General features: G+C 34.7%; 17 protein-coding genes and 3 long non-coding RNA genes across 35 annotated transcripts; 8 read left to right on the forward strand and 12 right to left on the reverse strand.

Annotated features, from left to right (window-relative positions):
- Positions 1 to 654: 654 nt before the first annotated feature.
- On the reverse strand, positions 655 to 1,391 carry LOC149516254 (uncharacterized). The gene is made up of 3 exons (XM_089768753.1): positions 1,286 to 1,391; positions 1,002 to 1,093; positions 655 to 915 (listed from the first exon to the last, which is right to left on the reverse strand). Exons 1-3 carry the CDS (start codon positions 1,389 to 1,391, stop codon positions 655 to 657), a joined length of 459 nt encoding a protein of 152 aa, XP_089624879.1.
- A 15,082-nt stretch (positions 1,392 to 16,473) lies between these two features.
- On the forward strand, positions 16,474 to 21,260 carry LOC111291447 (uncharacterized). The gene is made up of 2 exons (XM_022883208.2): positions 16,474 to 19,210; positions 20,679 to 21,260. The coding sequence occupies exons 1-2, from the start codon at positions 16,543 to 16,545 to the stop codon at positions 21,119 to 21,121; spliced, it is 3,111 nt and encodes a 1,036-aa protein (XP_022738943.2). The 5' UTR covers positions 16,474 to 16,542; the 3' UTR covers positions 21,122 to 21,260.
- A 10,466-nt stretch (positions 21,261 to 31,726) lies between these two features.
- Positions 31,727 to 34,260, forward strand: LOC111291089 (F-box protein At5g07670-like). Its single transcript, XM_022882669.2, has 2 exons — positions 31,727 to 33,316; positions 33,759 to 34,260. The coding sequence occupies exons 1-2, from the start codon at positions 32,151 to 32,153 to the stop codon at positions 34,024 to 34,026; spliced, it is 1,434 nt and encodes a 477-aa protein (XP_022738404.1). The 5' UTR covers positions 31,727 to 32,150; the 3' UTR covers positions 34,027 to 34,260.
- Positions 34,261 to 34,817: 557 nt separating this feature from the next.
- LOC111291451 (uncharacterized) lies at positions 34,818 to 43,514 on the forward strand. 6 transcript variants are annotated; one of them, XR_016346628.1, is made up of 16 exons: positions 34,818 to 35,038; positions 35,132 to 35,215; positions 35,383 to 35,456; positions 35,562 to 35,595; positions 35,715 to 35,773; positions 36,189 to 36,303; positions 36,423 to 36,460; positions 37,059 to 37,156; positions 37,347 to 37,402; positions 38,312 to 38,588; positions 38,732 to 38,844; positions 39,461 to 39,517; positions 40,453 to 40,518; positions 41,155 to 41,229; positions 41,781 to 42,731; positions 43,144 to 43,514. XR_016346628.1 is itself a non-coding variant. In XM_022883218.2 (16 exons), the coding sequence occupies exons 1-15, from the start codon at positions 34,883 to 34,885 to the stop codon at positions 42,696 to 42,698; spliced, it is 1,365 nt and encodes a 454-aa protein (XP_022738953.2). In that variant the 5' UTR covers positions 34,818 to 34,882; the 3' UTR covers positions 42,699 to 42,731; positions 43,144 to 43,514. The 6 variants fall into 6 exon arrangements, 4 of the variants coding, with proteins under 4 accessions (XP_022738953.2, XP_022738956.2, XP_022738957.2 ...); XM_022883218.2 differs by having other exon boundaries at positions 42,636 to 42,731; XR_016346629.1 differs by lacking the exon at positions 39,461 to 39,517.
- A 370-nt stretch (positions 43,515 to 43,884) lies between these two features.
- LOC111291453 (NAD(P)-linked oxidoreductase superfamily protein) lies at positions 43,885 to 46,951 on the reverse strand. Its single transcript, XM_022883226.2, has 5 exons — positions 46,695 to 46,951; positions 46,122 to 46,297; positions 45,430 to 45,676; positions 44,345 to 44,524; positions 43,885 to 44,212 (listed from the first exon to the last, which is right to left on the reverse strand). Exons 1-5 carry the CDS (start codon positions 46,884 to 46,886, stop codon positions 43,985 to 43,987), a joined length of 1,023 nt encoding a protein of 340 aa, XP_022738961.2. The 5' UTR covers positions 46,887 to 46,951; the 3' UTR covers positions 43,885 to 43,984.
- Positions 46,952 to 47,722: 771 nt separating this feature from the next.
- On the reverse strand, positions 47,723 to 50,453 carry LOC149516255 (uncharacterized). The gene is made up of 2 exons (XR_016346709.1): positions 49,984 to 50,453; positions 47,723 to 49,851 (listed from the first exon to the last, which is right to left on the reverse strand). It is a non-coding gene; the product is annotated as an uncharacterized LOC149516255 (long non-coding RNA).
- A 577-nt stretch (positions 50,454 to 51,030) lies between these two features.
- On the reverse strand, positions 51,031 to 52,870 carry LOC149516256 (uncharacterized). Its single transcript, XR_016346710.1, has 2 exons — positions 51,597 to 52,870; positions 51,031 to 51,468 (listed from the first exon to the last, which is right to left on the reverse strand). It is a non-coding gene; the product is annotated as an uncharacterized LOC149516256 (long non-coding RNA).
- Positions 52,871 to 53,242: 372 nt separating this feature from the next.
- LOC111289417 (uncharacterized) lies at positions 53,243 to 56,727 on the reverse strand. Its single transcript, XM_022880451.2, has 2 exons — positions 54,096 to 56,727; positions 53,243 to 53,737 (listed from the first exon to the last, which is right to left on the reverse strand). Exons 1-2 carry the CDS (start codon positions 56,626 to 56,628, stop codon positions 53,433 to 53,435), a joined length of 2,838 nt encoding a protein of 945 aa, XP_022736186.2. The 5' UTR covers positions 56,629 to 56,727; the 3' UTR covers positions 53,243 to 53,432.
- Positions 56,728 to 57,341: 614 nt separating this feature from the next.
- Positions 57,342 to 66,774, reverse strand: LOC111289416 (structural maintenance of chromosomes protein 2-1-like). Of its 5 annotated transcripts, none has more exons than XR_002690185.2 (21): positions 66,504 to 66,774; positions 66,042 to 66,394; positions 65,199 to 65,879; positions 64,860 to 65,003; positions 64,465 to 64,755; positions 64,186 to 64,371; positions 63,948 to 64,112; positions 63,766 to 63,825; positions 63,466 to 63,528; positions 63,183 to 63,274; positions 62,854 to 62,950; positions 61,481 to 61,597; positions 61,142 to 61,360; positions 60,557 to 60,697; positions 60,324 to 60,491; positions 60,062 to 60,246; positions 59,829 to 59,922; positions 59,663 to 59,751; positions 59,280 to 59,505; positions 58,517 to 58,719; positions 57,342 to 57,924 (listed from the first exon to the last, which is right to left on the reverse strand). XR_002690185.2 is itself a non-coding variant. In XM_022880445.2 (21 exons), exons 3-21 carry the CDS (start codon positions 65,760 to 65,762, stop codon positions 57,805 to 57,807), a joined length of 3,033 nt encoding a protein of 1,010 aa, XP_022736180.2. In that variant the 5' UTR covers positions 65,763 to 65,879; positions 66,042 to 66,394; positions 66,504 to 66,774; the 3' UTR covers positions 57,342 to 57,804. The 5 variants fall into 5 exon arrangements, 4 of the variants coding, with proteins under 4 accessions (XP_022736180.2, XP_022736179.2, XP_089624785.1 ...); XM_022880445.2 differs by having other exon boundaries at positions 58,645 to 58,719; positions 60,324 to 60,428; XM_022880444.2 differs by having other exon boundaries at positions 58,645 to 58,719.
- A 759-nt stretch (positions 66,775 to 67,533) lies between these two features.
- NOA1 (P-loop containing nucleoside triphosphate hydrolases superfamily protein) lies at positions 67,534 to 72,488 on the reverse strand. 3 transcript variants are annotated; one of them, XM_022882885.2, is made up of 13 exons: positions 72,013 to 72,478; positions 71,606 to 71,791; positions 70,984 to 71,070; positions 70,754 to 70,833; positions 70,503 to 70,584; positions 70,104 to 70,124; positions 69,665 to 69,710; positions 69,392 to 69,510; positions 69,083 to 69,196; positions 68,898 to 68,996; positions 68,706 to 68,795; positions 68,278 to 68,387; positions 67,534 to 68,072 (listed from the first exon to the last, which is right to left on the reverse strand). In XM_022882885.2, the coding sequence occupies exons 1-13, from the start codon at positions 72,427 to 72,429 to the stop codon at positions 67,826 to 67,828; spliced, it is 1,698 nt and encodes a 565-aa protein (XP_022738620.2). In that variant the 5' UTR covers positions 72,430 to 72,478; the 3' UTR covers positions 67,534 to 67,825. The 3 variants fall into 3 exon arrangements, 2 of the variants coding, with proteins under 2 accessions (XP_022738620.2, XP_022738621.2); XR_016346630.1 differs by having other exon boundaries at positions 67,934 to 68,072; positions 68,654 to 68,795; positions 72,013 to 72,488; XM_022882886.2 differs by lacking the exon at positions 70,104 to 70,124 and having other exon boundaries at positions 72,013 to 72,479.
- Positions 72,489 to 75,753: 3,265 nt separating this feature from the next.
- Positions 75,754 to 77,038, reverse strand: LOC111291311 (uncharacterized). Its single transcript, XM_089768662.1, has 2 exons — positions 76,209 to 77,038; positions 75,754 to 76,102 (listed from the first exon to the last, which is right to left on the reverse strand). Exons 1-2 carry the CDS (start codon positions 76,506 to 76,508, stop codon positions 75,911 to 75,913), a joined length of 492 nt encoding a protein of 163 aa, XP_089624788.1. The 5' UTR covers positions 76,509 to 77,038; the 3' UTR covers positions 75,754 to 75,910.
- A 101-nt stretch (positions 77,039 to 77,139) lies between these two features.
- Positions 77,140 to 80,112, reverse strand: LOC111291310 (cell number regulator 6-like). The gene is made up of 5 exons (XM_022882974.2): positions 79,782 to 80,112; positions 79,587 to 79,688; positions 78,721 to 78,835; positions 78,118 to 78,385; positions 77,140 to 77,523 (listed from the first exon to the last, which is right to left on the reverse strand). The coding sequence occupies exons 2-5, from the start codon at positions 79,686 to 79,688 to the stop codon at positions 77,448 to 77,450; spliced, it is 561 nt and encodes a 186-aa protein (XP_022738709.2). The 5' UTR covers positions 79,782 to 80,112; the 3' UTR covers positions 77,140 to 77,447.
- Positions 80,113 to 81,448: 1,336 nt separating this feature from the next.
- LOC111289470 (peroxisomal membrane protein 11B-like) lies at positions 81,449 to 82,372 on the reverse strand. The gene has a single exon (XM_022880545.2). It carries the CDS (start codon positions 82,235 to 82,237, stop codon positions 81,557 to 81,559), a length of 681 nt encoding a protein of 226 aa, XP_022736280.2. The 5' UTR covers positions 82,238 to 82,372; the 3' UTR covers positions 81,449 to 81,556.
- Positions 82,373 to 82,885: 513 nt separating this feature from the next.
- Positions 82,886 to 87,688, reverse strand: EYE (conserved oligomeric Golgi complex component-related / COG complex component-like protein). The gene is made up of 10 exons (XM_022880540.2): positions 87,364 to 87,688; positions 86,979 to 87,068; positions 86,742 to 86,861; positions 86,544 to 86,645; positions 86,148 to 86,428; positions 85,625 to 85,770; positions 85,302 to 85,500; positions 84,308 to 84,968; positions 83,719 to 84,051; positions 82,886 to 83,291 (listed from the first exon to the last, which is right to left on the reverse strand). The coding sequence occupies exons 1-10, from the start codon at positions 87,646 to 87,648 to the stop codon at positions 83,010 to 83,012; spliced, it is 2,499 nt and encodes an 832-aa protein (XP_022736275.2). The 5' UTR covers positions 87,649 to 87,688; the 3' UTR covers positions 82,886 to 83,009.
- Positions 87,689 to 88,154: 466 nt separating this feature from the next.
- On the forward strand, positions 88,155 to 89,309 carry LOC111289471 (23.6 kDa heat shock protein, mitochondrial-like). Its single transcript, XM_022880546.2, has 2 exons — positions 88,155 to 88,598; positions 88,687 to 89,309. The coding sequence occupies exons 1-2, from the start codon at positions 88,382 to 88,384 to the stop codon at positions 89,103 to 89,105; spliced, it is 636 nt and encodes a 211-aa protein (XP_022736281.2). The 5' UTR covers positions 88,155 to 88,381; the 3' UTR covers positions 89,106 to 89,309.
- Positions 89,310 to 90,154: 845 nt separating this feature from the next.
- Positions 90,155 to 90,930, forward strand: LOC149516257 (uncharacterized). The gene is made up of 3 exons (XR_016346631.1): positions 90,155 to 90,289; positions 90,382 to 90,472; positions 90,684 to 90,930. It is a non-coding gene; the product is annotated as an uncharacterized LOC149516257 (long non-coding RNA).
- Positions 90,931 to 94,080: 3,150 nt separating this feature from the next.
- Positions 94,081 to 99,204, forward strand: G3PP1 (putative glycerol-3-phosphate transporter 1). Of its 3 annotated transcripts, none has more exons than XM_022880544.2 (3): positions 94,081 to 94,184; positions 96,851 to 97,908; positions 98,306 to 99,204. In XM_022880544.2, the coding sequence occupies exons 2-3, from the start codon at positions 96,906 to 96,908 to the stop codon at positions 98,869 to 98,871; spliced, it is 1,569 nt and encodes a 522-aa protein (XP_022736279.2). In that variant the 5' UTR covers positions 94,081 to 94,184; positions 96,851 to 96,905; the 3' UTR covers positions 98,872 to 99,204. The 3 variants fall into 3 exon arrangements, with proteins under 3 accessions (XP_022736279.2, XP_089624790.1, XP_089624789.1); XM_089768664.1 differs by lacking the exon at positions 94,081 to 94,184 and adding an exon at positions 95,839 to 95,997 and having other exon boundaries at positions 96,551 to 97,908; XM_089768663.1 differs by lacking the exon at positions 94,081 to 94,184 and adding an exon at positions 95,839 to 95,997.
- A 1,953-nt stretch (positions 99,205 to 101,157) lies between these two features.
- On the reverse strand, positions 101,158 to 102,771 carry LOC111290621 (uncharacterized). 2 transcript variants are annotated; one of them, XM_089768836.1, is made up of 2 exons: positions 102,428 to 102,771; positions 101,158 to 101,746 (listed from the first exon to the last, which is right to left on the reverse strand). In XM_089768836.1, exon 1 carries the CDS (start codon positions 102,640 to 102,642, stop codon positions 102,472 to 102,474), a length of 171 nt encoding a protein of 56 aa, XP_089624962.1. In that variant the 5' UTR covers positions 102,643 to 102,771; the 3' UTR covers positions 101,158 to 101,746; positions 102,428 to 102,471. The 2 variants fall into 2 exon arrangements, with proteins under 2 accessions (XP_089624962.1, XP_089624961.1); XM_089768835.1 differs by having other exon boundaries at positions 101,158 to 102,306.
- A 1,285-nt stretch (positions 102,772 to 104,056) lies between these two features.
- Positions 104,057 to 111,184, forward strand: LOC111289342 (E3 ubiquitin protein ligase RIN2-like). Of its 2 annotated transcripts, XM_022880313.2 has the most exons (13): positions 104,129 to 104,201; positions 104,720 to 105,147; positions 105,788 to 105,865; positions 106,787 to 106,873; positions 106,974 to 107,095; positions 107,349 to 107,445; positions 107,591 to 107,693; positions 108,328 to 108,485; positions 108,590 to 108,727; positions 108,813 to 108,880; positions 108,972 to 109,202; positions 110,086 to 110,467; positions 110,655 to 111,184. In XM_022880313.2, exons 2-13 carry the CDS (start codon positions 104,908 to 104,910, stop codon positions 110,709 to 110,711), a joined length of 1,761 nt encoding a protein of 586 aa, XP_022736048.2. In that variant the 5' UTR covers positions 104,129 to 104,201; positions 104,720 to 104,907; the 3' UTR covers positions 110,712 to 111,184. The 2 variants fall into 2 exon arrangements, with proteins under 2 accessions (XP_089624792.1, XP_022736048.2); XM_089768666.1 differs by lacking the exon at positions 104,720 to 105,147 and having other exon boundaries at positions 104,057 to 104,201.
- A 5,966-nt stretch (positions 111,185 to 117,150) lies between these two features.
- BAG7 (BCL-2-associated athanogene 7) lies at positions 117,151 to 120,365 on the forward strand. The gene is made up of 3 exons (XM_022881866.2): positions 117,151 to 118,259; positions 118,826 to 119,116; positions 119,903 to 120,365. The coding sequence occupies exons 1-3, from the start codon at positions 117,570 to 117,572 to the stop codon at positions 120,116 to 120,118; spliced, it is 1,197 nt and encodes a 398-aa protein (XP_022737601.2). The 5' UTR covers positions 117,151 to 117,569; the 3' UTR covers positions 120,119 to 120,365.
- Positions 120,366 to 120,578: the final 213 nt, after the last annotated feature.

Below are 120,578 nucleotides of genomic sequence, written 5' to 3' on the forward strand. Positions count from 1 at the left end.
CTTTTAGGATCCTCAAAGATGGGATCTCTACTTTCATTGGCAATACAACTTACATCTCATAAATCAAAAAAAATAGGGTTGCCCCAGTAGAGGTGCGCACTGACGTTCAATACGCATGCAGTGTAAATGGTAACTTCTCATGCCAGTCTTTATAGGTCTCGATCATCTTTTCAAAAAGTTTTTTTATATTCTTGTTTGCTGTCTTAATTGTCCTATTCATTTTCAGAAGGTATGGTGCTAAATTATGGTGCTTGATCTTGTACTAGGTATATATTTCTTACATCATCTTGCTATTTAGATTTTTAGTATTATCTGAAATGATTTTTTTTGAAAGTTTGTATCTACAAATGATTTCTCTTTTTATAAACTTACAAACCACAGATCGTGTCGCACTTTCAAATGATATTGTTTCCACCCATTTCGTGAAGTAATATATCATCATGAAAATAAATCTATGCTCATTAAAAGCTTTTGGGGTAATAGGGCTAATGACATCTAGCCTCACTTAAAAAATGGCCAGAGTGGTTTTAAAACATGTAAAGCAAATGACAGAGCATAAATCTTGTCAACATAAATCTGACATTTATGACATTTTTTAGCGTAGTCAATATAATCACTCTTCATTGTCAACCAATAATATCTTATTCTCATGATTTATCTTGGCATCATATGTCCATTGGCATATGCCCCACATATCCCATCATGCATCTCTTCAATAATCTTTTTAGCCTCGACCTTATTTACGTACCTCAATAATACTTGGTTATGGCTCCTTTTGAATAAAACATCTTCATCTAGGAAAAAGCTCATAGCTAGTCTCCGGATGACCCTTTTATCCTTCTTTGTTGCTTGGATAGGATATGGTAAATTTTTAATGTACTGTAAGATATCATAATAGCAGAGCCTCCCATCATCCTTCTCTTATACATTTGAGCAGTGAGCTGATATATCTTTGACATCAAACTGATGGGCTGAATGTCAGCACTATCATTGATTTAAACCATTACTACTAAAATAGCTAAAGCATCAGCAATCAGATTCTCCTTTTGAGGTAAATGATCAAATTGAATATCTTCAAACTGCTTGATCAACTCTAGGATATACTTACGGTATAGGAGGAGTTTCGAATATCTCGTCTCTTATTTTTTTTTCTACTGATCTATGACTAGAGCTGAGTCTCCAAATACTTTTAATGCTTTAACTTTTCTATTTAAAGCAGCTTGTACACCCATGGTGCATGCCTCATATTCAACGATTTATTTATGCAATTAAAATTCAACCTTACTGTTATAAGATAATATTGCTTCTCTGAAAAGATTAAGATTGCCCCTATTCCATATTCCAAGGCATTGTAGCTCTATCAAAAAACATTTTTCAATGGTTCGCTTCATACTCTTCCTCTTCTAGTGGGACACAGCCATCAAATCTTCATCAGAGAATTTCAATCTCATCGGCTCATAATCTTCAGCAACATGATCTGCGAGAAACTCGATTATAGTACTTCTTTTAATTACCTTTTGACTTACATATATGATATCATATTCTGAGAGCATTACTTGTCACTAGCAATTCTTTCAGACAGAGAAGGTTTCTCAAAAATATATTTAATTGTATCCAATTTTGCTATGAGCCAGGTGGTATGATAGAGCATGTATTGTCTGAATCGTTTGGCGGTCCAAGCTAATACACAGCATATTTTTTTCAAAGAAAAAACTTGAATTCATATTCTATGAATTTTTTACTCAGATAATAAATAACCTTCTCTTTTTGGTTAGACTCATCTTGTTGTCCCAGTACACATCTCATTGAATTCTCGTATACTATGAGGTATAAGATTAATGGTCTCCCTGAAACAAGTGGCACCAACACTGAAGGATTGGATAAGTATTGCATAATTTTATCAAAAGTCACTTGGCATTCCTCATTCCATTATCCAGGGTTATTCTTGTACAGAAGCTTAAATATAGGATCACACTTGTAGGTCAGCTGAGATTTGAACCGAGAACTGTAGTTCAATCTACCCAAAAAACCTTGAACTTCTTTTGGTGTGCTGGGAGACAACAAATTTTAAATGGCTCGTATTTTGTTAGGGTCAACTTCAATCCCTCTTTCATTGACCACAAAGCCTAGCAACTTCTCTGACCTTGCCCTAAAGGTGCATTTGGCTGGGTTTAACTTGAGTTGAAATTTTTTCAACCTCTCAAATAACTTTATGAGGTTAGTGACATGATCTTCACCTTCTCGAGACTTTGCAATCCTATCATCTACATACACCTCAATCATAAAAAAGCATAACCATAGCTCTTTGGTATGTTACCCCAACATTTTTTAGACCAAAGGGCATGACTTTGTAGCAAAATTTCCCCACATGATCACGAAAGTGGTTTTTTTCATGTTGTCCGTAGCCATTTTTATTTAATTATACCCTGAGAACTTATCCATAAAAGAAAACATTGAATGTTTAGCTGTATTGTCCATCAGTGTGTCAATATGAGGCAAAAAAAATTATCCTTTGGGCTAGCCTTATTCAAATCATGATAATCTATGTACATTCATACTTTTTCATCCTTTTTAAAAACTGGTACAATGTTGGCTACCCATTCTGGGTATTTGGCTACTTGTAAGAAACTTACATCAAACTATTTCATCACCTCTTTTTTTATCTTTAATAACATTTCAGGTTTTATTTGCCTCAATTTTTGTTAGACTTGTTTATATTCCAGCTTCAATGGCAGTATATGCTCTATTATTTCTGTACTGAGTCTCGACATATCCTGATAAGACCAAACAAACACATCTATAAGTTTTAAAAGTAGATTTTTCACCCGTTGCTTATTTGTCGATACGAGTGATGTGTCGATTTTAACCTCTTTCTTATTCTCTTATCCCTTAAATTCAGCAATTTAGTTATCTCTTGATTAGGCTCAATTGGTTTACTTTTTTACTCAACTAATCTCATTAGGTCCGGAAGGATAATATATTCTTCAAAATCATCTTCATTATCAAGTGCATCAGTGTTAATTAATTTTTTAAAATTAACCCCTTGAGCATTATCATGATTATTTTCTTATTCATTTAAAGACCTAAACTTAAATAAAATAGGATGTGTTGGCGACATGTATGAAAAAGTGGAAAAACAAAAGAAAGTAGTAGACGAAATGAATGAAAATATATCCTTCCTAATTTTATTAAAATAATAATAGATAAATGGCCCAAACAACCTAAGGCCTTGGGCATAAGCTATTGGGATGTTCAATTACATTGAATTGATCTCAAGGATAGCAGGTATTTTGATAATACTCAAATTGTTCAGCTCATAACCTAGTGGGTAAAGACGAACCTTCATTTATGGCTTGCACCCACTTTTGTCTCTAGTCACATGAATGGATAACTTAGCAAATATCTTTTCTATGCTTTATTCTAAACCTTTCTTTGTAATTGGATAGATGAATCCTCAAGGCTTGAAAGTCTCGTATAAGCGTGGGATGATCCTTATTGTCTTGATGGCCTGTCTTTCCCTAATTTCTCAATTTTTTATTTCATAACCGAGACCTAGTCTCTCCCTATTATTCATCATCGTTGAAGGTTCCCTTATCCATTGTAAATTTTTATCCAGTCTTACTCCATGATACTAGCCTCTATTGATAACCTGATACATCACTATCTTTGGACATTATTGGTTTTTGGGTCCCTCACCTATAGAGTTGACTAACTCAAATGACTGATAAGAGCATTCCATTGCTTCCTTAGTAGCTTCCACATATGGAGCATTCAAAGGCTGAGTTACCAACATGTCTTCTTCTTCAAACACTACTACCAACTACCCTTCCACATTAAACTTGATCCTTTTGTGTAAGGTAAAAAGAATAGCACCTGTCATGTGAATCCATGGTCTTTTTAATAAGCAGTTATAAGATGGAAAGATGTCCATCACTTGAAATTTTACATTGAGAGTACATGGCCTAATTTGTAAGGGCATTTTTATATCTTTTAGAACTTTTCACCTGGTCTCATCAAATGCTCAGACAACCATTTGGCTATATTTCATATGTGAGTAATCAACAGGTAACCTTACCAAAGTTGACATAGGCATGACATTAATAGTAAAACCATTGTCGATAAGGACCTTTGCTATAATATAGCTCTTACATTTGACAGTGATATATAGAACCTTAGTGCTCTTTATTCCTTATGGAAGAATCTTATCATCACTGAATGATATGTAATTCGACATGACCAAGTTTCCAGTCAAGTGATTCACATACTTAATAGACACATTGTGTGTCATATATACCTGGTTCAGTACTTTTAACAGGATATTCCAATGTGGTTCTGAATTCAATAGCAGTGATAATAATGAAATTCATGTCGGCATCTTATTTAATTGTTCTACCACTGAATATTCATTATGTTTTACCAATTTCAGGAATTCATAAGCCTTTTTTTTTTACACTGTCTTCGGGCAATCCTCTTTAGGCACCACTTCTAGGTTATTTCTTTTTTCGTCTACCTTAGTCTTTTTTTTTCTAGCCTTCTCTAGCATTTTTAGAGTGTAGCACCTTTCACTTTGGGTGATGCCCCCCACACCAGTTATATTGACAACATCAGGCTTGGAGACATTATTTTCTTGCCCCTGGACTATTGTGTCACAACTATATTTCTATGGCACAACTCTATTACTCTTGTAAGGGAATAAAACAGGGACTTTAAACGTTACTAGCCTAGAGCTAAATTGGTTCATGGTTGGCCTTAGCTTATTCTCACAATAAATTGTTAATGGCCTTAGGAATAGCTTCGATGCTAGTCAACTATGGACACTTTTACGTTCTTTGAATCATACCTTTTTTCGTAGAATTCAATATGGTATGAATCCATAAGCTTTTGTACCTTTTGACGAAATTGCTCACAAGTTTCAACAGAGTGACCAGATGCCCCACTATGATATTTATAGCTTTCACTTGCTATATATGCTCTATGATAAGTAAGTGGACTGGCTGGTAGTATCATGTCAACTTTTCATAAAACATCAAATAGGTGATTGAGAGGGGTTTTGATCTATGCCATTTTTTTCTTTAGATAATCTCTCGTTCTTCACTTAGAGCATTCACATGATGATTCGACAAAGGACTGCCACTCATATTGGGTGCAGCTTCCCCTCCTGTATCAAAATTGACCATTCTATTATTGATCAATCATTACACTTTGTGTTTTAAGGCAGTGTAATTTTTGATGGAATGAACAACAATCTCATAGTGATAGTCACAATGGGCTATGAGATCGTACCATTTGGGGGTATGATGGCTTGGGTAGCTTTACTCGACTAGGAGTGATTAGATGATTATTGTAAAGCTCTCGATACAATTTCGTATATGTCATGAAAATTGGATCGAATATCAATTTTTCACGAGTAGTTCATTGCTCTCGTGCACCACTCGTAAGATTAACCAGATGAATTTGAGGTCTAGGAGAATGTTGAGCGTTGGGGCCATATGTGGTAGTCTATGGTTTAAAAGGAGATCGATAGCTTTGAGGGTAGAGTGGTTACAAATTTGGCTGGTACTGGTAAGCATTATTTACAATGAAATAATTTTGAGAGTAACTCTATGGTGTGTAAGGCTGATAACCCTAAAAATGTTGTCTATCAAAGCTCATAGCTTGAGCTTCAGTCTTTTTCTTTTTTAGGGCCCTTTTAATAGATGCTTCCCCTCTTTCTAACTTGCATTCTTAATGGCACTCTTAATAATTTCACCAGAGATCATCATGTCGGTGAAATTCTTTATTGCATTCCCTATCATCTTTTCATAATAAGATAATTTTAGAGTGCCGACAAACAATACTGTAGTTTTCTTTTCAATCAAAGAAGATTACACTTAAGAAGCTATATCCCTCTATCTCTGGGCATATGCTTTAAAGGACTCATTTACTTTTTTTTTTATATTTTACAAAGATAACCGATCAAGAGCCAAATCCATAATATATCGATATTGATTGATAAAATCATGAGCCATATCGTTTTAAAAATGGATGCAAGTTCTGTCTAATTGGATACACCACATAGCAGCAGAGCCAGTAAAGTAATCTTGAAATATATGCATTAGTAGCTTTTCATTATGAGCATGGGTTGCCATTTTTTATAGTACATGGTAATATGAGTCTTCGAACATTTTTTACCATTGTATTTCTCAAACTTTGGTACCTTGACCTTAGGAGAAATGACCACATCTAGGGCCACACAAAGCCCAGCAGCATCAACAGAACCATAAAAACCAATTCTTTTCATAGCCCGTAACCTTTGCTTTAACATACTAATCTTTAAGTCTTATTGAGATTCCACTTTTGTCTTTTTATTTTTTTTTCTTTCATGTCATCCAGATCATGAACTTGAATTGGTTCTACTACCTTTTCAGTAAAGACAAGATTCACATAGCTATGATAATGCCTGAGATTAGAGGCTGATGGCATTCCAGGATATGTAGGATATGTGAATTGTTATGGTGGAATCTCTTGTGTAAACTGGGCTTGAGGTGGACTAAAACCAGATGGATATAGTGGGTCAATCACTTCTTATGATGTAAGGCCTCGTTGGCTTGTGTTCTCTTCTACTCTTTTCTCTTTATTTAACTTGTTGAAAGCATCCAAAATTTTACTCAACTCATTCTTAATCTTTTCTTGTGTTTTTTTTTATTTTTTAAATTGATGAGAATTTTTTTGCTCTATTTATCTGGCTCTGGTGTTGTATCGATGAGTGAGATTTCTGTTGGATGGAGCTATTTTTGAACCTTAAGTACCATAATTATATGATTATTAGGAATTATGAATTCTATGTATGATATGCAAATGTATGTATGAAATATACTAATATTTGCCACATCACCAATATTGATAAAAGAAATCTCTATTTGAAACTTTATTAAATAAAATTTCAAAATTACATCCTAATAAAGTCAAAGCAATATTCTAAAATCCTAAATATCATTCATTATTTCTAATGCCTCTTTATAAACTTCCTAGCTTGTTGGTAATGATTTTGTGCCTCGTCTAGAAAATCAGGCAATTATCGCTTATAAGCTCCCACTGGTTGCACCATAACCTTAAAGTCTTCCATTTTTTTTCATTTATGATGTTTTGTCCTCAACAACGCATAACTGATCAAACAAATGCCTTAAATGCATTTGTTTTTCAATGCACATCTTTTCATAGCTCATTCTGCCTAGCTTACCTTCTACATTCATTAGACAAGGTTTCTATTTGTGCCGTGCGTCGATCCACTACCTTTTGTAGCATCTAACTGTGTCTATGTGCCCTAGCAGAAGTCTTTTATTTTTCTTCCATCCTCGCTTTTAACAATTCATTTTCCTTTAAGAGTCGAGCAAGCTCGGGTGTGACTGACAAATGTGTCATATCTAGATCATTAAAAAAAGCTTTCTACTAATTTTTTTGCTTGATGAGGCACTGGATTTTCAACTCTTGAAGTCGTGACCATTCCATTTCTAACTTCAATCGCTTGTTTTCTTGTTTCAACTCATCTTTCTCGGATTGGAGTTTTCTCTTAACTGTTTCTATTTTAAGTAAAAGATCTTGAAGAATGAGTTTTGGAGATGCCCTAACTGTTAACTAGGAATCACAATGTCCTTTCCCTTCATCAAGTGCCACACACTATACTCTAGGATGACGTCATAAGTAAGCCTCTCTTAGTTAACCCTGGTGGTTTGCTTCCATGCCTTTTTAACTCTTTCGACCATTTCATATGCCCCTTTATCAGTGAAAGAGAATTTCTACTAATTAAGTCCATAAGTTTTTGGAATAAATTGCTCACATCCAGATTATTTTCTTACTAAAATTGGGGCATAAGTAACAGCACCCCATAGGCCTAATAGGAACACCCACGACTGATTTTCACAACTGTATAGTACTATATCATGATGCATTTAAGGTGCTTTCCAAACTATTTCTTGACAAGGGCTCGAAAGTAAGAAACACATTTTTCTTTTGACTTTGTTATGTACTATAAAAAAACTCCTTGATTGGGATGTTGAAATGAAGGTATAGTTTATAGAACTGAATTTTTTTGCATTCCATATGACTCTTCATCCATACATAAAATAATGATAGGCACCCATTGAATCGACCTTTACCATTTTCGTAACAAAAGTTTAGAGAACGAATAGTTTTTGCTAAAATAGTTGGTGCCGTATTGACCTGGTATGCTAATTGATCAACGAAGTTTCTCACTGCGACATCAACATACCCAATGACTTTTGGAAAGATCACCAGTCCCTATAAAGCTATAGCCATAGCCACTAACCCTTGATCATTATCTATATGTCCCTGGATGAAATCTCATAGAAAACTCTATGAAATAGCCTTACTTTCACCTTTTATCTTAACACATGCATCGACTTGAGGCAGGCTAAGTCCAAGTATTTACACTAACTTTTTATGATAACCCACCTTGTTGGATCAGTAAATCTTGTCTAAGTTTGGTAAATCGAAATGAAGTAGGACCATATACTCTTCAATTGTGGGCATCATGTCTACTTCATTGAAAATGAAACATCTATAAGAAGGTTTTCAAAATTGAACGATGGCTCTAATCAAATTATCATCCACTTCCACTTAGAGTAGTGATGCTATGTCTCCATATTATTCTCAAATGCCTCCTAGCTTATTCTACTCATGCATCCCTAGATACTGCTTACATTAGCTAGATCATTTTATTGTAGCTCAAGATTAACTCTTTCAGGTAATGATAAGATAAACCCTTTAGGCAAACAATTTTTTTATTTTCTTTGACCCTCATCTAACTTGATTTTCAATTGATGAACAGACTCATAATAAACTGATGTGGACTTTGATTGCGTTTGGCTTTCCATGGATGTAAGTGTAAGATCTGATTTATTAATAAATGATAAGTGGTAAATATTTCTTATATGAGAATGATGCAAATGATAATGTGAATATGAGAATGATGTATAGAATGAAATGATGATATGGAAATGTTGTAGATACATAGAATCAAACAAATAGAAGGGTTAGATAAACAATATACAAATTGTTTCTTCTTGTGTCCTAATTTTGAGTTGTATTTATGGATAAGGAGGAATGGTTCTATCTTAAGGTTGGCCACTTAAGGATGAACTATATGCAAGGTTAGGTGATTTTGACTATTAAAAGTTTTCAAATTATTCCTTACATCATCGTCTATCACAGACTAGTAAGGCAGTCCAATCCTTACCTATGATAGGTTACTAACAAAAATGATTCAATTTGAGTGAAAGTATTTCGTTAGTCATGAGTGTAGGTACTTTACTCCCTCCTAGGAGGGACAAAGCTCGGGTGTAGAGCTCATGTAATGTAGATGCATGTGATGGTGTATGTGAAGGAACACATAAGTTTCATGCCCCAAAAATTAAATAAAAGTAAAAGAAAAGAAATATGTTAGTAGAGACTAATCATTAAAACCATTAGATTAAAAAGTAAAATAAATTCAAAAATTATGGCTTGACTCTCTAGCTGTCCCTAGTGGAGTCGTTAAACTGTCATAATATATAGATCAAAAAATCTATAGTTATATTTAACAAATAAATGGAGTCACCACCAATCTTTTTTATCTAGGTATGATTGACCACCTAAGGAATCTATCCTCTTAAAAAGCTCCCAAGCTTAACTAAGGGTCACTAAAAAAAATAAAGTTTAAGTCTACTAACCGGAATAGGATTCAGGAGTTGGTTACATGTGGGAAAGATTATAGCACCCCCACATGCCCATCCAAAGGATGGTACCATATTATTTTAAATTTATTATATGGTATTGAGTCTAATGGTTTCAAATTTTAAGTTAAATATTGAAAATAATTTTTAAGATTCTTCATCAATCTGATAGAACTCTTAAAAAATACTTTCTCACCTCAAGAGTATTCAAGAATCCCATTTAATTTCTTGAAAAGGCTCTGTCGTCGAAAAAAAGGTTTATTTTTATTATTATCATTTTTTGTTGAAAATAAATCTAATTTTTCCACAATTTGGGTCAAATTAAAAATATTCTCTTTTGAATTTCTAAAATTTTCACCATTTGGGCCTATTTAGAATTTTTTTTTCTTTTTTTCTTGAAAAGAAAATAATATGACGATTATTTTTATTGAAATTTCATCTAAATTATTCACCATTTGGATCAATTTTAGAGAAAATTTCTCACCTAGAGATTTATTAGAAATTTACCATTTGAAATTTCTAAGAATCTCATCCTTGGATAATTATCATATATTTTCAACCAAATTTTTTTTAAAAAAAAAGAATACAATTACTTTTATTGAAACTTTCATCTAAATTATTTCACCATTTGAGATAAATTTAGAGAAAATTTCTCACCTAGAGATTTCTTAGGAATTTACCATTTGAAATTTCTAAGAATCTCATCATTAGGTAATTTGTATTTAATTCTCACAATTTTTTTTTCATTTTTTATTTTTTTGTTTGAAAATAAATATTAATTATTGTTATTGAAACTTTATCTAAATTTGAATTATTCCACCATTTGGATCAAATTTAGATAAAATTTTTCACCCAAAAATTTTATAAAAATTTACCATTGGAAATTTTTATAAATTTCATTATTGGATAAATAATATTTATTCTCAAATATTTATTTTTATTATTTTTATTTATTTTTTCCCTAAATTTAATCATGCAAAAAAATAAAATAAAAAAACACATAAAAATAAATAAATAAATAAAATACTAAAAAAAACAAAAAACGGCTCGATTGGAGTGACTCGGGACGGCTTGGCTACAAACTCAAAAAGAGGTTAGAACAGCGCAGCTTGGGGCAAGCAGCTTGTCTCGATGCAGTTGAAGGGTTTGGTTGGCACGTGGGTCAAAAACTGGTTTACGCTCGGGTCGGGTCGTCCGATGGCAAAATTCGTGGATCATCTAGGATTATGAAGGTCAAAACGACGTCGTTTCATAGGGGGTATAAAAGGCTGAGTTTAGTTCTGTTTCCTCAGATCCCTCATCCCCGCTCTCCCTCTCTTTCTTTCTTTTTTCTCTCTCTCTGGTACCCCAAGAATACCAATTGAATTTCACAGGATTCTGAAAAATTTGATCAGAATTTGAATTTTTCGTCGGAAGTTCATCGAAAAGTTCAATGGCTTTTGGAGATGTTATGTCGAAAACTAGGCAACTGGTTAAAAACTAGAGATATCGTTGAAAAATTCAACTGGTGCCAAAAAAATAGTCGAAAAATTCAACCGGTGCCGAAAAATTTTGTTGGAATCTAAAAATTTTTCAGAAAATTTTCAAAAAAACAGTGCCAAAAATTCAAAAAAAATTTCTAACAATCCTAGGATTCCCGTAGCCCCTCTAAACACTTTTTGCCCACTTTTGCTTTTTGTTTACCCTATTTTTTATGTTTCTCTCTCTGTTTTCCTATCTGTCCCTTTTGGTTCTGTTTAAGCCTATATTTATAGGTATTAATCAGAAGAATTTCTAATCAATGTCAATTCCTCCTTTGACTGGGATTTAAGATTATGAATCCCAGTTCAATCTTACCACCCCATCTTTTAGAAGGAAACGAAAATAAATAAATAAATAAATTATATATATAATTAAAACTCAATTTCGAACGAAGAAACCAAAAAATAAAAATAAAAATAAAAACGAAAATAAGACAATAAAAATAATAAAAAACCAAAAATAAAATAAATAATAATAATAATAATAATAAATAAAATTAAAACTAAAATTGGGTCATTCTACCTCATTTGGACCAAATTTGAGCTAAGCCCAATAAGTTTAAGCTCAGCTCTTGTTGAGCCCAATAAACTTGAATCCGAATAAATTAAGATGTTTACATTAATACAATCGATTAATTATTCATTCGTATCAATAGTAAAAGTTTTTAAATTTAAACATTAATAATCTCTTACCTATCTTTGACAAAGGATGGGAAAATTGCACTATCTTGACCCATAACCTGAAGGTTGAAATAATCTAGGCTTGACTATCTCAACGAATAGGTTCTCCCTCAAATTTGAAGCCAACACATTCAATCTTCAAATGTCATACTCATACACTATATGGAGTAAGAAAATTTTTTTATTGAAATTAAAAGATGAAAAGAAAAGATTACTACTAATGTAAAGATTTTAAAATGCCTTCAAAAGGGGTCTCGGAACTTGGGCTCTGCAACTTGCAGGTATGGGGGAAATGAGTAAAGTAAATTCCCGAAACATATAGGCACACCACCAATTAGTAGAAAAACATTGGCCTTCTTTTTCTCCATAGTTTATTTGCATTATGGTAGCTAATTTAATATATATTCTAGTCTCATTTCATATTGTCGACATGCATTGTGGCTGACAATTTCTAAGCAGATGATTTCTTACCTCATTTATACGAACATAATTTTCTTCCTCGGTTTTGCCAAATAAAAGAAATAGGCATACAAATTAAATTTTACTATATCAATTTTAATCAAGGACACTAGCTCTGATCTATTCAAGTCCCATATATATTTATTAAAAGATGTCGCAACTTAAAATTAAAATGAATAATAAGATACTGATATTAATATTTAAATTTTAAATTTAATATATATATGAATCAGTTAAATTAAATTTTAAATTTATATTTAAACCTTATATATTAATTAGGTTTTTGTTACGCAAAATGATTAAATTTATAAACAATAGCTTAAACTCATTGATGCATTTCAAATTAATGTTCAAACTCCAAACCATGCATATTGTTTGGCTGTTTCTTTTATACATTTTGAATTAATCAAATATATACATAAGTAGTAATGACAATTTACCTTTCTTAATCCGCCTAATAGTATTAATATATATCATACAAAGATGGGTAATGAGTGAAGAACCTATTATAAAGATATGGAAGTCTGATTGAAAAGAATAAAAACATCAATGGTATAAAAAGAATAAAAACATCAATGGTATGAATCAGAGTAGATGCGTAGCCACCCAGTAGAACCAGATCTGCATGTTAAACAACACCAGTGCTTGGGAAAGGTAGCTTCCACTAACACTCTTCATGCATGCCCTAATGTCTAAATGAATGTTAGAATTGAAGATAACAAAAGTAGAGAGCCTGTTAAGACTTGTAAGACCAGACGGGCTCTTAGCAACAGTTAGGGCGGAAATTGAGACGACAATTATCACGCGTTGGCTTGGCGTGGGAGCATGCAAACATTGCACCCAATCCTCATCATCGTCATGTTCTTGCCACAAACATTGCACCCTTTGCTGGTAGGGTCATGCGGCCCTTCACGCCAAACCCCTTCCCCGGCCATTATTGCACATGGCAGGCACGTGCCTCCTAGATAATGCCAATGCTATCCAAGTATCCATCCATAGCCTTCTTTTTGCAAGTGAAGGGTATGAGGGGGACAAAGTGGAAAAGAGTTTTGGACCCCACCCACCATACCCTGACCTGGCCAGCCCTGAAGCCTATCCAACATTGCTGCTGCTCTCTCTCACTCTCAGCCTCTCAGGACTCAGCCCGTTTTAAAAAAAAAATCTAAAATCAAATGAGAGAAGCTGAGAACTAAAGGGGCCCCTTTGGGGCTGTTTTGTGGCTATCATCAGCGATCATCAGTCTAATGCAGCTTTTTAGTTGCCTTTGTTCCCTATTGATTTTTCAAATGTTTGAATTTTTTTGTGCTTGTATTCTGGCACAGTCTTCCAATTGGTATTTATTTTTGTACTTTTGACGTGCATTTGACTACTATAAATATATTTTATGGAATAATTGCATATGACTACTCTTATAATAAAATAGGAATATATTCATCATTTTTTAGATATTTATATTCAAATTTATTTAATATTTATAATATTTGAATTTATTTAAATATCTATTTAAGTTTAAAATATCATTATTTAAATTAAAATTCATTTAAATAAGTATTATCCATTTAAATATATAAATTTATTAAAATATTCATTTATTAAAATTTTTTTGTCAAAATATAAAACAAATAAGAATTTAATTTAAAATTTAAATTTACTCTTAATTAATAATAAATAAAAATTATTTTTTAAGATTTGAAACATTTTATAATTATAAAATTTTATATATTTTACATATATAAATAAATAATATATTCGAATATTCATTACTATTTACTAAAATTTAAATAAATTTGAATATTGGATATCTATGAATATTATCTATATCTTTTTTGAATTTGTTACGGATAATAAATTATTTAACTAAATCCATTAATTATCATTTATAATTATTCGAATATAACATAAATGGATCAAATATCATATAACTATTTATTTACTGCCTATTATCATTCTTATAATAAAGTGTAAAATTCGATTTTAAAAAAATAAAAATAAAAAAGGTGATAGGAGTGGACCATAAAAGGTACTACATACTCGTACGTACATTTCTTCCTCACACTGCAAACAAACCCACTACACACTTTAGTTCTGTTTTTTTGCTTCTCTCTCTCTCTCTCTTTTATAATATTTTCTTCTCTTTGTTTTGTTGTCTTTGGTTTCTTTTTCTTGTTTAAAAATTTGCATTTAATTTTATATCATTAAATCTTATACTGAACATTCCTCTGGAAAGAAGATGGATGCTGGTTTTGATGTTGGGTGACGACAGCAAGCTTTGCTTTTGCTTGTGGTTCTTTTTGCTGTGTTAGTTGCAAAATCTATGTGATGTTTCACAATAATACAGAAACTTGCGTTTTGATATAATTTTGATACATGCAATTCATCACTGGTTGGCTTGGCTACTTAAAATAAAGAAGGATGGTTGAAGTTGAATGTGATTTGAACATAACTTTTAATTCCAACAGTACATGATATACTTGCTCTCATTATTTTAATTAAAACACCTTACTATTACATTAATATGCCTTAATCATTCTCGAATTTGAAATTAATTTACTTTTGTTCATTAATTAACACAAAAGTTCAAAAAATTAGCATTGTTAATCCCAAATCATAGCTGTAATAATTCTTAACATCTTTATGTTCCCACAATCCTCACCTTAATCATGTATAATTAAATATATTTAAACTATACTATGCCTAGATATCTGATGCAGTCTTTTCCTGCTACTACCAAATATTTTGCATCGATATTGAAGAAAAAGATGTTTGATGGAGCTTTGCAAAAAGAATAAAATTGAATTTGAGAATTAATTCAATAGATACAATTTTTTAAATTTAAAATTTAACCCTTGTAATTATATTTTTTATTTGGAAAAAAATCCAGAAAAAACTGAATAATAAAATAAATAGGGGATGAATCATGATTGTGTTCCTAATTTTAAGAACTGCTTTACCAACATTAATGATGCAAAGTAAATAGCTATCATGGAAAAGCTTTACCAAAGTCAAAACGAGCAGAAAAAAAAAAAGAGAGTTGTTCAGTAAGTTCGTATGTACATTAAAACATTAATGAGCAGAATTTTAGTTGGAGAATTTAATTAATGATTTGAATAGGGTGACCTGCCTTGCTTGCCCCACGGCAAGTACTTGAGTAAATTAAAGCTGGAGATGCAGGGCGGGGGGGGGGGAGTTTTAGACTTGTGCAAGTGTTGGATTTCAAACAGTCTCAGCCAAATGCCCTATTTTTTTGACAGAGTATAGTGCGATTGATATGTTACATAGAAAAAGTATCATAGTATGACAGACAAGGATGTTATTTGGCTTGAATCATGACAGCCACTGATACTGCTCCTTCCATGATTCAGATCAGTGCCAATTTATGTTTTCACAGAATTTGGTTTGTTGGAATTTTTTTTTTTTTTGTCTTCATTTAAATGGATAACGGATTCTGTTTTTCTTATATCATTAATTCAGGGATGAAATTTGTATATATATTATTGCTTTCAATCATTTGCAGGTAACAGATGATATATGTTTATTTAGATACAATATCCAAACGCATGGCAAATGCTCCATGAAAGAATGTGGTCCAATCTCCCACCATGACACAGACACAAGGCCAATACAGTTAAAATTTCACCTGGGAATAAATACAGTATTAAATTAAAGAGATAAAGCAATAAATATTGGATTTTTTAAAAATAACAAACTGGGAGTATGGTGGGAAAATGAAGTAACTTTCTTGGATCCTGTGAGAGACATTGTTTACTGTTACAGGAAATTATGAAATTGTTAAAGGAAACAAGGAATGATGAAAGGTGGTAGCAAAAGTAAAGGGAAATGAAATCCCAAGAAAACCAAAAGTATAGAATGAATAGCAAACATAGCAAAAATACTGAGAGGTGAGAGAAAGAAAGAGAAAGAGATATTGAAGCTGTTGCAAATAAAGAGAAGTAGCAGTAGAAGGGCAAGAGGATTATACATTATACAAGTAGTAGTAGTAGTAGTTTCTTTTTTTCTCATTACCCACCAAGAAAAAAAATTTTCATAATGATGAAAGTATGAAACACCCTCTCATAAAGCATATATCTCAATCAAAACCTCCCTTCCCTTAAATTTACCTCTGTAAAGACCAAGCATCTCTCAACCAGATTCCCCACTTCACCTGAATAACAATGAAACCTCCTCCTCTCCTTCTCTTTCTCACATTCTCCTTCTATCTACTAACTTCACCTCTCTTAGTCTTCTCTGCTTCTCCACCTCCTCTCCCTCTGGTCTCTCTTCTCTCCTTAAAATCCTCCCTCAAAGACCCTCTCTCCACTTTCAAAGATTGGGACCCCAGTCCAACGTTTTCCAAGCCCAATTTTGAAGACCCTGTTTGGTGTACATGGTCAGGTATCAAGTGCAATCCTAGAACAGCTCAAGTCACATCTCTTGACCTCTCTCGTCGCAATCTTTCTGGTATTATTCCACCGGAAATCAGATATTTGACAAGCCTAGTCAACTTGAATTTGACCGGAAATTACTTTGATGGGCCTCTCCAACCAGTCATTTTTGAACTAAGTCAGCTTAGTACTCTTGATATAAGCCACAACTCATTCAATTCAACATTCCCACCAGGGGTTTCCAAGGTTAAGTTTTTAAAAATCTTCAATGCATACAGCAATGATTTCAGGGGCCCATTACCGCAGGAGTTTATAAACTTACGGTTCTTGGAGGAGCTCAATCTCGGGGGCAGCTACTTTGAAGGTGTAATACCAGTTGGTTATGGAAGCTTTACCAGATTAAAGTTGCTTGACTTGGCAGGAAATGCACTGGAAGGCACTTTACCACCTCAACTAGGATTCTTGACCCAGCTTGAGCGCATAGAGATTGGCTACAATGCTTTCTCAGGCACAATACCAGTAGAGTTTGCACTTTTATCCAATCTCAAGTACTTGGACGTCTCAAATTGCAGTCTTACAGGTCCACTTCCGCAAGAACTTGGCAATTTAACCAAGCTAGAAGTTTTGTATTTTTTCAAGAATAGCTTTACAGGTGAAATCCCGGTCAGTTACACAAAATTGAAAGCTCTCAAGATTCTTGATTTATCCGATAACCGACTCAGAGGCACAATTCCAGAAGGGTTAGCTTCTTTAACAGAGCTAACCTGGTTGAGCTTAATGGGCAACAATCTTTCTGGTACAATCCCAGAAGGAATCGGTGAGTTACCAAATCTCAACACTTTACTTCTCTGGAACAACAACCTTAGCGGCATTCTCCCACAGAAACTAGGTTCAAATGGGAAGCTACTGTCTCTTGATGTCTCATCAAACTCTCTCACTGGTCAAATCCCTCCAAATCTATGCTATGGAAACAGGCTTTTCAAGCTCATCCTTTTTAACAACATGTTCACGCATGAGCTTCCAGGAAGCGTTGTAAACTGCACATCCCTTTCAAGATTCCGAATCCAAAACAATCTTCTCAATGGTACCATCCCATATGGCTTCGGACTCCTAACAAACTTAACATTCGTCGACGTGAGTAAGAACAACTTCACAGGTGAGATTCCTCAGGATCTTGGCTATGCACCAACGTTACAGTTCCTCAACATCTCCGAGAACTCTTTCAACACAGCTTTGCCAAGCAACATTTGGGGTGCACCAAGCTTGCAAATTTTCTCAGCCAGTTCATCCAAACTCACGGGCAAAATCCCAGATTTCGTCGGCTGTAAAAACGTGTACAAAATAGAACTGCAAGGTAATTTTCTAAACGGAAGCATCCCTTGGAACATTGATCATTGTGAAAAGCTCTTGTCTTTGAATTTAAGCCGCAATTTGCTTACGGGAATAATTCCATGGGAAATATCAACGCTGCCTTCAATAACTGCCATCGATCTTTCCCGTAATTTGCTCACTGGAACCATCCCTTCAGACTTCGAAAATTGTAGCACTTTGGAAAATTTCAATGTTTCCTACAATTTGCTAACCGGGCCAATCCCATTGTCCGGTCCAATATTTCCTAATTTACACCCTTCCTCATTTTCTGGCAACGACGGACTTTGCGGCCGAATTTTAGCCAAACCCTGCCCGGCTGAGGCGTTGGCTGCAGGTGACGTGGAAGTTCGTAACAAGCAGCAGCAGCCAAAGAAAACGGCTGGAGCCATCGTTTGGATTATGGCAGCTGCTTTTGGTATTGGTTTGTTTGTTCTCGTGGCTGGGACCCGATGTTTCCACTCGAATTACAGCCGTAGGTTTAGTGATGATCGTGAGATCGGACCATGGAAATTGACCGCCTTCCAGCGGTTGAATTTCACGGCTGATGATGTGCTAGAGTGCCTGTCGATGACGGATAAGATCATAGGCATGGGGTCCACGGGGACAGTATACAAAGCCGAGATGCCAGGTGGCGAGATCATAGCAGTGAAGAAGTTGTGGGGTAAACATAAAGAGAACATCCGACGGAGGAGAGGGGTGTTGGCCGAGGTGGACGTTTTGGGGAACGTCAGGCACCGTAACATAGTGAGATTGTTAGGGTGTTGCAGCAACAGGGAGTGCACGATGCTGCTGTACGAGTACATGCCCAACGGGAACTTGGATGACTTACTGCATGGCAAGAACAAAGGGGAGAATTTGGTGGCTGATTGGGTGACTAGATACAAAATTGCTCTAGGAGTGGCTCAAGGCATTTGTTACCTTCACCATGACTGTGATCCAGTGATCGTCCACCGTGACCTCAAGCCCAGTAATATTTTATTGGACGGTCAGATGGAGGCCAGAGTGGCGGATTTTGGGGTGGCCAAGTTGATCCAGAGTGATGAGTCCATGTCGGTGATTGCTGGGTCCTATGGCTACATTGCTCCAGGTGCGTTTTCCATTCCTTTTTTTGGTTCATTTTACTCTGGGATCATGGAATCTTGCTATCCTGCACGAAATGTTAGGTGTACGTTAGCAAGGTTATTAATCCATTTTTGGTATATATGAATTGTTTTTGATAGTTTGGTAAAACTTTTTGTGTGTGTCCATTAAAAATTTGGAATAATCAAGGTTGATGTGTTTAAGTCTTAAGACAATACCAACTTTTCAGCAAGGTTGGTGAATCTATTTTATTCTTCACTTTTATTGATTTACCACAAAAATGGGTCAATCCCATCACTGTTATCAAATAGTCAACTTTAATTTTAACTGACAACGAATTTAGTTTAATTTAATTTAATTTAAACAGCCATGTTTGATCTTGATCAACCATATAATCCAAATTTAATTTACATATGATTAATTGAAAACTCATTAGGATGTGTAAGGAAAAAAATTTATCACGTCATGCATAAAATTTTATTCATAAAAACATAAAATACAGTAACTGTTACAACAGGCAGAGTTTTTTCTTACCGTAAGATGGTCAGACATAAGATAGGTTTAAAAAGATTAAGAATTTATCATTGACCTCACGTTAATTTTTTTTTTTTTAGATTTTTGATATCTGATAATTATTTTAAATTTTAATTAATTTAAAATTAAATTAAATCTGACTTTAAAAAGAGATAAACTCTTTTAAATTTTTTTTATTTATAAGATTTAAAATCGATATTTTATTAAAAATTAAATTCTTTATCATGTAAATCAATAAACATTAATACCTAGTATTGATTTGATAACTTATAGTCTAGTGATTCCAATAGTTACATATTTGAATGAAGTTGACATTGACACACTTGTCATATTGGGCGGTGGGGTTAGAATTTAGTACTATTCTTTTTCAGTCCAAAAGTGCAGGATTGTTCACACTTTTATTTCTTTGAAATCTTCAGTCTATCTCGCTTTGCCTTCTTTGTTGTGTGGAAACAGTTGGGTGCACACTTCCCTTTGCAATTCAAGAACAAAAAACAGATGCTTTTAGACTGGTCCTGGAGACTCAATCTATAGCTAGTTTTACATTTGTGATGACGTGTGTGTGGTGGTGAGCAGTGCACACAGCAACCAACCCAAACCAGCCAAAGTCCTTTCGGTTATGCTTCTTTTGGCACCGCTCGGTTTTTTGTAACTTTTGCATGGCTGATAGGTGCACTATTACGCGTGAAGTGTCTTTTGCCTCTTTTTTTTTTTTATCCAGTTGCCCTTTTTCTTTTTTCAAACCACTTCTCTTTGCTCTTAAATCCCTGCAGGATACTGTATGATGGGCCCCATACAGAAATTTGTCAAAGCTTTTGATTCATTACATTGTCTTATAAGCATTACATGTTTGACTTTTAGCTTCATTTGGATTTTTTTGGCTTATGGTCATATGTTTGTTTCTCGGGTAATCACTAACGTTGTGTGTTGGGTTTTTGCAGAATATGCTTATACTCTACAAGTTGATGAAAAGAGTGATATTTATAGCTTTGGAGTGGTGTTAATGGAGATTTTAAGTGGGAAAAGATCCGTGGATTCGGAATTTGGTGATGGGAATAGCATTGTGGATTGGGTAAGGTCTAAAATTAAGAGTAAAGATGGAATTATAGACATTTTGGATAAAAATGCCGGGGCGTCATGTGCATCAGTGAGGAAAGAAATGATGCAAATGCTTAGAATTGCATTGCTATGCACCAGCCCGAACCCGGCGGACCGGCCATCGATGAGGGATGTCGTGTTGATGCTGCAAGAAGCCAAGCCCAAAAGGAAACTACCGGCGGGGAGTGTAGTTAATGGAGGCAATGTGGTTGGTGTTGGTGCTGATGGTGGTGATGGTGATGGTACCAACGATGCTAGAACACAAAAGGCTACAGTGGAATGTTAATATATATGATTAATTTTACTGTTTTTTTTTCTTTTTTATTGGTTATTTTTAAAATGGTGGGGAATTGGTATAGGAGAAGTGATTTTCCTTCTTTTTTTGTTTCTTCTTTCAATGGAATTTTCAAGTGTTCTTGCTCTAATTTCTCTGATGTTATATTTGACTTATTATGACATTGATATTGCAACTTATATTTGACGAGTGTTAATGATGTTTACCACTAATTCCAAAAGAACCCATAAATTAGAAGACGAGTTCTTGGACCAGAATGTGAAACGACATCACCTTTGAAGTAAAAAAACCAAGGTAAAATTGACAAAGCGAGGTTGATTGTTGTTTTCCATGATGCCAAACAAAAGATCGGGAGTTTGAGATAGTAACTTCTAAACATTTGGCATGTGTTATGGGGCTGCTGCTTTTCAAGAATATTGCAAGTATTAACTCAAAATTTGTGCCATGCCAATGATTCCAAGATATTAATAGATAGGAGAACAGCAAATTCCTACTGTTTAATTGGGATCAAGTATGCCTCTAATCTATGTCTTTGGCTTTCAATTTTCTTTTACAATAATTATCATTTCAGTCATTTTGATCTGACTCCTAACTGCTTGCTTGAATGAGATGTGCAGATAGACTTTGCTCAGACACCTGATTAGGAAAGATACCAAACACAAATCCAATGACTTTTCAAAGCTAGAAAGAGGGAAAATGGTTAGGAATGAGTAAATATTCAACGTAAAATTCAAAGTTTGCACTAGTTCTTTTGATCTATCAAATTCTAAGCATGTGGGATTTAGACTGCCCGACTTGGTTCGTGGTTGTTGATCAGGTGAGGTGTATGATATGCTTCCAACTCCAACAAGGCCAATTACATTGAAGCTACACAGTACAAAAATCGATCCACAAATGGGCGCAGGCCCATTTGATTGTAACCATTAAGCAAGTCTGGTAATTTGAAATTAGGCTTTTCGTATAGTCCTATTTCCTACTATCACTTAAGGGTTGAAATTGAACTTGTTAAACTCAGGGAAATATTTCTCATTGTTGGCTAAAGTTAGTGATTGAAAAAGGAAACAATGGCGGCTCATATGAATAGACTTAATTATAACTAATTAGCATCTTGAACCAAAGGGACTCTAACAAGTAGTGTCGAGAGTTTTTGAATCACCCTGCTTACCGCTTCATAATTTTTCTCCTCCAACTTCACCCATTCAATGAGTAGACATAACTGTGGGCCTACAATTTGATCTAGCCTGATCTCATGTATAAGCTTTCGAAGTAGAATTCTCTTTCCTAAACTGGAGTTTCTTATTTTTATAGCTACACACCAAACAATTTATCCGGAAAAGCAAATATTAGAAACAACATTTAAGAACATATTCAATTACTAGTATATAAAGCAAATCCTTAAAATCTTTGCTCTAAGCCACGTCCAATTTCGTGCAGTTCAAGCATTACCTGTGCATCTATTTTCACAGCAGCCATGGCAACGGCAGCTCTAGCATTCACAAACCTCCATTGCAACGTCCTATTATAGAAAACTCAAAATCGGTGATACTCGTGTTCTTGAACATGTATGACACCTTCTCCTGCCTAAAATACTTTAAAACCCCACTTACACCACCTTTGGTCATAGCCCTCACCCCAGTCCCACAATATCCTTGTGGCTTCGGTGCCACCATCAATACGAAACCTTCCCGGAGACCTACTCGTGACTGGTTTTGATCCCTTAGTTGCAATGCAATTGCGCTGAATACTGCCAAGCTGCAAGAACCAAACAAACACACACTACTCTCTGGATGATTAGGCTTCTTTTGCATGCTTGCAATGATGGTTGTAGCCCTGTAGGGTTGACATTCTCTTCATTTCTTTCGATTCTGACCTCGTTGTCGACTTTGATCTATTAATGAATCTTTGGCTCGAGTTTATGGCCGAAGATGACCTGTTCTCTGGTAGATACTGGGCAGGGGTTCCACTTCTACTGCGAAGTGCAAAGCCAAGGTTTAAAGGAGCAGTTTACGTAGCTAGAACTTGAGAGCTCGTTGACGAGGATGAAGTGCATGTCAGTACTGCAGTAAGGTGGGTGAACCGAAAGGAAGACAATGTCCCTCACGTCAAGGCTTCCACGATCATGGAATATTTAAGACTTTTCCATTCAACTTGTTATCTATAGCATTCAATAATCAAACATAATAAATAATGTATAATATTATATATTTTGATCAACTGGATTAGGTAATACTATACAAGGTTCTTGGCTATTCGCGTCGATTTTATTCGCATTATACAATTCAATTTCGTTTTTTTTTTTTTTTTTTTTGGGGGGGGGGGGGGATTAAGTAATGATTCCTTGATCCAAGAAAATCAAACCAAACCTACTAGAAGATGGACAAATCAAGAGAATTTTCGAAGACAATCGTTTGGTAACTTAGATTTAAATTAAGATTTGGATTTTAAAATTAGTATAAATTATATGAAAAAATACATGTAAATATAATTTTTATGATTATTTTCTAAATTTATAGATTTATAATTAGATGCCTATTTAGTGGTGAATTTAAATTTCTCTTTTTATACCTTTCAAATTTAGTGGTATATTGAATCTTAATTAATTTGTTTATAAGATATGTATTTCATTCTCACGATTTAATTTTACTCTCTCAGATTCATGTGTTCCTAACTAAAAATGAAGAAAAAAGACAAAAAAATAGAAAATAACAAGAAAATGAGGGAAAGAGCGAGAAAATACTCAGGTTCTCGAATGAGCATAATTATCTCTTGAACAATTCAAATTTTATTTTATCTTTTTAAGTACATATAATTCAAATTTTATTGAAGGCTGAGGAATTGTTTTCAACGTTACTTCAACATCCAAATTTTGAAGTAAAAAAAAAAGAGAGAGAGATGACATGCAATATTTCATTATTAATATGAATTATTATTAATAATATAAATTATAGAATATTACTTAGTGTCATTCTTTCTTACAATTGAGTTTGAAAATGGAAAAAGAAGTTGCTGAAATTTAAATTTAAATTTATTGAATACAGCCCCTAAAAGTAATTATTTGGACTAATTTTGGGTACTTGCCTGGCGTCATTTTGAGAAAAGAAAGCACAAACAATTAATATTATATCAAAGGTTTTTTTGTTGCCAAGTCTTCTATGAATTTAATGAGATTAATCAATTTCTTTAATATAGAGGAGGAATGAATATGAATGAGGGTTGCTAATTAATTCAAGTTAAATATAAGGGATGGTGAAGAACCACTACTAATTAATTATGAACCCAATTCTGGCCATATGCATTCTCTGCTTAGATGGTGTTTAATGCTCTTTATTCATTGACCGATTTCATAAGGTATTTGTATCATTTTGCCTTTTGCTACAAAAGAAAATTTAATATCAAGTGAACATATTATGGTTTTTTTTTTTTTTTTTTTACTTACAAAATTTGGACTATTTTCAATGCACTGATGAATATTCATGAATTTTGATGAGGTAGAAATCTATAGCAGTTTAAAAAGGAGTCAAACTTCTACATATACACTTGTAATCAACCATTAAGGTTTTGATTAAAGAGGGAATGAAGAAGAAACCTGCATTTTTAGAAAAGTTTGGCAAGAAAATCCTATAGTTATTAATGCGAGATTTGAAGGTAAAAAAATAATAATAATAACTTATCCAACGACTGTATGTGCTTTTACTGACCAATCCAAAAAGTTTTTTCCATGAAAATTTTGCTTTTAGCAACAACCTCAATGTCAAATACTCTCTTTGAGGCTAAAAATTAAGGTTTTTGACTTTTTCAAATTAGTATTGTTCTTGAAACCAATTTTTTTCATGATGTTGACATCTTTTTTCATGATGATATAAACATAAGAAATAGAGAGTAAAAGTTTGAAGCTTAATTATGATTAAGCAATAAGCATTGTCCTTAGAAGAAGATGAATCAAGCTGATGAAAACATAAAAGACTTGAAACAAATGTTTGAAGTGTAAAGCTGACATCCTTAATCAGCGAGCATAACCCTTTTTCTTTTTTGATTAAGTTGGTGAATTGTTGCATAAAGGAGATGTTGTAGCCTTAATCATCAAACATAACACAATTTCTTTCTGATTCTGTAGCAAACTCGTAGCATAGGAGATGTACACACCTTCCCTTCGAATTCAAGATTTTAGAAGTTTCTGCCCAAGGAAATTGACAATTTTCAAGAACTACGATGACTTGAAATCTTGAACCAACCTCTAGATTGGCAGATTTTTATGAGTCAGAGTTAAGCTGAAGACAAAATCTGACAAAGCAGTCATAGCCAAACGTACCTAGGTTAGAATAGGCAATTCAGGGGTTGGAACCATCTTGTCATTCATTCTGGTGCAAGATCATCGTTCAGGAGGAATAAAAAACTTAGGATCTACCCCCTCTCAAACTAGCTCCATCCCACCTCCTCTTTTTATTTTTTATGAAGACACCCATTTTCCCACTTTATAAGTTGTTTCTGCCCATATTTCTTTATAAAAAAAAAAAACAGTTCTTTTTGTTTAACTTGTGGTTTTAGGAAGGAAAGAAAGGAAAATATGAATGTCTGATTTCTGATTGCGACATGGCATTACCTAATTTAATGGTGGTGAATTTACTGCACCGTGTTTTCAATTCACAGGGTACCAAATCCTATAAAGATAAACTGACGGAAGACAAGAAGGAAACATACGGACTTAGTTCTCCTAATATAAAAATAAAACAAAGAAATAAGTATTTGAGGCTAAAAAAGACAACCGTAGTGCTGTTCACAGAGCAAAACAAGTGCAGCTAATCTATTCATGATTGTACTTAAAACGTCTTTTCATGAAAGCTTCCATAGAAACAAAGAAAACTCAGGATCTCTTCAACAAAAGCAATGGTCACATTAATTTTACAGTTAATTTTGATAGCAATTGAATTTAATTTTATGCTAATTACTCCAAATAAACTTAATTTTCTTCTCACCATTCAACATATATCTTTTTCTTCTTTTTATTACTAGAATGAGGTAGTTTACAATTTATATTGCTAAGAACAATACAAATTCATGAATGTCAAATGTCATTCAACCACATTAAGAAGAAACAAAAGAAAGAAATTCAAAAGTTATTTAAGTGACTTCAAATAAATTAGCCACTGTGTCTTTTTCTTAACTAATGTAATTGAAGTACCCCAACAGGATATGTAAAAGAACATGAGAAAGTTCATTTTTCAATTTTTTTTTTTTTTTTTACCATTTATGTATGCATCAGAACTTCCTTGAAGAGTTCACTTTTCTCCCATCGGTGGAGGCCATCGAATTCTCAATCAGGCTAACTTCTTCATCATCATCTTCAGTAGCTGGTAAATTAAGATCGAACAATCGAACAATAGAGGATGGTGTATTAGAAATCCTATTATCAGCGACAGGTAAGTAAGACAAATGAACTTTCTTGTGGCCACCAAGTGCTTGACCCGACTGAAACACCTTGTCACAAAAGGGGCACTCAAACATTCTTTGTTGATGAATCTGATTATTGCCAGTACCATTCTCTTCACCTTTAGCTTCAACTCCTTTTACTTCCATAGTAGAAGCCCTAATAATCTGTTTGTTCTTGTGATTAGCTCTATGCCCACCTAAAGCCTGATGAGATTTAAAAACTTTTTTGCATGTCTCACACTTGTACTTGGCATCAAGGTTAGTGACGCAAAACAACTCATCATCATAATTCTCATCTCCCTCCCAATCCATATCGTCGACACCACCATTATCATCATCTAAATACTCATAATCTATTACCTTTTGCTTCTTTCGCTCTTGTTTTGGAGTCCAGTTGTCTCTGGAAAGCATTAGAAGAGACATAGCAGCATCAGTAGATAATATTTCATCACTGTCAGATGGTGAGCCTGAACCTGAACCACCCATGTTCAACCCGAACTTGCGAAATCGTTTGGATCTTCTCACTGTTGTAGACTCGCTAGAAAGTTCAGATCGACAACTAAAAGCAGAAGGAGAAGGAGGAGCCAGTGAGGCTGAAGAAGAAGATGGGAAGGAACTGAGTTTAGGAGGAACCGGAAGTTTAGCTAAGTGAGATCTCATGTGACCACCCATGGCTTTGCCATTAGCGAACCTTCTGTTACAGATCTTACATATTCTTTGCTTTTTATCCATATCAGCAACAGCCCAAACGATGACTAACTGCGACAAGATAGCAAGCGAAAGAAGAACAACAAGAGAACAGAAACGCTCACAAGTCACAAGAACAAACAGGGGCAAAAGAGAGGGCTAATTTATAGTTGGGGGAAGAAAGTGAGTGAGTGAGGGAACTTAAAAAGGATAGTAGGTCACAACAAGCCTTCCTTTGGCAAATAAGAACAAATACAGAAGGTCCAGATTGACAGCGACCTTGCCAAAATTATAGTTTATCTCTTCATAATTTTCCAAGTTAATTATTTTTATAATAATAATTTTCACAAATGTTATCACTTATAGTGTGGTAATGAGAGAAGCAAAAGTTTGTTTGAACACAAAAGTAAAGGAATATGTATACTAATAAAAAAAAATGTGATAATATATGTTAATGTAAACATGAATTACTGGATTCAACCAAAAACAATATTTTTTATAATTGAACTCAATCAATTAACATACATTTTTCTTTATAACTTTACCTAAAAAAGAGTTAATTATAAAAATAAAATGGTTAATATTTGTGGGTTTATGCTTTTTATTATTATTTTTAGACATTGCTCTTGGAAATGAAATAATTCTTTTTATTTTTCACCACTGATTTAGATGATAAATGTTTAAGGTTTGACTATTATTAAAAGTTGAAAACTAGACACACATGGTATCGTGTATGATCGACAAATTTTACCTACTTTCTTTGTGTAAAGATAACGGATTCTTAAACTTTGGATGATATTTATATATAATGTTTTAATTAATAACTAGTAAAAGTTTCCGTTTACATCTGGATTAAAATTTTTTTTATTTTAAAACAGAGATTACTTAAGATTTTTTAAGGGAAAATATATGTATTTAGTTGATTTCATGATTTGAATTTGAAACTTCTCAGTAACAATATAATAATTAATTGATAATTTTTTTTATATTTTTTTAATTATTTGAAGTCGATACTTGTTTAATAAAATTTTTATTATATTTTTAATTATTTAAAAATAATTATATTCTATTATTATTATTATTATTATTGTATAAAATGATTCAATTTATTCAATTAATAATTTTATTTTATTATTTTTTATTATTCTATTTATCATGAAAGATTATTACAATTACTTTTCACATGCATTCTATCAATGATATATAATTTTGTTTCAACAGTATATCTTCTTGTCTTTTCATATTAGTTTTACCAACAACTCGGTTTTATGATTAAAACTTGTCATGTCGCTGCAAAGTATATTTTTAGGCCATTTTTGTTAAACCTTTTCTCTCAAGAAGAAAGAGAAACATTTGAAACTTATCATTTCTCTTTTGATGGTTTTTATAGTACCTTTAGTTATATGACATCTTTATTATTCTTCATCTAGAGAAAATCTCCCATTAGTGCATCTCTGTTCACTTCATGATACATTATATGGTTTAGTTTTTTTTTTTTTTATTGCTATTGATCTTTGAATTGTAAAAACCAACATCTTGGGGGAAATTTTTTTTTTTTTTTACATCTAATGATTCGTGTGTTTATATCTTATAAAATATTAAATTTTATGTATTTATAATATATTTTATACGTAAATATAAAATATATATTTTATTTTGTTAATCTCATATATAATTATTATTAAAATTTTAAATCATGTTATTTTTATATTTTATTTTTATATAATATTTATATCGTATTACTGTATCATATTTTAAATTATTAGGTCTATTCATATTTTTTCAAAAGTGACATTTCAAAATTTGAAGCTTTTAATCCTTTTGCAGTCGCTTAAGAATGATCTCAGCTCTATTCTTGATTCAGCTCTTACTCCAATAGTAAGTTTTATTGGAGATATGTTATGGGATTTGTTTTTCCTCCAAGATAAAATAATTATTTTATATAATTAGACCGGCCATTTGAAATTTGAAGGTCAATTCAAAAAAATTCTCTTACAAACTCATAGAAAAAGTATAAGTTCAGCCCACAAAAAATTTTTTTTACAAACTTACGGCCCACAAAACTTAATAAACCCACATTAATTTACATGTGTCACTTCCCAAATTTCTTAGAGATCCTTTTAATATAAGGAGTTATAAATAGTTTATATATTTTTTATATTTTAAAATACAGATTAATATTTTATATTTATATTTTAAAATGTATATATATTATGTAATTAATTATATATATATAATATGTATTAAATTTTTTATTATTTAGTTATCTATTATCTAATTATATAAATTTATTTATTACTTTACACAAATAAATAATGGAAAACCAAATCAAGAATCATCGGTAAAAAGAGAAGCAAAGCTACAATGATAGGTGGAGACCATCTCGGCATCCCCACCGCGCCACAACATGGCGTAAAAATAAGCATGGTACGATTGCAGGCACCCCTAATCGCACCTCATTGGGGCCAATCGTGGGTCCGAAGGGCACTTTAAGGCGTTCGTTTTGGTCAGAACTTTCCGAGGCCCATTACGAACTTATTTGTCTTATTTTTTCAAGACAGAAAAAATTCCTATAATCTGTAATCTATTTTTTTTAACTACAGTATCGAACAAAATTAAGTTGAGTTTAAATTATTTATTCATAAAATTGTTGGCCAAATTGCTCAAGTACGAAAAAATAAATACTATCGAATTTCAACTTTAAATAATAAATAAATTTTAGTTAATATTATTAATAATTGCAAGTTATGTGCAGCCTACCTCACTCTTTCTTTTCTTTTTCTATTTACTATGAATCTAAGATTATATGTATTATTGAACCATAATTTTATTGGTTAAAATCATTTAGTTTATGCTAATTTTGATCAAACAAAAATTCCATTTGCTGTGATAACAAATTTGACATTAGCATTTGCTGCTACCGTTACAGCATGGTAGAGCATGGAGAGAGGATAAAAGAAACAGCAGATGGCAGCTGCAGCTCGTTCTTGATCGCAGTGCAGTAAGGCAAATTTATGGCAGCTCCCAACTAAAAATGTATGTTTTTGTGTTTTTAGCACGCATGAAGTTAAATGAATATCCCATGAACAAAAGACTGAAGGGACGGGTACGTGTTTATATCTAGTTATTGCCCCCTTTAGATTTTACATGGATGATCCAATCGGGTGACAGCTCCGAAGAATTTTACTTGGACAAACTTGATAATTAATAAGACTATATTTGCCAGAGTTTTCATAGTTAAGACTATCCTCTCTGATGGCCATTTTTTTTTCCTTCTTTACTTCTATTTCCGACTCACGACTTCCTACATATCCGAAGGACTTTTCAATGGCTTCCCACACCGGAAATTTGGGTACGTGAGTGTTGTTTATACGAGATTCTGTATTAATTTAAATTAAATTTTTTAGTTAATAGTATGTTTTGTCTTTAAATAAAAAATAAAATATTTATTTTCTTTATTCTGTAAGTCGTTAATAATGAGATCATTAAAAATGGTATTTAAATATTTAAAATAAGTGGGACTCACATTTCGTATTGGATAAATTTTTTATATAAAAAAATTTTAGTGTGTACATGTAATTTATATGAAACTTTATATGTATTCAAATCAGTTAATTTTAAATTAATGACTTGTCTTATCTTGAAAAAAAAAAAAACTTTTCAATTGTTTTTTTAAGGATCTTTTCTGTTATTCAATTACTTGTAAACCTTATTTCTTTTCTTTTTTTTTTTATTTTAAATAATTATCAATGAGTTCAAAAATGAAAAACCAACAAAATCTTCTTTTTCAGCAAGTGAATATCTACTTAAAAATAAAATCTGATCAGCCTATCAAGAAATCTTAATCGCCATAACAGATTAGGCTCAAGCCATGAATTTGGGTAGGGGTAAAAACTTCTAGGAGTGTATGATTAAATATCTATTATAAAATGAGTTACATTTGAATTAGTAATTATGGGAGTTAATTTTATGAATAAGTACTTAAAATTTTAGGAAAAGGAACAACACTAAACTAAGATGTAAGCTTAATAAAAACAACATTATCAAAAAACTTTTTTGGATGACTACTTGACTTACATTTTAGTCAAATAGAGATTAAATGATGATATTTAAATAAATTAAACTTACATGCACATAATTATACATATGATGATTTCTGATTTATAAAATTTATTTTAATATGGAAACTTATTGATTATAACAGTAATTCAATTCATTAATCATTTCAGATCTTTGTGCATTTATTTATTTTTTAAAAGAGAAAAATTATTAAATTAATCAGATAACTCAATGAAAGTTGATAGGATGATAAACCCATAACAGAAAAACAATGTAACGATAAAAAATGAGCTTCGATTTCGCCATTTTTAACTGTAACCACTCAATATTATATAAAATAATAGTAATGATCCAATTAGCTTTTATAATCCCAATCTCATTCCAACCAAGCTCATTTAAGATGGAAAGCTATCCATTCAATTCAGATAAAAGCCCACTCGAAAATAGCTTTTTACAGTTAGCTTTCCTCTCCTCAAATATCCAAATTTTCTCTGCTATTGTCTGGATAACAACAAAATTTTTCAAAATCTCAGATAACAAACAAAAAGCCATAACTGTTTACATTCAAAAAATCCCGACCCCACCGCTTCAAGAACTCCGTTAGCTGCATCAAAGTCATTCGCTGAACTGAAGTCAGGATTAACTCCTCGTCCCATCTCTGTCTTCAGACTAATAAAAAAAAAACCACAAAATCTCACAAGAAATGAAAATTCTACTCTTTTAGATGGAAAAAGTGGAAGATTTTGAGATGTTAATTTAGTGAAGTGGGAAAAAAAGGATAAAGGTCAAAGAGCCAGCGGCGGAAGCAGAGCAGAAGCAGAGAAGAAGAAGGTATTGATTGATAACGATGTCGGTTTTGGATGAAAACCAAGATTCACCATTGAAGAAGAGGCCACCGAGCTGGTCAGACGTTTGGCTCAAAAATACCAAGCCATTAAAGCATGTGGTGTTCGCTATGCAACTTCAGTCTTTAGCTTCAAAAGACCCCAAATCTCAAACCCTAATCCCCAATTTCGCCAACATCGACCGAACCCTTCTCTTATCCGACGAGCTCCTCTTAAAAATTCTCTCAAAGCTACCCCTTTCACAACGGAATTCTAACTCCCTCGTCTGCAAGCGGTGGCTCAATCTCCAAGGCCGCCTTGTACGGTCCTTGAAGATCCTAGATTGGGACTTCATCGAATCGGGTCGGTTAATCACGAGGTTCCCTAACTTAACTAACGTGGATTTGCTCAAAGGCTGTTTGTTTTCGCCGCGGAATTCTGGGATTCTGTTGACTCATCGGATGATTTCGATGCAAATGAGTTCTGGGTTTTGTTCAAATTGGAAGCTTTTGGAAGAAAATCTTTTGCCTGTTGAAGTTGTTGATAGAGGGCTTCGAGCACTTGCCAATGGCTGCCCGAATCTTCGAAGACTTGTGGCAATTAACGCCAGTGAGTTCGGGTTGTTAACGGTGGCTGAAGAATGTCTGACTTTGCAGGAATTGGAGTTACATAAGTGCAACGATAATGTTTTACGAGGCATTGCAGCATGTGAGAATTTGCAAATCCTGAAACTTGTTGGAAACATTGATGGACTTTATAGTTCATTGGTTTCCGATATTGGGTTAACTATCTTAGCTCAAGGTTGTAAGAGGTTAGTTAAGCTTGAGCTTAGTGGATGTGAAGGGAGTTTTGATGGGATTAAAGCGATTGGGCAATGTTGTTTAATGCTTGAAGAATTGACTATTTGTGATCATCGTATGGATGATGGATGGTTGGCTGCATTGTCATATTGTGAGAATTTGAAGACTTTGAAGTTGTTGTCTTGTAAGAGGATTGATTTGAGTCCGGGTCCGTATGAGTATTTGGGGTTTTGTCCGGCTCTTGAGCGGTTGCATTTGCAGAAGTGTCAGTTGCGGAGTAAGAAGAGCATGAGCGCGTTGATGAGAGTATGTGAAGCTGTGAGAGAGGTTGTTGTTCAGGACTGCTGGGGATTGGATAATGATATGTTCAGCTTTGCAAGTGTTTGCAGGTAATGAATTGTTGTCACTTTTTTCTTTGTTTTGTTTAGCTTGACTTGTGATTTGATATTAGATGTTTCAGATTAGGAACTAATCTAGAGTTGGTTGGGGATTCATTTAGTTCATATTTCACTTCACTAGTCCTTTTGCGCCATTGATGTGGCTTGAAAGGAAAAAAGGGTTAGTTTCTGTTGCAACGATGAGAGTCTCTGGTCATTGATTTTGAAATGTTAAGCAATGTAATGAATTTCAAATGATAGTGAAACATTGGTCTAGTAATACATTGTGCAGGTGTGTAAATAAATGAGATTTGGTGATCATAATGTCTGTTAGGTAGCAATATGATGAGCATCAATTAATTTACAACCACATGATCCAGGAACTAGGAACAAGGATTCAAATAACCAACATTGTGTATGATTGAAAAACTAACGGTAATTCGTTTTCTCACAGGAGAGTAAAGTTGTTATCTTTAGAAGGATGCTCGTTGCTAACAACTGAAGGACTGGAAGCCGTGATTCTTTCCTGGCGTGACCTTGAAAATCTTAAAGTGATATCATGCAAGAACATAAAGGAAAGTGATATATCTCCTGCACTTGCAACCTTATTCTGTAATCTAAAAGAGTTGAGGTGGAGGCCGGACGCCAAGTCCCTGCTTGCATCGAGTCTTGCAGGAAGTGGCATGGGAAAAAGAGGTGGTAGATTTTTCAAGAGGACATGAGATGCGGAGCCTGAGCGAATAGATTCTGCACTCTGCTGATGCTAGTGATTAGTGGTGTACTTGTAAAATGGAAATATTTTATCAGCACTTTCCTTTCCTTTCCTTTCCTTTCCTTTCCTTTCCTTCTGTAAGACTAAACTAGGTTAGTAAATAGAGACAAAGTAGTGTCAAATATGGGTGTAATTTTAGAGGGGAAAGCATTAACATTGTGGTACGACATCTTTTTACTTCTTACGTTGTGGAGCCTTATCCTTAAGTTGTTTTATAAAATAAGAGAATAAAAAAAAGTAGAGTCACCATTTTTTTCTTCGAGAAAAAAAGAAAGAAAGAGAATTTTATTACTACTATCATTTAAATAAATAATTACTAATAATTTTTGCTGGTTGAAGAATGGGCTTTAATTGGAAAAATAAAATAAATAAAATAAAATAAAATATATAAGAAAAAGATTGAGATATATATCTAATAATTTAAAATACAAAATGATAATATAATAAAAATATGATATAAGAATAAATAAAAAAATGATATGATTTAGATTTTAATAATAATTATATATAATTTAATAAAATAAAAAATATATTTTATATTTTTATATAAATATAAATTATAATATAAATTTTTTATATAAAAATAATATAAATGTATAAATTTTAGTATTCTACACGAATGATCAACCCTATATACTGATAGCTGAAGCTGAGGTGGCAAAGATGCGGGGAAGTCCGTGAAAAAGACAGTAGCGTGTTTTTTTTTTTTAAAAAGGGGAGGCTGTCGAAGTTCTGAAGTCTGTACATTGAATGAAATCCAAAAGGAAAGGAAAAGAAGGAAAAAAAAAAGGGGGGAATATGAGAAGATGATGAACTACAAGGGCAAGGGAATTGCCGTGCGAGCAAGAGCTAACCAGAATTACAGTGGAGAAGACGAAGATGACGACAAGATTACCACTCCCTCTCTCCCCTCCGCCAAATCCAGTCCTCGCAACGCTTCGTCCAAATACGACTTCGTCAAGGTTCTCTCTCTCTCTCAACCATATTCCATTTAAACTAATTAACTTTAAATAAAATCTTCCAATTTTTTTTTTCATTTTTTTTTGGCTTTGTAGGTGAAGGTCTGGTTGGGTGATAATGCCGATCACTATTATGTTTTATCTAGGTTTTTGCTTAGCAGAATGTTAACTGTCACAAAGGTCTGAATTCAATTCTTTTTCGGTTTTTTTATTTTATTTTAAAATTTTTCTTAGGATACGCTTGCTTGAATTTCTTAATTTTCTTCACTTTTTATATTTGTGGTTATTACTATATTATGTTTTGGTTTTTTTTTTTTTTTTTATCGCTATGACGTGGGCGGTTTCAGATTCCAAATCATGTAGCAATTAAAATAGCTCTTGAGCTCAAGAAGCTGCTTATAGACAACAGCCTTTTGGATGTGTATGATTCCTTTCTCTTTCTGTTTTGATTTTAGTTTCAATTTCGTGATTTATATCAGCAGTACGATTTTCTTATTAATGTTCTATTCGTCGAATCCTTATTCAGCTCGCAGTCTGATTTGGAAGCTAATCTTTTTAAGGTATGTCTTCATAACATTTGTGAATTTGTAACATGGAAATAGTAGAGTGGAGAGCATTTTCAGACTTTTTGGATATTGAATGTAGTTTTTGGAACTTTGTAATCAAACTCTTTGTGCAGCTAATGGAGAGGCGAGGTTATGGGGAAGAGTACATAAACCGGTACAAGATGATGACCAGGTCAGTTGGCTTTTCAAGATGATGCCAAACAATTTAATGGTGCTAATTCTGGAATCAAATTTTCATTTGAACTTCTTTATCACATGTTTAGCAGCATCAAAGCTAATTCACCTCTAAAAAGTGTGCTAACTGTGTGAAACGGTGGTTGCTTTTTCTTTTTGTATAACGATAGTTTTTCCCCCTTTTTGTGTAACTATCTTCATTTTGTTGTACTAGATAATTTGCTGGTATTGTAGGTCTGGGTTCGGTTCATGTCTTCACCCTGATTTAATGATCATAAAGACACAATAATGCATGGAGCATTTATTGTTGACTCATTACTTGCTCTCGACTTGAAGTAGGAGAGCAAAAATATCTAAACTTCTAAGTGTTGCTTCATTTTGCCAATACTGTTTTTCTTGTTTCTTACTTTCAGATTTCACCATCAAAGGGTTCCTTTGGTGATTCTTGTTTGTGGAACTGCCTGTGTTGGGAAGTCTACAATAGCTACACAACTTGCACAAAGGCTAAACTTGCCAAACGTCTTACAGGTTTAGCAATCTGTTTTCTACTGAAATTTTTTACATTTTCTTCTTTCATATTTCCTTGATGTGTCACTCTGTTTTTATGTTTGCTGGTGCATTTACATTTCTATTTTCTATTGTTACAGACAGATATGGTTTATGAATTGCTACGAACATCAACCGAGTACGTCTATAATATATTTATTTTTCTTCTCTTCTTATATTGTACGCCTTTCTATTCCAATGTAGAAAATTTCTGATCATATCAAATCAGTGCTCCAAATTAAATAAAACGATGATTATCAGTAAGGCATTTTCTGGATTCATCTAAAGGATGACAGTTGGCATAACCAGTAATTGGTTGTTCTAGTTATATGTTATCAGTTGGGATTTTTTTTATGCATGGTGGGAAGATGTTGAGCTTTTGATTCAGAATGGGTCTTTGTGGTTTTCCAAATTGAGAAGTACTATATATTGGTTACAAGATTAGAAGTTTATTTCCCTAATCGCTTGCTACTCCAGACAAAGGTAGAGTAGAAGAAAAGGCACTACCTTATATTGAATAATGCATTGGATTTAAACCTTTATTGTTATTATTTCCTTAATTTTCGTTGTTGCTCTCAATCCATGTGTCGTAGGAAAAGCATATTGTCCTCATTAGAAAATTCATCTTGTGCAGCTGATTGGCCTGACATCCTTGCTTTTAACAGATTGTATGTTGCTTAATATATTTGTATGGTGCAAAAAAAAAAAAAAAGGCTTAGTTCTCTTATTTGTTTCAGTGCACCATTGGCATCCACTCCTGTGTGGGAACGGGATTTCAGCTCCTCCGAGGAGTTAATTACTGAATTTTGCCGAGAATGCAGGATAGTTCGTAAAGGTAGTTCTAAAATTTCCATTTAGCTATGATGAAATTTTGTTCTTTCTTTTATCAATGTAAAATCAGGAGATTCCCTAGAGACATGTAACATCAACATAGCATGTCATATGTTTTCTGTCTTCCTAGATTAATTATTGTACTCTAAAGGTATATTCGTCATTGATTTTGTGTTGTGTTGTTTGGTTCCTAGGGTTGAATGGGGATCTAAAAAAAGCAATGAAAGATGGAAAACCAATTATAATCGAGGTATGGCTTGACATTAGATTGCTGACTACTTTCTTTTGCCGATATCCTTCACACTGTCCATCCTTGAGCCCTTCCTGCATATTCCTCTCTTTTTTATCTTTGCGGTGAATGTTGATGCCATTTTACCCTTATCAGCACAAGAATTAATATTGTGATATGTGCATGCCTGTAGAGTGCATTATGTTTTGAGTGCTTGTGGTTCATATTAATTATTTCTTTGCATTGATTCCTTTACTTTAATAAGATATTTTGGTGCTATGTCGAAAATAAAATCAAAGAGTTTTACAAGGTTGTATGATTTTGCTGGGAAGTAGAGTCTCAGGTGTTGTCTGCTTTTGTAGCATTGGTCATGAAAGGGTGTGACACATAAATTTCTGATTTTGCACATTAAAATAAGCATGGAGTCTAGCAGGTTATGGACTTCTTTCCATGAATGAATAGATTGTACTCGTGAACATTTTCAGTACTTGTAGCTTCTATTGTATTTTCAGCTATTTTGGCTCAAACTCGAACTTCCATTCTTAGGTATCTGTTGATCTTCATGGTTATTCTTGTCCGTGATTGGATTAATGTGATAGTTAAAATAACTTGATCTAGCTATAGTTTGTTCTAGAGGAACATGGCTATATGTCTTGGAACACACATGATATGTTCATAGGGATGAAGTTTGAGGTTGGATCTGCTACCATTTTACCCTGGAGATAGCTGTTATTTCTGAAGATACCTTTTATATCTGTTCTTTCCTTGGCTGCGAACATTGAGGAAAGGTTATAATCTGCTTAAGTATTGTATTATTTTTTTCCACCTTGTCATCGCATTTGATCGGGAAGCATTGGCATGTTCTTGTTCACCTTAATGTGTGTCACTTTGAAGTTAGTGAGTTTTCCTTGTTTCTTATGACAATAACAGGGAATACATTTGGACCCAAGCATTTATTTAATGGATGATGAGCATAAAACTCCAACCTCTGTGCCTGAAGGGCATCAATCGACCCCATTGTCTGTGGCGTCAGATGATAATTCTGCACTGCAACTGGAAAATAATTGCAGAAGTACACCTGGAAGTAATGCAGAAAATAGCCAAAACCATCTTGTGCATTTGGGTGAAGGTGTGTCTACTGACCAGGTGAATAAAGTTTCGGAATCGCTTGAGTCCATTGCTCTGGCAACTGCTTCTGACAGTAAAGGTAGATTTCTGCTCTAAATTCTTTGTATTTGGTATAGCATCTAGCTCCATTTTATAAGCATTGTTTCATTTGCATGTGTCAGTATTAGAGGCTAATTGAGGGTGCAATATGACAGTTTATTAACAGTGTTTGTGTTCATGCAGGTGAAACTGCTGAGGTACCAGAAGTAAATGAAAGAACCACTAGAAAAGAAAAATCTGGTCCTGAACCAATAATTATACCCATAGTGCTCAAGATGGCAGAATTTGATCATAAGGTATGGTTGCTTTCACTTTTTTCTATCCAGCTTTAACTAGTAAAGTACATGAGAAGCTTGTTGGTGAGTTTAAATTTATTTTAGTAAATAATATGTGGTGCAAATTGCTAAACTGAGCATGTGGAGGAGACACTAATTCAAATTCATATTTAGCAAAGCCCCAAATGTTGGTGTTGGTTTTGATTTCCCTTTCTAAATCTTTCTCTTTTTATAGAACTAGTACTATTAGAAACCTTTATTTGTCTATAGAGAAAAGTCCCTCTTAAGGCTTTTGAATTCTCAGGCATACAGATGGTTTACTTAGTGGAGCATGGAGTTTAGTTTCCGCTATTCTTGTGTGTGAAAATGTCATTTGGTGGATAGGCTATTCTAAATGTAAATTTATAAACAGATGGGTTGTTTTGACTGTTATATCCTGGCATTAGTCTAAACTAAGTTACTGCTACGTTTTGTTCTTGATGCTAAAAACATGTAATCAGGTTCATGTAAAGTTATTCTTGATAGTATGAAGGTGGCTTCCTTTAATTAGGATTGTATTTCGCCTGTTCCCTTGTAATGTCTCTTTTGTCAATCTTGCATGATTTTCTAAATTTTAACCAATTTCTTCTATATGCAGGCATTATTAGAGGAGAGGATCACTACTAGGGCATTAAGTGGTAAATGTCTAGTCCAGGTATTAATAACAATTCAGGGTTCTCATTCCATTACAAACTCATTGCTCAAGCTAAAGGTTAAGTAGCTATCAACATAGCAGAAAGATAATACATTTGACAAAAAGTTTGGTGGGGCATTGCATGGTATTTGAAGAATCTCTAATCGGATAGCTAGGTTGATTTGAAGTGTTCTTTCTCAATCTTGAATGTTAGTAGTTGTTCTCAAACTGAGGACTTTGGTTAAGCACTGAGTTATACAGTATGATTCTATGAATATAGTCTATAGAGTAACCGCAGGCTTTTTTGGTGTTTGGAAAGTGGAACCTGGAAATGTGGTTGAAAACAGTCATATTCATGTATTTTCTTCCCTTGAATATGGATGCTTTGTTGTCAATATTAGAATCTTTGAGTAGTTTTTTTAAAGCTTTACTTTAGCTGGCCTAGAGCATTATGACATCTCAAGTTCAGTTATAATCATAAGTTGCCTTGTATCAGTATTGGCAGTTTTTCACTCCTTTTATTTCACTATGAAAAAAATTACTTAATTTTTAGCTCATGGTAAATTTGTCCTGAATTCTCTTAAGCTGGAGAGGTGTTGTGATGCTGATACCTTTGTCAAATAGGACAGCCTAATGAGGTACCTAAGGCGTGAGATGATGCCTCACGGCCATGTCCATGTGTGCAAAACTTTTGCGTCATTGTTTCTGGTCGAAAGTGGGCACGCTGATACCTTGTTTTTTCTTTTGCACATTCTCAATTCCTTTTCTTCTTCAGTGATGTTTCCATTTTTTATTCCTTTGGTAAACTATTTACTTGATTGACTTTTCTGCTTCATTGTGTGGTGAATTTATAACAAAAATCAAATTTCAGTTTGTTATTTGATTGATTATTCTGCTTCATTGTGTGGTGAATTTATAACAATAGTCAAATTTCAGTTTTTTATTTTTTATTACAGGATACAGATAGTCTAATAACCAACTTGAAGACCATTCAAGACTATCTTTGCTCTTTCAAGTCACAGGTATGCCATTTCATGGCTGTTTCTATTGGTTGTTAGGCTGAACATTTGTCTATCCTCATCTTGCGTGTCCAGTGTTATTTTCTATTAAAAGTTAATATGTAGCAAGTCTATTGCAATATAACATCGTAGTAAGGTATCTTAGATTTGATATAAAATTAGTTGGAAACTATAGTCAGTTATGATTGTGTGGGGTATGAAGGTATAAGCATTATATGCATCATATTTTGGGTGAACATGCTCTTAGATTGCTGGTAAAGAAAGTGGGCCATTTTTAAGATGTCCATCGGTATTTGTAAAGGGGGCTTCTTGATTGTCTTATCTAGCATTCTCCAAGATAATCTCATGGATTTACTGTTGTTGGTGCTACCATCTGATGTTGTATTATTATGCTTCAAAGCTCTTGGGTTGCCCCATCATTTTAGGTATTTTAAATTTTTAGTATGGTATGAAGAGTTAGGAGTAATGAGTTTTAAGAGGAAGCAAACCAAAAGGGATTTTCTATCCCGACTTTTCATAATTTTAGAGGTGTATTTGACTCAATTCTAATTTTTGTGTGGTTGGTTGTTTGAAAATTGAAGTGTTGTTGAACTTTCTTTTTTTTCTGTTTTTTCCATGCATCTTTGTCCCTTGGAACAGGGTTTAACAGTTGTCAGTGTATCAGCGACAACATTTCCACAGACATTGGATTGGCTGCATGGATATCTTCTTCAGGTATACTTGTTATCTAATTGTTAATAATACAAGCTAGAACTGATATGCCATCTGACAGCTTCTTCAACCTGGTAAACATGGATGATTTTCCATGTTGCAGTCAAACACATTATTGGTACTTCATTATGATTTCATTTGGCTCTAGATTTAAAGGATTTTTTTAGTCGGAAATTGAGACAAATATGAAACTTGATTCTCCATTTAAGCTATGAAAATAGATTAAAAGTTGTTTTCTCTTAGTTTTCTCTTATTTATATTGACAGTGAGATTACTATTGTGCAATAAGTTTGTATATAGCGGATATTTATGCTTTGCACCAGGTTTTGTCATTTGAAAAAACACAGTATAGTTGTTGAAGATACTAGGCAAGAAATTTTGGTACCGTTAAAGCTTGAGATGAGTTTTTAACATTCATAAACTTTCTCAGTCGAATTTGTTAATAAGCTAAATATCCAAAAAAGGAAACAGTTCATATTAAGTCTCAGTTAAAACTTCTATTTTATGATTTATTTTCATTGCAAGCTGTTTTACCACCACAAGGTTGTCACCAGGGTTCAACTCCCATCATTTATGTGATTGGTCTGAGTGGAGTGTGATCGTCTATCTTTTATGGGAAGGAGGAGTGGGGTGGTCGCATATTAGGTTTGCTGGTTGGGCTTTTACTTTGCAATACTTTGTGGTTCTTTGAACATGAAGAAGAGGGTCTATATAGCTCTTTCTGATTGGCTTAGAGAGAAAAACTGTGAATGGGTTTTTCAATTCACTTGAATCCTTTAGGATGTTGATTGGGTCATGGACCAGCCACTTCAATATACTTTTTTTCGTATTTTATTTTCTTTTTCTCTGTTTGTTCCTTCTCTTCTCTTTTCCTTGTTTCTTGTACCTGACAAAATTGTTTTGCTGGTTAGAAATATCTGCTGCTGGCATTGTTCTTTTCTCTCATTGTTGTTCTATATAGCTAGTATCATCTAGTTGGTGGTTCATTTATGGTAATTTATCATTTTTGTTTGAAATAGTATGTGATCTAATAGCAGCTTGTGGGTTCTAATATCTCTTCTTGAAGATTGTTGGTGCATAATTATTTAAGGGGAATGGGCTAGAATCTTGAATTACTGGACTTTTTTGGTGGGGGTGGGGGAAGGAGGGGAGTTCAAGTTTGTGAACTTCCAAAATTCCAATTATTTATCCTTTCATCTCACGCTTTCTTACCCCGTCCCCTCTTTCTTGTATTTCATATTCACCTTTCCTCCCAAGTTGGGTGTCATTAACAAGCATCTACTACCATAGCTAGTCATACAGTATCTTGAAATAATCTTTCATAATATCAGCACTAGGTGCCTTTCCTATATATCTTGATCAACAAAAATTGATGTGCTATATTCTCTAATTGATAATGCTTTCTCTAGTGCATTGAGCAAGGCATTTCCTCGGTGTCCAATGAAAATGGTAGGCGGTCCGCTGAAAAATAGGCTACATGCAGTTGTTAGTTTGAGCAATCACAGGTACGATTGTCACCTTAAATAATATTGAAATTTGTGCAGCTTAGATAACGCATTTTAAAGTGTATCTAAATATAAAAATTTATGTTAAACAAGAATATTGTTTCAGTTAGGTCTAAACGGATATATATATATATATATATATATATATATATATAGAAAGATGTGATGCTGAGAAAGAAAAGAAAAAAAAGAATAAGGAGGAAGAAGATAGAGAATCTTACTGTCCTTGGCACCTGCCTCAATTTTATGATGATTAAAACACTAGTTACTTTGTTTCTTGGCCAAAGCTGATTTTTTTCATGGCCAAATCTGCTGCCTTCTGTTTGAGCTGTTTTATATGATTTTATGCCTGTTTTCTGTTCTTCCTTTTCTTAATAATCCTCATGATGATCTGTTCGGAGCTGGGATGAAGGAATGAGATATTATGGATGCTGAGAGCAACTTCACGGATTAAGCTGCTGAACTTTCTGCGATTCAATTTAAGAAATCAAATTAAAGAAGATTCTTGCAAGTACTAGGCCGGAATGGAATGTATTGGATAATGGAGTATTGGAGAAGATTGGTCTCCCTGACAACAAATTTATTGCAGGCGAACCAAATGCTCAACCTCCTCGTTCTGGCAAATCCTGTAATGTACTTTTTGTGATGCACCAATTTAAAACTTGGAGCTAGTAGGTCGTGGAAATTATCATCCTACTAGTATTTACAAAAGGAACTCAAATGCATTTCAAGTGATTGTCTAATGTGCTTAAATCGCTGTATTTATATACTTGCTATTTCTTACTTTTTTTTTGACCTTTTGGGGTACAATTGGATGCAACCATAGTTTTATCAGGATGACAGCTCACGAGTTGGCCGTTACACTCCTATGTCAGGTTACAAGTGAATTCAACCCTGAAATCGGATGAAATTTAGGCATGTGTGATTGCATAGAGTCAATATGGTTAGGGGGTATATCTTTTGGTGTATTTCATGTCTAAGCATAAACTCAGTTCATGACATGTTAGTTCTACCGAGTGACAGCTACTGATGGCGCTGGGATTGCTAATAAAATTTCTCCAAGGAGCTATTTTATTCTTGACTAAAATTTTAGAAAAAAAAAATTAAAGGGGATAACACACGAGATGTAATATTACAATATATTTTAGGGAGACCATTGCTAACTTATAGTAGAAGATAAAACAGAGAAGGGAGGTAAAGGGGGTGTTGAAATTTACAAATTGCAAATGTACAACTTTGTTGAGTTGACCCCATCAAATTTCGTAGTCCCATAGATCTTCAAGAGTCTTGTATGGGCTAGTTGTATCATTAACAAGAAACTCTCCTCTCATGATTTTCCTTTCCTCCAACTTGTCAATCTCAAGCATATCTTCATCATCCAATTTCAGGTTGAAGGATGTCATGTTCTCCTTCAATCTATCCGGATTGAAACTCTTCACGATCACGCTTGCTCCCCTCGATAATCCCCACTTTAGAGCAACCTTAAATTCATCACTAAATTATGTTACCAACGGAGTTGCAACTTGGAGTTTAAGTAATAGGATTCCAACTGCTAATTTTATTCGGTGAAGGTCCGTAGAAAGCAGAATGAAATATGATATATATATTATTACCTGAGCTGGAGTTGCTTTATGTTTGAGAGATATGGATTTGATGAGCGGATTTTCAACCACAGCCGTGGATCCCCATGCATTCCCAGGTCCTCCTAGCGGTGAATAAGCACTCACGTGGATGTTGTGGTCAGCGCAGATTTCTCGAAGCTTTCTTTGCCTCCACATTGGATGCATTTCCACCTTTACCCACCATCAAAATTTAATCACCATCAACAATTTAATCATGATGACTTGGCTATTGGCAACAAACCTTAAACACGTCGGCTTCATTTAGCTAAGCTAAGATGTCTAATCTTCTTTCTTTATTGGTTTTCAGTTTACTTTTATTATATCTATATTTAATGTCTCTGGACACACGCTTTCTCATGCCCATCTTGCTTGCCAACTTAGAACATAACTCAGGGCAATTTAACTGAGGGAGAGGGCTTGTTTTTCTATTCTTTTTCGTGCTCATGGAGAACAAGGTTCGAAGGAGTTAATGTTACCGGGAAAAAGCTTACATAAAATTTGATAAGGAGAGTTCATAAAACTTTTTATTAAAAATGAATAAATAAAAATTAAAATTAAAAGATCTCATCATATAAATTTAATATATAAAATTTAAAAAAAATTTAATAAACTTTGATATATTTATTAAATAGATATTTTTAATAAAAATATTGATAAAATTTTTATTATTGAATAAATATCGATCAAATTTAAATTATAAATAATATTATAAATAATTTTTTACATATTATTAATTTTTACTTTAAACTCTATTATTTATCAGTTTGATTTTTTTATTAAAACTTTTATTTACTTATTTTTAATAAAAAATTTCATAAATTGCACCTAATTTTATGTAAGTTTTATCCATGTTACTACTAGCAGTTCTAAATGAATGATCAGTTCATTTCAAACCTGGATTGACGTCTGTTACGACAACAGACGACTCAGACTTGTTTATTCTACTTTTGCCACTTCTTTTTTAGGCTTCTGCCCCATCAACTAAATAACAATCTACTAGTCATCCTGCTATATATCCTTGTGGCCCTTTTTTTTTTTTTTTTTTTTTTTTTGCTTTAGAGACATATATATTATACCTGATTAACAGCAGGGGGCACAGAAGCAAAATCTAACAAGCGTTCAACCTTCTTGCTCGAGAAATTGCTAACCCCAATACACCTACACAAGCTCATGTCTAAGCATTTCTGCATCCCTGCCCATGTGGTCTCCATGTCTAATTCCTTTTCAAAGTCTTCTTCCTTTGGCACAGCATTGCAAGCCCAAGGCTTCAGATTCACTGGCCAATGCACCAAGTACATGTCCACAAACTCCATCCCCAGGTTCCTACAAGAGTTAAATTATATAGTATCATAAAATGTGAATAAAAATTCAGAATTTCCCAACTCATATAACTTAGTAATTCTAATTAATTTGCGTATTACCAACAACTTGTTGAACTCATCCATTTTATTATCCTGTGATATTAAAAGAGTTCCCTGATATCTTGGTAAATCAAGGCAATTTATGCTTTGAAAGCTGCAAAATGCTCTACACTCACGAATTTCAAGTGATAGTAGGCTGTGAGCCATAAATGAAGATTTCTATGTTTAGACACTGACAAATGATAAAACTACCACCAAAGATTTTATTAAAAAAAAAAAAAGGCACTTGACCATATATATATATATATATAACAAGTATATTTTCCAGTTTTAATCTTTATCATTTTCCAGGTAGTTTTCTGTAGCTTTTGGCTAGTGGTTGGCTCGTTTTTGTATAGTTTAATTACCGCATAGTCTGTTTGAGTGCTGAAACAGGATCATGGTGATCAGCGCTCCATAGTTTAGATGTCACAAAAACATCTTCCCTTCGGATGATTTGATCCTCAATTGCCATTCTTAAAGCATTTCCAACGGCTGGCTCCGAACCGTATATTTTTGCTGTATCAAAATGCCTGTATCCCATCTGCAACCAAACATCCCATATTCCTATCAGCATTTCTCATGTTAAAATAAATCAAATATAGAAAAACACACATGCATGCATACATCCATTAAAACATGTTAGGTCAGTGGATAAAAACACAATTATAATCAGTGAGGAGGGTATCCCATCAGTGTGAGCCAAGAAATATATGCTGCATGAACTGGAATTCATTCAACTCTGATGTTTTTCAATGAACACACTGACGAAAGGGCCTTTGGCATAATACTCCTTCCACTATCATGGATTATTAGGTTGAACAGATGATCTCCGGTAGAATGCCAAAGAAACATGATTTTTTCTGTGTTTTTGAAAAAAAAAAAAAAAAAAAAACAACCATAGAGAAAGCTGTACAAGGAGGGTGTGTACGGAGATGTACCTTGAGGGCCATATGGATGGCTTGCTCCGTTGTCTCCCTATCATTGTTAAAAGAATAGGTACCTAATCCAATCACTGGAATCGTTATCCCACAATTCAAACGCACTTCATCGCTCCTCATTTTATTATTATTCTTGCACTCTCTCTCTTTCTCTTGTTCTGTTCTTTTTGGCTCTACAGCACCAAAACACATAAAGTATAAGTTTGGGTCTCAGACTCTCCCGTATCCCCATGTATATACACTTGGAAAAGTCAACTGTATCATTAACTGTTTTCCAGGACATTTCTTCACATGGAATGTACTCAGAACAAAAAAAATATGAATCTGAGCTAGTGAAATATGCATAATGATAGTGGGGTTTAATAATAATTGAGGATTATTTTTGATATCGAAGCATGGGATCTTCCGTGTCCTTTGGGATTTTATCAGATGCCTCAATCCTCCCTTTCTTAGATGACAGTATCCTTTACTTAAAACTAATATCTTATATTCAGAGATAGAGAAACAAATGCCAATGAACCGCCCAAGTAATATTTTATGTAAAACTTACAGCTATTTTTGTTCATCATCTCATCATGCAATTAATATCTAATTTTATGCAAAAATTCGATTGATGTTAAATAAAATTAAGAATATATATACTTTTGGTTAAGAATTGAAAGCAACAAACAAAGTAGTTGAAATGGGATAATAATTAGTTTTTGAAGAGCTCTTTGTTAGAGAGTTAAAACAATGAAGGTTAATTGCACAGATGTTATGACAATTACTCATAGATATATTGAGAAGATGAGAAGGTACAAATTAAATTAGCTGTTTTAATGAAGTTTGTTGACTTTTATAATATATAAAATATATATTACATAAAATGTTAGTATTTTGATGATATTTTGATGACCTGCTGCTATGTAAATTTGTCAAATATATCTTTCTTTCCAATTAATCAAAAGAACTAATGTTTAAGTCAATGCAAATTTTTTATACATTGGGTTGACAAATAGGTGAATGGTGACTGCTGAGCATTTGCTTCCTTTTCTTTTTTTCTTTTTTTCTTTGGTGATGCCTCTCTAGTTGACTTATTCAGAAGTCAAAGGGAGGACAGTCGAAAATTGATGTTCCTTGCTGTGCAATGTTTGTTTCATTCTCCTTCAGAAAAATGATAAATATTTTCTGTTTTGACCGACCAAAACAAAATCCAGTATCTCAAACGATCCTTCTCGCCTCCATTCATGTGGCCAGATCATCCATATGCCTTCCCTTTTTTTTTTTCTTTGGAACAGCTCCCCAGTTCAATACTTGACACGTAAATCGAACAAATACACTAGCTAGTTAGAGTTACATTTGTTAAACAAGTAATTAATACAAGAAATTAGAACACAAAATATTTAGGATAAATCCCATCCGTGATTTATAATCTTTTATTTCGATTTTATTTTAATCTCTAATCTGTGAATTAGGATCTATGTTGCACGTCCCTAGGAATTGAATCACTGGGATATTACAATGTCAGCCGGTACCACCACATTAACCGGTACAATCATTAATTTTGCTTCCTTTTATATAATATTAATCAATTAATTAATTAATTTAGACTTACAATCTGGGGAATTTAGGTCTTTCTGCTTATGTATATAATATATATGGGGAAGATTCCTCTTTCTTTCCTTCTTTTGTATAGAAATTAAAGTGCGGTGCTCCTTAACTATACCACATATATATTTCTTCTGCTCACCCCAGCGGCCTAATTAATCTCAACCAACCCAAGTGTTTAGATGTAACTTAATGGACATTATTAACTTTTATACTACGTTCGGTACTAGAACGAGTGAATGAAAATAAAGGGAAAAAGGGAAAAGTGAGGAAAAAGAATAAAAAAAAATACATCAACAGTTGCATTACTAACAGCAATTGATCCTTCAATAGATTGAGTTTTAATTACCTTCTATTCATCACAAATTGCTAACGTTCTACCTATGCTGCCTCGATCAGCTTTAATCATTTCCATGAAACCACATGCAACAAACTTGGAATTAGAATACCAAAGATGAAAAATCGACCTTCCCATGGGGAAAATGGTGGAAGAGTCATCATGTTGAAGGAGGTTATAAGCAGTCTCTACAAGAATAGATAAGTTAATTTGATTCCAAGCGGTAAAACTTGAGGGCAATGTTTGAGAGGGTTCTCAATCATTGCTCGTACGATATTGGCATAACCCCTCTCAGCTAAATGACACAACACATCAAGAAGGCCAAGGGATAACCCCGCACGATTTCCATGTATGGGAGAAGGCTCATGGTGATCACACGCTTCAACATATGCCTCAGGTAAAAGAACATACATTTAATTAAGCCAAACTGGAAAAAGAAAGTAAGTGGTACAATGCAAGGAAAAATATTAAGCATTGATGAGCAGCGTGCCATACTTGTTTCCTGCCAGAATGCTCAAAGGTAAATATCTCAATCGTCGAAAAGATAATTGACCATCAACATTCTTTCGGGCAGAAACGCATACAGCATGGAGTGGGAAAGGAACCTGCATTTTTATTTGCAATGATTAAGTATATATAGCTCCATAAAACACTAAACCAACTAATTAAATTGAACAACTGTGCTAAACTATGGTACCTGACATGCACATGCATAAATTGATATGGAAAAGGAAAACGCCTGGCTGTCAGGAATGTAAAAATCCTCATGATACAGATATTCCATGACAATTTTCCAGTTAATTCCAGGAGATCAAAATATTTAATCAACTGTGGAACAAGGTAAAGAAGATGAATCAAGATTCAATGGGACTTACAAGCTGGTTAACTGAATCCTCCAAAATGTCCACGTGCATGCCAAGAGTCTGGGCATGATAGATCTAACGCATGCAGCACTGCGACCAATTGCAGAGCAGAATATCGAATGTGAAAATTGGCCAGAATATATAGGTACGGACAACAGTGCTAAGTATTCTAGACAGAGCAACTTCATTCAAATTAAGGTCAGAAATTTGACAACACCTCTTTACAATGTGTAGACTCAATATATAGTACATCTATATCCCACTTCTCTCATAATATCAGGCATGCTAGTCTCCCTCTCCTTCTCCCTCTCCACCAGAAGGGAATCAAAGTCATTTTCGTTGTAGTTATGGAACTTATATATCCAAATTCCTTCAAAACAAAAACAAGAAATGAAAGTGGGACAAAGAAATTGACTCCTTAATTTTAAATTAGCAGGCATATAATCAGTTATGGTATGATTAAAAGCTAAAGCAAAACTCAAGCAGGAGTTATTATGAATACCTCGGAAACCTAGCCTTGGTTACAAGAACAAACTTTTATTCTGAATCTCCTCAATAGAGGCTGGATTTCCACATAACTCCTCTATCAAACTATGCTAAAGTCCTGACCTGAAATCATATACTAAAAGCAGCATTCTTGGAAGATTGGATTTCCACATAACTCTTCTATCAAACCTATGCTAAAGTCCTGACCTGAAATCATGCATTACAAGCAGCATTCTTGGAAGAATATGTTAAGCAGAAGCGAAGAACTTACCAGTATTTCAGACCTAACATGCTCCGAGTCTGCCAAAGCACTGTTTATAATCTACGTTTTTATTTAAAATCAATTTCAAAGTTAATTAATAATAGAATTAAAATTTTATTGTTTTGAATGACTGTACATTTTGGCTATAACTTGAAAGATTAAGGTGGATTAATTTTTAATTGCATGGTACATAGTATCAATTCAAAAATGTCATGTTATTTTAATTAAATAATAATTAATATTTTTTAAAATTTGAAAATTATTTATTTATAAATTTATTATTATAAAAAAAATTACCATCATATTCAATTATTACATATATATATCACCTTATTTTTTTCGATATTACAAGAAATATGATTCACTGTATTATTAATTAAAGTTGTAATAGAGTCTAATCAAGTTAATGCATTGTCATATTCAGATTCAGCTTGATTTGATGAAAATTTGAGGTTGATTGAATTTTATTTTTCATGTTCTTACTCATCTCATAATTTATTTAAATTATTTGAGTTTGATTAAATTAAACTCAATAAAACTATAAATATTGACCCTGAAAACTCAATTATATACTCAAAAAACAAAATCAAAAGACCCAACTGATCCCAGCAACAATTTTAAAGAGCCGAACACAGTCCCATACAATTATTAAACAAATGGCAAATAATCACTATCCTAGCAACCAAAATTCTTAATCAAAATTACATATCTTCAACGTTAATAATTTCTTATCGATGATGATTTATATTTGATTTCACTTTAATATATACTTTTATGCATATTCTCTATATATTTTTAGAGTAAAAAAGAAATAGTGCATTTAACACTAATTTATTCATTAAATGACATTTTTATCACATCTAGTATAAAGAAGTAGATAACAAGCTCTTAAGATTATCCAGGTTCTATGGTACACAAATACTCTGATGAGCTAGCTATCTAGCTAGCTTCAAGATTAGTATTGCAGTAACATCTAAGCAAATTATTACACATATATCTATATTTATACCGCCGTAAGCAACTAAAGTACTGAACCAAGAAGCCATTAGCTAGAAGTTTAAGCGGAGGGCAAATGTAGAAGCTAAATGAAGTAGCTCAGCTCCCCATTTTTATTCACTTGATACTAAGATTATTTTTAATCATTCTTAGCAGCAGATTATGGGCTATTAATATAACCGTGCCCCCAAGGATTGTCCTCATTTTGGGGTTGATAGATCTGCTCCCTTGCAGCTTTCTCATCTGTAACATCGGCAACAAGAAAAACAAAAAATATCAAAAAAAAAATCCAACAAATAAGATAGGAGTAATAAAATTTTAGGCCAAATGAACCAAAGAAGAAGGTAGCTAGGGTAGGCCAGTATGCTTACAAGTCGTGGCAGTCCTTTCGATGTTCCTTGACGCCATGGCTGAGGCTAGAAGGAGAATACTAACGATCAAGAGAAGCTGGAAGAGTAATAAAAGCTTCTTGGGAGCCATTTGATTTCTTGGTAGAGCAGGAACGGATGTTTGTACCGCAGTATATATATAGGCCCATACCCATGCACCTAATGCCGACCAAATTTCCTCTCATTTTACTACCAAAATTAGGGGGCCTTGCACTAGAAGACTTGGAAGCTAATTACATTAGACAATTGACGCGTCCGAACTGTCCCTTTTAGGTGACTTTGAAATCGCAATGCTTTTGCTGGTCTAGGTTATAATCATGAAAACCAACTTGCTCCATACAATCCTTAAGCTGTTTAACAAAATTTCACGGGGTTGTCGACATGTTTTCTAACTTTGATGATTATTTTTCATCACTTTCGATTTGTGGACCTTAATCCATGTTTAACGTGTAAACGAGATCCCTAGGTGAGATTGAGATAACGCGATCGTCGCCTTGCCAGTTGCCACTGGGCTTGACTAATTTTGTCTCAATAGAAGAACAATGGCTTAATGATTGAATATCTAGCAGTGGCTAGCTAGTAGGAAAAAAGTCAGAGGAAGGCTCTGGTCCAGTGCACCACTGCATCAGCTTCAATTGCTGACTTTTGCCCTCTCGTTGATAAAAATGGGAAGCCAAGACCACTAAAATCGCTGCAGATGAAGATGATCAAACAATTTGGACTTTTTGGAAAATTGCCAAATTCACATAATCCAAGCTTAGCCGTTTATTTGGGCTTCCAGGTCCCTACAGTTTGGGCAACTTCCAGAGAGCTCACTCTACGCCACAAAATACAGTATCTCAAGCTCACTCTACCCCACAAAATACAGTATCTATAGAAATTAATGTGGGATCCATCGAAGCTTCCAAACTCTTTCCAAGTTGCGAAGCTTAGCTTTCAGTACCTTACCCTTAAAAATGACATTATTCAACAGGAAGCCGGAGCCTCTCACAGCTATGCGAAATATACCAATGAATCAAACAACAGGCAACCAAGGTAACCTAGTAAAGAAGAACAAATTTTGCCTAGTGAAACATGTTAGATTTCCACTGGACTCAAAGTTTCTTTACTACCATCTATGGGACACAGCCGTGCATGGAATCTTATAGAAGCCAAATAACTTTGCAGTTAAAAGGGTTTCGAATTATGGTACTTGAAGACCTCTCCATCCCTACTTTCTAAAGCAAAACCAAAAATTCAATATTTGAGTATTTGGTTGAATAGTAGTTACGTCTATCTTCATTTAAAAAATTGGCTTCAAATCTCTTTAATTTTTATTAAACAAAAAATAATCCCATCATTGGAATGCCTATTTTTATTTTATCAAAACTCTTGTTACATTTACAAAGTACAATTCATATAATTGAAAACAAATTATGATCTTAGAAAATTTTATGTTCACCCTTTTTTTTATATTATTTTGGTACGAAGTCGGATAATACTTAGAATTAGAAAAGTAGTATTTGCAAGACTTCAATTTTTTTTGAATTCACCTTTTGAAAGAGTTAATAAACCATTTGAATTAATATTCAGGTTCAAAATTTTTTTCTTCTCTCCTTTCTACGAAAATAAAAATATAACAAAATAAATTGTCCAAGGCTACATAGATACTTGATACATTCAAAGGATACTTAATTTGAGCACAACGAAAATAGCAAAATAAGCATAAGCTTGGATGCAAGAGTTAAAAAATGAAAAAAAAACAACAATAAGCTGAGCATGAGGGAGTTTAATTCACTTGTTTATAGCTTAGAAGATACTTGCAGTCGAGTTCCATCTCTACCAGAAGCAACCTACTTCAAGCTGCTGAGATACACTACGCATAGTTGGTCGAGATTGGGGATTGGGATTAAAACATAAAATTGCAAGATTTAACATGAAAGATAATCCATCTTCAGATTGTTGTTCCACAGGAGAAGAGAGGCGGGGATCTAACACATCAGCCAAGCCGATTCTCTGATCAGGGGATGAATGTAGATATGATATAAGTTCCCCAGGATGGTTTCCCGTCAGAACTTCGAGTGCCAAAACACCAAAACTATATACATCGCATTTTTCAGTGACTGCCTTAGAGTAAGCAAGCTCTGCAGCAACAAACACTCTTTGATTGAAGAAGCAAATTTTCAACCTTATAATATAGTTTTAGAAATAAAACAAGATTCATGAATAAATATAAATGATCCATTTAAAACAATGCTGTTATCGAAACAAAGATTTAAGAACAGTTCATTGGCAAATAAATATGCCACTAAATATCCAATTTCTCACATAAAAACTCGTTTAAGAAAATTGAAAAACTTACTGCTGTTATGAGCATGGAAGTTTTGACAGTGGATTTCCCCAAATCAGCTAAGATTAAGTGTGTATGGCTTAGAATTCCTAGATCATGAATGATCAAGTGCGGAGAGATTAAGAGAGAAAGGAAGAGTGCATGCAGGTTACCTGGAGCAACATAGCCATAAGTTCCTGCAACCTCTGTCCAGTTGGATGAATCAGGGTTCAACAACCTTGCAGTGCCAAAATCTGATACACGGGCCTCAAGTTCAGAGCTCAATAAGACATTCTTGCTCGATATGTCTCGATGAATTATTGGTGGAACACAATCATGATGCATATAAGATAGAGCATGAGCAACCCCTTTAATAATTTGAATCCTTTTCGTCCAATCTAATTCCTTTGCTCCTACGTCATTGCTTAAGATCTTAGCCAAGCTTCCCCTTTCCATGAACTCATACACCAAAAATAAATGTCTTCTTTCAGAACAAAACCCATAGAGTTTTACGATGTTTCGATGTCTTAACTCTGTCAGAGCTGCAACCTCATTCTTGAAACTTTTCACCAGCTGCATCTCTATGTCAGTATGGGAGCTCAACTTCTTAATAGCAAATACTTGACCATCTGGCATTTCCGCTTTATAGACTTTTGCAAATCCTCCCACTCCAATGCAGCATGTCTCATCGAAATTCTTTGTAGCTTCAAGGATGTCTTTGTACATGAATTTCCCATTAAACTGCCATATTGAGAAAAGGTTTTCTCTGTTTGCTCTACCTTCAACTTTGGACTGATTTACTGATCTGTAACGGAGAAATGATAAAATCCATATACAAACCATTAAAAGGATTGATATACTTGCCAAAGATGCAACAACAATTATAACGATCTTGCGCTTATCATTTCCACCGTTCTCTGTAAATGTGGCATTGCAAGGTTTTAAACCTTGTCTTTCACCGCATAGATCTTTGTTGTTGCTAAAAGCCTCTGGTTGAGCTGACCGAAAGAAGTTGCTGTTGGGAAGAGGACCCTCCAAGTTATTATATGAGAGATTAACAGCCACCAAGCTCCACAGGTTGCTAAATGAAGAAGGAACTTTACCGGAGAGATTGTTGTGTGATAGGTTTAAGCTTTCCAAACTTGTAAGCTTCCCAAGTTGCAATGGTATCTCTCCAGAAAGTGAATTATAACTCAAATCAAGTAAATCTTGCAAGGCTACAAGATTACCAATTTGATATGGAATTGTGCTATTCAAGCCGTTTTCATTCAAACGTAAATCCCGCAGCTTGGAGCAGTCCCCCAACTGGTATGGAATTGGCCCAGTGAGCATATTCGTGGAGAGGTCCAGAGACTCTAAATTCGATAGTCCTCCAATTCCTACAGGTATTGGACCTGAAAGTTTGTTATCTTTCAGGCTCAAGGACAACAATTTTGATAATTTTCCAACTTGGGTAGGAATGATTCCTGAAAGTTGGTTGGAAGAAAGGTCAAGCTCTATTAATTGGTTCAACTGAGTAATCTCATCTGGGATCTTACCACCTATCATATTACCGGCAGCTTTCAGCAGTGTCAAGTTCCGACATTCTCCCCAATTTGGCGAGAGTTCACCACTCAGTTTGTTGTAACTCAAGTCAATATATGTGAGGTTTGGGTACACACCAAAATCTTGGGCTATGTTTCCTGTAAGTTGATTATATTCGAGCCGAACTCTATACAAAGTCTTGCAATTCTTCAGGCTTTTTGGAATAGGACCTGAGAAATTGTTGAAGGAGGCACTGAAATTGACAAGCTTTCCACCTCCACAAACTTCTGATGGCAAGTTACCACTAAAGTTGTTCTCAGCGAGATGGAGAACTACTAATGATGAAAGATTTCCCAACTCTTCCGGTACAAAACCGGATAAGTGGTTTATGTGCAAATAAAGAATATTTAACTTGCGTAAAGTGCCAAAACTAACAGGAATGTTTCCTGAAAGTTGAAGGCTGGAAAGCTGTAGAACGGTTAAACTGCTCAAATTACCCAAAGATGGAGGGATAGGGCCACAGAAATGACTCCCATCTAGAGCTAGTAAAGACAGATGTTTCAAATTGCCAATCTCATTAGGAATTCTGCCACTAAGCAGAGTATCTTGGAGGAGAAAATTTTTGAGACTCATGAGGCCAGTTTTAGATCGACTATTTCCATCAGGGAATAAAGACGGGTCTAATTCACCTGTTATGTTGTTTCGTGAAATGTCAAGCTCATAAACTAGAGTGAGATTGGCAAGAGAAAGAGGAAGCCTGCTGTTTAAAGAATTTGTGGAAAGATCAAGGAACTGAAGTTTTGAAAGCAAGCCAATGTTGGATGGTATTTTGCCTGTGAGCTGGTTTACTTTAAGATCAAGCCGAAGAAGGTTTGGGAAGGAAGAAAAATCTAAGTTTTCAATGGTACCTTTCAAACCCGTGTATGCAAGATTTATTGCAATTACATTTCCTGCATTATTGCAGGTTACTCCCCGCCATCTGCATGGACTTTGAGTAGTAGCATTGGCAGTAGCTGGAGTGACCCATGACTGGAAAATAGATTGATTACCGAAGCTTTCTTTCCATTTGAGTAAAGCCTTAGCTTCTCTATTTGGCACTGAATTGCCATTGCAGGAAGATGGCAATACCAGCAAAGCTAGAAAAACGGCAAGAGAGAGATACTTTCCTTGGTAATTAGGCATAACTTCAGAAGGCCTTTAATTTCTTTCTTTCTGTGGTTATGCTATTTAATGGAATGATTTGCTTATGACTTACAAGTGGATTAACAAACATGAACTCCTGGCTTCTTACCCCCGACTTTCACGGTGAGAAGGCGATGTTTCTTAGACTCGTAAATTCCACGTCAATGTCTAAATGCAAATTATAATTTGGATTGACATAAGTTACGAATCCCCTTTCTTTTTTAAAAAATCTAGTGCCCAGGTAAAGTGAAGAGCATAGATGTTGAAAATCCAGCCCAGCTGAAGAAAGGCCGAGCAATGAATGGATCAAAAATGAAGAGGAGAATGGGTTGACTTCTTCAAAGCCAATTATTACATTCCTTAACTTCCAAAAAAGCGGCTTTACTCAATCCGAAGAAAAACCAAACCAATCCAAACAAAACCCTAAAACTTTAGTGAAGAATATGAACTTAAAATGCCACTTGCGTCATAATAGATAACACACCAAAGACAGCCTATGCTTCCAGAAATTACCGACAACTAATAAGCACTCCTTAAACAGTGTTTTCTCTGACAAAAGAACTGCTTTAATTTTTCAACTTGATAAACTACCATTCCATTTCAACAAGTGAGTTAAATCTACGGTAAGAATGACCACAATGAATTAACTCCCTCCTTTTTCTTTTTCGTGGATATCAGGGATAAGTTCATTGGCAAATAATTAAGTGAAGCAATTTGAACCAGAAACAATTAATACTTGATGATATGCTTACACCCAAGTTCTTAATATTAAGGGCCGGCTGGGAATCGAATAGATTTGATGCAAGCCACCCTTTGCACTTATGGGACGTACACGAGGTTTTAAATCCACAACATACAAGCTTTCAAATCAGACTAGAAGCATCTGGTCTACAAAGCACTAGGTAATTACAGATACTACGAAGAACTGCATCTTAAATATAAGAAACTATGATGGGCAAGAATTTCTAGACCATCTCGAGCACACAAACTCGATAATTTACACAAACAGGGTATGAACCTGCAAACACTATGAGAAAGGGTTCTCGGTTCTTAAAATTTTTATTGTTGGCTTCAGTTGTTGGAATTCAGTGAAGAGTTAACTGCAATGTGCTCACCACAACCATCTGGAAAGTGGTTTCACTTGTTTTTCTATTTGTGGGTGGACATTTCTGGCAATCACCTGCTAGGCTTAGATGCAACAGTCCTCTGGACAGTCGAAACACCATCCACGAATTTTGTCCGGAAAAGAACATTAGCATTATTAAACATGCCCTCTTTCAATGAAACAACGATAAACTGCAAGATGCAAATACAAAATTCAAGATGAGATCAATAGCAAATTAGGCCAGAATAGATGAAAATTGATGTAAGATTAGTATATATTTTTTAACATCTCTATTAAACTTAATGCAAAGTAGGCACAAAATATATACCCAGCGTAACACGCACTGCCGAGCTGTATTGCCATTATGTATAACTCATCACATTTATGTATCCAGTGGTCCCAAATAAAAACCTCTAAGCATCTTTCATCAGACACCCCTACTGATATAGTTTCATAAACAAATAAAAAACTAATGACTGTTGGTTCCTAGATTTATTATGGAGGTCTCTGCAGTCAAGGCAACAGCAGCATCAGGAAAACAGAGTAACTATCAGCCAACACCTTAAAAAATGATTGCCTTCCTCAGAGAAGCTTAGTTATCAATAAAACATACTTTGAAATGATAAATATACAAAGTGTTAATTTAACTTTTCAGAGTTCAATACCAACAGAGCCAACTGCAGATAAATATGAAGGCAACAAATGAGGTGACATGATGTGTTATGCATGGCTAGATAACTATAACATTGTGCTTCCATTGAGGTTTTAAAATTGAATACTTACGGCCTTTGTTATCTGAAACATGCCTGTGATGGTTCCTTGAAAATATTGACATTCTTTTGGTGCAACCTATAATTCCAGAAACTAGAATTTCCAGGAAGGGGAGGGAGAATAACAAAGAATCATCAAACCTGAGAGTGTGGAAAGTGAGCTTTAATCATCCTCCCTATATTCTGAGTGTGGCTTAGATCTAGAGCTGCATCAACCTGTTACAACCAATTCATAACGAAGTTATGCACTTTGACTGTCATTTTGAAAAAAAAATTTACTCAAAACAATAAATGTACAATATAAAAAGGTCAAACAAGAAGTACAGTATCAAAAGAAAACTATGGCCAAAAAAATATTCAAAAGAAAACTATGATCAAAATAAAATATTCAGAAATTACTTTCAAGTCTAGCTTGTCTAAGCTATCTCTCAATATTAGACCGCTATTGCCTTTTTCTTGTTTCATGCTGTTACTACACTATTTGTAACTATCCTATAGCATAATAAACAAGAACCTTCTATGGGCTTGCACAGGGTTAATTATGAAAATGCCACTTAGAAATCTCAGCAAAATCAATTATAAGGAGCAGAAAAAGTATAACTTCTAAACTATGTTAGAAGCAATCAAATTGAAGTACATCAATGGATCCACTTTCATCAAACAAAGAACTTTTCTAGCCAGAAAAGAAAATCAAACAAGGAAAACTATTGGTCTGGGAAGCATGCAAATGGTTGCATGTGCAGTAAGGAAAAGTGGGAAGAAAAAACCAAGCATACCTCATCAAGTATATAAAGTGGAGCAGGCTTAAACAACAGCAGAGCCAAGATTAGAGAAAGTGCAAGCAGAGACCTTTGACCTCCACTCAGTTCAGACAAAGACTGTTTCCAAACACCACCAAATGCCACACGGACCTCAAGACCATCTAAGAAGCTGCAGCCTTCTGGTGGTTCTAGCTTAGCCATGGTTCCCGGCAATAGGGTAGAAAAGATGGACCCAAAGTCACTGAAGTAAAGTGTATTACAAAGGACAAAGCAAAATCAACTTTTTGAAACCTCAAAACCAAAAGACTCATCAGAATTGGAACATAACATCTAAAAAATGAGATTCAAACACAAAATAAAATGCAGAAAAACCAAACATATCAGAAAGTGATGCTTACTTGTTAACTTTGACCCAAGTGACCTTTAGTGTTTCTTTCTTCTTCTCATCTAGCTCTTCAATTGTCTTCTTAATTTTAGATTTGTCATTCTAGCCAGAGAAATTATAGGATAAGGAAGATTCAAATGCAAAAAAAAAAAGAGGTTAAGACAGATTGAGTAGCCAACCTCCACTGTGTTTTTCTTTGACATCAAATCATTATGCTCATCTTCTGCTTTCTCGAACATAGCCATCACTTTCTTGTTCACTCTTTTTTCAAGGCTTCATGAGAGGGGGAGCCCAAAAAATAAAACCCAATCAAATCAAGTAAGCAATCACCTCTCATAATAGTAGAAGATGATTGTTCTTGAGTATATGGATGTGAAAATTTTGCCAACAGAATTTGTTTAACTCTGCATACCTTGATTGTTCAGCTTGAAGCTTTTCAAGTTCTTCCCTTGCTTTATGAGGATCACGGGATACAAAATCATAATCTGTCCCACCTCTGCCAAAAAGTTGCCATTCAGTAGCAATCCAGGCATGCTTCTCGATCAGTTTGTCTACTTTTGTGGAGCAATCTTTCTGCTCTCTTTCCATTTGCTTTACCTAAAAGACAAAATTAAAAGTTGTATTTCACTGCCTGAAGTTATAGGACACCTACAAAGCTAAATGAATAAAATTACCTCATTTTCCAACTTTTTCCTCTCAAGCTTTAAGTCACTAAGTTTATGCTGAAGGTTTTGCTGCTCCTTAAGAATGCTGCTAATTTGGGAATCACACTCCTTCATCTTTATCCGAATAGAATTTAACTCAGATTGCAATTGGTCACGATTTTTTTTTAGGGAATCAACCTGCAAACAGTACGAGGAAATGAATTTTATAACAGAGTTAAACAAGACAGGAGATCTGCCTATACCTTGGCCACTTGTTCTTGTACTTCCAAACTGAGATTGTTAATTTGCATTCTCAAAGAAGCCAATTGACTTTCTAAAGATGATTGTTCTTGTATGACTGCTTCCCGTTCCATAACAAATCTCTCTCTTTCATTTTCATGCCCCTAAAAATATGCAATAGCAAGTTCCAAGATAAACTTATTCTACATCTGTAAAGAAAAGTAAACCAAAAACTTGAAGCATTAGAGAGGAATGACATTTATCAATCACAAAAAGGTCACTTAGGGGAACTTTGGACCTTCAAAATCCACACAACCACACACCCACACACCCACCCACCCCCCCCCCCACCGCCAAAGAAAAGGGGATTTTAGGTACTAGAAATAAGTGGTTGTTGGAAATTGAGAAAAGAAAGATTGGTAGTGTCAATAACTGCAACCACATCAAAAAAATCCAAAAATATGGACAAACACAAATTCACCATAACCTCTTTCTATCTCACATATGAAGCTAAAACATAGCAACGTTGCATAATAAGTTCAAATAACATAACTCTTTGTTTCTTCAAAATTGTTACAGGCACAACCAAAAAAAATATCAGAATTTACCTTGAGATCCTTTGAAGTTGACTGCATTTGAGCTTTTGTAGCCTTAATCTTTCTCTCCAAGTCTTTAAGTCTGCCCTCTCTATTATTATCATGATCCCTAATTGATTTCTCAAGTTCCAAAACTGTACTAACATGCTTTTCACACAAAATCTGCTTTTCTTTAACAGCTGATTTTGCTTGTTCAAGTTCTTGCTCAATGCTCTTTACCATTTCTGCAAGCTAGTTGCATCCAAAAATACGAAAAATGAGAAATTAAACAAAAAATTTCCAGTGCCCAGAGGCAGCATGATGACTTAAATGAGTTAAACTGATTGGTTGAATACAAAATAAATAAAAAACCTTATGATGTTCATTTTTCTCTGCCCTGTTCTGAAATAAGGAAAGGTCATGCATTTTAAGTTCTAACTGTGATTTAAGGTCCATGAACTTTTTCTGAAGAGGCAGAAGGTCTGCAATCTACAAGAACAGAAAAATGAAGATAATAAAAAATTGAATACAGTGGAAAGTTGATTTATTGCATTCACCTAAAAGCCTCCAAGATAGGAACAGGCACTTAAGTAGCAAATATATGGGATCAAGTAGAAAACAGATAGTAATAGAAAAATATGTTTTTGAAAAATAGGAATAATTCAAGTATTGTACCCTTTGCATCAATTACTCAACCAAAGATCCAATAAGATAATAAAGCTACCAAAATATTGCATATGCACTGGGAAATTCAAAACTTACTACCTGTGCAGTTAATGACATTGCAACAATATTTCCAAGAATGGATTAAAACAAAGACAAAAGCTACTCAGTTTAAAATTAATAAGGCATTAACTCAACAAAACTGCATAAAAATCCATGAAAATGTGAAATTCAAATTTTGACACTGACTTCGTGATTCAGATGATCCATAAAAGAAAGAGTACAAAGTAGGAATTTTCTTTGTTTCCAGGAAACCAAAAAGAAAAGGATAAAGAAGGTGATATAAGACGAAGAAAAGATTGTAGAATGGTTATTTCATATTAGCAAATATCACTTTCCATTCAAATTCTGATACAAAGTCTTTTTAACAAGCTATTTTGTACACATCACTAGGGAGCATTAAATGGAGAAATATTCTTTAACAAGGGTCAATTAATGATGTTTAAAATATAAGCTGTTTGCTAAAGAACAATTACTGTCAAAATTTGCATAGAAGTCATATATGCTGAAGTGAAATATTGTTTCATACAATTCTTTATCTACAAAAGTTGTTATATGAAGATATCACAAAAAAGCCATTTGATAGGATGACAAAAAGAGTTTATAAAACAGATTTCCTGTTTGGAGGATTGGATTAGATAATTTTAGTTCATGTATAACTAGTAAATATCTAGCATGTATCACATATACATTTATATCTTACAGAATGTAAACCAACTATTTTTATCTTAGATTCAATCAAATAATTGAATTATTCATCAACTGGCTATTCACAAAATAATGCAAAATGAAAAATGAATTATTTTCTTATTAAAATTAAAATCAGATTTAACTAAGAAAGAAGTTACTATATCCATACATCAAGAACAATTTAGATAACTCATAAATGGAACTGACAGACACATAAAAGCACCATTAATGTACCCAATAAACAATATATATATTTCATTCAAATGGCAAAATTTTCTCATTTAGCCCTTACATTCATATTCGGGAAAGAGAAGAGGCTGCTAGAGAATTACCTTCACTTCAATTTCAGATAACCTCTTCTGATGTTCTGCAAGTTTTGATTCAGCCTCTGCCAAGTCATGAAGCTGCCTTAGCACATCACCACCACCCCTGGTGATAAAGTTATCAATTTTCAAACATCTCTAAAAAACAACTTGGAAACAATTTGGTTGAGAAAGATAGAAGTTATAAGGAGAAAAATAATCACTTTGTCAAATTTAATTGCTCCTCTCCAAAAACAAAATAAAACCTCAAGTTCCAAGAAGAAGAGGGAAGAAAGGATAAAACATATACATTCTATGAGAACCAACAGCCGTGTAATGCTAATGGCCTAGTGATTTACCTGCGGCTTCCACCAGTCAAAAGACCACTAGGTTGAAATATATCACCTTCAAGGGTGACACTATGAGTGCAAATTTCCCGATTAAAAGCAACCTACAAAACATTTGTTGAGTTGAACGATTAGAAACAACAAATGAATATACAGTACATGCAGTTTGGAGGTGACATGGGATAAAGGCAAATTTTTTACATGAGCTGTGGCCAAAACAAGAACAAAAGAAGAGAATAGTGAAGTGTTTCACATTGTTCAAAGAACACAGCTGAATAGATTCAGATGAACATACCTCCTTTGCAGCATCAGTAGTTTTACAAACAAAAGTAGCACCAAATACATATTCCATAGCACTCTGCAATATCATTCCAAACTTTTAGAAACAGACACCATCAAAAAAATAAATAAAAATTACCAATATTTGCTTTCGACTGCCTAATAAGGTTAAATGTATATAGCTCAATTCATCTAATTTCTATTACTTTAAGCAGTAAGCACCACAAACAAAGAGAAAAAAGGCATACACCCGAAATTGTCAATAGGCATCATGCAGCGAGGTTTGAGATAATAAAATAGCTTCATGAAAGCATACCTCCAATTCCTTATCATAACCAACCAAAGAAAGTGCCAGCTTTGCATTCTCCTTGCCAACCTACAAATATAATGATGAAATCAAGCACAGAAAGGGACAGAGATTCAACAACAATAACAACAACAACAATAATAATAATAATAGATTTTAAAAAATAAATGAAGGCAAAAGCAACAACTAACCAATCTAATAGCAGCCTGCTGAACCCTAGGGGGAACAGTATTAGGTTGAATTTTGTTTAAAGGTATAATTGTTACTCTTCTTCGTAGATCACCATTCTGAAGCAGTTGTTTTCCAGTATTTTCACTGTCGACAACCACATTAAATAACTTTCCACCTGCAGTAACCTACAAATTGATTAAAGGGTTACCATATAATTTGATGGAAGGCTACAAATAATATCATTTACACATTGCCAACCTCTAAGGCTGTCATTGTTGAGCTATCCTTCACTTTTATTAGTTTTGCAACCACTCCTTTCACCTTTGACCGATCAAAATTTTTCACAGGATCACAATAAGTGAACTGAACATTTGCTATCTGTGCTAAAAGATCCCGTACTCCATCTTTCAACTTCTGGATAAGCTCCAACTCAGATGCACGGTCCTAGAAAAGTTTTTCAGTTAAAAATGATTTAGCCAAAAGAAAATCCATACAGTCCACACTGGACAAGAAACATAGGAGGGAGAGCACTGGAACCTTTTGCAATGCTTCCATCTGGCCTTCTTTGCATGGAAGGGATTCCAACTCAATTTTAACTTTTTCCACACCTTTTGTCCTAGAATTAAGCTCATTCTCCACATCAACAGCCTCTACACGCTTTGACATTAATTGACGTGTTTTTTCTCCCAGCTCCTTTTCGCAATGGCTAATTTTTGTTTTCAGCTGTTTCAATTCTGTTTCAGCAGCTCCAACAGCAACTTTGGCATCACCTAGTTGATCCTCTAGGCATTTCTCTTCATTGTCACTGCTCTTGCCAGCTAGGACAGCCTGCCATGTTAATCACAGAAACTTCCTCAAAACACTTGGTTTACAAATGAATGCAAGAAATAAAATGTTTATGATTAACAAAAATTGCACATGCAGATCTTTACCTGGTGTTCCCTTTCATGTTCTTCCAAACTCTTAGAAAGATCCTCAACTCTCTTCTTCAGGTCAGCTGCTCCTTCTTCAGATTTTTGCACTGCAATGGCCTTATCTTCTATAGACTGCCTCAAATCTTCAATATTGTGAATGATCTGGAACATCAAATGTGAAATCCAAATCTTTTACATGAAAACTGAAAATAGGGAGAGCAAAACACTAGAAAGCAGAGGAGGATAAAGATGAAACAAATTGAACAGAAGATAAACAGATTTTCTCTATGTTACATAAATAAAATGCTTGAGCTGATTCTAAAGAAACGGCAAAGCTTGGGGCCATAAATCAATAACCTTTTCTGCATTCTCTTTCTCACCCTTGAGAGTATCCTCTTTACTATTCAGCACAGACGCTTCCTGCACAAGATTTTTAGATAGTGAATCTACTTCATCTGACAAGGTTTTAACTTCCCCACCCATAGTAGCTTCCTTTTCAGCAGTCAACTTCAATACATTTGCCTCCATATCCTGAATTTCCACCCTCGTCCTTTCAGCATCATTATCAATTTCGGTAATCTTTGCCTTTACTCTTTCCACTTCACCAACCGCACTATCCCTAATCCTCTCTGCTTGAACATACTCATAAGCAACACAAAACCTTTTAAGTCTATCCAGCTCAGCATTCCCATTAGCCCATTGCATATATTGGGTTCGTTCTTTTCTTAACTTCTCCAAAGCAGGCAGTATTTCCTGATGAAGGAGCTTATTTATCTCATCTACCTTACTCTGTTTCTTCTCGAGCGTTTTCAATGCAAACTGTTTCTTTGTTTCGTACATTCTTGTCCCAGCAGCCTCTTCAAGCATAGATAAAATCTCGGGAGGTTTCATATTTAAAACCTTGGTGATCCGACCTTGCATTATGAGAAAATGTGGATTATTAACATTAAGTTGAACCGAATGGAAAAGGTTCTGTACTTGACTCGGCTGCGCGAGTTTTCCATTAATCAAATATTTGTTCCTTCCACCAACCACAATCTGCAGAGGTTTCATATACATTTTCAATTTAGAAAGATATAGTTCCAAGAAAGCATACAAATTAAAACTAAAGAAATGTTACACTTTGAAAGAATAATTCAAATTGAAAGAGAATCATAACTGAGATAAAGGAAACCAAAAAGACAATTACTTATCACCCACTTGTCGAGTTACAGTAATCTATGAGTGATCCTCATAACCGAGTGGACTCCGGGATCTATCCGAGTTATCGAAGATAATGGACACGGTGGCCTTGGTAATTCCGGCTTGGCCTTGCTTGTAAACGAGCTCTTGAAGATTGGCAGCGCGAACTTGCTGCAAATTGGTGATTCCTAAAACAAAGCAAATCGAGTCCAAAATGTTCGATTTGCCCGACCCGTTTAAACCCGTTATGGCATTGAAGAAGGGATCGAAACCAGGGACGACCGTTCTGGTAGCGTAGGATTTGAACCCTTCCAAACATATTTCCTTGATGTACATTGCGTCTTAACAGCACAACTCAAAGATGGAAAACCCTAGAATGTGACAGAACGAACCTTACGGAATCAGAGAAAATCCTAGGAATGGAGAGAAATCACATTAAATTATGGCGAAAACAACTGTAAAGAGTGCAATTAGCTTTACCTTGGTTGCCAAATAGAATTTGCTTTTCGGAGTTCTTGAGTCGTTGAGCAGGAGATCGAAAGCTATCAATTTAGAGGGAAAAGCGAGTAAGTGAGTTAAAACGAAGGTTTTCTGAGTTTGGAACCGCCATCTCGGAGAACAGGAACGGTGTCGGAGATCGAAACCGTGGAGGGAGAAATGTAAGAATTTCAGAGGTTTTGAGGTTTTTTTGAAATTCTGAAAATTTGAGCGTTTGAGATACGCTACTGTTTGGCGGTGAAGAGAAAAAAAAATCCCAAGAGCGGGAATGGATGTGCGAAGTGTTTTCGAAGGAAAAATTGCGGACTAGGGGGAGATCATGGGCCGCTTAGTCAATACTTCGACCTCAAACAATGGCCCAGCTAGAAGCCCTAAACGCTGAGTCTGCCTAGTTATTATTAGGTTTTGGTTCCGAGTAATGCTAACCAAGTGACACACTGGGGCCATGGGTCATGTAAAGAGGCTGAACCCATCCCCCTTCACCATGTATGGCCAACGAACTCCTCGCTTAGTCCGTTCGTTTCCCTCTTTACAATTTACTTGTTATTATAATACAACCCATTCAATCATTGATAAATTACACTCTACTTTCCTTATTTTTTGAAAATTTTCATTCATTTATATAATTTTTTTTGTACAAGAAAGTCCAAATAGACAATTGAGTTGCAAAGTTAATATTTGAATTTCTAACTTACTAAATATCATCTTTTAAAAATAGTTGTATGAATAAATTAAATAGATATTATTAATATCGTACATAATATGTGTTAGATGAGCCAAATTGTTTTACAAAATGGTTTTTTTTTAGGCAATTAAAATAAGTAAAACATTCAATTTTTTTTGTTAAGATAATTATGAAAACCTAAAAGGCAAAAGCATTGTTACAACTTGTAAAATCATAAAATTTAGCATTTCCACAAAATCTTAAATCTTACTTCTAATATGCTTGGTTGAAATGTTGATGGTTTTGCAAGAGAATAGCTTAAACTTTAAAAAGATGTGCAGAACTTAAGGAGAAATGCTTGTTTGCCTATATCAGAGAAAACAGAGTTAAAGAGTAGAACAGTTTTTGCAAAGAAAAATGTTCTACTTACTCATATTAACCCCAAATTTACTGCCAGTCTCCAACCTTCTGTCGCATCTTCTACAAACAAAATTTCTGGAACAAGCTCACCACCTGTCACTTCTACACTTCAACTGTCCAAATTCTCAGTTTTTCTTCACTATGGGTGTACAGCGTGTACCTTTCTTAACTTTACAACCATGCAAAAAAATGGAACACGGTATCAAGAAACAATATGCCCTCAAAAGTACCACTTCGGTCTTATTTCTTCTTCCTTCTCTGTTAACTCACGATATTGGTACCATTCTGCTCCAGCCTTGCCGACGGGTATTGAAGGCCGAACAAAAATCTCAACTGGCCTGGGTACATGTACGGCCAAATGCAATTCTTTGATGGTTTCTACCAAATTATCAGAAATTCCAAGAGACTTGCGTCTCGCTTCAATGGTGATCCAACCCAGGCCTGAAATAGCCACATCACTAGCAGGTCTGTCCAAGCAAGAAATTTGAGACATTTCAAATAAACAGCGGTAGCATTTATTTTCCAAAAGTAAATTAAAACAAGGATTCTGAAAGAGGTGAAAATCAACAATAATTCCTTGTAGGCATAACAAAAACACAAAAAGTTTTTAACAGCATCTCAATTCGATATGCCAAAAGCACTATAACCATGAAATATAAACTAGAATTGCACCTTTCTGCGTCCTCGAAGTTTAATTGCAATCGCTGCACTGTCTCCAGTCCTCTCCATTCATCTGCTCTGTCTTTTCCAGTTGGTGGTGTCAACAGAACTCCAAGTTCTTTCTGCAGCAATTGGGTAAATCATCCACTTATAACAGTAACAGATGCCTCATAAAAAGTTGTTCAGATGAAACTTTATTGGATTGATGCCTCAGATAAAACTAATTAGCCTTCAAGTTCAAGATGGCCATTTTCATGTTACAGCTTACGAGAGAATTTGCAACTCCAATTAGTGTTCAAACACTTAATGCAGTTATCTAAGGAAAAAAAAATGATTACCACAAACTATCTTGTAACAGTAGCATATTTGGTTTAAGTGGAAAGTGTACCACAGGGAAGCAGTAGGCATAACTCATGATTGGTAAGCCTTGTCTTGATTACCTTGTAAAATTCATCTGCTTCGTCAGTGGGTACAGCATGAATCTGCAACTTCTTTGGCCCATAAAATGTCAAACATGTCTCTGGGAGAACCTAAAAGCATCAAGAATTAACATTTTTTAGATTTAGAATAAAATGCAGATCAATCACAATGAATCTCACAACTGAATACGCATGAAACTAAATGATCGGGACCTTCAAGATATCAATTCTGACAAGACCACCCCAAAATATTGAGAATCCATTTAAGCCATTCGCGTTGAATTTCCCTGCCATCCCATTTTTGGAGGCACTCTGCAATCCTTGGGGAACATAGTAAGAAGAAAGCATATATTGAATTTAACAGCTTAAGCTTCAAGGAGTTTTCAAATGAAACATACAGGGAATGATTGACCTATGAGCCGACTTTGAGGAGCAAGCACAGGTAAATCTTCTGAGTGAACTACTGCAGCTTGCCTATGGTGAAGATGAACCCCTGGTGTATCATACAATTTCTGCATGAAGATATTACCGTGAAAGATTGGTTGGTATTATAAAAACTAATTGGAAAGTACTGCAAAAACTAATTTTATCTGGTTTAGAACTAATCAAGTGAATAACTAACAGCCTGAATAAATTCGTGAAAAAAAATGCAAACATGGTGCCAAGAAGATAGGATAAAATCCAGGCAATGAACTAATTATGCATACCCCTCCTCCAAGGAAAGCATTAATCTGAATTGGACCCAAGGTAGTTCCAGGAACAGCCGATTGTATTGGTTTGTACTTTTGCGCTGCTGCAGCTGCAGGATCCCTTTGTGCCATCATTTCTGGTGTTTCATGGACCAAATGGTATGACATTTTAGTACTCCATTATTGTATATGAAAACTTGATAAAGCACTTAAATTATCACATAAGATTGAGGAAAAAAGGGACTGGTACAAATTCACATTGACAACTCAAGATAAATTATATGGACTTACTTAGTAAAGAACTTATGAATGCAGATTTTCCCACATTTGCTGATCCCTGTAAGAAAGATCAAATGAAAATAAATACCCACTTAAAACGAATACAATTTAAAATTTGACCAAATCAAAGCAAACGACAACTAACTCTTTGATTGAAACAAATAAAGGACCTTAGACCAGACAAATGAAAAGCAAATCAAAGATATTATTTCATTTTGCCCTGGACACGTGTACTTGCAGCAGAGTACATGCATGACAGCTAAGAGTGGTTAGGGATCCATTTTGCAATTATGATCAATGCAATAAAGAAACAAGCAATGAGAAGAAAACATGGGATGAGATGATATAAAGGAAGAAGGATTTTTGACAAGGTAATTTTAGCGAACTAAAGAAATTTTTTGGACCCCACTCTGGACATCTACAATAAGCTTCCAGTTCAGGACTTACTAACCAGAATGTATACATCCCGCCCCTGCATCAAAGGAGTCAAAGTAAAGAAGTTAAGCTAAGGAAATATAAAGTAAACCGGATAATAAAAAGGGTAAGCGTATTTCTATGGTTAAAAGTTCAGATAAAAGTCCTCAGAACATTTACTGAGTAGAAGCTAATGAAGTTCTGTAGGCCTATTGCTTCCACTAATGACACTCATGCAGAGGAACCACTTTATAAACCAAATGCTGATAAAAAAACTTCAGGACTTAATCACAGGTACACATTAACATTTATTTCATATTTGGTTCACAAGGATCCAAATTTGAACACATTTTCTTACGCATTTAATTTGAAGCACAACATATCAGCAAACAGTCGCAAATCTTATTGATGAGAAATGTATGGACAAGTAGCTAACCTTCTTCTCCTTTTGGATTTCTGATGCAACTCCAGCAATCCCTACTAAAGACTTTGAGCTAGTAAGGTGCACACTCAAGACACTACAAAGCAGAGCTCATTGTATCAGAAACATGCTAACCCAAGCTTTCAAGTAAGATTATAGGAATCAAATATTGAAACGAGTGAAATCTCAATTAAGCCTTAACTTAAGTGGATCCAACATTATCAATTATATTTTCTATAACATTTTCCAGTGAAATCACATCTTACTTGAGCTTCTTCCTTGTAGTGGCCTCCACAACCCAATCGCCCACACAATTAAAATTAGTCCCTTTTGGAAGGAGATCAATCTGAGAGACAAAAGCAAAAACATTACAATCAGCTTTATGGCGATAGCATATGTCAAAATATTATAAATCTTACAACAGCCTACAGCTTTATTGCAATAGCATATGTCATATTATTATAAATCTTACAACATCCTAAGTGCAGATTATTACCTTGGTCACAACTAGTATTATAGGATTTGCACCAGTAAGATCACGCACACGTGATAAAAAGCTGCCATTGAAGTCCACAATATCAACCTAGAAGTAATTGGCCAAAAGGAGTCAGAAAAACATCCTGATCCCTTTGTGGGACACTGAAATTATCAATAAGTTCAGAACATAATTGAATCCTTGTGAAAGAAAGACAGGCTTGGACTAGGATGATAATGATATGTCAAGATAGTCTAGAATACTAAGTTGAACTTCTTGACATATCATTATCATCGTAAGCATTTCACTCTGCTACTTTTTGATCATGTCAAATGAGTGGACTAGGAAAGACAATTCTAAACAAAACTAACTACGACATAATCAAATTAAAAACTCTCATTAAAAAACAAAAGGTATTTTGGAGTGCATACTAGTTTGACAGTGTTTTTCAATACATAATAGGCAAAATTTTCACTTTTAGGCACCTAACTTTTAAACTTTGATAAATGGGAGGTACCTACCTTACACATGCTACTTCCTCACAACTAATAACAAAATGGTATTTTTCATGCATTTATCATACTTTGATTAACACCATAGGATTTATATCACCAAAATCCACAAGTAAATGATAACCGCTCACCAATTTAACAATCAAAGCCTTCTCATGGCGCAAGTGAGAGAGCTTTTCACGAAGCTCATCAGCCGAAACAAACTGCTTTCCCCCATGATAACCTCCATTCCCACCAACAGCAGTTATCATATGCCCATGAGATAAAAGCCTACATCTCCCACAAAGAATCGTTCTTAGCTGGTGGTGTTTCTTCTTCTGCAATCATTACCCAGTATCAAATTAGCTATCTAATTTGACCACAAACTTTAACTTAATCAACCAAGCTCCATCCAGCAAAAAAAAAGTTCAATCAGTTTTCCAACTTGTTGCTTCCTCAAAATTTGCTAACACTATTAAACTAAAACAAAGAGCATTTGATCATTCACCAAAAAAAATAATAATAATAATTTTAATTTGTCAAAGTTGAAGTTCAATACCAATTCATAAGTATCAGTATCCACATAACCTGGAGCATCCATCTCCAATGTCTGCAATGGAGCTCCACAACCATAACAACTCGCCACCGCCGTATTAACCTTCAAAACCTTCTTCGTCTTCTTCTTACTTTTCTTTATCTCATTTATCACAAGCTTAGCAGCCTCGTCAACTTGTTGCCTTTCGAGGAATCGGTCTCCCCGGGTCGGAGCAGCCGCACCGGTTCCTTCGGGCTCAGAAGAAAGCAATTGAGGTTCCGAGAGTGGCATTTGGGTTTGGGCCTGTGACTGAGTGGATTTGCAAGAAACGGGAGTGGGTTTTCTGTAAATATTGAGGGATGTATAGTTGAAGTTAGGGAGATTGTGGTGGCTTGGAAGAGATAGAGGGGAGAGAAATGAGGAAAGGGTTTTGAGCGCCATTAGCGAACTGTGAAATGAAACCAGAATGGAGGGGTTTTAGTTTGGGAAGATATTATTAAAAGATGACGATGGTGGCAGTATTTGGTGTATACTTGTGTACTGTAACTTTGATGACTTCATAGATCAAGAACCGTTAAATTTCACGCGACATCTAAAGGTGAAGCCCAAGCCCAATGCAATTTACCGGACTAGGCCCTATAGCAGAACCTTTTGGCAAATAAGTACTGTATTTTATTTTATTTTATTTTATTTTTTATAAAACTAGGAATTATGGTTTCAATTTATAATAATTTTTTAAAATAGATTAAAATTAAAATAAAAAAATGAAGTTAAGACATACATGTTAAACAATATCTTAAAAATCTTGATAACTAAAGAATAAAAGATTCTCAAATCCTAAACAAAATAACATATTTATAATAAAACCATAAAAGACTAACCAATAAAATATCAACTCTAGTAAATAAAATAATCACGGTAAAAATATAAATTTTGGTTTAATCCCTTTTTAATATATATATATATATATATATATATTTTTTTTTTTTTTTTGGTTTTTGGTTTCATTTGAAATCATTAGGTTAATGAAAAGGGTAGCTTTGAAATGCCATGCTGCCAATTGTTTGGAAGGCAAGTTGATTGACCTTTTTATTTTATTTTTGGTAAGCATGAATTGTGTTAATGACGTATCAATATATTTATGTGGACTGTGTTAAATTTAAAGCATTTAAACATTTAGTTCAATGATGATTGGTGCGTATATTTCGGTTTAAACTTAAAAAATTATGATAAAGGAAATGGCTATAATAAAATCAAATGCCAGCTCACAAGAAAAATGTAGTAGCCAAAATTAGATAATAATGAAATAAAAACAAAAAATAGACCAAGTTTGTAGAACGAACTCTCGTGCTGCTCTAATACCCTTTTCAAGTTTAAAATGCGTCCTCAGCCCTCACGCACCTCAATAAGAAAAACCCAAAAATCGTGAATTGTGAAAACAAATATCAGAATTTGTTTTGTTTTGAATGAAACAACCCACAAAGCTGATTCCTTTTTCCTTTTTTATCTACAATGAAGAGAACGAAGCTCCGCATCTTATCAGAAATAGGGCATCAATGCTCGAACTTACTGAGTTTCGTTAGGATAAATTTCAAATCTAATTTTATCAATTATTAAATTGAATTTTAGTTCAATTTGGTTTATTGAATAAATTAAATTTAAATATCTTAATATTTCATTTGAATAATTAACAAATTTAATTAAAATTTTTAAATTTAATATATTTATATTAATTTAATTAAAAATTTATTATTTTCTTTTTATATCCGATTGAATTTAATTTCGTATATATAATCGAATGTGAAATTAAATATAAGAATCAAAGTCATCTTATTAAACAAATTTAATTAAATTAATTTAAATAATTTGATTTTCATCTTAAATTACATAAAAATTTAAAAATTAAAATTTAATCATATTCGATCGAACAATTAATTTCTAAGTCAAACTCGAATTTTTCGCGATATTAACTAAATTAGACTGATTGTACCTCTGATCAGAAATGTTGTTTTTTACAAATTATTGGAAATAAATTTCAAGTTATCATGAAAAATAGAATATTAAATCTACTACTAACTAGAAATTAATCAATAATCATCCTATATTATACATCTGCAGCAACTGAATAAAAGTTTTAAGAACTCCACACACCCGAAATTCGAGATCGATCCTTTCTTTGATTGCCGCCTCAGAGATTTCATGGCCGTTTCTGTAAGGAAACTCTCCAGCACATCTCCCTTGTACGTTAACTCTCTAGTGTCCTTTATATCGTCGGTGCCGAAAAATACGTCTCCGATGGTACCACGATTCAATGATGAATCGAAGAAAGAGTCAAAGTGTGGAAATGAATAGGAGGCAGAAGGAGAACGTTGCGTTATGCATTGGCTTCCATTGCCGCCGCCTCCTCCACCAGCGCCGTCATAAGAGCTGTCATCACCGTCGTAGTTGGGGATTCCTCTGGCCATGGATGGGGAAATTACGGTTTGGGGGAAACAACAGTGATTCAGAACTTTGAATGGTAGTAAATCGTTCTACTCCATTCCGGAATTGGAGAAGACTTGCAGATAGGATTTGATTAAAGCGGGGGAGTATTATCATTGAAAGTGGGTCCCATCAACCATCAACTACGACCTTCTGCTAACATGGCTTTTTCTCATTCGACGATTTCTTTATTTTCACATGTGATGTTTTTGTTTTACAAAATTCCTTTGTTTTGTTTTTTTTTTTTTACTCTTTTGTTTGTTTTAATACATAATAATGCACGGTAAAACAAAAAATTAATAATTTAAAAAAGGGTAACGAAGTCCCATTTTAAAAAATACTAATAAAGTAATTGATTAACATATATGTTTGTCCTTAGTAGAAAATTTTCCTTTCTCGTTATCAATAATTGGTTTGTGAACAATACGTAAATTTAATATAAAATCATTGTTCCTTCTCGTTATCAATAATTGGGTTGGTGAACAATACGTAAATTTAATATAAATTATTGTTAAAATTTTATTATATATGTTTATTATTTTTTAATAATCGAAATGTTTCAATATAAAAAAGGAACAATATTTAAGTCAGAGAATTACATATTTGTAGCACGGAAAAGTTATTACTTGATAACAATACAATATTAACAACATTTAAAAAGGACGGCGTTATCTTTTAACATGTAATAAAAAAAGGTTAGCTTATATTTTAGCAGCAGACAAAATATACAAAATTTCTGTTGAGACTTGAGATCATTTGATTGCTTCCTGTTAGTTTGCGAGGTTTGCTAGACTCTATGTTTATTACATGATCGGATTAGGCTGGCTGATTTGATGCTTAGGGTTTATATATCATGCTGGGTTCGAGCAAAAACTAACCCAGCCAGAATTCATATTTCATAGAAAGAAGTCCAGAAACCTAGGTGCCTACAAGATAACAGTTGTATATTTTCTGTCTTTTTCTCACTGTTTGGTGCCTTTATCTCTTTGATCTGAAACTGAATAAGGGTATTGCAAACTATGTTTTGTACATCATGTAGGCCTTTATCTTTTCGGCTTTTCCTTGGCTTTTTTCCCTGTACTTTTTGGCTAAATGTGGTCATGAAATTGGGAACATGTGTATATGTTTTCAACTTAAGTGGTAATAATATTTATCAAAAAATAATAGTTTACGAAATTAATTCAAATGATTCATGCAATATGATTCAACGTGAATCTGTTTTCCAGGTTCCATATCTAAATTTTAGTGCCATGAAGCCGAAGATTGTTTGCAAAAATTGAAAGATGAGCAAGAGTGTAAAAGCATTCTTACATTAATCAAGCCAAATGCGTTAAAATCTTCCGTCAATTGTCACAATAAAGTAAAGCATCCGATATAATTTACGATGAAATCAAAGATCAAACTGCAACAAAAATTGAACTTTCTTTCTCTACGAAACACATTAGGCATTATTAATTTTTAATCTGACCAATGTAGGAGGTTTAACAACAGGACGGACCTCTGTCTTGAAGAGAAGAAAACAGAGCTTGTCCACAGAGAAATACAAGAATCCTCCACTCGCGTGCGTTACAAACGACCCAAAACTCTTCCCCACAATGCAATGCCATGCCGGTCCGTACAATGCGTCAAATTCCTGCATCAGTTTTGTTTTCAAAGCCTCAAAGTTAAACACTTGAAAAAGAAGCAAAAACGATAAAAGAGAAAGCTTTAAAAACAACGAAAGGTAAAATTTTGGGTACCTTCTTAAAGCACATTGCAAGTTGCGTAGGATTGGATCGTTTGTTTTTATCTGGGTTGGCGTCGAGGAGAGCTCTGGCTCGCCGGATAGCTCGCTCTTGCATTGTCGGAGGCATGTCAGCGGATCTCAGCCGAACGTTCAAATCGACAGCTATTGCCGCTAGTTTCGGCTCATTTGGTGGAGGAGGTGGAGCTCTGGGAACCGGAGGCAAAGATGAAGCCCGCTGGAGTCTGCATTGCGAAAAATCTTTGGCTCTTCCCTGTCTGTTTCTTCTTCCATTATCGGAACGTTGTCTCTCCATTCACTGAACTAAATTTTGAGTTTAAAAAAAAAAAAAAATGGAAAAGGGTTTTCTGGAATAAGAGAGTGAGAAGTTGGTAGCAGAAAAGGTTTTGAAGTTTGAATTTTGGGATAACTTTGACTGGTACTGTTTGCATTTGCTTTTTTCACTTTAAAAGAGACAAACGGAAGTTTTTTTTTCGGAAGCAAAATTATTTATAAAAAAAAAAAAAAGAGAGATTAATAGAAAGATTGAAACGGTGGGGAAAAAGATAGGACCAGGGACTAGGCCCGTATGTGGGTATCATACGTTTCAGGCTTTTGGAACTTTGAGAACCAAGACAGACAATTATTGGATCAATTTTTTTTCGTGGGGGCCCTTCTTACACACTAATTACCGTGAATGTATCCGAACAGCAACCTGCAAAAATAGGACAAGAGGAGCCGACCGCCACCGGATTGGATGGAAAAGTAATGTTCAAGCTAATCTTGTGTAAACATTTCCCCGACGTATAATTGTTGAGTTGTTGTCTTGTTGATCATAAACAGAGTACTTTTTTATATTAAAATTGCAACATCTGTACAATGAAGCAAATAACTTTGAAGTGACAATATCTGTGTATATCTAATAAAATGCCTCACTGATCAGGGAGTTGAGCAAAAAGTTGATAATAGATTCAGTATGCAGAGAGTATGGAAGAGTTCTGTATGAAGACTAGCCAATGCTACTGAGAAACAAGACAAGAATATGAAAATGAAATCCCTCCATGGCGAAAATCATTCACCAAAATGCCTTTTGTACGAAGAATGGAAGATCTTTAGAAAGCTTACATCTCCAAGTTTGTGCTAGTTCCAGAGGGTGGTGTTGAATCCTGGTTTTCACCGGCAGAGCTCATCTCTTGAACAGGAGGCGGGTTGACAATAGTCATTGGCATGACAAAGTTATCTGATAGACGACCCTTCATCTCTCTATGCTCCTGGCACAAAGCACACCAGTGCGTGCAGCAGTGCACCATGCACGGGTCACAGGGCGAGTTCTGCAGTTAACAAATGCAAGTCAGAAAATGAACGAAGTAGTAGCCCTTTACTTCTAGAACCCATGATTTTGGTCAAAATTCCTATTGGATACCAGTATATTGATTAATAGACACATTGAAATTTCAAATGTCAACTCAATTTTCAGGCATGGATTTCAAATTAAGAGGAATATAAACCAACATAATTCTATGGAGAATTTGCTCCATGCCAAAAGACACAACAGACTAATCCATGGGTAATCTTGGTAAGCCACAAAGAATATTACTACAGTACTAAATTACAACTGATCGAATTCACCAATAAGAAGTTTCAAAAGGTTCAAATTTTTAGATTGAGTTTTAAGACAAACATTTTCTTGTTCAAATTTACTTCTATGGATAAAAATTCATACGTCAAATCACAAACATCATTTTCAGTTGGACACAACTAATACTTCATTTCATGATAACACAAATGCTTATTTGATTAAAATATTGTACCACAAGAAAACTGAAAAGCAGTAAGTATTATCTTGGCAACTACTTGAGCTGGATAGTCTTGTTTGTTTTGCCATAATAATAAGTGCATATGGGCAAAGTAAGATTAGATACTACCTTGAGATGATACTTTTTCTGTAAGGATTGCCGAGCAAGACCAGTATATATTCCACACATCCACCAAGCAAACAACAAACCCTCACAAATGAGAAATGATGTCTTCGGGTCAATACCATGGAAGACCGCTGTTGCAGCTGCCAATGCAATGCCACCTTCAAAACACAAATAGCATGGCAAATGCATGGTGTAGTCCAAGGGGTATCATCTCTCAAGTTCTCAATATTACGTCCAAATAGAACACATGGACAAAACAGTCCCGTCCAGCCTGCAGAGCAAGTCAATATGCTAATTTAAACCACAATCGCTGTAATGAAAAATGATAGCATAAAAGTGTCCTGTACTAAACCATTTTCTTACAAGCTCCCACACAAAAGCAGAGAGAGCTTTGTCCCTCTGTTTCACTTAAACGCATGTAAAACATGTTTAGAATAATCGAGCAATTAGATTCAGAAAATGAGTCATCAGTTAACTGATATGATACATAAAAAAAAGTTGTTCAATGGTTCAAGCATGTAAGCATTCCTTCACAATTAGTTACAGTTTCATAGCAAAGAACAAGGGCAAAGTCATAGACTGACAAAGCAAAACACATCAACTTACAACTTTCTCTATCTTCAGCACAGCCAAAAATTCCAGTTGTCCAAGGTTCAACAGCAGGAGGCTCAAAGTTTTCAGGTAAAGGCTGTCCACATTCAGTGCACTTTCGGACATGCAACTAAGAAACAACCCAACAGATCAGTGAATACCCCTATGTACATCTCCCAACAAAAAAAAAAGTTTTTTTTTTAAACAAAATCTTATGCTATATCATAGTTTATTATATAAATAAATGACCTATTGACCAAAATGTTCAAGCCATATCCCAGTATGCTCAGACATCTGAAATTTACTTTTCCCAGTTGGAAAACGACCAACAATCAACAACCTCGAAAGTTTGGCAGGAAACCATCTTATCTTTATTATTTTGACTTAAAACCTTCCAAGTTCATAATTTTCTTGAGGAACAAGACCTCAGTGCAAAATATCGGCAGACTAAATGATGCTTCCTGGGCACAGAAATCAAAACCATGATAACATTTGATAAAAATTTTAAAATAGGTCCTAGAGTCAGATCTGAATGTCCCCCCAAAAATGCTTTTCACAGCAGATAATTCATGCGCAAATTTGCAGGACTTGCAGCAAAGTTTTACCTCAATTTTCAGACTGGATTAAAGCCTATAAATATCAAGCTATAAGAAAGAGCTACAACGCTATCCTCACATATTATCAATATTATTTCAATGGAACAACTGTAATCTTAAGCATTGGAGGAAATAGTTAAAAATGTGACATGATAGAGCAATTTCAAATTGAAAGCAACAAGTTTCTCTAAAACAATCGAATAAGAAACACTCAAATCACAGGAAAAAAGAAGTCAAAAAGCCAATTTTTTTTTGAGAGATGGCAAAAGAGAGAGATAGAGAGACCTGAGGAACATCAATGGGCTGATTAAGTTCACCAGGTCGGATATCCTCTAAAGGCGCCTGATCTTTTGTCAACTTAACGTATCTCGATTGCGGGTCCGCCATCTGATCCAAAACCACCCAAAGTATTAAATCAAAAAATCAATTTAAAAAAAAAAAAAGAAATGCTACGGAATTGAAAAGAAAGAGGAGGCGTACATGGATGAGTCTTCAAAGTCTTACAACCTCCGAAATGCACGAGATCTTGGAGAAGTTTAGAACCAAGAGAAAGAGAAAAAAGTAAGGGAGATGGCAAATATCAAAGTCTCCGAAAATGGGGTTGGTTGGGGTACAAGAATTAAGGTTGCAGGGTCAACTTGAACCAGTCTCTCCACTTTCCCGGTCTGTCGAGTCTATGCCTCTATGGTTTCTTCCATAGCACCCGCACCGCCAATGACCAACCTCTAACCTTCACCAGGCGACTTTGTTAAGAACTGGCTTTGGAGAGATCCGATCCGACCGGTCGATTTATTTTTAAAAATAAGATATCAAGTTGGATTGGATTGAATGGTATAAAAAAAAATTTAAGAGATCAAATTTTAAACAAATTCGATTTTATTCTATTTGATATATAAAAATTATTTTTTAATTAATTATTTAATTATATATATTTTTTTATATATTTAATTTTATATTTATATTAAAAATAATATTTTATATTTAAAAATAATATTTTATTAATTTTAAATCAAATCGAATATAATTTTATATAATATTAAATAAAAAAATTTTAATATAAAAATAATAAAAAATTTAAAAAATTAAATTTTAAACAAATTCGAATGGATTTTATTCGATTTGATATATATAAATTATTTTTTAATTAATTATTTAATTATATATATTTATATATATTTAATTTTATATTTATATTAAAAATAATATTTTATATTTAAAAATAATATTTTATTAATTTTAAATCAAATCAAATATAATTTTATATAATATTAAATAAAAAAATTTTTAATATAAAAATAATAAAAAATTTATCAGTCATATTTAAATTTTATATATTTAAAATTAAATCGAATTCATAATAAGTAAAAATTCGGCCGGATCGAACCGTTACCATTACTAATTTGGATCAACTTTAAATCAACCGCTCGTATGTGACTGCCGTTTTGGGTCAAAACAGCAAGCTTCCACGTGTCAGACTTCATGGAGTAACACTAATTACTACCTTCCCCTTTTTCTCTTTATTTTTTTTATATCAAAATAGAGTTGCATTGTGTGTTTTTTTTATTATATCTGAAGAAATCTTTAAATTTTATACAAAAATTGAATTAAGGCTTCAAGTTTCTGTTACATGAAATCAAAGTTATAAACTTTTATTTTATGATAGTTAAATTATTTTTTTCATTATATGATAATTATACCAATTAAATCTTGAATATGGATGAAATTTAAACATGAGAATTGAGATCTAAAGACACTTGTTAGAGCAAATTTTTGACTAGTTTTATGGACCAGAACTCGAAGACTTTCACTGGCTAAATTGAGCGTATGTGGGTCGGCATACAATCATCATTCGATTGTTCCATGACTTATTTGGCAAATATTTGTAGAGATATCATTCATATTTTGCTATTCCTAAAAGCTCATTTTAGTTGGTTCCAAAGCTTGATTGAATTCAAATGGAACACTGAAATTAATAATTTGACTGCCATTGTTCAAATATTTCACTAAATATTTGAACAATGGCACAATGGAACAATGGTGCACCATAATCTTTTTCAAACAAAAAACTGAGTTTTTTAGTAGTAAAAGTGTAAAACCATCCCTCCTCCAAGTATAGAACAAGACAAACATATGCCAAAATTGATATCCCAGCATGAAAACCTCAATATTTTCGAGCTAATTACAACAGGATTAATTAGAAAGAGAATTTCCATCTGAAAAGACTTTTTTCATCATTTTTTCCCATTAAATTTTGTTTATGAAGGCCAATTTCTGTACCAACCGGCCCATGCAGAGACCAACCCACTGATTCCGAGAGTCACAGCATGGTTGCAGAATGGGTTGGGCTCGATATCTGCCACTGCAATAATCAAATCAGCAATATTTGCTGCCACTGCCATCATCCTCATCATCCTATCAGCTCTGATCTTTCTTATCTTCTCTTTTGCATCTTTTGAATCTTCTTCGGTTAAAGCAATGAGTTTCCTCTCTGCTTCCAGTCCTTCTTTCATGATAATGAAATCTGAAACAATGAAGAAAATATAACCAAAAGACTCACCAAATGCAGATATGAAGCTCATCCTCCTTGCCAACTTGGCATCCAAAGTCCCAATTCTTGATAGCCAAAGAAAGTGGTCAAAAAAGAAATAGACCATCTCGCCTGCATTAGCAAGAACAGCTAGGAACTTGAAAGTTGGAGTGGAGCCAGGGTTTCTTCTCAGGGCATTGAAACCAGTGAGGAACCTGCCAGTTCTAAAGGCTTTTCTGCTGAGGCCCGAGGCAACCTCCCATTGCTTGAACCTATTTGCAACGTCTAGGTGAGTGGTTTCCATTTGCCAGTGAACAAGCTTGGAAACATATTGGAAGGTCTTGACAAGCTTGTCGATACCATCTCTCTTGGCTAGAAAGATGACCAGCTTGTCTACTGTGTCATTCATTGTTGAAGTAAGGTTAAAGATTTGGTTATTGTTGATATGATGATGAACTTAGTGAAGAGCTCATTTGATTTTTTGAAAGGTTTTAGGTGTCCTTTAAAAATTAAAGGAGAGCCACAGAAAGTTGGTTTTGGGGATAATTCTGTGAGGGATTGCTTCGTGGTTGGACACTGTTTAACTCCTTAGAGCCAGTAGTTTTTTTCTGTTTTGTTTTTATCTTCCAACAGGAGCTTACTTTGTCTTGTGCACAAGGAAGCTTCCATTACCAGCAATCGAAATGCCATCTGATGTGGACAGATTTCTTCTTCATAATATTACTACTGCTTATCCACCAATTACTTAGTTAATAGTTGCAAGCAGCATGTTTTTACCAACGTTAAAAATTCAAATTAACCAATGGTAATTGTGAAAATCTTTTACCTTTTAGCCATCATTCACAAGTCACAACAAATCTTTATATAAAAACAATTTTATGAATTAACATTTTAACCTGAATATCGAATTATTAGGAAATACATCAGATACGAAAAAAGCAATTTCTTTGCATTTACATTTGGGAAAAATAAGGCATATTTGTCAAGGCAACGGAGAAAAAATCTAATTCAAGGGCAGATGCAAATATCAGAGAATTTCTAAGTGAAACTTAGAAAGTTAAGGCAAGCATATGATTTCATTGATAAAAGTAAAGGATTAATTTAGGCAATAACTCCCTTATGGTATATTGATAGAATTGTAATGCAATTACAAAATCAAAAATCTTTCTAAAAAAAAAAATTTACTGATCCAAATTCACACGCCGTATTTTACACACAAGGTTTGCAGTTGGAAGATCAAGTTGATTTCCATTATCAGACTTCAATAGGTCTTTTAACTCATCTCTAGGGGTTCCAAGGCAGGTTTGAAAGGTTGCAAGAACTGGAGGGATTGGCATTGAAAGAGCAGAAAGCACATTACTCAAGTACTCGATATCAACCGAGAGCTGTTGCGCTCCACGATCTGTTATGTACTGGACGCCACGGAGCTGCTCCATGTACAGGGCAGTTGCACCTTCAGCAACCTTTTCAACGCACGCGTGTATATATATATATATATTATGTTAGATATATGGTAGGCATAAAACAAAAATTCAGTCTATTTAAGATCTTTCATCTTTAAATTAAGCAACTTTGTATATTCAGGCCAAACACTCAATATCCATGCATAAAAAATTGAAGACAACAAAAATTATATATTACAGCCCAAACCACCAGAGTCATGAACTTACTGATGATTATTGAGAACTTCCAAGGGGATATATAAAAATATTTTGGTTAATCCATATCTTAATTGTATGATAATTTGATACCCTTCAATCTAAAACTGCCCCATTCTTTCTTCCCCCACCCCCCTTTGGTTTTTTAAAAAAATTCTCTAGCTAGGCATTCAAAAACTATCATGGTTAGCTCTCATATTAATAATTTACAATTAAGAGGATAGAATGCTACCTTGAACATCCATTCTGTTGCAAAGAACTGAGCTTCATCATTGTTGGAATCACTGTTAGAAATACCCTCAGCAAGTGGCTCCAATTGTTGGGGCAAAGTAAGAAGATATTCACCGACACTGGTCACATAGGACTGTGGGTATGCACTGAACGTTGGGAGAGGAAAAGCACTTTGTTCCTCTACTGCTGACCAGATTGGCAAACGAGATACATCACTAAGACGTTGCCGTACTTTAGATATCAGGACATCATAAACAAGCTCATTCACCATTTCAGCAAATGCTGCTACCCTTTGGGATGCAAGTGGAAGGGCGTGAAATCGAGGATCTTTAGACTGCAACAACAACAAAATTATCATCATTATTTCAAGTTAGTCAACGTGCAGTGGCAAACAAAACCAATATTCTACATGAAGGAGAACTAGTACCACAACAAATGATAAGGCATGAAAAGATTCAGACACTTATAATTTAAACAACAGTGAAATTCAATTTAACCTTGCATCTTCTGCTTTTTTGGCTTCAGATTACAACATAAATCTGAGCAACATAGAAGACAGAAAAGAAAGCACGTATTTTATTTTCATATACCTGATCTAAAAGATTAAACAGTTTCCGGGCCTTCTCAGGAACATCAAGAAGCCGCACAGCTGCCACATCCAAGGCAGCCCTTCCACCCAATGATGGTTCCCCATTTCCATCCTCACTCGTGACATGTAATTGGTTTTGGTCCAAACTTGAACCAAATACTGAAACTGACACACTTGTGCTCAATCTAGCCAGAGTGGCTCTCAAAGATGCTTCAAAGACCGAAGACCGGCTAGTAAGACAGTCTGCAACAGTGAGTATCTGCAAGGCCCCCTGCACAATCGACCACTCCTCCTCATTAGATATCAAGTCAAGCTTTCTTGAATATTGAGCCCCTTCCTTCTTGTCCAAGCCCAAGTCCTTGTGATCCACTCCACAGACAGTTCTAAGTGATTTGAGGGTATCTTGGAGGGTAGAAATGTACTGTAACATTATGTCATCAAGAGCAAGAATTAGCTCATCCGCCTCTGAACCACCAGTAAAGCTGATGCACCTCTCCACAGCTGCCTCAAGAAGTACAATAACTTGAGGAATAGATTCTTCCATTCTTCGAACAGTCTCACTGAGTTCAATACCCTGGGCTCCCACACCACGAGTGACAGCTCCCCTGAGATCCACCCCAGCAATCTCAGAGGAGAGGATAGCACGCTCCATCTGTCCATACCTAGAACATATCCAATTTACTCATTAACGAACAGAAAACACGAAAATATGCTCTTCAATACAAGGAGATAAAATTGCAAGAATTAGAAATGATGCAGACACATGCAAATACTCCATACATCTTCCTTTGATTAGAAGAAAAAGTTTAAACCTGAACAGAAATTGAATTAAAAAATCTTGAAGAAAGTGATTAAAAATAAATGGCATAAATTCTTGTTGGTCCTATTAAACAAGCTGAGTTTAGGCTAGGTTAATCTGTAGACTCTCCACCTCTAGACTTTAAAAAAAGAGACAAAAATGGCATTTGCATTTTATTATCCTTGTAACAGCTTACCTCTGTTTAAATGATTCATATGGAAAGTACACTGCCTTCAGTGTGTCCATTAAAACCCGGAGATCAGATTCTGAAAATAAGTGCTGGATATTTCTTGCAAAGATTCCCGTCATATTGTGTAATTCAATCAGGGCTTCTAGATGCTTGGTCTGAATCTTACTACCCTTGGGCAGATCTCCAGATGAAATGTCTAATATACCTGATGTTATTCACAAGGAATGTGAGAATAAAATGATCAAGAGCTGCCCTTTAGCAGAAATCAAACAGATCAATCAACCGATGCAATAAAAAACTTAAAGGATATCATAAAGGCTAATTATTACCTTTACCAAGAGCTTTTGTTTCAGGAACAACCTCTCCAGTAGCAAGGTTTATGCGGGAAATAAAAGTTGATCCCACAGCTGCCATGGTCTCCATGAGTAGCTTTGGGACAAGAGTCTTATAATCATCAGGAAAAGCAAGCATACACCTGGGAAAAAAGTTTAGTAAATTCTCATATTCCATAAGATTTATATTCTATGGAGGAGAAAAGAGAAGCTAAATTCAACAAATATCCAGCAATCTTTTCCAATTTCTCCATTTCCCATTTTAAAGACAGAAGTCAAGCAATGAATTTAGTTGATGATCGATTCTATCAGAAACGTTTCTTCCATTAATGAATGTAGAACAGGCAGCTTTGAAAATTTAAAAAAACAGATTTGTTAAATAAACTCTAAAAGTAGTGAACTCCTTTTGTAGCGAATTTTAGGTAACATTTTCAAATTTTTGGCAAGAAAATAAAATAAGAAACCATGGAGAAACAACTTTGAGAATTGAAACTTTGAGGCATTGAAATGTGAGGAATACCACTTCCATTCTTGTTCGAGATAGAGTAGCAATTCGTCATAGAAACTTGGCAACCAACTTGAGAATGAAACTGTTGGAGAACTTGACTGTAATTCATTACCATTTGATAGCCTTTCAATTTCAATCTTCTCATTAGCAAGCTTACTGGCTCGGTGCTTAGAGTCAAAATCATCCCAGAGTTGCTTTATGGGCTTTAGGTGAACTTTTGTATAGTGCAGCTCCAGAGACTTGAATCTTCCAATTCGAATAAGAATTCCTCGCAAATCTTGAGCAACATCTACCTGTAAAGTCATAACAGGTAGAAATGTATAGAACAATCTATTAGTAACAAAAGGATGATGAAATCTCAAGTAAAAAAGAAAAAAGCAATAAAGGTCGTGTGAACAAAACAGTAACCTTGCGATTGGATAATGCATCTGTGAGACGAGGCTGCACCATTGTGTCCAATCTGTCCTCTAAGACCTCAAGTTGCTTTCTAATATTTGCAAATTCAGCTACCTAAAAACAGACAGTTCAAGGACAAACATTAAACTATCAAACTTTATTGATGACAAACCAGAAAACATCATATAAAAAACACTAAAATATACTTACCTCGCCAACAGCAGACAAGCAATGCCTCATGTTAGCCAAGGTTTCTGCAGCACGAGGAAGATCCCCGCTGGCAAACACATCCTCCACCGTTGCACTCAATTGTGTTAACCCAGCAGCATCCTAATTTCGCAGATGCAAACCAAAGAGAAAAAAAAAAATAATTATAAGAAACCCTAACATCTACTTTAAATTCGAATATGTTACAGATCAAGATGATAAATAATCAATGATACTCGCCTGCAGTGTCTCATACGCAGCTTCCATTCGCTGCTTGACAGTGTCAACTTTAGCAAGAGCAGCTATAGACTCTGCCGAGGATCCCTCCGCCTGCAAATAAGAGCCAATCCCTTGCAACATCACTAGGAGAAAACTAAGTCCATCTTCAAATACATGAATTAATTATAAAACATACATCAAATCCTAACATTACTCAAATCAGTTAACTTTATAGCTTAATTTTGTATTTAAGAGGAATTGAATCTAAATTGAGCTTCAATTAAATTAAAACTAACACTGATTTTGGCCTCCAATCAACAAGGAACATTTCAAGTTTGGCACTTTCTCGAGATCCAAAAGCAACATTGAATTAAGATAAGATCTATGTGAAAGGAAACGAGCAGACCTTCTTGAGCTTGTCGAGGATGCCGGCGACGGAATTGCGGAGAGAAACAGCGTCATCGCGGAGGCGGAGGACGTCGCGCGTGGTACGAGGAACACGGAGGAGGGCGGCAGTGCTTTGCTCCTCGAGCGAAGCGGCGATCTCTTCGGAGACCATTTGGAGCTTCATCTCGAGATCCACCATGTGCTTGTCGAGGGAGTCCTGCGGATGCCGAGTTTTGCACGCTGAGTTTATCCATTTCTTCGGATCGAATTTCTCGTCCGAAAATGGACCTAGATCCACCATCATTTTTTTTCTTCTCTGCTGAGTTCTAAGGCTTACGAGTCACAAGAGGACTTTTTTTTTTTTTTTTTTCTGTTTATATATTTTCGGAGGGAGTATTTGTTGCGATTGCCACAGACTGACGATAAGGCAGTTAACTTGCGGTATTAGCAGGGCTAGAGGCAAAAGCAATACAACCCTCTGCGACGTCGTTTAAATGGTTCTTTTAAAAATTAAAAAGAAAAAAAAGGAAGAAAAACTAATTTCATTAAAATTATGATATGATTGCTGGTTTTGAGTAGGATTTAATTTCATTTTATTTTCTAAAAATTAGAGTGGAAACAATCGTCAAATTCATCAATAAAATTTGAAAAACAAAATCTGCATTTAGAATAAGAAAGATGCAGACAGGAGTTTTCTAGATTTCTTGTACGTAGTCATGGACTCGCTAGAAGAAACAGGAAGTTCTAAATGGGCCTAAGCCCAAAAAAAGTCCGTCCATAATCCATATCAATTTCTGTTTTCTTGGGAGCAAAGCAGATCTGCATAAAAAAAATCCTAAGTCTGCTTCCAGAACCATCCAATAACAGAGCAAATCAGAGGAATCCTTCCAGAAATCTCTCTCTCTATCAGCTTCCGCCCTCCGTATTATAAATCCGCGATTTCACATCTTTTAAGCGATAAAAAAAAAATTAGCTAGTTCGGTACCTTTGTTCTACACAAGCAAAGTTGAAAATTTTCTGTTTACCAACAGGCTGCAATGGCGTCTTCTCTAGCTCTCAAGAGGCTCGTCTGTTCAAACATCTTGCCCAGCTCCATGCGCGTGTTCCGTCACACGACTGTCGCCCCATACACCTCTAGACTCTTCAACACCAACGCTATCCGTGAATTCAACGACGATGGTGACGAGCGTGACCTGGATGATGAAAGCCGCACCGTTCGTTCACTCTCTCGCCGTGGCGATGGTTTCTTCCCAGGTACTTGTCTATGGTTCTGTTGTTCTTTTATAATTCTTTCATTTTTTCTTCTGATTTTCTAAATTTGGCGCTGATTTTGGCTGTGCAGATGTGTTCGATCCTTTTTCACCAACGAGGAGCCTAAGCCAAGTCCTGAACATGATGGACCAATTCATGGATAACCCATTACTCTCTGCTTCCCGCGGCATGGGAGGTGGGATCCGCCGAAACTGGGACGCTAAGGAAACAGAGGACTCTTTGAACCTTCGGATTGACATGCCAGGGCTTGGAAAAGAGGATGTCAAGATCTCTGTGGAGCAAAACACTCTGATTATCATGGGAGAGGGTGCCAAAGAATCTGAAGATGAGGTCAATGCCGGGAGATACACAAGCAGAATCCATTTGCCTGAGAAGATTTACAAGACTGATCAGATTAAGGCTGAGATGAAGAATGGTGTGCTCAAAGTGGTTGTGCCAAAGATCAAAGAGGAGGAGAGAAATGATGTGATTCAGGTCCGAATTGACTGAGCAGATTAGGCCGAGTGGGGTTTTCTCTTTTGGGGTCTGGGCTTTAATAGGTAAGTGGTAGGCCCTTGTTTGGGAAAATAAGTAGTGGTTGAATTGAATTTTATAGTGAGTGGTTTGGACGTGGGACGTGTATGAAACAGTGTTAACATTGAGTCTTGTCTGTTAGTGAAAAAGGAACGGTTAATGTTTGAAATTATTTTTGAATATTTTGCGTTTCATGAATTACACCTCGAAAGAAAATCCAAGCTTTTAATTATAGAGTTGCAGCTTACAAATGGATCAGGAAATGAAAGTAAATTTCGGAGTATATTCGATAAGAGGAACCCTGTCCAAGAGGACGAAGGCATCCAATTTCTTGTTAATAAGTCATGATACCACGTAACAAATTACAAACGAAAATAACTTCCAAGTGGCATCCACAGGCTTCACAAAACAAATCATCGTCGTTGTCACTAGGCCACCCTCGTCTTCTTCTGTGTTGATCATGCATTGGACAACAAGGCTTTGGTTCGAAGAAAATTTTCAGCTAAATAACTTTTATTATGTCCTTTAATTTCTTCCGGCTTTCTCGTGTACCTTTTTCTGATTTTACATAACTCAAAAGTCGTCTACCCTGTTGCTGTTTGTCAGGTTTCTCTTCACAAAGTAGGATAACAGCTAGAACATAAGAAGCTCTAAGATGTCCTACTTTTGCTGCACTGTTTAGGTAGTTTAGTCCCTCCTCCACCCTTGCAAAACTGAAGTATTCAACCTGATTGGTGAGGAGACATAATAATATCACTATGCATTACAACACTTTCAATTTGCCATATTAGCAAGTGGACTATGGGAAGTAAAAGTAAAAAACAAAAAACAGGATCTAATACGAGCCACTCCATCCCTATATAAGGCTTCTGGATGTCCACTCTTTTTGCACTTCTCCAAGAAGAAAGATTGTTTAGTTGAATGCCATGGGATAACAGGGAACTTCTCAAGGGATACATGTTGGAGTATGTACTTATCATCGGTAATTTGGTGAAATCATCATACACACAAATGAAGTACGAAGAGAAACAGAAACATATCTTTGTTGATGAAGGAGAAGAAAACACACCTTAACTTGACATCGAAGAAATCGTAGGCCGAATAGGCAGCCACCCGAGCTATAACTTCTGTGATCAGCTCATTTGGAAGTGAAGAAAATGGTTGTAAATAAATTTCTTTTGCTTTTCCTCTTTTTCGTTACTTGAAGGAAACCCTGACTTGATGATCTTTTATTGTCTTTTCTTGTTTTCAGTAATTTAGAGCAATCTTGAAAGCTTTTGATTTGGTTCATTAAAATTGAGAGGGAAAACAGAAAGAGATGAAGAGGTCTTGAAGCTTTGAAGGTTTTCACATTTCTGTTCCTTATGCCTTTACAACTTGCATGTTACTTGTACTTAACCTTCAAAATACAGGTTCTTTCAATTTCTTTTTCTTCTTCTCAATGGCAATGCTACTTTTGCCATCTGTGTAAACTGAGAGAAAAGTACTAACACAATGTGAATTTAATTCAGACAGTTGATAAAGCCATTTTTTTTTCTTAATATATTGCTGCAGGTAATTGTAGAGAATCATCGCCGCCTCTCTTCCTCTCCAGAGTTTTTCTCATTGCCACCTAATCAACCTTTTTGCCACCAGATTTTGTCCTCGTATTTCTCTCATAAATCCACATCCTCTAGCCATATCCTACGTGTTAATCTTTTCTGAGCTCCCACGTGGCAGTTTAATTGAAAGCTTATCAAAATTGCAACAAATTTTGCTACTGCTGCTCTTGGTTTTGGAAATGTTAATCTGAAGTTCTCGTTGAACACCAATTTTATTTTTTAACAAACTACTACTGTAAAAATAGTACAGTTGAGACCTTAACTCTAGTCATGTATGGAAGTAAAGGCATGATATTAGATCTTGCTAGGTGGTTTTGAGTATGAAATTTGTGGTGCCAGCCTGCCATTTAGAAGTTGGAATGGAAATTATGTGTGATTTACCTGTTGCTAAGTAAAAGCTCTTTATCTAAATTTCAATGGACAAAACAGAGAAATTTTGTTCTGTTTACAAGATTGAGCTTTGCTATATTCTACAATAGTTTTGTTGGCTTGGTCTTTGATGGAGGCCTAAATCCTAATTGAGAACTCCAAAAAACATTGGCGTCTTGAGTGGAAAATTGCTAGCAGTAAAATGAAGGAACAAGAGGCTATTCTTAATCGTTTTAGAAAGAAATTGTCAGTATCATTGCTCTTCAGAAATAAATGCGGTTCTTGCTTTGTATTCGGAATATTTTCTTTCTTGCCACTTGCCAGGGTAACCAAGAAATGTACCAGACTACCAGACCTTTACTGGAACCTTCATTTTCCTTCCCATCAAAATGAAAAAAAAAAAAAAGAAAAGAAAAGAAAGGAAAACTCCTTTAATGTCCATTTAGAAACGATGAGTATGGACCAAATTCGTAATCCCAAAATGGCGTTATGGTCTTTATGGGCTTTGGCCGGAGTACAGTCATGCTGAACAAAGCCCAATTTCTATCCGAATATTGGCGAGTGGGTTGACTTGAGGAATCCTTTGACGCTTTGAAAATGGAATTCACTTCTGATGCTGTCCTGCTGAATTTGGATTTGTTCAGATTTCACAGCTAACCCTTACAGTAGAAACAAGAGCATGATATTATTAAATAGTAAAAGCAGTCAGTTCCAGTCGATTAATCTTCTGAAGAGTAAGACCATGTTGGTTCCTTGTAAATTAGGCTAAGCTATGTGAATTGTGAGGTATCATTGCCATTGGGTACCATCTTATCTATACTAGTTCAATAGGTTAGAACTTAGAAGATCTGATGTTTTCCTCTAATTTCCCTCTTTGCTAAATGTCAAATTTGAGAAGAAGAGCCTTGATGATCAGACAATAATGTCATTTTCTGCATGTCACTAAACCAGTTAAAGTTTCCCATTGAAAAAAAAATGCTACGTCTAAAAGCCAACCACTGCTATATCAGAGAACAATCCACGCCTATCTGTTATCCACAAAATTTAGTCCACCAAGCCTATGTCATACCGCCACATCATTTTAAGTTGACACTTGACTCGGTAACCAATTAGCGCTCATTTAGACAAAATTTTACAAGTGAGCAGAAAGTTTTATCCCCAGTTATTACACCGGATGTGCCATATAATATATATAATTTAAAGAATCTTTTCATATGGACAAATTTATTTGAACACTCAAAAAGTTTGAGCCAGAGAAAAACGTGGTCAATATCCTCTCGTTTACTGTTTCTCTTACAAAACAAGAAACGTGCATCAGTTTATCTTATATAATAATATTCCTGATCTATATTATCAGAGAGAGAAAGGAGGGGAGTGCTCCTCTGGATAGCAAATAACTATAGGTAAAGGTTGGTTTACGGTAGCCCTATTACATGGTATTAGATAAGAAAATGCTTTAGGCCTCAAGCCTCAAATGTATGCCACTCGTGTTAACAGACACGTAGGAAAATTCAGCGGGCAGCCCAGGCACCAAAACTAAGAGTGAATGACTAATAAACAACTTTTTTGATGCACATGCCGTGCGCATCTAATCGTAGTACAGGAAAATTTAAGCTAGGACGCGTTTTTCAAACCCAGGCACCCATCAAGTAGTAGCAATTTTGTGGTATCTTGTGTTAAAGCAAAACCGCAAATCATCTTTTTTTTTTTTTTTTTTTAGTCAAAAGAATCCTCATTGCAGTCTTTACTTTAATAATTGAGTAAAATCTTGTCATATATAGAAACTTATTTAGATTTAAGCAGCAATATATTTGAGATGCATATATATGTATATTTTTCTTCAAAGCTTCCTGATACAGACAAGTCCAAACAAAACAGTCCCCCGGAAAGACAAGAACGATAATTGCTCTTGGATTGTTTTATCGTACTGTACTATTAAGATTCTATAAGTTAAACTAAATTAAAACCCAACAGCTTATTGGTTGCATAAGAAAACGTAAGGTCTGCAAATCCTCAAACATTTCTAATAAAGCTATACTATATTTTAAACTTAAATCTCTATAATTCTTCATATGCCACGCTGATTAATTAACTGATAAAGTAATTTAAACGTCATGAGATTGCAAAAAATTACACCGGACAACAAGCTATGAGCATATATACCTTTCTCTCTCACACATAAAAACTAATAATTTTTAAATGTAAAATTTAATTAAATTTATTTATATAATTAATTTTAAAAAATAAATTTTAAGACGTTTGAATAATTATTCACTCTATCTTTATTCTTAATATTTATTTTTTCTCCATTGTTCTTTTTTATATCTTTTATATCAATTATCAATCAAAATATATAACAGGAACTTTAAGGAAATAATAAGCGGTGGAGCGGTGACCCATTGCACATTGCAAAATCATACTAATTCATCCATAAAACCAATCAATCAATGCAAGTGACGTAAAGACTTACAGCTCCCGCTGGGAAATTGCCGGACAACGAAATTTCGGTGTGCTGTCTGTAACTTCTGTTGTCAATCAGACCAGTCCCATTTCCAATCCCTGTTACGGACAGCCCGCCAATGGTAGGCCAAGTGCATCCAACTCCACATGTCCTAAGGTCCTGGGCTTAAATTTCCGTCTCTAAACGTGATCCAACAGTCAAGCCACGTCATTTCCCCAATTAGACGTGGCAATTGCGGGTCCCAGCTGCGCTTTCTCAGTAGTCAAAGGAGAAGAAAAGGATATGCGCTGCACGTTAAGAATAATTCTTCTTGGATATTCGAATATGCTTTTCCGACTCTACCCGCCTTTTCTATTATTAAACTCAAAGTCGGCTAGTGGATTGACGGAATTACCCCCGATTGTTTAATTGAAATGATCTTGTCCCAGAATGAGCTTGTTGGTATTTTGGGATAGTGTAACCGAAATGACCTTTTCCTCCTGAATATAAGCCCGAAAAATAATGGTGTGTCAGATCATTTAAGACAAATTTTTTTATTTTTAAAAGGTTTTTATTTTGTTGTTACAACAGCTATATATAAGTCCATAAAAAGGAATGGAAAGAAAATAAGCGATAACCCAAAAGGTATGAACATCCAATTTTCCAAAGAACATATTTTGATATATTTCTTTTTCTCTTTTATTTGATCTCATCACCTCAGTCTCACAGACATGAAACGTGCATGCTTTTGTCTAAAACTGGTAAAACTTCTTTTATTTGCTTATGTTAGTCAGTCAGGTTCTGAAAAGCGCAATATCCTTTGAATATGTTGTATATATGCATGCTAGCTTATGCCGATGGAGGGCATTTGAATTTGATGAGCCTGTAATAAAACAAAGAGTTACTTGCTTGCTGTTCTTTATTAGGGGAAGGAGAGAAACGTAAATAATGAAAAACACATGTAAAAACAAAAACATATGCTTAGGTTGCACTGGTATAGATAGTTAGTCGCATAATGGCATTTAGTTTGATTTTGAACTATAGTCAATTCGCTCCACATGTTTCATACCTGCAGGACTAAATTATACTTGTGATTTTTAAATTATTTATATCAGGGAGGATAGGGCAAAATTAGCTAATAAAGTGATGATAGAACGATGGAATGATCATACGCGGTAGCCTTAATTACAAATAATGCTTCATGTGGACGATGAAAAATTTCTCACGTCATATTTTTTTATATATATTAAAGAGTGCTGAACATTTTGACTTAAAAAAAAAAAGTGTTGAACAATATTTTTTGGATGATTGAAAGTTTATTTATGTTCTTTATTTAGATCGAAAAGATTTGATCATGGGGTGTACTTGTTTGGCCGTCTAAAATATTATAATTTACAACCAACGTTTCATCTGTGTAAATTAATGTGTTTACAACGTCGAAAAAGAATCTTCAAGACTCTGAAGCATAGATTTGGGTGGAAAACCAAAGCAAACAGTTAGTAAAATAACTTATCCATTTGCTTGAGAATTTACGTATTAAAAATTAAATTCGTTTGTTTTCGTCCCGAAACACTCTACTGATTTTTTTTTTTTTTTTTTTGTAACTTGTTCTTCAAGTAAACTGAAACAGAATAATTTGATGATTTGCATTTTCATTTCTCTCTCTATAGATATATATATTTCAATTTGGAAATCATAAACTTTTCTTTTCTTTTTCTTCCTGTTTGTTTCTTTTTTATTTTGATTTGATGATAATGACATACGGCATGAGGCAAAGATGAGTTGGAAGCTTATGCAAAATTTTGTTTTCTTTTATATATTGAAAGAAAGAATGAAAAGATTTGCATATTTATGAGAAAATATAACTTATATATATATATTATATATGACTTCTAGTATAAATGTGGTTAATTAAGAGTTGACCATTCTGTCAATTATCAATATCACTTTGTTATTATTCATTTATAGTCATAGGAGACTTGCACAATTCAATTTTCAATATGAAACGGAGGGAAAAAAGAACTACTCTCATAATCAAAATTCAACAATTGTACATGTTTTACACCCCACGTCTTGACTTTTTGTCGCCAACGCAACAAAAAAACCCTCATCCAAAAGCCTCCCAAATAATAAGGCTTTTAGGGCACGTCTTCTCGAGGGGTAATTAAGTCAACTCCCTAATATTGAGCCACTGTCCATAAACCGGTAATCAAAATACTAATGGGAAATTACGGAAGGGCAGGATTGGCAATTCAAGTCTTTAAATTATTATTATCCCCAGTTTAAGATTCCTCCCGCTGGGAGCTTCAGATCGTCAAGCGTTCTTTGTTCGTTAACCACTGAAAAACCAGAGGAGAGAAGAGTTTCACTGGGAATAGAAGGCAATTTTTTTTTTTTTTTAGGAAAGAAAGAGAGATATCAAAGAACAAGCAATCTACTGAGCTCAGCTAAGTAAGAGGTAATGATCTTCTTCTTGCTTTATTTCTGTTAATGTCTCTGTCTCGTCAAAGTTCTAATTCTTGTAAATTGTTTTTTACTTCTTTTTTTTTTCCTAATTTTTTTGAGTCTTTCATTTTGATTCTTTGGCGGTTATTGATTTTATTAATGGACTCTTCCCAGCAAGCATATTTCAGAAGCTGGATGTTTTCTTTTCTAATGGTCAAAGTGTGTGTTGAAAAGTCTGAAAAAGTTTTCTGTTTGTCCCTGTTTCTTGGTGATTCTCTGTCTTTTTATTTGGAATCTGTATTCAGACTAGCGTTTTAAAAAACAGTATTTAACGTTCGATCATGTTTTGTTTGCGTTTTAAGTCCCGTTTTGAGACTGTTTCAGTTTGAATTTTCTTTACTGAGGACAGCATATATCTTTCTTAAGTAGTTTCTGATTTCTGAAGGACTGGTTGCCCTTTTTCACCTTTGAAATTGTATTGAACTTTGACTGAGTTTTTTAGCACAGTATCTCAATTTTTTAGGAGCTTGATTTTTTTTTTCTCTGTGGGTTGTTCTTTTTTTTAGATCGTAACTTGGGGACTGAAAAATTTATGGAAAATTAGCATGTTGGCACCCAGCCCTGAATTTAACAAATTTAATGCAATATACTGTGCTATTTCCGGGTGATGTCAAATCGAGTACTCTCTCTTTGTTTGATTTATAGTATGATTCATAATCTAGAATTGTATTGGTTATTTGATGTTTTGATTCATTATATTCTTTTGTTGATTGAATAAGAATTAGTTTGGAATTGCATATCGAATTGCAGTCTCACTTTGCTTATTGATTTTGTAATTGTCTAACTTGTTGTTTTTGGTCTATCAGGGGAAGTTGGAGAATCTACTTGCACTTTTTTTTTTTTTTTGGGGAATCAAAATACATGGGTTCAGCATCTGAATTGCCAGCTGAGAGAAGTTATAGCAAGCCCTTTGGAATTCTATTCTTGGAATACATTAAGGGAGCGAAGCTTTCCCATAGAAGTCATCGAGCAATTGTCTTGATTGTAACATTTTTGGCTTACACTAGCTACCATGCGACAAGGAAAACCACCAGCATTGTCAAGAGTGCCCTTGATCCCCAATCATCTGATGTAGGCTTGAAGTTCCCATGGAGGATAACATACCTTAGCGCACCTGCTGAAAGCAAAAGACTTTCGTGGGTTCTAGGAGATGGTTGGGCCCCATTTAATGGATCTGATGGGACGGCCTTGCTTGGTGAACTCGACGTAGCCTTTCTCGCAGTATATGCTTTTGGGATGTACTTCTCTGGACACTTGGGTGATAGAATGAATTTAAGGATCTTTCTGACGGTGGGAATGGTTGGAACTGGCTTGTTTACGTCACTATTTGGTGTTGGCTACTGGGCTAAAATCCATAGTTTTTACTATTTCTTGGTAGTACAAATGATTGCTGGTTTATTTCAATCGACAGGATGGCCTTCTGTTGTTGCAGTAGTTGGTAACTGGTTTGGGAAGAAAAAGAGAGGACTAATTATGGGTATATGGAATGCTCACACATCTGTTGGGAACATTACTGGTTCTTTGATTGCTTCCGCACTATTGAGCTATGGATGGGGTTGGTCCTTTGTTGTGCCAGGTCTGCTTATTGCTTTCATTGGCATGCTGGTTTTCCTTTTGCTGCCTGTTAGTCCTGAATCAGTTGGAGCTGATAGAGAAGAAGATGAAGTGGATTCTCCTATGAAGAACGAAGAGGAAGTAACAGAGCCTCTATTAGGCTCGGATACTGAGCTTAAGGAAAAAGCTGTGGGGTTCTTAGAAGCATGGAAAATCCCGGGGGTTGCTCCGTTTGCTTTTTGCCTCTTCTTTGCCAAATTGGTTGCTTACACATTTCTCTATTGGCTTCCATACTACATTAGCCATACAGGTATTCTAATTTATTTTCTTTTTCCATACACCTAATCTGCATCCATATACAACCATTAGGGACTAACTTTGGGAGCTTGACCATAGAAAGAAACAGGGCACTTTATGAGTTGACTCTTTATGACATAGAAGTCTCTCATTTATGTGGACCAAGATACATATGAACTTTTTTAACCAAGGAATACCTGTTGTCTCATCATAATTTTTAACGCTATTTTATAACTTTTGAATCACGTGCATCGTCCGAGATATGATTGTCATAGATCATGTGTTTTGTGATTTCTGCTCTTCCTACATTTGGGGTCTTCAAACATTCTGAATTCATTGATTCTGAGATGTTCTTGGCTGAGTAAAGATGATTCATTACTAATTCTCTTTCCTATTTGTCAATCTTGCAGCGATTGAGGGAAAATATTTATCCAATGAGACTGCCGGAAACTTGTCAACATTTTTTGATGTTGGAGGGGTGCTCGGAGGAATCTTAGCTGGACACATTTCTGATCGCCTAGATGCCAGAGCCATAACAGCCGCAACTTTTATGTATTGCTCTATCCCTGCTCTCTATTTCTATCGTAGTTACGGACACATTTCCTTGGCAATGAACGTAGCTCTCATGTTCATCTGCGGCATGTTTGTAAATGGCCCGTATGCTCTTATAACAACTGCTGTCTCAGCCGACCTAGGAACACACCATTCATTAAAAGGGCACTCAAAGGCATTGGCAACTGTGACAGCAATCATAGATGGAACAGGTTCTGTTGGTGCTGCAATTGGACCATTATTAACTGGTTACATCTCTGCCAAGAGCTGGAGCGCGGTTTTTACTATGCTCATGGCAGCAGCTCTAGTTGCAGGGCTACTGTTGACAAGGCTTGTAGTGGCAGAGGTGGCTGCAAGGATTTCTGAATCAAGGTTACAAGGAGGGCCCCAATCAGGATCTCAAGCTGCGGAATTGGATGTATGATTTATTTCGAGGGGCAACAGAAGCTCCATCTGTATAAAGTGTGTGATTTTCATAGTCTTTCTTAGCTCTAGTTATAAAATGAAGAGGTAAGATCCTTTCATTATGGCTTGGGCAAGGAGAAGATTTTTGTACCCTTCTCCATGATGTTAGTTTGATTACCACCCATGGGGTTTCTGTTATTTTTTTTTTCCTTTGAGTTGGAGAAAAAAAAAAAGAGAAGAAAGGGCAGGGAGACAGAATGATCCATGTCCATCTGTATGTACATTTGATATGCTGTATTATTTTAAGCATGCATTATTCAATATTATTTGCTTCTTCAGACTTTCACCTTTATGTTTTGTTCTTTATCTGGATGAGAAAAGTTTAGTTCAACGCGAATACCATTTAATGATTGCCTATAGGCTAATTGATCAGAAGCGTTTAAACTCATCTGATTGGAGCCACAATTCTTGTGCACCGATGGGTTTCTCAGCAACAGCCAATACAATAACAAGAAGAAACATCAAAGCTAGAAAGGGTTGCCTTAAAACCAAAGAGTAAATCAACCTATCCACGAAGAAGAGTTGCCTTGTTTCTGTAACAGGATTCGGGAAAAGGAAATCTTAAATATCCATGAAACAAGTTTGGAAGTGTGAGTCTCGTTTAGGGTTGTTTCAGGATCCTGGTAGGCAACACAAGACAACATTCGGCCAAGAAAATGTCCTAATCCAAAAACCGGTCCAGAGTGGTGCCCATATAGATGCATGAAAGCTGAAAAGGTCCAAAATGTGATAAATACAGTAAGTGGGAGAAAATTGGTCCACAGAAAGAGGTTCATTAGCTTGTGGCCAGACGATTCAAAATAGCTTACCTGTTCATGCATTTTTCGACCTTCATTTGATAAATATTCTCCACCAAACGCTGGACCACTCCACTTGAATTTGAGAAAGCTAAGCATCTAAAATGGTTGCGATCAGATTTGCAAGATGAAATGAAAAACCTCTTATTGTTGCAAAGCAGGCTGGTCCAGGTGTGATTTATGGGAAGATATTTTAATGGATAATCATGAAAGAAGAGCCCGGTAAAATGAAAAAAATGCTATTTCCAGGAGCTCTTGACCTGGTTTATTCTTTGCCACATTCAACATGCGGTACAAGGCTATTGAGACAAACGAAGAGATTTTCTTAGATGCCCCCACCATTGTAATGAACAAAAGAGACGTCAAATGAAAGTTTCCCTCCCATTGTTTTTATTTTTATTTTTACAAAGAAAGCATAATTTAAAATAAAAAAAAGAAATTTTATATACTAAAATTAAAAACCCCAAAAATTATATATTGTTTTACAAAATTTTCTTAAATAAACTCATGTCCTGATAATTAGAGGACTTTCCTTAACATCTATTTGCATACATAAATTCTATACTCTTTTAGGAACGAAATTTTTAGACAAGAAGTGAAATGTTAACCATTGATATTTAATATTAGATTATCGTCAGGGTTTATTTTCCTCTTTGTTGGTATTACCCCCCACAGGTTTACCCACTAAAAGAAAAAACTACTAGAGTCTGATAAAAAAAACCTAACCTACCTTTAGCTGGCCCTTTACTTGATAATTGGTTAATCTAATACTGATTTTTATATGGACCACTCACCGATATCATATTCAATTCATATTTTGCGTATTAACCATGAACTTGATCTTATTACGCTGCTAACCACTAATTAACAATTTACAGATCGGATACCAATCATCTCAAAACCACAAACCAGATTCTGCTTTGGTGTTCTACAAATTACCAGAATAATATATATATATATATATATATATATATATATATATATTAGAGGGCGTTGATTAACCAGTTGATTAATCATTAATCTCTGTCTCTCTCTTACACATTAGATAATTAATTTTCATCCCTAACCACACTTAGTGACAACTTTTCTAACTTCTAATAGATTTTGAACTAAGAAATCTTTCACCGTGTTTCTATTCATAAAATGGCGCACCATTGGTTTCCCGTTACTTTAATGATAAGTTTTTTTCATCAAAACCAACAATATGGAACCTGGCCCACTTATGAATGTTTATACTTATTAGTACCAGATAGATACCAGTTAGAAACCCCAATTGAATGGACCTGCCATTGGCCCCATTAATATAACGACCCAATAAAATTGATGTAGATATCCCAAACATTTGCTTTTAATGGATTTATAATATGTCTCATTTCCTGGGCCGCCTGTGGAACCGAATGAAAAGAAACTGGCAAAAAAGGAGACAACATCTGAAGCCCAAAGAGTGTAGGAAATTTGGAATTGATCAACTACTGCATGAATCTTAAAGGCCCAGTAAAGATACACAGGACTATTCCACTTGTAATCTTACAAATTTACAAATTACCCGATGAACTTTGATGTATTCCTTGAAAAATGAAACTAAATAAATAAATTCTGTTTGATTAAAAAAATTTTCAGCAAATATTTCATTACAAACAGATTAGGATGAGTATGACTAAAATGTTATTTGTGACGCAGAAGAAAGATTCAAGTAGCTATCAAATTGACCAATGCTTACGCCTCATGGAAGAAACATACACATAACTTGAAAGCCATTACGCGATGGGGACACAGGACACTGTATAAAATAGAAGCAATACCACCCGTGTTTCTGTAAACGGTGAATATGGCCGGAATAAAGCTTGGAAGCTATAGTTGACCTATAGGGCGCAGTAAAATGCTGGCAGTGAATAATATAACTGCTTCCCTACAACATATGGCCACTTCAGCTTGGAAGCTGTACTTGACCTTTATGGCAGATAACTTAGGACTAGGAGAGCATTGGGTGAGCAAGGCACCAAGAAAAGAACTCCAAACCAAGGAACAACATGCAACCTATTCCACACCATAATTCACTTGAAACCAGATTTCAAGGATAAGCAATCAGCTTAATCTAAAACTTTACAAAACAAAAATTGGAAGCCATATTAAGATGCAGGATTAACCACCAAGCTGCTGGCGTAAGAAACACACCCACCATTAACATCAAATAAAGTTAAGAAGGTAAGAATCTTCCTTCAATTAAAGCAATGCCTAGAAGAAAAATCCATCTCAGAAACTTAAAGGGTTAATAAATACTGAGTCAAAAGGGTTAACCTTACCTGGCAGCTGCATTGCAGCTGAGTGTAAATATCATGCACTCCAAAATTCATAACCATTGAAAAACTCACCACCTGTTGCTAATTGAAAAGTATGATCACTGACTATGGAGTAAAATCTAACTAATTTAATACTACCAACAACTCAAGATACCTCCATCATTCATCAAAATAGTAACCTATGCATAACCTGAAGCCAAGTTAATGGTAAGTTGTGATTTCTCAATATGTGAAAAGAACAAACGCCCGAGTTAATAACAGCGGGTTCGAAGGTTTTTTTTGAGTCCTGTTGCATTCCTTCCCTCAACAATGAACAACCCAAAATCAATATAGTCCCAAAATCACAATGAACATGAGCCTAGAACCCAAATTCAACATTATTCCTTCCCATAATTATGAGGAGAAAACAAAATTGAACCTGTTAAATCTATTGGTTCCGGAAAATGGCATAGTATGTAGTAGCTAATCGTCGTCCCTGTTCTTAGGCTTGCGGTACTTCTCTTCGACTTGCTTGGCCATGAAGAATGCGATGTCAGCCAGCTTCTTGATGTTGGGAACGTTGTAATTTTGGGCAACGTAAATCCCGCAAACAGTGCCTACGATGAATGAAAAACTACTTTTTATTATGCCCATGATTTTTACTTTAATTGCAGTGAAACTTGGTATGGAAAGGGATCTGATTTTAGCGTCAGAGATGGGGTTTTTGGGGGATTGAATGTTGGAATCGATTTTCTTTTTTTTAAGAATTTAGGGTGAAAGATTGAAATGGGTTCTGGAAGCATCTCGAAGATCGTGAGTTTGACGGATAAGGGGTGCGGACTGAGAGGGCATAGTTGTCATTTTAATATGACGGCTCTCTATAAAAATGATTTTTTTTAAGACGGTAGGCGAAATCAACGTGAACGAATGTATTTTTATAATTTATTTGTTTATTTTTTAAAAATATTTGGGTTTAATTGGTATTTAATAAAAAATTTATTTTATTTGTTTAAGTTTTATTCAGTTAGATGGTAAAATATTTTTATTTATTTTAATTAAATTAAATAAATTTATTTATAAATATTAAATAAATATATTTATAAACATATAAAAATAAATAAATTATAAATAAATAAATTTAAATAAATAAACTTAAACGAATATAAAAAAATTCATCAATACCATGTAAAAACGAAATCTAGAAAAGCGCAATATTGCATGCTCTTCTTTTATTTTATTTTCATTCTTTCTGTTTTTTGTTTTATTTTTCTTTTTGTAGCTATAAGCAAGTTATATGTTAAATCTTTAAAAAAAAAAAAAAAGGTTGTACAGTATTAAATGCCCTTTTTGGCGTTCCTTTGCTATCATGGAAAACGTGCCAACCCAAATCTCTTTCATAAAGATTCGCTTTTTTTATCTTTTTCCTGCTACAGTTTAGAGAAGGAAATTTTCTTTGAATTTCTAGTGACATTTTTATATTTGTCGCAACAGTTAGGAGATAATTGATTGCAACTTCGACTTCAAGCATCTTCTAACAAATTAATTTGACCAAACTATTAATTAATTTCATTTCATTTCAAGCAACTTTTTTGGAATATTTACTTTATTTTTTTGAATTATGATTAAAATTTAAACAAAAACTTTTTTTTAAATCAATTTCAATATTATTTAACTAATGGGATAATTCGATTAATCCCTTCATATAACATTGTTGTATCATATACAAGTTAATATTAAAATTCAAAGCGAATTCCCTTTTGCTTTTACTTCTTACAAAATGGGAAAGCGTCAACTTCCATACTTTAACAAATATAAATCGACTAAACTTGTAATTTATTCCAAAGCTCTCCACCAAGTTTAGCCAAGGACACGTCACTTTTATAACCATTTTTAATCTATAAAAATAATATAATAATGTTTTTGAAGGAATTAAGCTAAATAATGTTAAATACGTTCTGACAACACACGTACAATTTTACTCAAAATATTATAAAAACCTAATTCAAAATTTAAATATTAAACTATTAATCTTAATAATAATTCAATTTAAATAATTTCAAATATATATAATATAGATAATATTGCCTTTTTTTATTCTTTTTTTTTTCCATAAAAAGGAAAAAAGAAAGAAAATGCAATTGCCGGTGAATATATCTGCAGACGCCTCAACGGACTCGTCAGAGCTTTTTCTTCCGCTTCTTAGATCGAATCAGGTTTCCGGTTCTTTCTATTATTTCCTTGAAATCTATTATTTACTTTAAATTTTCCTAAAATTTTACATTTAGCTTCGAGGAATCCATGAATTTATGACCCTTTTTATATATCTCCAATTCGTCTAATATTATTACCCTAATTTCCGTTCAATTTCCTGATTTTATTTGTTCTTCGATTCTTTCGGTTTTGAAAATTTTGTCTTAGGGTTTCACTTCTATTGTTATTTTGTGGCAAATTAGGATAAATTTGTTTATGGTTCGAAATTCTGCTTTAATTCTATTATAAATGATTCGTTCAATATAATTATGCTTTATTAATAGTGAATTTCGCTGGATTTTTACAATTTATGCGGTTGCTGTATTGAAAATCCATTCATGTCTGTTCATTTCGAAGGGGCCAATTAATGAGACGAGAAAAAGTACATGATTTTTCAGAAGCTGAAAATTAACATCAATTCAGAGTCTGCTGCTATTCGCTATTTTTTTATGCTGTTTATTTATTTCTGGACATATTTCAGGTTCTTATGGTTGCGAAATAACCTCAGTAGTTGAATTCATTAACATTGGAAGTGCCCATTTTGAAGTCCACCGCCTCCTTGGTTGTTATGTCCAAATTTATCATTATTGCCCGTGATTAGTGATGTTCGTTTGTTTCTAATGAAAATCTGGAAGTTCATTTTTAGTGGAAAAGTTGTGTTTGTCACCAATGGGTGTGAGCTACTTGGCGATCTCGGCTTTGTCTACAGCTTTAAGTGTCATAGGTCTCCAATTTTGGACAGAGTTTTCACTCGATAAGCTTCAAACTGATGGGCTAATTAGTGAGAATTTTATTCATACCGAAAATGCCAACCGTGCGTTTGAGCTTCTTTTGGGTTCTTATGCCACTGTTGCTTTGCTGGCAAATTTTGTGCTCAATGTATTTATTCTACTCATCCTTTCTCTAAAGGTTAGTTTAATCTTTTTCCATGAGCCTTAAGGTGTTAATGATTTGATGATTTTTTTTTTTTTTTGGTGCAGTATTGATTTGAAAATTTGTCTTTATGTTGAGAGATGAATTACATGTAATTGTTCTTTGTGTTAAGAAATGGATTTAGCAGCAATTTTCTATCTAACTTCCTGCAAGACATGATTCTGATTTGAAGCAGCAGTATACTTCATTGAGAACTGTACTTGACAAGTTAATTTTACAAGATAAATAAGTTTGTGAAAATTAGTTAGTACTTTGGAAGAATCATATCATTTGACAGTCTAAACGGTTCAAAACCAGATTGAAACTTCGATTCCAATCCTGACTATACACAAAAGCTATGGAAATGTCAAGCAAATATCTGTCTTTCTAAGAATGTTTGAGGATCTCGTTATTGGATATAGAAGCGGTCCACATCTTAAATTATGAAGATGAAATTTTAACTAAGGTTCTTGCTAATTAGTGGGTTTGTGTTAAGGTGTTGTTTTTCTGCTTTTATGAAAAAAGAAGGTTCGTTTTAGAGTTTGGATATATGTTAATCAATAGTTAAAGTGAATTTATTCTATTTTATTTTTATTGAACCTTGTCCCATTCTCGTGGTTTCTTCTTCCATGTGCAGACTGTATTTTTTGGTGAGTTATACCCTTCAGAAACTCGGAAATTAGTAGAGCGCCTTATCAACTATGTTATATACAAGGTAAATGTTTGAACTGATTTAAACAATATTAAACTATAATAAGCAGCATCCGGTATTTGTGATGTTCTACTATGTATCATCCTTGAGGCATATAAACAATCTCAAGTTCTTTTAGGGTTTTGACACATCTACTAATACTTTTAACGAGAAATAGATGCTCTTTGAGTTGATGAGTATTGCGTCCTGTATCAGAATGTTATAAGAATTGAGCTTCTTGGTGTCTGGAGATCACAAGGTTAGGATTGAACTACTGGCAGTTGCGAATTATTTTTGGGCAGACTCAACATTTGGATTCATGAGACACTATTGAGGACAAGATCCTCCTGCCAATTGGATGTAACTGTGTTGCTTTTCTGAAGAAGCCTATTATGCTGCTGAAGTTATGATCTGTAAACTGCATGATGAGTAACTTTGATCTCCATTTCTTTCCCTATGAAATAAGGAGATAATCTTTCCCCTTGTTCATGGTTCATCTTGAGGGCTACTTTTTGGTCAAACTTAAATGTGCTGATGGTTTTGCCATATGATGGATGCACCGAAGGATGGTTGGATTAGAAAGTTGATTATTTGTGTGAAGATGTAATAGAACCCTTTATTTTTTTTATTACACTTATGGAATATTCCTTTGACCAATGGATTAGACGGAAGATACATATGGATAGATAAGGATATGCATGGTTCTCAGAGAATGACAACCTGGTCGGTAGAAAAAAGGAGAAAGGAATGAGAGAAGCCCCTAGAGGAGGAAGATCAATAAACACTTCTTTGGTTAATAATTAGTCAAGATTGAAATTGCTATATATTTGGGATCATTTAAGTTATCTTTACATATTTCCAAGGTTACTTTTATTTGTCGAGGTTTATATTTCAATTTTTTCTTTTTTGCTAATGCTGGTATGTATTTTGATGAATTTTGTACAGGGGACCTTTCTACCATTAGTTATTCCATCATCAGTATTCCAAGCTGGTCTTTGGTCAATCTGGTTGACTGTTATTTGTTGTCTAAAGGTATGTTATGTAATTTGTGATGGAGATCTTGTTTTTAGCTCACAGTGGAAGAAATTGATTTGCCTGTTATGCATCCTTACATTTTGAGCACATGCCACAGATGTTTCAAGCTTTGGCCAGGGATCGACTTGAGCGTCTGAATGCATCTCCTTCTGCTACACCGTGGGCATACTTTCGTGTCTTTTCAGTGTTTCTCTTTGTCATCTCTTTCAATTTCTTCTGGTATTGCTCTGTCTTATACTTTTGTGACTTAGGAAATCCATGTAACATAGGTTGCCAACCTAGCCTTTAGGAATGAATATATGATCTATTGATTTCATTATTTTCTGGTTTTGCCAACGTAGTGACCGAGGGTAGCAGAGTTTCTGCTTTTTATAATCCTGCTTTAGCATTTTCTATTTACAAGCAGGTAGTTAGGCTCTTCACAAGTTCATAAAAATCTGAAATTTCCATGTTTCTTTGTGGGTGCATTCAGGATATGGCTGAGCTTTCTGTTATACAACACACTGAATTCATCTATGTTTATGCTGTTGTTTTTTGAGCCTCTCAGTATTGCTTTTGAGACCATGCAGGTATCCTTGTTGAATACTTTTTCTTTTTGCAATTTTTATGATAAATATGTTCATTCTAGATGTTCTATGATACTATTATTCTGTGAAAAATATTGGATCCTGGTTTGAGGAGGCGGCTTTGTTATATATCTGCTCTTCGCTGTAGGCTATTTTGGTTCATGGGTTTCAGCTGCTTGAAATATCACTCCATTCAGTGGGGAACAGTGAAGATTGCCAAAGAGCAAAACACTTTGATTTATCAGCTGCAGGTATTTTTACTTTTTCTGTGTGGATGCATGAATATGATTATTTTGTTTGTTGATAGGTTGTCTGGTTGTTTTCATATTTGACGCTTCTCTAATTTAGAATGTAATGACTTGTAAAGTCTTGTTTCCTGAGATTGCTAATGCAACTGAGCTGCAAATCAAAGGGATTCCAGTATATCATTGTCTTCATCATCATCATTCTCATCAACATGATCCTCATTACTCTAATTTTTTTATATACTAGGTTAGGGCATATAAATAAATGGAAAAAGGCACCTTTCTTGCATGTTTGAGTGTTACTCATTTATTAATATCTGACTTGGTGCTATTATGTCTAAGCCTTTCTGATTGGAATGCTTATATTTTTGGTTATTTGCAATATTGTTTATGACTTCATGCTGCTTGCTGAAAATTTCCAGGTTCGCAGGTTATTTTACTGTTTCATGAGACTAGCTCCCCAGTAATTCATAATTTTTTTGCATTCCTTTACCATGTAACAAATTTTCCCCTTTAGAATGATTGTTGCTTTCTTATTTCGTCATCTGGCTGAAAAGACAAGGTTCTTTGTTAGCATTTTCTGCTTGTTATCTGCTCTATCTGCCTCTTCTTTTCTTTTGACAATTGCACATGACTGCAGGTTCATTTTGGGAATGGAAGGGCATTCTTATTCGCAATCTAGGTTTCTTCCTTGACATGGCAACACTGTTAATGGCACTTGGACATTATTTGCTTATTTGGTGGCTCCATGGCATGGCATTCCATCTTGTGGATGCGGTTCTTTTCTTGAATATACGTGTAAGTATTCCATTGTTTTTTGGAGAATTTTACAGCCCGATATATTGATAATTTGACATCCCAATGCATGGTCCTTCCATTCACCAATTCAATTTTTTGAGCAGGCTTTGCTAAGTGCAATTGTGAAGCGTATAAAGGGATTTATTAAATTGAGAATGGCATTAGGGGCTCTTCATGCGGCACTTCCTGACGCAACATCTGAAGAGATATGGGTGTATAATGATGAATGTGCCATATGTCGGGTATGCTTTATTTTTTGTTTTTGCATTTTCCATTTTCCATTTTCCACTGATTTCTGAAGGGTCTAACTAACTTTGCAAAGCTCAGGAACCTATGGCTAAGGCTAAAAAGCTTCATTGTAATCACCTTTTTCATCTTGCTTGCTTGAGATCTTGGTATGGTTATATGATATTATCAAATTTTGGTTTGTGCATTTAATAGTGTGTGGAGCTGAACCTAATGCTGAATATTAACATACCATGCCAGGTTGGACCAAGGCTTAAATGAAGTTTACTCATGTCCCACATGTAGAAAGCCACTTTTCCTGGGCAGAACTGAAAGTGAGGTGAATTCTCGCACAGGAGAAGCTTTAAGTGATGAGCAGTTGGCACGACAAATAAATTCTGGACTTGATCAGCAAAATGTGCCTGATCACACTCTACCTGCAGGAGTATTCCCAAATCAAATGCAGAACCCAATGGAAGGCAACCCTTGGAGGTGTGGTTCGTATAAATTAGTCTCTTAGCTTGCCTTGAAATAACAGTGTTGTGTCTTCTATTTGGACAATCATTTAATTAAGAAAGTAGTAAGGTATGAAACTATTACACTTAGTGTCCTGATTATGACTGGAATTCTTTTCTTTTGTTGTGTCATAAGTAGTTCATGGATTGTTAGTGAGGGTGAAAGGTGGTGCCCTGTCTTGAAATAACTGTGTTGTACCTTCTATTCGAACAATCATTTAATTGTGAAGTTCATGTTGCGATGGGGAACATTACACTTAAGATCCTGATTATCAATGGAGTTTTTTTGTTTTGTTGGGTAATAAGTAGTTCATTCATTGTTTTTTAGGGTTAAGCTGGTGCTCTAGCTCCTCTCTTACTCCTGGAATGAATTAATCCAGGTTTGGGAAATTGGTGGGGATTATGATTGACTCCAACTTCATTAGCAGCAAACTGCTGTTCTACATCTGCCGCTATTACTTCATATCCATATCCATGTCCTTAAAGGGAAAGGTTCCTTGTATTCAACTCCTTGGCCTAGTGATTAAAGAGCTCTTAGGAGGACATAGAGGTCTTGGTTTCGGACCAAGGTCTCCTCTCCTCCCCCATGGGTTATGCCCATCTTATGTACCAAAAAAGAGACAGGTTCCTCCGGTTTCTAGAAAGAAGTTGCATTTTGTGCATTATTTCTTCTGCTGATGTAGATGAGGAAACAGATATGCTAAGTTTCAGATGCCTTAAAAATTGATGATGATTTTTATTGCAAACCCAAACAAGCCATTCAACTATTTAGAAACCAGTTTTGGAAGTGAAGTGCAAAGTCTGGATCTCTTTATTTTTCTTCAGAGGGCTTATTGCCATATATTATTTACACTTTGTAGGAGTGCAGGACTGGATCCGGGATGGTTGCATTCTTGGCCAAACCAAAGTGTTGATGGAGCCGGTCCTTCTACTGGGATCAGATCTGCTGGACTTGGAAGAGTTCACATGATGATGAGGCATCTTGCATCTGTTGGAGAAACTTATGCCCAGACTGCTCTTGAAGATACTGCTTGGAGCCTCTGGCCCGTGAACCCATCTCAGGCTGCTGCATCTGCTTCGTCAGTTCCTCCAAATGTTGGTGGAAGATACCCTGGAAATGCTGGTAGTTTGCATATGAGGACTGCCTCACGTACGGCAAATGACAGCATAGCGCATATACTTGCTATGGCTGAGACTGTACGGGAGGTTTTGCCACATGTCCCGGATGAGATGATTTTTCAGGTATTGTTAGGATTTGATGCAGTTTAAGGTTTTTAAATTGCAGCTTTTGCTTGGTTCTGTTGAGCTGGTCTAGCACTTTAATTTTTTATTAATCATTCCAGCAAAGAAAAGCTTAGGGTACTGAATTATTCCAGTTATATATCTTAGATTTTATCTATTTTATCATACAATTGCACGGAATTTGCAGGACTTGCAGAGAACAAATTCTGTTACTGTTACTGTGAATAACCTTCTCCAAATATGATGATGCACAGTGTTTTCTTCGAAACATGGTTCCAGTTCATGAAGAGATCCTTGATCTTGTCTGTGCCAACATTTTCGAGGTTTTGGGGATTGGCAAGGCTGTTGAATTAATACAGATTGTTTACTCCAATAAAATTTGTTATTTTCCTACAAATATTCTGATTGTTGTTCCTTCTCTGTATATAAAGTCAAGGTTGCTCAATCAGATGTTATTATGTAAAAAGATCAGGAGGTGAAAAATAGTATAGTTGTAGTTGTTTTCCATTGAAAAATAAAGTTTCTACATATAGGTGGTTACCGATCAGGTTGCTGTTCGCTCCGTCGTTTTAATCCCTGGTTTCAAGCCAGAAAAAGGGAGACGGATTGTGGTACGATGGTGGCAGACTGGCAATGGAGCAGCTACCCTCTCTTAAGTTCTAAAACTTTTGTATTATTATTATTTTTAAGTTTAAGAAACTTTTAATTTTGCCTTTACTGAAATTTATTTAATTCATCATCATTGTTAAGTGACTATTTCATGGCACACCCGGAAAAAAAAAAAGTTTTCCTATCTTTTATAATTACGGTTTTTGAAATGACTTAGCTCAATTACTATTAACATATAGTAACAATTTCTGTTAGTTAAATCACTGTAAATTCATGACAATTGATCAAACATTCGGAAAGTATTTACTAGGATGGTCCTTGCAAAGTTTCCCTAGGCCGTAGGACATGAATATGTAGTCTCTTGTCTTTTTCCTTTCTCAATAACTAGATATATAGCTTAGCACCATAAAGTTATTTATATTGGATACATGGAAGGCTACTAAATTAAACTCGACAGGTTCGCATGTTTTTGTTAAGTATAAAGATAGTTATATTGACCCAAGAGGATTGTTACAGTTGAAAAGTTTTTAGTACATATATTGTATAAAATAAAATAAAATAATATTTTTTGGTAAATTGTTGTCAAAGGTGAGAAACAGCAACAAACACGGGGTGACAAAGCATGAAATCAGGCGACAAGAATTGGAGTTATTCGATATGGGAAAATGTAAACAGGCAGCTCTCTTGCATTGTGAATTGTAATCCTCCATTAGTTTCTTCTCTTTGTTTTTGGCTCTTCTCACTTGTGGACGCGGTTTTTGGCCCCCTTGAAATACTTACTGTGCCCTTTTTTACTACAATCCCTCGTGTTCTACAATTTTGCTTCACAAATCACTAGCCTGCTGTTTAATTGTGTTTATGTATCACATCTCTGAAAATATTTATACTCACAGGAAAAGTTGCTGCCCTCTAACTCTCCGGCCCCTTTGATAGGGTAATTAAAGGGTCAATCTTTTAGAAAGGGGCCCCAACTGGATGATCCATTTTTGTTTTTTAAAGGGGACAAAGTGAGGCCATGTCTACTTCATCTTGCTCTAGTCCCCTCTCTAGCTATCTTGCATGTTCTTGAACAGCCTCTTTTGTCCCTCAACAGAACCTGCTTTTAATTCAATAAAGTTTGCCATTTTAATTCACATACTACTATATAGCTACATTCTACTGTATACTCGCAGCTGATACTCCAATATTCATTCATTCAATCTTCTCTTCTCTTTTTCTTATTTGCTCCTATCTCTAGTTACCCTTACAAAAATTTAATTAATTAGTGATCTCTTCTTCCAGTCATGTCCATCATCATATCGTCTCTACTCATCTTCTTCTTGTGCCTTCCCATGCATGCATGTAATGCACGGGATCTAGGAGTACTCATCGACCACAATAATAATGCTTCCCATAAAAAACTTCCTTTATCTAACAAGGTAAACCTTAATTGCTTCTCTAAATATTCTATGTTTTCAAACATAATATATCGCCAAATATTTGGTAATTAACTTCTACGTACATTTTTGTTTATGTAGGCTTTGGAAAGTGTTAAACAGCTCAACAGGGACGACACAATATCAGTTAATGATGAAGGGACTAGCGGGGATGACATTGTTTTCCATGACAGTCATGTCGTGAAGCCAAAAGACTCGGACAGCCTCCACAGGGAATTAATGAAACCAAAAAGAGATATCTCAGCTGCTCCTGTTCCGGTCAAGCCTCTTGTATCAGTTTCTGGACGTGTGCCCCGCAAGAACTTGGATGAACGTACTGGGTTTTTCTCTGATTATTCTAGACCCAGAACACGCCCTCCTTCTCACAATTGAAGTGTCCATCGATCTTAGAAAAACATATATTTTCATGGGTTTTAAGCTTGAACAACTGCCTTGATTCTTATATAACTAACATATGAGGCCAATTATTTGTAGCTAGCTTTTGCTCTCTGTATATTGTTTGCTTGCTAATGATCTTCTCCTATATCTAATACAAATTAGAGGAATAGTGCCCCAGCTCTTGCATGCTCATCAACTTAATACTAAAACCAATATTTTTTGTGTATCTTATTTTCTTCTTTTTGATCTTAAATATCATTATTAATCCTCCAAATATTATTCAGTACTGATAGGGATGGAAAATGCAGGAACTGAGAATTTTAAGCCCTTTACTCAAGTGGGTTTGCTTTGGGCAACAAGCATAGAGGTAAATAATAGTGCAATTATATATGCTTGTATGTTTGGTTTTCAATGGTTTAGGAATAGTAAACTACTTCCAAGTTTTATGCTTCTTTTCACCCAAACAATTGACAAGAGCCAGCGATTGGTCTTACGCATCCATAAAATTATCTATGTACTGGTCCATTTCATCGTCACATCCACGAAGATTTTTGAACGAAAAAAATGAAGCAAAGTGTCAATTAGTTTCATAATCATTCGTGTCAATTATTTGATATTTTGAAAATGATGCAAAGGATATTGATCAGAAGTACAATTTCAAACATTAATTAAGTTTTCAAAGTAAAAAAAAAAAATATATATATATATATATAGTTAAATACTCTCCGTTGTGTTGTATTTTCAATTGTTTAAATTTGGGTATTCAATTTAAATTGATATTATTATAATTAAACGCAATCCATAATTCCATATTTCTTTCTCAAAATTATACCAATAATAATATCCATATATATGACATGTAAAGAATTCACTCACATGCATATGTTGATTTATGTCATGTAGGACTCAAGGAGGCGAGGGCTATCCATTGTAGTTGTAGAGCATGGTTCTGAATCTCATGTTAAAGAAGATAGATCAGATAACAAAGCTTATCAGCTGACAGATTATGATTCACCACATCAGAAACCACCTATTGACAATAGACTAACCTGAACATGAGCCACCAAACTGATTAATAATATAATTACTCCATAGTTTCTGAGCGGAATTTAATTTTTTTTCCCCTCTCCTTTGATATGGTTTTCACAGATGGTAACCTGTAGAGCTAGCTAGCTAGGTCATGGCGCTAATGAACAATAAGCTGTAAGTTTAGCAGGTGATATATTGAGCAGTTTTTGGTCGTCCTATCTATGGCTTAATTATTTGCCAATCATGAAAATATATGTAACTTTTCTCTTTTTGAAAGCCTACAACTGATTGAAGCCCTATAAATATTGTTTTGTGATTCGTGGCAATAATCTTCATCACTTTCAGACTTATATATATATATATATGTGTGTGTGTGTGTGTGTGTGATCTTATAAAACTATAAAACTACGACCAAAAATCATGGCTATAAGTGCTGAAAACAGGGGGTGATGAGTCAATGTTAATTTTCATGGAAACAGAAGCAACAATTCAATATTAATATCTATATATTTTGTCCTAAATAAATAATACCATAAAACATTTATTTTTCTTCAAACAAAGCAGCTCATATAATCTGTTTCATCCGAAGAAGAGTTCAAATTTATTTAATTGGCTATAGCAAGTACTAAAATACATATTAATCCTAGAGCTCAATGGGAATCCATGTAATTGTTTTTACCGAGACTGCCCCACTAGCAAGCATTGTCTACCCAGAAGTACTGGGGAAATTTATCTGTAAGTCTTCTTCACAAATTTATAATCCCCATTAATTGACTTAAGATCATCTAATTTATAATCCCCATTAATCTAGTCACGAGGTTTTTTTTTTTTTTTTTTTTCACAAATTCAAAGGTTAAGTAGCAAGTAAAAGCATAGGGTTTAACTTAGGCTGCCCACTTTGGAGACCAAGACAAAGGATTAATGCTACCATTTCAAGAATGTCTCCCGTTAAGAAAAATCTAACATGCTGAGAACATCCTATAACAAAAATCAAGGACAAATGGCAATGCTTTAGAAATTAATTAAGTTTTGAGCAGTTTGTTTGAATTAAACAACTTCTTACAAGGAAAAACTATCCCAAGTAGAAGATCTCATTGTAAACTGCAATGGGACCAGTTGCCAATGTCGCGCGCCGCAATCTCCTCCAAATAAGCCTCAAGTAAATTTTGGAAAGATGTACCAATCCTGCTGGCACGTGAAATATATCTTATAATAAAGTTATTTTTTTATTCATTTGTAATTTTTAAATTTTACAAATTAGACTAAAAATTATTGCATTTTTTTAATTATTTTTAATTTTTTAAATATATTTTAACAGCACCTATATTTTACTAACTTTATTTATGAAATTTAAAAATTTAATGTGCAATAAAATTTTAAAATATTGCTTAAACTTCATTTTTTAATAACAAAGATACCATACTGGCAAATAAATCAAAGATATTCTTAATAATGACTTTTTTTTTTTCTCTCAACATCTAACGTACTGTTCTAGGCGTTAATCTTATATAAACAATAGTATGACATTTAGAAGTTAACTAAGCCAACAGTACCTACAAAAACTAAGTGCCCTACCTCTGAAAAGTAAAACTCTGCTTACATAATTTGTTTCTTTTTTTTTTTTTTTTGATAATCACATCTAAAGGTTTAACATGATTTGAGTATGACTCTTGTGAGTCATCGCCCATCTGCAACCAGCATAATTCAAAAACGTAACTATACCGTATATACGTGCTTTTAATTTTTATCTTTATCATGCATTAATTGCTCACACTTCACACAATTTCCCCTTAATTTCACCCACTCAATCATTGAAAACTCTTATATTCAAAGGATGACGAAAAGATACGGAGTTTTGCGGAAGAAACTGAAAGAACTGGAATCCGAACTCAACCAAGTGGTTTCTCTTCCACTAGAGACTCCCAAGACATCCAACAATGATTCCTGTTCTCGAAAAATCTGTTGTCTACCGAAATCGCTTCTCGCCCAAGAAAGCTTTACCACTTGCAACATATCGCTCAATTAAATTTCGTTAGAACTGGAGGTTGCATTTCAGGAAAGGGATGCTTTTCAAACTTCAGCCCCTGACCTGCATGTTGAAAAGGGTTCAACGTGTTCTTCTACAGAGTCCTGCCTCAATGATGATGGCGAGGCAGCCGAGGGTTCTTCTGAGTTTGGCTGATGTGGAACAAGTAGCTGAGGCTTCTACAAAGAGTTGATGAGTTTTGATGGTCTGGATTTGGAAGTGTATATTTGAAAGGTTTTGATGATGAAGAAAGGAAGGTTCCTGTGTCTGTGGAGAACCTTGAGAGCACTAAGAGTTATTGAGGCAGAGATAGAAAAATGACAAAAAAGAGGAAAGAGTTTGGGTTGAGGCAGGGTTCAGAAGCATGATGAGAAAAGAAGAGAGGGACATTCTCAAGCGGGGTAGTGCTGCTCGGTATGGTTTTGTTGCATGGCTTTTTTGATAGTAAGATTGTCTTGCTGCTTTCATTGTTATGCTAGTGGCAGTGATTATAGTTTTGCCTAATTACTCCTACTTAGGTATTGTGGTCTTGATCTTAAAATAGTTTTGTGAGGGTGGTTTAAACATGATTTCTACGTAGGATGGACACGAGATTTTGAATCTTCAACGGATAATTAAAGCATTAAACCAATTCAAACTCTTGTATTTATCTTGTATTATATATAAGAATAAAGACCCTGGAATGGATGAGGAAGCTGGTGGCATGATCTTAAGTTCGCCTTCAATTTACTGTCGATGGCATTTGTTCTCCACACTGCCCTTGAGCCAGGTTTCTTCATCCATTCCATGCCCTTATTATTAGAAATTAATGATGCTACACTAGTTTGGGTTTGTAAATCTTACACTTCCTAGACTTTGTTTTGTGATTAAACAATTTATATTTGATGCACTTGTATAAGGTATACATGCTAAGTGAACTAGACATTTTATTAAAAAATAATTTTAAATATATTTTTAATATTAAGTGTATTTGTTTTTAAAATATTAAAATTAATTTTTATAAAATATTATTAGGTAGTGCATAATATGTTCAAAGAACAAAAACAAACCTATTTTAATTCATCAATTACTCTCCCTATTTATTTACATTATTAGCCGAAGTTGCATTGTTTTCTCAATTGGCCCACGTTTAGGGATAAATTTGGGCTTATTAGGGCGGAAACCCAACAGCTGCCATGAAAACAAAGCCCAAACCTCAGTTGAGCAGAGTGAGTCACGTCACGAGGGGTCAGATATTACAGTGAACCCACATGCCCTGCACCAGTGCTCGTTTATCAGATTCCCGTGTCCCCGTAATTCTTCACCATCCTCATGCCTATTTCCGTCCATTCTCGACCCTTAAAGATGCGGCGAAACCTTGTTCAGTTCTTATCTATTACCAAATTGGAATGATTCGTTCCTCACAGCTGTTTTCACCACCTGAATTCCCAAATCTACCATCACCTGCTACCTTTTTGACTATCTGCCACCTTTTGCCCTCCTCGTTCACTACACAAATTTGTCCTTTTTCCTTTCCATCCTCATAAAGATTGATCAAGGGATTTGCCTTTTTAACCAAAACCCTAGCCCAATCTTTTTTTCCAGAATCTGATTCACAGAGTTCACGGTGCCAACGATTTCATCAATGATGAGCCGTTTCAGGAGAATCGACATCCTCGACCGTTATTACTCTCCATCTCTCTTTGTTAATGAAACCTCCTTTTTCGCTCCCATGCCCTTAGCTTTTCCCTCATTGTTCGAAGAGGAACATAATCTTAGCTTTGCCCTCGACGTGCTGAATCCTTTAACTTGCTTTAGCCCCTTAGAAATCTACGACAGCGTCACCGATCTGGTCCAAATTGAGAAAATGCCGTCGTTCTGCTCATACAGGAGGGTACAACGCCGAGTCGAGCCTGAGTTTTCTATACAAACCTTGTGTGACCGAGTTACAGCGCTGGAGTCCAACTTCGACCGTCTCGTTAGCGCGAGGATCGGCGGAGGGGACAGGAAGTACACGTGGACGGCGGAGATCAAGGGGCCGGTTGAGAGGAAGTACAAATGGGTGGCGGAGATCAAGGATGGGAAGAAAAAAGCTGAGGAGAAAGAGAAGAAGTATAAATGGTCGGCTGAGATTGAAGGGAAGGGAATTGATGGGCCTATCTCGAAGAAATACACGTTCACAGCGTCGGCTGGCGATGCAGGTGAATTTAGCAAATCGGAGAAAAAGGAAAACAATGAGAAGAAGCATCATAAAAAGGACAAGAAAGGAGGGAATGACACGCGTATAGTAGAGATCGAAGAGCCGTCTGATCATGGTGTTGTCGTTCTAAGACAGGTTTGATTACATTTTTGACCTTCTGTTAGATTAATAATTTAGTTTAGTTTGGTTGGTTTGAGTTTGTAATGATGAATTGCGTTGTCTCTATCAAGATTATGGTGTTTAAATTCTTTTTGACCGAACCCTCAAAACGACAATTTTATTTTTATTAGCGTTTTGACTAATAGCTGTCCCCTTTAATGATCCACCAATAAAATCCAACATTTTATATGAGGAAATGAATTGATGTCTTATCTTACCTTCTCATTACAATGACATTTTGGAACCCAATTAATATACTGTCTCGATCATTTGCTCAACTGTGGATGCTTGCAACTATAATCAATTAATTTTTGTCCAAGTAGAATTATTTGCTATCAAGGGTTGTATGTGAATTTTGAGTCATGAATGTTAAGTATATAATGTTCAAGCTCTAAAAACTTCTTCATTAATGACTTGCAATGTAGACATGCCCGAATCAAATCCTATGTTTTCATTGGAAATAGCGTTCGCAAATTTAGTTCGAGTATACCTAGAAGCATTTCATTTATACTTAGGTTCTGACTTCTCTGTTTTGATGATAGGCTTTTGCTAAAAGAGCTGGTGTTATTAGAAATAAAAGGGGCAAGAAGAAGGAATTGTCGCCACAGGATGCTGCTTTGATGATCCAAGTAACGTTCAGAGCTTATCTGATTCGAAGATCACAGGCTCTTCGTGCCCTTAGGGAGTTGGCAGTTGCCAAGTCTAAGCTGAAAGAGATCAGAGCATATTTTAATAACTTCTCCTACCGTCGTCAAGTAGCCCAGGATGCAGAAGAACGTCAAAGGTTCTCTGAGAAAATCATTGTCCTGCTCCTTACTGTTGATGCCATTGAGGTACATTATCTCTCTCTTTGGATTTTCATTTTAATCTGTCTGTATATTGCTTTGAAGTATATTATATCTTCACCTATGCACATCTTATGACAATTTAATCAGTTACAATGTTTTTGGATCATGTAATTGGCATATGTTTCTCTTTTTGCTTATCAATAGTACTTATGAGTTATGACAGTCATTACAAATTACACTTACCCCTAAATGTTGGTGCATGTAATATGATGGTATGCTGAAGAACCAGACCATGCAGTTAATGATGTCAAACTCTTAACTGTTTGACGAACAGGCTTCCACTGCCGAACTATGGTAAAAGAAAGATTTAGTAAAGTTCATGGAATTATCATGTTATTTTTAAAGATAGATTCGATTATAGTTTGCCAAATGAATGAAAATAACCCCACAATCTGTTGCATTAAGTTATTACCGCCAATGTTATAATCATTAATGTGTCAAGTATAAGCTGTCCAGAGAATGCTATCTATCAATGCCAAAGTTGTTATGAACCTGCAGAGAATAAATTTTTTTGAATGGACAAAATGCATTTGAAATCATCTCATATATATTTTTTCAATAAAGAACCTTCTGGAAAACTAAGTCTTTTATTAGAGATGGAATGCTATCAGGATAGGATGTCTCAGTATCTGAGCTCATTTCAGTATGATTTTGGATTCTCATCTATTCTTTGAAGTTATACAAATACAACTTAGCAGTCAACGTGAATGTCATTGGGAAGTGTTAACCAATTTGAATTGGATGTGCTGTGTTGTATCATATATTTATTAGGGAGCAGATCTAATGGTGAGAGCCGCAAAGAAGTCAATGGTAGATGAACTGGAAGCAATGCTTGATGTGGTGGATCCTCAGCCCCCAGGGAAATCACTGTCAATGAGGAGGAGGACGTTTGACATGCCAGATGGCGTCATCCAGAAAGAAATTGCTGAGGGCGTGGCACAGGTTGTTGAAATGTTTGAGAGTGAAGAGAACGCTACTGCTGTTTGAGGCATTCTTGTAAAAATGTTGTAACATGACAAAATCGTCCATTTTTATGGGTTCTTTGCCAGTCTGATGTTTGGAAGAATGCAGCTTTGTTTATGACGTATGGACCTGAAATTTCTGTTTGCCTCTGTCTATCTTAAGTGGCACTTATGTTCTGCATGAACATCTTCGACTTGTTTGTTCCATCTTTTGAAAATGCTGGTACTTGTTTTTAACATTTAAGCAAGAGCTCAGTTCTCTTTTTTATCTATTAGTTATGCTTCTGCTTTCTTGTTCCACTACTGCGAATGTATGAGCCTGAGCCTGACTGATTAACAAGAGGAAGACGTATAAACCGTTATGCCTTCAAATTCTGGTCAGTATAAAGCTCTTCTGATACTTTAAAATGGACTAGGGACTAGAAACTGAAGGTTGGTTGGCACAAACTTATTTGATTAGAAACTGAAGGATGGTTGGCACAAAC

This window comes from Durio zibethinus, chromosome 11 (genome assembly GCF_047325235.1).
Source record: "Durio zibethinus cultivar Kanyao isolate XHJ-2024 chromosome 11, ASM4732523v1, whole genome shotgun sequence".
Classification (NCBI taxonomy): Eukaryota; Viridiplantae; Streptophyta; class Magnoliopsida; order Malvales; family Malvaceae; genus Durio; species Durio zibethinus.

Excerpts from the sequence above, each read along its gene's own strand:
- LOC111289342 (XM_022880313.2), top strand. The coding sequence starts at position 104,908 with ATGGGTGTGAGCTACTTGGCGATCTCGGCTTTGTCTACAGCTTTAAGT. Across the intron at positions 106,874-106,973 it reads CTGTTATTTGTTGTCTAAAG|ATGTTTCAAGCTTTGGCCAG; the intron begins GTATGTTATGTA and ends CACATGCCACAG. Across the intron at positions 107,694-108,327 it reads CTTTGATTTATCAGCTGCAG|GTTCATTTTGGGAATGGAAG; the intron begins GTATTTTTACTT and ends ACATGACTGCAG.
- LOC111289470 (XM_022880545.2), bottom strand. The coding sequence starts at position 82,237 with ATGAATGACACAGTAGACAAGCTGGTCATCTTTCTAGCCAAGAGAGAT.
- LOC111291453 (XM_022883226.2), bottom strand. The coding sequence starts at position 46,886 with ATGTGTTTTGGTGCTGTAGAGCCAAAAAGAACAGAACAAGAGAAAGAG. Across the intron at positions 44,525-45,429 it reads TGCCCCCTGCTGTTAATCAG|GTGGAAATGCATCCAATGTG; the intron begins GTATAATATATA and ends TGGTGGGTAAAG. Across the intron at positions 44,213-44,344 it reads ATAAAGCAACTCCAGCTCAG|GTTGCTCTAAAGTGGGGATT; the intron begins GTAATAATATAT and ends GATGAATTTAAG.
- LOC111291310 (XM_022882974.2), bottom strand. The coding sequence starts at position 79,688 with ATGGCGGACCCGCAATCGAGATACGTTAAGTTGACAAAAGATCAGGCG. Across the intron at positions 78,836-79,586 it reads AGCCCATTGATGTTCCTCAG|TTGCATGTCCGAAAGTGCAC; the intron begins GTCTCTCTATCT and ends GTTGTTTCTTAG. Across the intron at positions 77,524-78,117 it reads AGAAAAAGTATCATCTCAAG|AACTCGCCCTGTGACCCGTG; the intron begins GTAGTATCTAAT and ends TGTTAACTGCAG.
- LOC149516254 (XM_089768753.1), bottom strand. The coding sequence starts at position 1,391 with ATGAAGCGAACCATTGAAAAATGTTTTTTGATAGAGCTACAATGCCTT. Across the intron at positions 1,094-1,285 it reads AGCAATATTATCTTATAACA|AGTTGATCAAGCAGTTTGAA; the intron begins GTAAGGTTGAAT and ends AGTATATCCTAG. Across the intron at positions 916-1,001 it reads TAGCTATTTTAGTAGTAATG|GATGATGGGAGGCTCTGCTA; the intron begins GTTTAAATCAAT and ends GTATAAGAGAAG.
- LOC111291451 (XM_022883218.2), top strand. The coding sequence starts at position 34,883 with ATGATGAACTACAAGGGCAAGGGAATTGCCGTGCGAGCAAGAGCTAAC. Across the intron at positions 35,039-35,131 it reads CCAAATACGACTTCGTCAAG|GTGAAGGTCTGGTTGGGTGA; the intron begins GTTCTCTCTCTC and ends TTGGCTTTGTAG. Across the intron at positions 36,461-37,058 it reads TTGCTACGAACATCAACCGA|TGCACCATTGGCATCCACTC; the intron begins GTACGTCTATAA and ends TATTTGTTTCAG.
- LOC111291447 (XM_022883208.2), top strand. The coding sequence starts at position 16,543 with ATGAAACCTCCTCCTCTCCTTCTCTTTCTCACATTCTCCTTCTATCTA. Across the intron at positions 19,211-20,678 it reads CTATGGCTACATTGCTCCAG|AATATGCTTATACTCTACAA; the intron begins GTGCGTTTTCCA and ends GGGTTTTTGCAG.
- BAG7 (XM_022881866.2), top strand. The coding sequence starts at position 117,570 with ATGATGAGCCGTTTCAGGAGAATCGACATCCTCGACCGTTATTACTCT. Across the intron at positions 118,260-118,825 it reads GTGTTGTCGTTCTAAGACAG|GCTTTTGCTAAAAGAGCTGG; the intron begins GTTTGATTACAT and ends TTTTGATGATAG. Across the intron at positions 119,117-119,902 it reads TTACTGTTGATGCCATTGAG|GGAGCAGATCTAATGGTGAG; the intron begins GTACATTATCTC and ends TATATTTATTAG.
- G3PP1 (XM_022880544.2), top strand. The coding sequence starts at position 96,906 with ATGGGTTCAGCATCTGAATTGCCAGCTGAGAGAAGTTATAGCAAGCCC. Across the intron at positions 97,909-98,305 it reads ATACTACATTAGCCATACAG|CGATTGAGGGAAAATATTTA; the intron begins GTATTCTAATTT and ends TCAATCTTGCAG.
- NOA1 (XM_022882885.2), bottom strand. The coding sequence starts at position 72,429 with ATGGCGCTCAAAACCCTTTCCTCATTTCTCTCCCCTCTATCTCTTCCA. Across the intron at positions 68,997-69,082 it reads TCATAGGTCAATCATTCCCT|AGTGCCTCCAAAAATGGGAT; the intron begins GTATGTTTCATT and ends CAAGGATTGCAG. Across the intron at positions 68,388-68,705 it reads AAGCAGATGAATTTTACAAG|AAAGAACTTGGAGTTCTGTT; the intron begins GTAATCAAGACA and ends CAATTGCTGCAG.
- EYE (XM_022880540.2), bottom strand. The coding sequence starts at position 87,648 with ATGATGGTGGATCTAGGTCCATTTTCGGACGAGAAATTCGATCCGAAG. Across the intron at positions 87,069-87,363 it reads TCCTCGACAAGCTCAAGAAG|GCGGAGGGATCCTCGGCAGA; the intron begins GTCTGCTCGTTT and ends TCTTATTTGCAG. Across the intron at positions 86,429-86,543 it reads ATGCATTATCCAATCGCAAG|GTAGATGTTGCTCAAGATTT; the intron begins GTTACTGTTTTG and ends ATGACTTTACAG.
- LOC111291089 (XM_022882669.2), top strand. The coding sequence starts at position 32,151 with ATGTCGGTTTTGGATGAAAACCAAGATTCACCATTGAAGAAGAGGCCA. Across the intron at positions 33,317-33,758 it reads AGCTTTGCAAGTGTTTGCAG|GAGAGTAAAGTTGTTATCTT; the intron begins GTAATGAATTGT and ends GTTTTCTCACAG.
- LOC111289471 (XM_022880546.2), top strand. The coding sequence starts at position 88,382 with ATGGCGTCTTCTCTAGCTCTCAAGAGGCTCGTCTGTTCAAACATCTTG. Across the intron at positions 88,599-88,686 it reads TGGCGATGGTTTCTTCCCAG|ATGTGTTCGATCCTTTTTCA; the intron begins GTACTTGTCTAT and ends TTGGCTGTGCAG.
- LOC111289416 (XM_022880444.2), bottom strand. The coding sequence starts at position 65,762 with ATGCAAGGTCGGATCACCAAGGTTTTAAATATGAAACCTCCCGAGATT. Across the intron at positions 63,826-63,947 it reads AGCAGGCTGCTATTAGATTG|GTTGGCAAGGAGAATGCAAA; the intron begins GTTAGTTGTTGC and ends TTATATTTGTAG. Across the intron at positions 62,951-63,182 it reads TTGACTGGTGGAAGCCGCAG|GGGTGGTGGTGATGTGCTAA; the intron begins GTAAATCACTAG and ends CTTTATCACCAG.
- LOC111291311 (XM_089768662.1), bottom strand. The coding sequence starts at position 76,508 with ATGGAGAGACAACGTTCCGATAATGGAAGAAGAAACAGACAGGGAAGA. Across the intron at positions 76,103-76,208 it reads TTGCAATGTGCTTTAAGAAG|GAATTTGACGCATTGTACGG; the intron begins GTACCCAAAATT and ends AAACTGATGCAG.
- LOC111289417 (XM_022880451.2), bottom strand. The coding sequence starts at position 56,628 with ATGCCTAATTACCAAGGAAAGTATCTCTCTCTTGCCGTTTTTCTAGCT. Across the intron at positions 53,738-54,095 it reads TTATGGCTATGTTGCTCCAG|AGCTTGCTTACTCTAAGGCA; the intron begins GTAACCTGCATG and ends TTGTTGCTGCAG.
- LOC111290621 (XM_089768836.1), bottom strand. The coding sequence starts at position 102,642 with ATGGGCATAATAAAAAGTAGTTTTTCATTCATCGTAGGCACTGTTTGC.